We start from the raw sequence: 128598 nt of genomic DNA on the forward strand, positions 1-128598 counted from the left end.
TTTTATACCTTATCCTCTGCCATCTCCTACCTGTTGACTCAACTGGGGCCCAGTGCAATGGAAAGGCAAAGCCCTCTTTTAAAAAGCAAAAATAAAGTACTGTAAAATGTATTAAAATATAAAATGGTTTTGCTGTTTAATGTCGTGCTTCCTCGGAAGGGTCTGCAGGTGGCTAGGGTTCCCTGCCCTGCGACTAGGCCTGGTGGCCGCTGGGCTCCCCTCCCCCAAACCACAGGACAGACATTCAGGGACGAGGTTGCGGACTGGAGCACCGGGGGCTGGAGAGCAGGCAGCCGAGGCCCTTCCTACAGAGCAGAAGGCAGCGGAAGGCAGGACCACATGAAAACTGATGCGCCCAGGTTTCAAGTCTCCAGCACACACTCCACTGTCCCATCAGACTTCACTTACAAAACACAAATTTAAAGAAAATGTTATTTGGTATTTTAAGACAGTGACCACAGAACATTAAACCCCAAGCAAGAAGAGGGCCCTTCCAGGCAGCTGCACTGGCCACACGGCCATGGGCCAGCCCACCCCCAGCCCAGCCTCCCCTCAGCATGGGACACCTTCGTGGGATGGCGCCCCAAGTAGGAAGAAAGCAGGTTTTTCCGCACAGCCTCTCACCTTGTTTCAGCTCGCTCCCAGGGGCCAATGAGATGAAAGATTTTCACTGTCATCTCATTGGTCAAATGGGGGTCATGTGGTTACTGATATCTACAGAGGAGTCTGGGACTGTGAGTGTCTAGAATTTTGAGCTTCTATAGGAAGAAAGCAGCTGGCAATAGCCACTGTGTAGACTAGCGATTTTCAACCTTTCTGTGGCACAGCAAAGAATATATTTTTTGCCCATCTGACAAATAAAATAGCTATAATTTTGATTCTATCATACTGACTGCATATTGTTGTGTCAGCTGTTGTCATTTTTTAACTTGACAGTCTAAGGGAAAAGAGGTCAGTGTCCCTGACCAAATAAATAGTCAGGTATTACACGTTTTACAAATTCTTGCAGCACACCTGTTGGAAATCGCCAATCTAACGAAGGCAGTGCCAATCGGAGCACCTGTGTGGGCCTTGCACGGGGCACACGGCCACTGCTGGGGTTGTGTCCACGCGGCAGCGTGCAAGATATGGGGCCGGCTCCTCACGTCAGTGACAGTTCACTGCCTGGATTACCACACTGTTGGAACTGGATAAGGACTAGAGGTGGGCAGAGGCTTCTTTCCAGAAGGAGTTTCCTTCCATGGGGAAAGGGGTAGGTCCAATGGACACTCATCCTTGTTAGTGCTCATAGCGGCCCGTTCCCCGGACAGGAGCTGAACCTCAGAGAAGCTAAACTGCTCCCTCATTGTGGGCATCGCCGGGTCCAGCTGAGGACTATGTGGCACCAAGTCACAGGGGCTGTACCAGTTCGGGGGCTGCACGTCCAAGGGAGTGCCCTGGCCCACTGGGGACACTGCCTGCCCCTGAGGGGGCCTTGTGTGGAATTCCTCCACAAGTCTCACGCTCCCTGGGCCCTACAGAGAGTTCTGCTGAAAGAGTGTTAACGTGGCTTCTCTTGGAGTCATTTTGGGGAACAAGTTACCCAATACAGGCCCACGACATCCCCCTCACTTGTCCTGAAAGGTAAGAAGCTTTAATTTTTGCTTTTCTTAAATCATAATGGTCCTGGGGGCAGCAGGACACATAAAATCAAAAAGAAATCACTGGCGGCATGCAGACAACTCCTAGTTTCCAGAAGCGCGTCATCCAGCCTCAGGAAGCGGCCCTCCTCACAGTAGGGGCTGCCAGAAACCCTTTTGGTTGCAGAACATTTGGCAGAGAATTAGCCAGAACTCTGCCTTCTCACCTGGGACCTGTTGCCGGATTTAGCAGCTTTTAAGAAACAATCCGCCGGCCATCACTGCTAGTTAGAAGGAACATCAATTTTAAAGGAAAGGTGTTACTGAAGTTTGGCCATATGGCCTCGCTGGAAAAGGTCTCCTCCTCCGAGAGCCTGCCTTTCTTTCCTTCCCCAATTAGGCAGCAGTGTGTAGTGCCGGCCTTTCCTATAGAGTGGCCAGCGTCTGTCCCTTCACAAGGCTAAAGGCCCTCCTGGCAAAGACATCCAGGGGAAGAAGGGTCATTGCACAGGCTTGTGGGTCGGCAGTGGGGTGACAGATTTTCCTGGTACTACGGCCTTACCCAGAAACTCTGGGAAACATGGGAACCCCTCCCCCAACCACAAGCCCCCCTCTTGGGAGGTTCTGTCAAGGGCTGTTGCATTTCTGTGTGCATTTTTTAACAGCCTACACCAGTTGGGGTGCATGCAAACTGCAACCTGTAAAAGCAAAAAGGAGCTGGACATTTGAGCTGGCCCAGTCTTCCTGGGCTACAAGTTCTCTGCCAGTCTCTTTCCCAACAACTCGCTGAGGCTGGAGGCAGATGTGGGTGGTTTTCTAGCTAGCGAGGAATGAAGGAAGTGAATGGTCCCAGTGCTTGTGTGTCCTATTCAAGTCCTGTGGCAAGTCCGTTCATGTCGATCTAATGTGTTGGTTATATTGTCGTGTTTTATAAATGCAACGAGTATCGATAGGAAGATTCATTCTACCGTCAGAGCTGAACACACCCATGCCAGTCACGGAGATGCATGTGTGCAGAGCCCGATGCCACTGGGCAATTGGGACGGGAAACGCTTCCTAAAAATAAGTACTTTTTTGAACACTGATTATATGGCAGAAGCTATGTGCTTAAAGTGTGTTTTCTCTAACCCATGTGACTACCATAAGGTAGGCATCATTGTCCTACATTTAGATGAGGAAAACTGAAGTTCAGAGAAGTTGAGTCACTTGGCCAAAATCACACAGCAAAGTGAGCATGGATTCCAGGCTGTCTGTGCCAAAGGGCATAGGCCATCCAGTCTCACTCTCTCTGCAGAGGTGGTGAGGCCTGAGCAGAGCCTTGAAGGATGGGCAGCTGTTTACCTGGCGGGCAGTGGGGGAGGGGGAGGGGAGGACAGCAGAGGGCCAGTCCGGCGACCAAGGGTCTGAGTGTGGTCCTGGAGAGCTGAGGGTGTCAGGGAGCTGGGAGGCCAGGCTGGATGGCTGGTCAGAGCAGGAGCTGGTCTTCGGTGAGGGGGCCGTGGAGGGTAAGAAGCAGGGGGGGGGGGGGGGGGAGAGTACACGTGTAGTCCCTTCCTGTCTCAGCCACCGTAGCCCATTTTTCACAGGCTTCTGGGTCCTCAGCAGCAGGAAGGAGGCTGCAGGACATCACAGTTCAAATCCTAGCTCCACCCCAACCTGGCTGTGAGGCCCCGGGAAGGGGCTTATTCACTCATCTTCCTCCCTTGTGACGAGGGGGTTTTGGGGGGCCCAGTGAGTTGCAGACTTTATTTTTTGAGTAGTTTTAGGTTCACAGAGAAATTAAATGAAAGTGCAGAGATTTCCCACATACCACCCAGCCCATGCCTGTATACCCTCCCCCCTCCCGTCGACTCCCCCCACCCCCACCCAGAGCGTGCAACCAATGAACTGACCCTCACACCTTTATCACCCCAAGTGCAGAGTTTACGTCGGGGTTCCCGCGTGGTGTCGCACCATCTGTGGGTTTGGACCAGTGCATAATGACATGCGTCCGTCATGAAGCATCTTACAGAGTAGCTTCGCTGCCCCCAAAACCCTCCGTGCTCTCCTACTCCTCCCTCTCCCCCAGCCCCTGGCAACCACCGAAGTCTTCACCAGCTCCGTAGTTTTGCCTTTTCCAGAAGGTTGTACAGTTGGGATCTACAGTATGCAGTCTTTTCAGACTGGCTTCTTCCACTGAGTAACATGCATTTACATCTCTCACAGGTCTTTTCATAGCTTGAAATCTTTGTTTCCTTTTTCAGTGCTGAATAACATTCCATTTCAAGATGTACCACAGTTTGTTTATCCACTCACCATGTTAAGTTTTCAAGAAGGGAATACATTAAAAGCATTGACAATTGTTTTGGGCACATAGTAGGGACACAGCACAGACCACTTATGGTCCTTCGGGGCATGTGACAAGCACCCAGCAAGGCAGTGTTACTCTGAAAAGTGCAACCCTCTTCTGGAGGCAGGACTCAGAGTGAGGGCAGGACTCCAAAGGCAGCGGGTGACACGGGCCAATTGAATCTGGCTCTGAGCGCGCCTCTGAAGCTGTGAGGCCCCTGAGTTCACAGGATGCTTGAGCTCGGTTCTTAGGGACGGGAAGGACCTGTGAGGCCTCAGCCGTGGAACACATTTCTTACACGACTCTCTTTACCAATGAGAGTGTATTTGCAACATCTCCTGTGCTAGGTAGCCGAACCCTCAGAGGCCCTTGTAGCAAAGCCGTACTTAAAATTCTATGATTCCTGACTGTGTCGCATCAAACACCACCCATGCACCTCCCCCAGTCTGCACTGAAGTGCAGTTCTAAAGATGGGCACAGATGTGCGACAGGTTTATTATGGGATGGGTCTTATGCTGTGTCCCTCCCCTCCTGGCCTTGGGGACCTGGTTATCTCAATAACTGGCCTCGTCCCCTGTAAATAACTGAGCTCGTCCTCCTGGGCTTGGGAGCTTGGGCACGGGGGTGGGACGGAGAGGCTGCAGAGGCCATCAGAAAGGACAGGCTGTTTCACTGGGGGTCCTGGGCTGCCCTAAGTTGCTATGCGACCTTGGAAACCCCTTCCCCTCTTGAAAATGGGGCTGGGCTCCCTCTGACGTTCCACGGGAGCCATGGCGGCTCGCAGCCCATGGGAGTGTCACCCAGGCCGCTGCAGCTCTGCCCCAGGGCCCAGTCACTCCAGGACAGCCCCTTGGCTGGCTGGGAAAAGGCAGGCTCCTCCTCCACCCCGTTAGCTGCCCTCCAACCACTGTCGTCCAGGGTCAGCACCCCAGGCCCTCCAGCCCCAACCTTCATGGGGGCAGCTCCCCAGCTCCAGGGCCTCTTCAGCTCCTGCTGCCCCCAAAGCATCCACTTCCACCAGACAGGGAGGAGGCAGCCCCGCCCTTTAGGGATGCAGAGTTTCACTGTAGGCAGAGAGGTCTGGGGACTCCTGAGCTGGACAGTCCCCAGCACCACATCTTGCTGGTGGCTGACCATGGACACAGACCTTCCCTGAGCCCCATGTTCTCATCCACTTAATAGAAACATCAATGTTTCTGTTGCCAGCCTTGGTTTCTCATGGGGCTGGTGGGGTGTTTGAGGTTGTGAGGGGACATGCGTTCATGACAACAGAGACAGTGAATGCCAGGGATGTCTAGAGCCACTCAGATACTCAGGAGGAAGGGATGCAGGTGGGGGTTGATTGGGGTGGAGTGAGGTGGGGTGAGGCGGAGGAACCCACTGAAGGGGCCGAGAATGGAACAAGCAGAAGGTGGGAGGGCACAGGGTGGCCGAGACACAAATGTTACCATGGGAACAGTGAGTTTGGGGGGGGGGGGGGTAAGGAGGGCACCCAGCCTCCCAGAGATGGTCCAGGCAGTCCTCTGCCAAAGATATGCCTCCTGTCCTCCCAGAGTTTCTTCCCTCCCTCCTTCTGCTCCTCCTCCCTCCCTTCCTCTTTTTTTCTACTTCCTTCCCCAAATACTTGTTAGTAATATCATTCCCAGCCACTGTGCGGGGCACGGTGAGCCCACACCAGCCCGTGCCAGTGCAGAGTAACAGGGAAGTGGGAGAGGAAGATAAGGGACAAGTCGCTGTGCAAATAGCCCATTGCTGTGGGGTGAGTGGCGTGAAGGACGAGTTCAGGGGGCGTGAGCGTGTGTAATAGGGCAGCAACTCTCTGTATGGGGTCAGGGCAGGGCGCAGGCTGCTCAGAAGGCAAGGACATCCTGATTCCTCCCCTCCAGAGGCGGAGTTCATTCCTTCACGTCGAGAATCTGAACTTGGCCAGGGCACTTGCTTTGGCCAATGGACATTAGCAAAAGTGACACCAGCAGAGACTTAAGCAGCACCTGCACTTTGAGGCTTGCCCGCTTGGGTGGCCCTTGAAATCCTGAGATCATGATTTGACAGGCCCAAGTGGGCCTGCTGGGGTGACCCCCCCCCCCCAGTGTGCTAACTGGAGCACCCAGGAGGCCGTCCTCAAGCATCTGGTAGCCAAGGCACGAGCAGACACGTGAGTGGGTACAGGTGAGGCCAGAGCGAGACCCACCCAATCAGCAGCCATAGAGCCATGAGCTAACCAGTGACCCTGCTGCACGCTGCTACATTTTTGGGTGGTTTGTTACACACCTGAGACAAGCTGATACAACAAAGGGCTCCCAAATGAAGGGAGGTCAGGGCTAGATCTGAACACCTGGTAGGAATTAGCCAGGGAAAGATGAAGATAGAACGGCAAGTTCCAGGTGGAGCAGACTGTGTGCAGAAGCTGTTTGGCAGGAGGCAGGGCCGTGCTTTGATGCTTTGACGCTTTACTGAACACACACCCAGAAAAATGCACACATCGGTGAACTGTAACACAGTGAATAAACACTCGTATAACCGGGCCCATGTAAGATCAAGGCCAGCATCCCAGAACCCTGCTTAGGTCTCGTCCCTTCCACACCTCCCTTCAAGGCCGACTGCTGTTCTGACTTCTATCACCACAGAGAGAGGAAGGGTCGTTGAACTTCTTACTTTGGGACTTCGTAGATTTAAACTTTTTACCAGCAGAACTCCGCAGTCTGCTCTTTTTGTGTCTGGCTTCTTTTATTCCACATTATGGTTCCAAGATGCATCTGGGTTGCTCTGTCATTCTCGTTGATGAATTCCATTATTTATCTGTTCTCCGCCTGATGGACATTTGGGTTGTTTTGGCAATTAAAAATAACGCTGCTACGAATACTCGAACCCATCATGTGAGAAATATAATATGGACCTTTCTGTTCCAGGCAGACGAGCAATGGAATTGCTGGATTGTGGGGTTTGCATATAAAGCAACTCTGGAGGAACGAAAGGAAGAGGTGCCCTGAACGGGGCAAGTGCGTTAGGGCAGAAGAGAACCCTGCAGAGGGCGTGGTGCGGAGGCCGCAATAGCTGGAGAGGGCAGTGGGAAGCCAGGTGGTGACAGGCTCCGATGACAGTGATGCTCGCTCTATGGGCTGTGTGAGGAATAGGACCAGGAGCGAGGGAGCGGGCAGGTGGGGTGGAGACGGTGGCCTGGACCAGGGCACTGCAGAGATAGAGATGAGGGCGAAGTGTTCTGGTCACCTGGTACTGCAAAAACACACCTTCGTGGGTTAAAGCGGCAGTGCGTTCTCTCCCCCGATTTGGGATTGATTGGACCCTGCTGGGAGGTTCTCGGTGCGGGCCTCTGGCGCAGCTGCAGTCGGATGATAGCTGGGGCTGGAGTCGTTCAAGCTCGGCTGGACCGGAAGATGAGCTACAGCTCTTTTAACTCCCACCCTGCGCCTGGGCTGGGCTGACTGGAGGGGCTGGGCTTTCCCTCTCTCTCCACCCCCACCCCCACCCCACGACTGTCTTGGCTTCCTCCACAGCGTGGCTGTTCAGAGTCCTTCACACCCAGCTCTCCTCGGAGCTAGCATTCTAAGGGGCCAGGACAGATACTGCAAGGCTTCTTATGAGCCAGCCTCCAAGGTCTCAGAACACTGTGGCCACCGTACTCTTGTGGCCAAGCAGGTCATTTAGTCCAGCCTAGGTTCAAGGGAAGGGGAATGAGAGCCCCCCCTTTACGTGAGGAGCAGCACGCATGTACCGGGACGGCAAGGATGACGGCCGACTTGGGACACTGGCCCCCCAGGGTGGCCTGGAGATCCGATAAAGCTGACAGGACCTGCCAGATATGGGTTCTTGCCCTTTCTCCTTGTAGACCTACACTTTGAAATCCATTTGAACAGCATGAAACACACACACATTTCCAGCAGAGCCACGCTGAGCGTTCTTCAGAGGTACATGTGACGTCGTTTGAGATGCTCAGGGTCAGAAGTGGAAATACCTCCCAGCATTCCACACAAACCTCAGAAACCTGCCCGCGGAGGGAAAAAAGGTTTTTGTTCTTGACTTAGCAGGGCAACTGGCCTTGGTGGTGGATTGCCTGGACTTATTTCCCAGGGAATCTCCAACACAACCCGTTCTACTCAGAACCTACCTGAGCCAGTTCCAGAAGGTCAAAGGCTACTGACGGGGAGCAGAAAGATCAGACTTGATGTCTGCACAATAACTGGGATCGAGTCCCTTCTCTGCTAATCTATGACCTGCATGACCTCGGGAATGTTACTGAAGTTCTCTTTTGTCCTGAGTTTCCACTAAGTAAGACCAGGGTGATAATAATATCTCCTTCAAAGGGTTGTTGCTTGGATTAAATGAGATAGTGCAAAGCGCTGAACACAATCCTCAGTGAACAGTGAGTTCTTGGTGTTACCTGCATAGCAGACCCGAGACACAGACATATCTGTTGAAATTGACTAACCTGTGCAGGGAATGTCAGCTCAAGGAACTGACCTGGGGATCTTTTCTTCACTGAGCTGTGGATTTTAAATCACTCTACTTGGGATTATCATCAGCAAAGTCTGCTTTTGACTCTGAAATGTTTCTCTCCCTCTGCATCCTATCTCTACCCCCATCTTCACCTGGCCAATCTCTCTCCCTTTGTGGGAAAAAATGTTTTTATCATTTGCTTTCCTGCAAAATGTACACTCCCTAGTGTTCTAATGCCAGCAAAATAATTATAATAATAATAATCAGCAGGGTGTCTCCATGGAAGCAGCCTTTGGCTCTTCAGACCTGGGGGAAATCAAGCGTTTTCCCTGTGGAAAATGGGACGTCCAGTGGTGTCTACTGAGGTAGGTAGGACTTTGTGTAAACTGCCCATCGACACCTCCACACACCAAACAAAGTAATAAAATCCCAGAGGACATGTTGCTATGTTCTCTGCAGGTAATCTCCCAAGTTCAGGGGTAGTTTTATACTGCAGATAATCTCCCAAGTTCAGGGGTAGTTTTTCTTTTGCGTGCGGTTTATTTTATGTTATAGAAATGATCTGAATCTTACCGAAGAATCTGACAGATGTGCCTCTTCTCTAGATGGGGCCCCTCCTTGGAGGCTGATTCTGGGTGTTGTCCACTGTTGGGCCCCAGCCCCTGCCATGAGCGGGGCCAGTGTGTCAAGGGGACGTGCAAGGCCAGGCATGGAGTGAGTCTCTGTGCTGCAGGGTGGCCTTGTGACGTCATAATGCAGACCCCTGCCCCAGGGATGATCTTGGTCTATTTGAAGAACAACCTCTTAATTGGATTTAATTTGAAATTCCTAGCAGTGTTTACATGCTGATGAGAACTATGATTTTAATGGAGCAAAGATTTTAAAAAATATAAGCATGACAATGGGTAGAGATGGCTGGTACCAAACTGGTGCATTATTCTGGTCTGCAGTTTAAGTCCAGCCAGATTGAGGGTTGAAGTGCATGGTTAGGAAGTCTGCTTTGGCCTTAGTCTCTGCCCTTGGGCAGCTGACTGAGCAGATTTGAGTCCTTCTAAGGTGACCCCTGCCAACCGGCCTAACGAGGTCATTGGGAAGACCAGAACGGCACTGGCTGAGGAAAAGCTGTCCAAACTCTAAGGGGCCGGGCACATAGAAGGGGCTGTGGCGGCATCCCAAGAAAGCGGTGTCCCCACCCCCACCTCCACCCCCAGGGGAGCCCTTGCCACACCCTTCTCCTGGAAGGGGCTGGGAGTGTGCACAGGGCTTATCTTTGTTGTTCTTATTCTTGAAGGGGGTCTGGGATGTAAGATGTGAACATTCTCTCCAGTTTACCCGCCTGCAGCCTTCGGTCCCCACGAGCAGAGGCAGGAGCAGCACCAGGCTGGCCGCTTCAGAAGCCCCTCCAGGAGGAGGTCTGCTGGAGTCATGGTCACTGAGGTTCAGACCAGGGATTCTCTGTGGTTCTCTTCCTCTCCTTTGGCGGGACTCAAGTTTTAAACAAAGCCAAGGATTCTAGCAGAACTGGGCCACTTCAAGAAAATCTGTTTCTGGAAACTCCTGGGAAACCAAGCCTTCAGACAGAGTAGTTTTTCATCTCAAAAATAAAAGTGCAAAAGAAAAATAGTACTGTCCATTCACACAAGTGGGCAAATAGCCTAATCCCCCTTGGAGGTCACACAGCCCGCAGTCCCAGGAGGCTGTACTCGCCCGAGGAAGAGGCGTAGCACAGTGTGGAGCATGTGCCTTGCCCAGTGCCTATAATAGGGCCTTCGATCACCTTCTCAGTTTACTTGGACGCAGGACATGGGAGTCAATTTGTTATTTGGTCCCTGCTTTCTGAGTTCAGGCCTCCGGAGTCCTGCATTCATCCATTCACTCAGTCTTGGGACCACTGTCGACTCCAGGCACCGTGCTGCACACACAGATAGAGGAGTTAGCAACACCCAGCCCTGTTGTCAAGTTCACAGTTTACGGGGGGCCATCAAGTAAACACGATTACAACGCAACGGAGAAATGGGATGGCAGGTCGTGGCTGCTGTGAGGTTGTACTGAGTGTTGTACAATATGAGCAGCAGCCGGGCCAAGGGCTGTCGCAGAAGGTTCTCTCGAAGTGGACGCCACTGAGCAGGAGTAAGCCAGGTAAAGCTGAAGCGGAGGGGCAATGGAGGGCATTCGAAAGGGAACAGACTGAGGAGAGGCCTAGAGGTGACAGGGTGTGGCCAGGACTTGCAGGAGTTTATCATCACTGCATCAAAAAGTGTGAAACCAGGCCTGATGGACCAGGAGGCGGCACAGAGACCAATCGGAGAGGGCCGGAGTGATGTTCCCCACAGACGCAGCGACCTGTCCACAGGAATTGTCAGACTCACAGACTGACAGCTGTCAGAGGGCAGGGTCGTGGGGGGCTGGGTGAGAAAGGTGAAGGGATTAAGCAAAGAAAAAAACCTCACAGACACAGACAACAGTGTGGTGACCACCAGAGGGAAGGGGGTGGAGAAGCAGAAGAGGGTAAAGGGGGATAAATGGTGGTGGGAGGAGACTTGACTGTGAACACACAATATAATATAACCATGATGTGTTATAGAATTGTACTCCTGAAACCTATGTAATTTTATTAACCAATGTCACGCCCATAAAGTTAATAAAAATGTTTAAGAAGGAATACTCATCACTGTATCGTGAAAGATGGCCTGCAGCCGGCATCTGTACTGCATTGTTCAAAGTCTTCGGTTCCCTGAGACCTGCCTCTTGATGGAGAGGAAGGCTGATTCTCCTGGCTCTTTGCTTTGGAAAGAAAATAACTTTTGGCTGGACTTTACCCTGAGGCAATCACGAGAAATAAAGTGTAAAAACCGGGATGCCCAGCAGAAGGGGCAGCAATCAGGTGGGCACACACACGCCCTGGTTCCCATGAGCCCCACAGGTACCGTGGGGCCTGCGTCGGGCTTCTGGACCTGCGGGTGAGGACAGCCGGGCAGCTCCCGGAGAGAGCCGTAAGAGGTTAAAAAATAACCTACTGGTTTTCTGCCTGATGGTAGAAGTATGTGCTCCTGGTGGGAAATGTGGCAAATGGAGAACAAAGCGGGAAAAAAAAAAAGCAATCTAGAGCTTTGTACCTTGGCCTTATATTCCTGTTCATCCTTTGGATAAACGTCCCACCAGAGTGCCAGCTCACACATCCGTGACGGCCTGTCCGTGGCTGTGCCCCTGGCACCTGGAAGTGGGCAGCACGCACGGAGCCACCCAGGTCTTGATCCCCTGACACCAGTTTAAGAGGCTGCCTCGGTGGTGGCTCCCTTTGTCTCTCTGCTCAGCTCCAAGGCTGCTAGGCCAGTCCTCAGAGACCTCTCCTGACCTCTGTCCCCATCCCAATTACTTACCCCAGGTTGCTTTTTTCCCTGGAACTTACTTGCATCTGTAGTTACCTTGTTTCCCTGTGTGCTGGTGTCCGTCCCCTCTCTCCCCCAGTCCTCTACCTGAGGGTCGGTCTGCTCACCTCAAGGCCAGCAGCAAGAGCCCAGGTGGGCTCACTAGTAGGGGCTCCGTAGTTATTTGTTAGGGAGGGAGGAGCCCATCCATCTGGGTGGCCAGTATTTCAGTAGAATGAGCACAGCAGTGAAGAACACAGCCCACGTTTAAATGCTCAGTGAACTCTGGCCATTTTTTTCCTCCTCCTGGAAGATCCCATACATAAGCCATTGTGTGCTAGTGTGCGGGTGTGCGCATGCGCATGCTCCCGGAAAGGGTCATAGCCCTGAACTGGAGGCTGGACCCTCAGGTCCCCCACTCATTCCTCAGCCTTGGGCAAATTCTGCAACTCCAGAGTCGCTCTTGCCCTGTTTGTAAAACCAATAAATAACTTGCCTGAGGTTTGTCCTGAGCCCCAAACAAGATAAGATCCCGGAACTCTCAAGAGTGAAAAGACTCACTGCCGGAAAGGCCCACGCTCATTTTCAGTAAAAGCCACAGACGGGATCGCTCAGAGACTCCACGGCCCAGGACTTCATGGGGCACCCTAGCTCCCCAGGAGTCCGCTGCCTCTCCCTGCTCCCCAGAACCTGAGGCCATGTCTGGATTGGATCCCAGCGGAAAGGTTCCCAATATCCAAACTCAGGAAAGAGGTCCTTTTTGCCACCCCACCCCGAATTTGGAGGTAGAGGGGAGATAAGAGGAGAGCCTTGTCTAACTCCAGTTGCACACTCATTCGCCCCCTACCCAGGCCCTAGCCTCTCCCAGAGGAGCCCTCAGCAGTGGATGGACACCCACCGCTCAGCCCCTCCCCTCTGCAGGGGGCTGCCCCTCCAAATTGCGTGGGGATATGGGACAGCATATGCGTGTGTTGTAGGAAGGGTCACCCCCGGGGACTGGGCCTGAGGGACTGCGGGGGGGGGGGGGCGGGCAGGGGTGGGAGAAAACGGCCCTTCTGGACCAGGTCCCGGGACCCGCAGACTCACTCTGCGGTTGCGTCACCTGGCCCACCTCCCCCTGAGACATCACAATCTGGGGGTTGGGACCCCACGCTTCATCACTGCCTGTCTGCAACCAAACAAACCACCTAACAAACACCGGGTGGGGGGGGGGAGGAAAATCGGCTTGAGCCCAGCCTTCCTTTCCAACCCTCCCCTTGCCCCCCGGGGCCTCCGCCCCCAGATGGGCGAGTGAGCGCGAGCCAGGGCGCCCGCACCACCGCCCCACGCCAGCCAGCTGCCTGCCTGCGGTGGGGGCGGCCCGAACACGCCCGCCCCGCCCGCGCCCCGCCCGCGCCCCGCCCGCGCCCGCTGCTCCGCCCGCTCCGCGGCGCCCTCGCCGGGTGCGTGCCGCTCGCGCGCCCGCCTGCCAGGCTCTCAGCGCCCGCCGCCTGCGCCCGGCCCGGCGCCCCGGCCCTCCCGCCCGCGCTTCATGGCTGCTCAGGAATGGGACTGGTTCCAACGCGAGGAGCTCATCGGACAGATCAGCGACATCCGAGTCCAGAACCTACAAGGTAACGCGCCCCAGCCTCCTGGGACGGGAACGCCAGCGGCTTAGGGTCGCTCCGTAGCCGCTCCCGCGCTGGGCACCTCTGACCCGCGCCACACTCTGCCCCGCCTGACCTCCTTTCAGTCAGTTACTGGGAGGCGGTGGAGGGGGGAGGTGTTGAGGCACCCGCCCCCAAACCCTAGAATCGCCGGTCCGGGGGAGGGGTGGCACACGTGTGTGTGTTTGCGGGGCCGGGGTCCCATTTTCCTCTCTGCAGGACGTCCCGGCTCTCCTCCAGCCATGGCTGCGAGTTTGGAGAAGTTTGTATGTGGGCTCTTGGGGTGGCCCAGGTCACGGAGAGGAGAATGAAGTGCCACTATGTGTGCATGTGTGTGAATTCGCACACTTCCTAAACACCTCTGAGGCTGGGGTAATTGAATGGGGCGGCGCCTCAGGAGGCAGGCTGGGTGAAGGGGGCTGGGGGCTCGCTCTGTGAGTTTAGAGGGGCTCACAGCCTAGGCCGGCCACTTTCTTCAAGAAGCCGCTCCTGCTCCTCCCCTGGCCCCGGGCTAGACCTGGGGGAGGGTAAGAGGCCCCGCCCACCTGAATGCGGGGCGCAGGGAGCAGCATCTACCTTGAGACGGGTGGCCACAGCCTCTGACTAGGGCTAGGGCTGGCTCCAGCCACAGATGATGTGTATGCATCTTTCAAAGGAGTTTATTCATTGTGGAAACTTAGCACAAACATAGTTCAAAGGAAGAAGTCACCCGCAATCACCTCCTAGCCGACGCACCCACCAAAACAAAGCTGCTTTCCCAGGAGGTGTGTTCCTGACCTCTCTCTTTTCTATGTGAACTTTGATGAACTGGACAGAATTCCACTTCCGGTCTCTCTTCTTGCCCATGGACCTGGGCAGGGGAAGTTTCTGTAGCAGTTTTCCCTATAGACTGGGTTTCTAGAGATTCCCAGGTTTGTGGGTGGCCCAGAGATTTGGGAGACTTGGACACAGAGGTGCCAGGCTGTTGTTGGCCCAGCCCCCACCCCCAGCAGTTGACATGACTTTAGTGCTCTGGGGGCAGGGAGCCCCAGCAGCCAGGGAGCAGGCTGGAGGTGGCCCAGACATCAAGTTTAAACATTACACCCGGTGGAATGTTTCCTGGGAGCCCACGTGGACTAGCTCCACCCCTAGGCTGGGCAAGGACAGTGGGGCAGAGGTGACCTGAAGAGGAGAGGGAGCTGACCGCACTGGCCAATAGAAACTGAGCTTGCTCCCTGCTCCCCTGATCTCTTCTGGCTGTGATTTGGGTAAAGGGAGGAGGGTTGGGCTGCAGATGTTGAAAATGATTCCTTTTGATGGTGTCTCATGCCTGGATCCTGTTGCCTGAGAACCGACATCCTATTTGGGGGTTGGTATTAGTATCTTTTGCTGAGATGGCATCCGGTTTGGAGTATCAGGGGTGTGTGTGTGTGTGTGTGTGTGTGTGTGTGAGTTAGGGAATTAGTGGGTGTTAATAAACACGCTCTAACCAATTCTCGGTGCTTCCTGCATACCTGTCAGATCAGCTCCCACTGTAAAGGAGATCAATTTTTACGAAGGGATATTCAACATTGTGAGCAGTTAGTTACACCCAGAACTGTGAGAGAAGGCTCCGCCCAGTGGGGATAATTCGAGATGGGTCCTGAAGGTTGGGTAGGAGTTCACTGAGTGGGCTCCTGGCTCTCAGCTCCCAGTGAACTGTCTTCACTTTTAGGCAATGCCAGTTGTGATTTCAGCATCAAAAGCTTTGCAATGAAAAGAATAAATTTATGTATCTACATTATATTGGGTTGGCCAAAAAGTCTGTTTAGTTTTTTCCATGATGGCTCTAATAGCACCTAGTTGTCTTTAACTGCATTTGATACAATTTTTAGATAGCATTGTGGCAGCCGTCTTATCAGCGTGCATTTAAAAAAGAATCAATATGGGTGCATTTTTGTGCAGCTATTGAAGATGGAAAAAATGCAGAACATTTTTGGCATATTATGCTGTGTTATTTCAAGGAAGGTAAAAATGCAACTGAAATGCAAAAAAAGATTTGTGCAGTGTAGGGAGAAGGTGCTGTGACTGATAAAATTGTGTCAAAAGTGGTTTGCAAAGTTTCGTGCTGGAGATTCCTTCGAGGTCAGGTAGGCCAGTTGAAGTGGATAGTGATCAAACAGAGACAGTAACTGAGAACAATGTTCTACCACATGGGAGACAGCTGACATACTCCAAACATCCAACTCAATAAAGTTATTGGTGAAAATGAAAAAAAATGTGTCTTTTATTTCATGGGAAAAAAAGGACTTTTTGGCCAGCCTGGTATATATTATATATATGATTGCATATGTGGCTATAGAACACACTCACCCTAAGGACGAGCCCCACACATTTTCACATAGGGACACACCATTACCTAGACCAAGATGGAAAAGATCCCCTTAAACCCTGGACGGGCACCTCGTCTCCCTCCCGGTCAGTAGCGCCCCCGACGCACACACAAGGCGACCCCTGTTCTGACCTTTATTGCTGCTGTTCCGCCTCTAGAACTTCCTGTAACATTGGGTTGAACAGTGCACGCTCTTTCAACTTGCCTTTCCTTCTATGCAGGACACTGAAGCAATTGACCCATGTCCTTGCTTGTATCATCAGTACTTTTGAGGGGGATTATAAAACTACTTTACTGAGGTATAATTTATATATCATAAAATTCACCTGTTTTAAGTTTACAATTCAATCATTTTTAGGAAATCTACAGCGTTGTGCCGACATAGCAACACTCCAGTTTGGCCACATTTTCATTACCTGCAAAAGCCCCCAGTGCCCAGCATATGCATCCACCTCAGCCCCTGGTCCTGGACCGGCCCTGGGCGTGTTCCCTGTTATTGCCGAGCACCTGTCCATCCCAGATGCACGCTTCACAGATCACCTGTCTGTTAGTGAGAGACCTTCGGGCTGTTTGCAGTTCGGGCTGTTCTGAGTCAGAAAGCAGCTGTTGGTCCCACTGGGCCTGCCCAGCACCGGAGAAGAGGCCGGGGGAGGAGGCGAGGGCGGGAAGCCGCCTTCTGTCTATCTCTGCTTTCGCCTTGGCTTCCCTTTCTCATGACTGGATGCTTAACAGATGTTTTCACCTTGTCTCTGTGGTACTCAGGAAGTCCCAAGCAAAGGGCCAATCCAGAAGGCACCCACGCCATGCTTAAAGCATCTGCCCCACCAGCTGGTGGGTGTCAGCAGGCCCTGGACAGTCTGGACTGTCTGCTCTGCTGGTTGTGCGGGCCATGGGTGGGGCCTCATTCCTCCCAAGTTTGTGTGGGTGGTAGTGAGGGGGGGAGGGGGGAGGAGTCCAGACGGGAGGGCTGTTTCTCCAACTATGAGCTTACTCAAGCACAGGTAGTCACGGTTGTTGTGGTGGTGGGCAGATGGGTACAGAGGGATTTGGGGATTCTGTAATTGTGGGGACCGAGGAGGAGACCACCCAGCCTTCGTGTGCAATGCAGTGGCTGCTGTCATGGTCATTCGGTCCTGACTCTTCCCAGAGAGCCTGACTCTCATGGGCCTGGGACCCTGCATGTCAGGGAAAAGCGGGCCCGTGGTGCACCTGTATCTTTACATCTCTCTCTATGTATATGTTTGCATTAACAGGGAGGTATGTTGCCCTCTGCTCAGTTGCTCATCTGAAGCTTTCTCTAGGGTCCTGAACCGTGGGGTTCTGGAATCCCTGTAACTACAATTGTGACATTGCCAGGTCATCCTCGGGGAGTGTTGGAAGGAAGACCTCATGGCCTGTCTTTGAGGTCAGATGAGCCGGGCAGAAAGCATGGCCTCTCCCAGGTGGCTTGTCACACTCCTTGCTGTACTCAAGAGGGACTTCATCCGCCCGTGTTAGTGCCTTCACCCATGGGCAGATGAAGTCCCTCTTGATGTGTTCACTCCGGTGGCTCGTAAAATCATTTGTAAATGAATGACTCTGGTAGAGAGCATTGGATGTCCATCTGGGCAAAGGCTGCCGGTGCCACCCTCACAGTGTCCCTTGCAAGGAAACGGGGGTGGCACAAGCTGTTGACCTTTTCAGAGAGGTGAAAACGGAATCTCAGGATGTGGGCGGCCTCCCCCCGTGGCCCCCACTTCCTCGGAGCCGTGTCGGATGGAATTGAGGACAAAGGCAGACCGTGAACCCATCTCTGCTGTGGGTGACAAGGGCTCTGGCGCCTTGCTGATGACAAGGCCACTTTGGCCGTCTCCTCTCCCTCTTCAACTTGGCTTAGCGTTCAGCTGAATGCTCCACTAGTTCTGGGGGCCACTTGACCACAGGTCACAGGGTGGTGTCAGACCAGGGCTTGGAAGATGCATCCATGCCTGTAAAAAGCCTCCGCCACCTCCCAAATTCCCAGCTCTTCTCTGCTCACTTCCGCAAACGTGTGCTAAGCATACAGCCTCCTGCTGACACCAGGGGATGCAAAGTTGGGTTTTTTTCCTGCCTTTAAGGAGTGCGAAGCCATCACGGGCACCCAGCCAGACTGGAGTGCGAAACGCTGCTTCTGGCAGCGCAGACGGCAGCTCAGCTTGGGCCGTCTCCCGTTGCCCTGGTATCTGTTGTCTGTGATGCTGTGAACCTTGACCTCATTGTGTGGGAGGGCCCAGATCTGGAGGTGGATGGAGGGGGGCGGCTAGGCAGATACACAGCTGCTCCCACTGCTGCTCTGGGGGAGTCACGAGGGCATGTCGACCGCCACCAGCTGAGCCCTGCTGGCTGGTGCTCCCCGAGTGGTCTTCCCACCCCTGCCACAGTGTCTCCTTGAGAATCTGTCTGGAAGTGGTACTGCCCAGGGTTAGCAAACAGGAACTGTGTTTTGGGGCGCTTGGAATTGACTGCCAAGCAGAGATGGTAACAGTTAACCTCTCTGAGAGCAGCGTGGATTCCCAGGGCTAACTGCGTCTCTTTTAATGCTGTGTACAAGGCTTTGAGGTTGGTGCTTGTTGCTGAAGTGGAGAGGGGAAATGACTTGCCCAAGGTCAGGGACTTGTAGGAGGAGGTGGGATTGAACTCAGGTCAGGATAAGTCCATGCATCCTGGTGCACTTGCTCTATGAATCCTGTAAAGAAGCTGGTAGCCTCGTGGCTGGGAGCTGGGGAGGCCTCTCAGAGGAGGGGCTGCTGGAATTGGACCTTGAGGGCTAAGCAGACACTTGGCTGCATGAATTTGACATTGCACGTAAGATGAAGGAAAGTGGTTGGGATAGCCAGGAGGCAGGCTCAGGCAGAACCGGGCCTGTGTGGTTGAAGATCGGCCCCTGCCGTGCGGACCCCTGGCTCAGAGCCAGACCGCAGGCCCTCTTTAAGTGCGCCCACGCTCCCTAGCGACCTCTTTATGGCTCTGGGCCTTGCCTCGCCTCCTCCACGCTACCCACCACCCAGCCACCCAACACACGTCCCTGCTCATTTCTTCACTGGGTCTCCATGGCCAACCAGTGGGCTTAGGGCAGCTCCTTGGGCCATCCCCAGGCTCATAACAGCATCATGGTCCACGAAGGCTGAGATGGGGAAAAGGCTGGGCTGCACTGGCTCCAGGATCAAGTCCAAGGCCCTCAGCCTGGCAGGGTTGGGTTGGGGATGCCGCACCAGCTTTCTCTCCCACAACTACCCGCCACTCGTCCCGGTCCCATCCTCATCCCTCCAGATCTCTGCTGCACACGACAGTGGGATCAGGGTCATCGTCGCAGCCAAAGTTATCAGCCCCCGGAGCAGAGAAGAAGCCTGGGCTGTTGGTTCCTGCTTCTGCTTCACCTAGCTCCTGGAGGGCACAGCAAGAGCATGGGAGGTTTCTGGATAAAAACCAAAGAAAATCAAATGCAGAGGTTTCATGTCCTCCAGGAACTTGCTGCCTAATAGGGCCCTGCCCCGGGCTGTGTGCTTGACTCCGCTCCAGAGAGTGAATCACCATGCAGAATACTGCTTTCAGGCCCCCAGCAGAAGTCAAATCATGGCTTTGCATTAACTCTAGATTCTGCCCACAAAAGCCATGTCCTGTCCTGCTCCATCCCTCACCCAGGGTGTGGGTTCTTCTCCAGGGGCCTTGCCAGGTGGAGCAGGTCGTGCGGGTTGTGCCGGTGGGGAAGCCACAGCTTATGTCCTGGGTCTGGATCTGGGTCCTGGCTTTGTTGCTAACCTGCTGGGGATCCGGGAAGTCTTTTCCCTGTGCTGTGCTTCAGTTCCCTTACCTACAAAAGGGGAGGGCGGGACTGACAGGCTCCAATGGGTCCCCCGGAAGGTGCTGCGAGGACAGAGTGTGCCCACAGAAAGCCATCGAGTCCCAGTTCCTGGCACTCATGGGTGGGTGGCCAGTGTGGGCCTCTGGGTGTTGCTAAGTTCCTGGATTCTTTTCACTGTTCAGTGCTGGAGACTCACTCCCTTTTCCTACGTGGAAAAGGGGGCAGTTCAGAAACTTGGCTATAAAACCACATATCGGTAAATGGTGTGCATTCTCTTATTCTGGGCATCGATTACAGTTTCTATGCAAAGCCCAGGGAAGGTGCAGGACCCCTGCTCTGAAACAGCCAGACACAGTTGAAGGCGCCCAGGGAGATGGGCTCCTGCCTTTGCCCATGTGCATTTGTACTGAGGAACTAGAATGTTTGGGCTCAGGTGAAACAGAAGCCCGTCACCTGAGTGGTTTGTTAGAAGTAGGGAGGGAAGCCCTCGGTCCAGTGGGCCGCAGACCTCAGAGGTTCCGCCACGGGATCGCTTGTCAGCAGCCAGGGCTCGAGTTGACCTTGAGTCCGTGGGGCAGGGCTGTCTCACCCTATCTAGCGCTCCAGCCGATGGAGGCCTCTGGCATTTGCTTTATGACCAAACAGTTGAGGCACTGGGCAGAGTCCTGCCCGACATCCTGTAGGTTGTGCCTGCGCTGCCTCAGAGGGAAAGAGAGAAAAAGAAAGGAATTGTCTGTGTAGTGGTGGAACCATTAACAGTAAACACCCTGTTCCCATAGAAACCTTTCCTTACTTCCCCCACCCCTCCCTGCACTCTTAAAAAATTGTGCCCAACACAGAAGGAATTAGGGGCAGCATCCAAATTCACAGCTGTAGCTTTAAAGGATTTTTGCTGTTTTTTCCCTTCATCATGGTCTGTCTTTTTTTCTTAATTTTTTTTTTTAAATCACAGCAAGGATTGGTAAACTATCGTTTGTGGGCCAAATCCAGCCTGCTGCCTATTTTTGTGAATAAAGTTTTATTGGGACACAGCCGTGTCCGTTTGTTTGCACGCTGTCCATGGCTTCGTTCGTGTTACAGTGGCAATGTGGTTGTGACAGAGAGGTACCCGCAAGCCCAGGAATATTTACTGTCTAACGGGCTCTTTCTGAACGTGGGAATCCATGGTGCTTCCTTATTTTCTGAGCTCTGACTTGGGACACCCGACAAGAAGGAGGCCCTCGTGATGACCGCAGCAGGGGACACTGGCTGCATGGGTGATGGGCCAGCCTTATTTTCAGAGGCTGGCATGTGCTGGGGGCGGGTTCTGTACCTGGTTTAGAAATGGACTCGTGCTCTTGAGCCTGGCCATTTGGTCAGCAGCAGTTACTGAGTTTTCCCAAAATGCGGGGTGCTGGGATGGAGGAATGAATGGGACATGGGAGTCCCCTGTACCCAGAGGCTGAGCCATCATTGAGACTGTGATGGGGGTGTTGGGACTAAGGGTGCACCAGGTGGGTGGGTGCTGCAGGGGGAGGGAGGAGGGAGGTCCAATCCAGCTTTAAGAGTGGGGTTGCGGAGGCAGTGGAAAATCAGTGACCATAGAGTCAGGCAGTGTGAAACCAGGGAGTAGGCAGTGTGTGGTGGCGAGTGGAGGAAGTGGGGGTTCTTCGGTAGCACTGTGGCCAGGATGGGGGCATGTAGTACCTGGAAGGGCGTCCCAGAGGTGGCCTGTGCCGTTGATACTCCCCTTTCCTCCTTTCCCTTCTTGAGCCATGCAATCTGTTGCTTCTTGGAGACCGTAGTTCAAAGCCCCTGAGGAGGAGGAAAAGCCAGGCAGGACCTGGGGAATTTGTGGAAGCCCTGGGGTCATTTTGGTGTCAAACACCAGGACCTTCAGCTGCAGGAGAGCTGGGGGCCTAATCAGAAGGCCCCGCAGGGTTCTGACGACATCACCCCACACTGCTGCTCTCTCCCGGGGCTCTCCATGTGGGCAGGAGCCTTTGCGATATTTATATCCCTCCCCTCTTTTAAACTATTTTCATCCTGTACGGCATGACATACTTAAAGAGCAGCGTCCTGGGGCCTTCTAGCTGAGAACTGGGGCGGGAGGTGGGGAGGGGGCATGGACAATGACCTGCCAGCTTGGCGGTGGAATGACTTAACCCTCAGATGGTATCCTCCGCTCACCGTCCCCTCGCCACCCGTACCTCGTCAGTCCTGGCCCTCAGTGTCTCTCACACACGCCTTTCCATCCTCACCTGCTATTGGGCGCATCCTTACTGCCAGTAAGTAGCGGGGAGACAGCTGTTTTCCTGCCTCAGCCCTGCCTCCCAGCGATCGTTCTTTCTCCACGCCCGTCTTCCACCAGGAGACCCTACCGTGTGCCCGGGCCCTGCCTTCTCCTGGCCTTCCTGGCGTGAACCAGACCCAGCTGCACCCAGACGTCTTCCTGTTTCCCCCACAGGCCATGCCCTTTCTTGTCCCTGGACCTTTGTCTGCAAGGCTCCCCTGCAGAGAATGACCATGACCGCGTGCCTAGGGCAGACTCCCAGAACCCTGCCTGCGCTCGCCTGGGTGGATTTCCCAGCAGCCTCCTCTGGACTCTGTGGGGCCCACTCCTGAGTCGGCCCCACTCCTGAGTCGGTCCCAGAGAGGAAGGTCTTCCTCTCCTTCCTACTTCCTCTCTGAAGTAGGTCTTCACAACCTTTCACCAAATTGTCACAGGCTGAACCATGGCCCCCCAACAAAGTCACGTCCTACCCTAGAACCTGGTGAAAGGGACTTTGCAGATGCAGTTTCAGTGAGGGGTCCTGACATGGGGGTGGAGCCTTTCCTCGTCACCCAGGTTCCAGGTGGTTTATCACGAGCCTCCTTATAGGAACGAGGCAGGGGTGGGCAGGAGAGGGGGCGAGGGACACCACTGCGGGAAGGGGCCAGGAGCCGAGGAAAGCAGGCTGCTTCTAGAAGCTGGAAAGAGAAGGAAATGGATGCTCCTTTGGAGTCTCCAGAAGGAACACAGTCCTGCCGGTAATTTTGATGTTAGCCTGTCAAATGCAGTTTGGGCTTCTGAACCGGAAGATAATCAGCTTTTGCTGTTTTAAGTCACCGAGTGTGCAGTCATGTGTCACAGAGTGTGCAGGAAAGAGGAAACATGAATTACGGTGGCTCTGGTCCTCTTCCTCTGGGAGGCACAGCTGGAGATACTTGCACACCCGGATTGCCTGCTAGGTCCCAGGGATGCCTGATGGACGCCCAGGGTGGTGGCATCGAGCCTGAGCTGGGAGTAGAGACCTGGGCTCTCGTCACAGGGTTGTGGAACCTGGGAAGGCTGCCCGACCAGGGGCGGGAAAGGGGCCGGCTGGGCCAGCAGAGACTCTGCCTAGCCGTCCAAATGCAGTGGTGCTGGGATCTCAGACACATGCAGGGCTTTGAATAACCAGCATCCCAGGACCCAGTCTGTGCTCGGTGGTCCTGGCATGAAGACGGTGGCCACCACAGTGGCCTCTAGGTCCACATCCTGCTGTGAGGACCCAGGGACCCACCTGCCCCAGCAGCACTGACGTCTCCGTTTTAACCCTTGTGTGCTTTCCAAGACCCAGGGCTCTGGAAGTCAACCCGGAGCACTCACCCAACCTGGATGTTTTGGACAAACAGTCTTGCACTCGGTGAAATATCAAAGTCATTTAGCAAACAAGGGTGTTGGCTTGTAGGCAGTTCCCGACGTCAGGTCACATGACACCAAGAGCCAAAAGGCCAGACATACAAGTGACGAGAAACTGGAATTCCCAGAGGATGGGAGGAGAATCCGAATCACGCCGCATAGTTTAAGCATGGCCAAGTGACGCCATACCACATTCCTGTCATCTCTTCCAATTTCATGAACTTCTTCTCCCTTCTTAGTTGAAGGTCAGCCCATAACCTTCACTGCTCTGGTTCCATTGTTGTCTCCATGGTATTGAGTGTATGGATACAATAGTGATCTCTGATGATAGTACTTTCATTTCTTTCTCTTTCTACTTATTTTTATAAAACAAGCATGAAGTGCAGTCAGGTGACCCGGTCATTTCCCAAACAGGCAGCGCCATGACGATGGCAGTGTCACCGAAGTCTCCCCTGTGCGGTAGCCTGGCCCCTTCATCGTCAAGCTGACTTAGCGAAGTCCCGGCCTGAGTGGCAACGAGAATCTGGGACGCCGTTGTGGGAAACTGAATCACACGGTGCAGGTTGTGTGAAACTCAGTGCAGTCAGGGGTCGTCTTAACTGGTTATACAGCGCCGATGCCCTGATGGTGGGGCATTCGGGGGATGGGAAGACGGCCACCTGCTGGACATTGCACCGCATCTGCCAGGTGACCTGTGTGTGGGGTGTTGTCTATCCCCCCAAAACAGTGCTGAGCTAGAGCATCACACGTGCCAGGCTGCTGAGGTAATGAGTGGTGGAACCGGGAATCGAAACCCAGTCGGGGGAGACGGAGTAAGTTGAGGGGGTTGTTAAGAGGGAGGCTGATGGGACTAAGATTTGGGGGAGGCAGAGAGACTCGGTGAGCACTAGGTCAAAGCCCGGTTGGTGTGGAGAGGGCAGTCGTGAAGAAAGCTGACCCAGGCTAAGCGGCGCTGGGCAAGAAGCCAGCCAGCCTTGGGTGTTGAGCCCTATCAGAGCAGGTTCTGGGACTCAGTTTTACATCGTCACTACTGACCAGGTTTCCCACACTGACAGAATAAAGTCCAAATGCGTAACTGGCGATTCCTGACCAGTGGTTCCCAGGGCAGGTCTGAGGAGAGCGGGGACAAGGGCCCCATTGTAAGAGGTTGATAAGGTGAAATCCTGGTAACTTCGGATTCAAAAGTGACGGGAGGCGGCCATGGGAGACCATCCTGTCATCCTCATCCTGGGTTGCGTCATGGTGCCGGCAGATTACAAAGCACCGTCATGTCCACTGTGTCATTTCATTCTACCATAGGCTTCTGAGGTTGATGTTAGAGCAGCAGATGGAGACACAGAGGCCCAGAAGGGCCCAGCAACCTAGCCCTGCCCCGAGGCTACTGGGATTCCATTCCACACTCCGGCATCTGAGGCTCCCCGCCCCTCCACACCTACCAGCACTTGCCGGAGGCAGGTCTGAGCAAGGCATTCGCTGCCCTTTCCCGTAGGCAAGGGACTATGTGGAGCTCTCCTTTGGAGAGCCGGTCCGGCCTTGGAGGTGGAATCTGATCTAAAACAAAAAATGTGATACCTTCCAAATCAAAGGTGAGCGCCTCGGGCCTCAGGCCTCAGAGGCAGGGTGTTGGCAGGCCTGGAGTGGTGGCCTGTTGAGTTCCCAGAAGTGCTATGAAATGGCATGCGATGGCTCGCCTGGGGGGAAATGAAGGGGACAAGTTTCCGTGAAGCCGCGGGACCCGTGGTGGGCTAGCAGAGGAGGCCAGGAATCAGACAAGTGTTACCCTTGGTGAACTGGGACTGACCGGGATGGGCACTACTGAACTTGGACTTGTTGTCGGGGGTGGCTTGCTCACTGCTGGTTTGCCCTAGTCGACCAGGAGCCTCACTGGTTGGGTCCTGGGGCCTGTCCCATCAACACCGTGTGCTGGGGCCAGTGCCCGCGTGGACTCTCTGTTGCATATGTGAGTGCACAAAGGGAAGGTGCGTTCTGAGGTCTGGCAGGACTGGGTTTTAGTTTAGCCCTTTTTTAGGGTTGACTCGCTGGCGATGTCTGAGCCTGACAATATCTTTTCAGTGAAAAGGGGCCACCCAGCTTCTCTTGGTTGTCAGGACACTCAGTGATGTCTCACGTGTTGATCAGCATCTGCTCCCCGCTCCCTCTCCTGTCCCAGGTCACACGTAACCATCGTTCTCCCAGGTTTCCAGGGAAAGCAGCGGTTCCCTCACCTGCCCCTCTTCCCAGGGGCATCAGTCGATTGCAGATTTTTGGAGCTGATGACTTCGGGTCACACTGTGTCTTTTTGGCTCCTGGGCTCCGCTTTCTTAACCGCGGAAGGTAAGGACGTAGGTCTTAACCTCAGATCTTTGCTGCCCTCTCCAGTTCCCAATATTTTTATGTCGTGGTTTTGGGAAGATCAATAATTGGGGTTTGCACGGACACTGCCAGGTCAGTGCTACCGAGCTCAGTCGGGTAGTAGACTGTGGTCACATGTCCGTCCCTGCCCTGCTCTGTGGTGTCTGTGGGGCGAAGCTCATCTGTTAGTGGTGCTGTAATCACCCCACACTCTCTGTTGGTGCTCCAGAGAGCCCCTCAAGTTGTCCGACAAGTAAATTCAGTGTCTTCTTGAGCATGCCAGCACCTAGACTTCCTGAGCACCTGGGCCCTCTGCCCTCTCACCTGTCTCCTAGGTCAGATCTCCCATTTCAGGTCTTCCTGTGATGGCTCAGCCCCCTGAACACGGGAGCACATCTGTCTGAGAAAGGGAAGCCTGAGTGGTGAGCTTTCTGAGAACTTGCACATGGGAAGATGGCTTGATTTGCCCCTGATTTTCGGTGGGCAGGTCGGCTGGGCAGCCGGTTCCGGGAGGGAAACTGGTTTCCTCCAGAGGGGCTGAAAGTCTTCCTCCGTTGTCTCAGGTTGCAGGGGTGTGGTTGGGAAGTGGAGGCCATTCCTGATCCTTGCTATGACCTGTTTTGTCCTCTCAGGACCCTGTTCAGGTCTTCAGTCCTCTGAGACTTCCGGGGCCTCTTGCTTTGTGCCCAGCCATGATACTGAGCACCACCCAGAACCGTGGTTGGGGTTCTGGGAGATTTTCTTGGGTTATTCCATCATGACTGTTGTTCCTCAGTTTTCTTTAATCTTCTAGAACTCCTTTTATTTGGTTAATCCAACAATTAGTCTTCGTGGACTAATCCTCTAATTTTCTTATTTTTTCCCTTCCCTTTTGCATGTGGCTCTACTTTCTGGCAGATTCCGTCAATTTTCTCTTCCATATTCTGTTTTTAAACATTTTATTTATTTATCTTTAGAAGAGAAGGAAAGAACAGAGGGAGAGAAACATCAATGTGTGGTTGCCTCTCGTGCATCCCCTGCTGGGACCTGGCCTGCAACCCAGGCATGTGCCCTGACTGGGACTCGAACTGCGATCCTTTGGTTCATAGGCCCACACTCAATCCAGTGAGCCACCCCAGCCAGGGCTCTTCCATATTTTTATCTACCACATTTTTTATTTGCGGGGGTTCTTTCTCATTCCCGAGAGAAGCACAGTCTGGTTTGGGGGCGGCAGCACCTTCTTTTCCACGCTGAGGGCGCTCGTGCCGGGTGGCAATGGTCGGGTGGCGCCTTGGAAGGCAGGGGTTGAGGGCACAGAACCGAACGCCCCGGTCCGAATCTCAGCACTGCCCCTGACTCGCTCTGTGACATCCAACAAGTTGTCTAGCTTCACTGTTCTTCAAATGCCTTGTCTGTAAAATGAGGATAATAGTGCTACTGAGACAAGCGCTTAGGGCCGTGGCGGCCCGCGCTGGGTGTGTTCCCTCTGTTTCCGTCTGTCTGCGTGTGTCTGCGCTGGAGCTGGTGTGTTAGAAGCTTCTTTCTTTAGCTGTTTTGTGGTCCTTGCTTGTCTTCTCATGCTAAAGAGCTGGGGGCTAACTCTGAGCACGGGTGTGGGGAGCTCCTGGACCAGCAGATTCTTCGATGGGTGCCCTGCTGGCTTGTCATGGAACCCCATGTCTTTAGGTCCTTCCTCCTGGGCTGGTCAGACTCCCCGTGGGAGTGTCTGTGAGGAAGGTCAAGGCCAAGCTGCTAGAGGGGAGGAGGTGGGTCTGGGAGCTAAGCCGAAGGCTTGGGCAGGGAGGCCGTTTGCATCCGGCGTGTATAAAATCAGTTAGTTCCCCCATTTCCACACCCTTGGCAGTGAGATCTTCCGTTTCATCTTCCTTAGAGAATACACTTCCAGTCTTATGCCTGGTGGTGGGAGACAGTCACCCAGCTGGGAGACGAGGGGAGAGGACACGGGGACCTGACTGGTTCTTTCCTATAGTCCTCTCTTTGCACTCCCCCACCCAAGCCCAGTCACCAAGGTACCGGTCAGCACCCCCTCCTGAACCTGTGGGACCCCTGGGCTGTAAATGGGTTGGTTTCTGTCCTTTCCGATGCCATGTGAGGTGCAGATGTCATGAGTCCGCTCAGTTGCTGCAGACCTGTCTTCTTCTCCCTGCAGAATTTGGTTCTTGCCCTCGCCTCCGTTCTTTCCGTCCCTGAGGGTTTGTTTTCTAAATACAGAGTCCGCACAAGCACGGCCCCTGTGCTCCAGGTTCCAGTTGAGTTTCAGGATGGACTGAAACGAGAAGCCCCTGCCAAGTCGGTCCCCTTCTCTGAGGAGTCGCTCCCTGGCCTCTCTAGGTGTCTGGGGACAGTGGGGGAGGAAGCTGGCAAGCGGGTGCTGCATCCACCCTGGCCGAGAAAATTCAGGTGTCGTGTGGAGCTGCTTGGCTATGTTCCCTTCCACTTGGACTGTTCTCCAGAGACTGGTTACTAAGAGAAATTGGGGAAATTGCAGAAGGGTTTTGGTCACACACTCTGGTTACCTGGGGCTGGGGACCCGAGGCCTGGGGGTGAGTCCAGGTGGGGTGCAGCTGTAGAGGCGAAGGGCCTTCCTCCAGGGAACTTAACCCCAAGGTCCTGCCAGGCCTCAAATCCCCACCCATGGCCCAAAGCTTCTCTCAGCTTGGCAGGTGGGCTTTTAATTGGACCCTGCCCCCTACACCGAGCATTGCTCGCTTGTTGCTGCTCGTTGTCTCACTTGTTTTAAAGCTGCAGCCTGTGCTGCCCACGGGGTGCCCCAGCTCATTGGAAGAGAAAAACCAAACCACTGAAGGAACAGATAGTTTGATTTCTCTACTGTTTGATGTTGGAGCCCTGCCCTGGCCCAAGGCCGCTGGGCCACCTAGGGGAGAATTGGTTGGTGCCAAGCTTTTAAAATTATGCTTCATGGCCTTATCTATCCTGCCTGAACCTCCAGCAGACCAGCCAGGCTGACTTTTCTCGATCTTCTGGATTTTTGAGTGGGTCGGATCGCCTGGGGGGAGAGGGGGGAGGAGCGCTGTGGACACACCCTTCGGATATTCCAGGAAAGATCAAATCAACTGGAGATCCCCCCCAGGTCCTCTGGAATGAGGCCTGTTTATCCCAAAGCCCTCACAGAGCAAGCACAGTTGACCAGTAATAGCAGACAGAACCAGGCACAGGAGAGCCTGCCCACTGCAGAGGAGAGACAGGGTGCTGGGAGCCAGGCGTGCACTTGAATTTTAGCCCCTTCACTTCGTGGCTGGGGAACTTTAGCCAAGTTGCACGTCCCTGTGGAGTTTGGGTCTCTTCTCTCTGTAACTCAACGTGAATAACAGTGATGCTTTCCCAGGGGCGTGTGGCAGATTTGGTGAAGTCTGAATGCCGAGTGCCTGGTTCTAATCGGGACCTTTGGAATACACGTTTCTTTATTTACAGTAGAAGGGCATTTTTAGGGTATGGGGGTCCATAGTTTGGTAGCAGTTCAACTGAGTGATGTGAACGAATGTTTGACTCAGTATTTTGAGGTCAGGTTTGATGTCTGCACTTGGAACCACATTGTGGAGACCACACTGCAGCCATTGACAAGCCCTCAGTGGCTTGTCTATCTGGAGGCTTGGGTTCCTCTGCAGACGGGAGAGGTGATTGGGTTGGAGCCATCCAGCACGGTGCCCTGTAGCAGGACCTGGTGTTGGGTGGGGTTTGGGAGGGTGGGGATTGGCGAGGAGAGGGGGCCTCTGGGCGAGCGAGGAAGGTCCTGTGGGCCCAGGTGCAGAGACAGGAATGTGTTAGAGGCTGTGGAAGGCAGAAAAAAGTCTCGGAGGGGCTGCAGTGTCCGTGGGTCCTTATTAGTTTAGTGATGACGTGGCCTTTTTGACTCGTAACCCCTGCTGCCCCTTCACCCTGGGGACATGGCCTGGGCTGGCTTGTGGCCAGCATTCCTCAATGTGTGAGTGGTGGGGGAACTCCCTTGGTTTGGGGAGCAGGACAGTCTTCCCCGAGTGGGGCGTTCCACATGTTACAGGAGGCTTAGCAGCCTGGGCTGAGCCCACAAAGATGGTCTAAATCTCCCGGCATTGGGGGATCAGTGGGGGAATGTGTGTGCAAACAAAAGGGGGAACTGCTCCCCCAGAGAGCTGTCCACTCTCCTGCACAGAACAGTGGTGATGACGTGTGTCCCTTTCTCAAAGACCCTTTGATAACGGAGCTCTGGCGTTGAGGCTCTTGGAAATCAATAGATGATATAATAGCCGTTCCGTGAATTGCATCCATTGTAGCTGGGCTCTCTCCAGCCGCTGGGAGAACCCGGCAAAGTGACAGAACAATGCACAGCCCTTTCGGATTAGTCTGCAGAAAATTACTTCATGTGTCAGGTGCAGAGGCTGCCACTTTTATTTCTGTTTTCAAAATATTATTTTTTCTCCAAGTCAAACGGACCACAGCCCTTGTGGTTCTTGGGGTGACTTTACACAGCAGCTACTTCCAACAATATTTATTGAGGGTCTGCTTGGTGTCCGCACTCTCCCAGGTCCCCGGGGGACACAGACCCAGTCTCTGCTCCATGGCATGGAGTCAGTCCCCGTGGCCTAGCTGTGATGGTGGGCGGACTGTTGTGAGAGCATCTAATAAGGGGACCCACAGGGGGTCCCATGAAGGACTGCTGAAATGAGAAGAATAAATGGAAAGGTGAGAGGAACAGCCCACGCAGAGGGAGCTACTCGCCCGATGCTGAGGCGGACAGAGCATGGCTCATGGACATGGGGTGGTACAGTCCTGCCCTGCGCCCTGGGAGGCAGCAACCTGGGCCAGAGGCCTTGATCTGACTCAGTACACCTGGTGCAGGGAAACCAGTGGCCTACGAGCAAATGGGCCAAGTATGTGCCCAGAATCCTCTGTCCAGTGGCCGTAGATTCTCCACAGGTCCATCTGTTTGGGTCTCAAGTTGGCTCGGAGCTAGGTCTGAGGTTTGAGTTACAATGGTGATGGGGGAGTGGGTGGGGCAGTTCTGACAGGTGCCAGGGATGAGGGCACAGGTGTATGACAGAGGGCAAGGAAGGAGGGAGGAGAGGGGAGGGGAGGGGAGGGGAGGGGAGGGGAGGGTCAGCCCTGCCCTTGAAGAGTGTTCTGTCTGAAAAGAAAGCTCTCCCTGGTGACAGAAGCCATGGAGCCGAGGCCGAGCCCTGACCTTCTGGGCCGGTTTCCCCCTTCGTGGGGGAGGCCAGCGCTCACCTTACTCACAGTGTGCATCTGCGCAGAGCTGGGCTCAGTGACTCCCGGGCAGCCACAGGGCTCGTCATCCGGGACAATCACTGTTCTTTTTTTATGGTTATGAAAGTCATGTAGCCACATTTGGGGACCACCTCCCTAATACAATTGCCACCGTCACGTTCGTTGTCCCTTCTGGTCTTTTTCCCTGAGTTCACAGCGGTCGCACTTGAAGTCATTACCCTCTGTGGGTAATGAAGTCAATCATCTCGATGTTATGTTTGCTTCCGCCAGCTCACCCACCCTCCTTGGTGTGGATGTGCCTTTGAAGAAAATAGCACACGGGCACTGTCACGGGTCCCCCCAGTTCCAGGTGGGCCAGGCGTGAGGCCCAAGCTTCCCTCCACCCCGTGGGTCACTTCTTTGTTCCTTTTGTGAGCTGTGTGTTTGTGGGGGGGGTGGCACCTGCAGGGAGGGGGTCACATTCCTGTCTCTGAGGTCAGCATTTTTTTTTGCACAGCTGATCCCCTCCTCTCAGGGGTCTTTGGGCTGGAGCTGTGTGGCCCCTTGAACAACCTCTATTCCCTCACCCCAGTTTGTCCCTTAGGGTGGTAGACAAAGTGCGGGGAGGTTGTGGCTACAGAGGAACCCCCTGCTGCTATGCGGGGTGACCTGGGACAGGCTCAGGGGGATCCATGGCTCTGTAACAAAGAGAAACAGGCTTCTCTTTGTGCTTTGTGGTTTAAGGGGGCGGGTGTGGAGCCTGCTGGGGGAAAGTGGGGGCAGAGAGAGCACTGCGGGTGAGGAAGCAGAGGGAGCTGGGTGCCATGGGGGTGGTTGGGGGCGGGGCTGGGGGATGACTGACATCGTGGAATGTCTGGAGTGCTATGACTTGACCACAGTCCTGTGCAAACGCTGGCAAGGCCATGGGGCAAGGGGGCCACTCGTGCACCACGGGTGGGAATGCAAAATGGTGCAGTGGCCTCAGAAAAGCTTGGTAGTTTCTTATAGAGTAAGATGCATGCGACCATCCAACCCATCAGTTCCCCTTGCAGGTATTTACCAAGAGAAATAGAAATGCATCCACATGCAACTATATATATATATATCAGCTTTATTCACAAGAGCCCCAAACTCGACACAGTCCCCGTGCCCCTCAGCTGGCTAGTGGATGCACAGATGGCGGTGTCATAAAGCGAGAGGTCGCCGGTCCAGTGCCCAGTGAGGGCACATGCCCGGGTCACAGGCCAGTCTGCGGTTGGGATGCATGCAAGAGGCAACTGATTGATGTTTCTCTCATGTGTCACGTTTCTCTCCCTGTCTTTCTCCCTCCCTTCCCCTTTCTCTAAAAATAAATAAATACAATCTTTAGAAAGAAAGAAAGGACTCCTAACACCCACCACACAGAGGGATCTTAAACCCCTGCCAAGGGAAGGCAGCCAGATTCTGAAGGTTCTACATGCAATTCCATTTACATGACATTTTGGAAAAGTCATGCAAAAATGGTCAGAACAAAAAGTGGATCTGTGGGGTAAAACTGAGGAGTGAGGGCAGAGGACTGGCTACCGTGGGGCACAGAGGAACTTCTGGGGTGATAGAATGTGATAGAATGTTCTGTAGCTTGAATGTGGTGGTTATATGACTTTATCCTTCTATCCACTCAGAACCATATACAAAAAGGTGAATTTTACTATATGTAAATTATACCTCAGTAAATGTAATGAGAGAGAAGCCACTGACGAGCCCAGAATCTCCTTGTCCACACTGCTTTCCTGACACTGGTGTGTCCACTGAAACAGGCCTGCCCAGAAGTGGGCTTTTTTGTTTTGTTTGTTTTTTTTTGGTTCTGTGTTCACTGATGCAAGTTAAGTACTCTCTAAACTGATCTTTGAAATCTCTTCCTCATAAAAGCCACAGGAATCCCACTGAGCCCCGGGCATAGATTTACCTTGTAAATGAGACTTTACAGACTTCTTTCAAGCCTAGTAAAGTGAGACCTGCAGGGAGAGACCCAGGTAGGAGTCCGACAGCCACCCTTTCCCTCTGGCCCCCAGCAGGCGCCAAGCCCAGAGCCCTCCCTGCGAGCAGCTAGCTGGCCTGCCTTTACTTTCTCTGCCTCTGAGAGACAGGCCTGGGGGTAACTTGGAATCAGTCTTGATTGGGGGGGTGCTGTGAGTTACAGAACCCCCCAAAACTGTCTCATAAACAGATATGCATTTCCGCACAGGCAGTCCAAAGCTGGCATGGCAACTGTGTACCATAAAATCTGAGGGACCCAGGCTCCCTAGTTCATAGTACTGCCATATCCCTGTGTAGCTCATGAGCTCATGGCCCAGGATGGCTGCTAGAGCTCCAGCCATTGCATTAAGTGTCAGACAGCAGGAATGAGGAAGCCACAATAAAGAATGGGTGAATGCCACCTCTGTTAATGGACAAGTCGAGAAACTGCCTATGACATTTCCGCTTACATCTTATGGGCAAGCACTTGGTCACATACTTGCAGTTAACTGTGAAGGAGGCTAAGAAACAGAGTCTCTGGTGCCCAGCTAAGAACAGGTGGTTCTCTTTTGATGAGGGAAGGAGAGAACAGATATTTGAGGTAGAGAAGACAACCAGTAGTCTCTGCACAACTCCCAGTTTTGCCACAGTCTTGCTCTGGGGCCTTGGACCAGTCTCTAACCTCTTTAGGTCTGTTTTTCTGTCTGTAAAATGGGTATAGTAACTCCTTCCTCTCTTGCTTGTTATGGAAATGAAATGAGATAATGTGTAGATAATCCTTGGAGCTCTCGGTTTCCCCATGGTAACCATTTTTATTACTGCTGCTGTGTTTTCTGTTAATGGCCTCTTGTTATTGATATCTGGGCTGAGCGGGCCCTTTGTGGCAGGAGAACACCACAGAGGACGCACTTCAGAATCCCCAAGACCCAGTGGTCCAGCCATATTTACTCAACACTCGACTCTGATAGGCCCGCTGGACCAAGTCACTGATACACTAGAATCACCACGAACTTTACTCTGCCCCAGGTGCTGGGCTCAGTGCCTTTCTGCGCGTGGGAATGATGCCCTCATCTGCCCCATTGGCAGAGGGGCAGCCTGAGCACTGAGAAGATTAGACACTTGTCCAAGGTCACATGACTCATGGGAGGCAGACTGGGGTGTGAGACCAGGCGGTTGTAGGGAAGGACCTTCGCTCCTCAAACGCCCACAGCATGAGGCAGGGACAGACTCTGTGCACATCAGGACAGGACAGAGGGACAGTGGCCAGACGCATTCCAGGGGGCCCTGGGATCCTCAAGATGGATGCCCCTTTGAAGGAAAAGGAGCCCAGTAGAGAGGCCTGCTGGGGGTGGGGGGCATCCGGGCAGAGGGAAGAGGTAGTAATGATGGAGAGTGAGGTGCGCCCATCGGGAACAGTCTAGAGAGGTCACGGCGATGTATCACATTTTCCCTTGGACTGTTCGACTTCAGAGCAAGTTCGCCTGTGGGGAGTGTCGTTGACAACGAGTTCACAGGGTGACGTGAGTCCCAGCCCTGGCGCTTGCCAGCTGCATGTCCTCTCTGAGCTTCTGTTTTGTTTCTCCCCCACATCATGGGCCTAGCGCCAGGCCTGGTGGGGAGGACTGGACCGACATGCCCAGGAAGTGCCTGGCACCTAGTGGGAGCAGCCCATCCTCCATTCAACCCTTCCTGGCCGGGGCCCTTCCAGGCCCCGCCTGGATGGCCTCCTCTGAACCCAGGGTGGAGGCCTGCCCTCAGGAGCCCCAGTGCCCATTCCCTGGAGTGCAGAGCAAGACCCTGGCCTGCCTCTGAACCTGGGCCCAGGGGGTCAGTGCCCAGGGGTCAGCCAGGCCCTCTGGTAGGAGGAGGCCCCCCACCCTCATGGTTGTCACATCTGGTTGCAGCCAGGCCCTTTGCCCTACCATTCCTGCACTCACGGGGAGCGTCTGCCTGGTGGAAGAACCCCTGGGTGGACCCCAGCCTGCCGACAGTGGCTCTGTCCATGTGGTAGACCAGTGGGCGTCTGGTATTTTTCTCTTTTCACTTGTGTGTATCTCCTAATTTTCTACCCGACAGTATGTGGGTTTTTTACTAATAAGAAGCACACAGTTGTGAAAGAAGGAGCTTCCAGCGCTCTGCCTGGTGCGTGGGTGGCACTTCGTGCTCCAGCCCTGCCCCCCACTGCCGTCTCCCCACAGACACAACCGCCAGCTGGAGTTCTCGGTGGGGATGGGACTCAGGAAAACTCATGAATGATGTGCATCACCAAAGGAGCATAGGCTTTGCAGCAGTCTGCATTTGGACTGGCTCCCCAGGAACCCTCCACGTTCGCCAGCCAGAGGGCGGAGCTCCATGCACCTTGCGGTGCTGGCCCTGCTCCCTGGCCCATTAAATGAAGGGGCGGGCTTTGCTGCCTCTTCTGATCCTTGGGACGTGTCTTCCTAGGTAAGGGTGGGTCCAGGTCAGTGCTCATTCACCCAGCTGCTCATGTGTTTCCTCTTCCCTGAGTGCTCATTCAGCCTGCGAACTCCTGCTCACCCACAGGGGCCCAGCCCAACGTCGCCTCTGAGAAGCCTCTCCAGACAGCACCCCCTGCAGACCAGCATCTCCACCACCCACCACCTTCAGGTCTTGGCTCCTCCCGCACTTATCCCACTGTGCTCCAGTCACTTGTCTATCTGCTGGGTGGTTCCCGGGAGAGAAGGCTGCCTCTTGTTGACCCCTGGACCACCAGCACGTGGTGCAGTGCCTGGCATGCAGGGGGTGAAACAGTTGGCAGTGAGTGATAACTCTGACCACCCCCCCCCCTGATTGTTCTGAAGCCCCTCTCGTCCCTTCCAGCTACTGACCTCTTAGGTTAGACCCGCCAACCAGCCTGAGCACGCATCGCCCAGGGGCATGTGCTCCACCCCGCCATCGGGGCCAGGGTGGATCGCCTTTATCAAGGCGCTCCTCAATCAGGAGCCTAGCAGAGAACTCATGGGGGTGGGTACAGGGTTTGGTGGAGGGCTGTGTGCAGAGGGGGAGCGGGCAGGAGCAAAGGACCCCAGCAAGTGAGTGCAGCATCCCCCTGATTGTGGCAGCAGGGCACTGCTACAGGCAAGGAGACGGGGTAGAGCTGGGGGAACCCCCCCAAAAGCTTGAGAGAATGAGGGGTCCACTACAGGAGCTGTGGGCAGAGGTAGATGGACACAGCGCTGACCGGAACCACAGCTGGGGCAGCGAGGGTGGCTCAGTCATCTACCCTGTTGTCCTGCCAGCAGCTCCCATTGGCTGAACGAACCCAGCAGGTGGGGAGAGGACAAGGGCTTGGTGATGCTGCCTATAGAGGGACCAGCCTCCCAGATGGGCGATGAGCAGGAGAGAGGAGGGTGTGCAAAGGGAGACTAAACAGCACAGGACTTGCACCCTAATCCTCACCTGGCACTTTGAAAGAAGCCTGCTATTCTTCATGGCATTAGAGACCAGGAAGGAACTTGTCCAAGATCACGCACTAGGAACGGACGGGAGAGGGAGGGGAGCTGGAATGCGGGGGCAGCTCCATCTCCAAGGTCTCCGTGCACCTTCCGTCCAGATGCTGCTGGGCTTGGGTCAGCCTGCGGAGGGCCCCGAGCACCAGCTGCGTGCAAGGCCTGCGCGTGCCTGCCCCTCCTCCCGAGGCACCCCGGGCTTGATCTCTCGGAGCCTCGCTTTCTTCTTCTTCTTCGTTGCAGCAGTCACGGTTTCTCATTCTGTGGCTGTGTTTTGATGAACATCTGCTCACCCCTGTAGCCTCGTCTAGTACCTGGCACATAGTAGGTGCTCAGCAAACACTACTAGAAATATGGGTGAATCCTACCCATTGGTCTTAGGTCCTCCAGCAGGCAGGATGACCCTACTGTCTGGGCTGTTTGGGGCGAGGTGGTGCCTGGAGAGGTGGGACATCCCCTCAGGGCTGGACTTTTGTCTCCTCCCCCTCCTTCACCTCTTCCTCTTCCTCCTCCTCTGCATCCCGCCAGTCTGTTCTCAGCGAGGGTTTGGACAGCACCTGCAGCCCACGCCCACCCTGAGCCAGGCATGGGACTGGCACCTTCCCTGCTGGCATTCAGCGAGCATTAGCTGGAGCGTCATTTGAGAGACTGGGAGACGAGGGAGGGAGTAGGAAGGGTTTTTTCTCTTTTTTTCTTTCCACTGTCTCCTTTCTTATCATTTTGAACACCTGGCCTGGTTTCTACGGACAACAGGGCTGTCTGATGGCCCCAGGTGAGGGGGCGGGGCCTGGGCCTTGGCCCATTCTCAGCCTCACAAGGACAGCTAAGCCCAGGGATTTGTCACTGCCATGGATTTACTCCTCTGTTCGTTTCACATGCCAGACAGGGCCTCGTGGGGGGCAACTGTCCAGCCTGGCCCTTCTCTTCTGAGCTGGTGCTGGGGCTCGCATGGCTGATTCCTGCCTTTGGGGCCAAGCGCACAATTCAGAATTGCTCCTGGCCTTGGGTCCAGAGAGAACAGTGACCAACAGAGCCTGGGGGACCCCCAGGAAGGCTTCAGAGATATCTTTATTTGATTTGATTTAAGAACAAATTAGAGCCCTGGCTGGTGTAGCTCAGTAGATTGAGCAAAGGGGTTGAAGCAAAGGGTCACTGGTTTGATTCCCAGTCAGGGCACGTGCCTTGGTTGCAGGCCAGGTCCCCAGTAGGGGGCGTGTGAGAGGCAACCTCACACTGATGTTTCTCTCTCCTCTCTTCCCCTCTCTCTAAAAATAAATAAATAAATAAAATCTTTAAAAAATTAGAACTTGGGGAAAGGGGAGGAAGGAGAAAGAAAACCATCTTCAAGCCCATTGTTGGGTTTTTTCCTCTCCCAGTCGTCTCAAGTTCATTTATACTTTCCCTCACTGTCACCAAAGGTCACGTGCACTAGTGCACTCTGCTCTCTGTCACCCACTTCTTGCTCCTACTTGGTTGCCTCTGTCTGTTGACATGCGGTGACCAGTTGGGTGTGCAGGGATTGAACTGCCCACGTCCTTGGAGGGGCACTGGCTCGGGGCCTCCTGTCCCCATGCCCCCACGGCGGGCTGTGCACTCACAGGCCTGCCCTGGCCAAGCCTCTTTGTGTTAATCCCTGACAGCTTCTCTCCAGTTCTCTGCAAATCCTGGCTCCTAAGACAGCTGCTGCTTTTAGTGGGGGGTGCAAGCACAGCGATCCCTACCCACCCCGCCACCGGCCTGGCAAGCCAGGGAGCAGGTGCAGCCCGAGGGTCCCCTCTGCCCCCTGAGAGTGCAGAGGGGAGAGCTGTTCTCAGGCTTTCGACCTGAAGCTATTTGAAGTCAAGGGCACAGTCTCCTAGGAAGGAAATCGATGTGCAGGACGGTAAGGCCCTGCCTGTGCCGCCCAGGGGTGGGCGTGGGGGGGTTGGGAGGCGGTTCCTCGGAGGACAGATCTGCTCTCATTACTGGTCTTTGTTTGTGTTGTTATTTTAAACTGTTCTAAGCGAGGTTATGAACTCTCCGGAGGCTTTTTAAAAATAGCATCGGTTCTGGTTTTAAAAGTAGTCCATGTCCACTGCATAAAATTTGGAAAATACCCAGAATATAAAGAAGAAAATAAAAGTCATCCCAAATGGTCCCTCCCAGAAATGACTACCATGAGCATCTCAAGATACTTTTGCTTTTTAGGGTTTTTTTCCCTGTAAGTGTGTTAAATGGTTTTTACCGTAAATACTGCAACGTACAGTCATTTGGACTTGCATTCTGGTCCCAGTGTCACTGCTAAGCAGTGACACAGGCCAAGCAGTGTCAAGCTAATGACGCGTTCTCTCCACGCCTCAATTTCTTCACCTGTACAATGGGGATGGAGGACCTTCTTCACAGGCCGGCGGTGAAGCTGAAAGACATCATATGAGCGCATGCCGAGCCCTGGCACCACGCCAGGCACTCACTAAGCGCTCAGTAAGTGCTTGTGGTCACCTTTAGTGATCTCAGTTCATCACATATATATAATTTGGGATCCTGCCTTTTCTCCTCTTGCATTTTGGCCTCAGGATTTTCCCATGCCAGACACATTGGGTGAACACCATCTGCGTGGCTGCGTAAGAATGCTCCTGAAGATTTGTTCGGCCACTGTGGCCACTCAGGTCTCCTCCAGGTTCGCGCTGCTCTTGTGATACCTCCTGCGGTGATGAACTCCTTTCACATCCACTCTCCTCCCGTTTCTGATGATCTCACGGGACCAATACTGAGATGTAAACACATCAGGTCCCAGGCTTTGGGAATGTATTTCCAGGGCTCTGGGTGGCTTGAGGCCAGGTTGGTTTTCAGGAGGTCAGTCCCTTTCCTACTCCCCAGACGCAATTGCTAGGACTAGAGCCTTCTCACCTCCACCCCCACCCCATCATCGGCATTCTGGTGGGGCTGATGCCTCTTTTCAAAGGGAATTAGTGCTGGCCATGCCTATAATTGCGAGTTTGTAAGGAGTGGAGAGGCGGTCATTCTGGCCAATGATGTTTCCAGGGAGGATGTGGGTGTCTGGGCTTTTGGCTTTTTGTGCCTGGTGTCGTCAGTGTGTACTCCCAGTCCGGGAAGGGCAGGCGCTGTAGCAGCTGTGGGACGCAGGCTTGCGTGGGCGGGAGGAAGAACCTGTCTGCAGAGCCAGCGCCAGGCCACTTGGCTCCTGTGGAACAGGTGGTTTCCAGGGTAGCCAGCCAAGCCCGGGGCAGACAGGAGCGCCACGCCTCCTGCTCAGCTCGAGAATGTTGTCATCAGTCACCAAGGACACTTCTGCAGCCCGGTTCCACTCCAGCCAGCCAAAGCCTTTTCCGAGGTGGCTCCTTTTTAAAATTGTTCTTGTTCTTTTGGAAATGGAGAATCCGACACGTGCCGGTCGGGTCAGAGCCTGGCTGTAACGGCCACTGCGGCGCCGGTGGCCTGTAGTTCAGGGCCCCAGGCGCTTTGCCGCATGTCTCCATGGGACCCCCCCCCCCCGCCAGCACGGGCGCCGCACCTCCTCTCTGGTCCTCATGTCCCTGCGTCGTTACTCCTGGGCGGCCAACACTCTCCGACCCTGTGCTGAATACCCCCCTCCATGAGCTGGTAGCATCGGAGCAAAATCAAACTGAACTGGTGCAGACAATTCCATGCCTGTTCAGCAGACACGGACACTGAGGCTCAGAGAGGTCAGCCCAGAAGGGGCAGAACCGGGTCCGTCTGTCTGTCTCCAGGCCTGTGCTTCTGACCTCCCCCCAAAAGGCGTCCTTCACACATGCCGAGTCAATCACATGGCCTGTGTGCGGACCACCAGTGGGCGTGGGGAGTTCTCTGAATGGCTGTTCGGGCAGTCAGCGCCTCGCAGCATCGTGAGGGGGTGTTCGATTCCTGTGGCCACCTGGACGAATTAGCACCGACTTGGTTTCAAACCACGGATCTCACCGTCCAGGCGGTCAGAAGTCTGATGCGGCCTCACTGCCCAGGTCCCAGCAGGGCTGCATTCTTTCAGAGGCTTCAGGAGCGAAATCCATCTCCAGGCCTTTTCCAGCTTCCAGAGGCCTCAACGCCAACAGCATCTCACCTTCTGTCTTTGACTCCACTTTCATCCGCGGCTTCTCCTCTGTTTTCTGGGCCAGGCCTCCCTCAGCCCCTTTACGAACACCCCACGGTGACATCCAGCCCACCCAGAGAATTCAGGGGAATGGCCCCATCTCAGGACCCCTACTTAATCACACCTGCAAAGTCCCTTTGCCACACAGAAGTAACATTCACGCATTCTGGGGTTAGGGTCTGGATATCTTTGGTGGGGCTACAGAACGTGACCGGGTCTCAAAGTGTGATCAGACAGAAGACCCTGGTAAACTGGGCTGACCCACAATCATGGTCAGGGCTAAGCACTCTAGTCTATCATACATGAGATGCTTGCAAACTTAGAGGGCTCTGCCGATGTCAAGGGGAAACTCTCTGTATTACAGCTATTTCTTTGCCCACAGAATATTGTCATGTGCCAGGATGCTGAGAGGTGGGGGTGGGGAGCGGTCCCCAAGGACCTAGGACGTCTTGAGGACACCCTTTGGGGCAGTGCCAGCTTGTTTGCCAGGAGCCCTTGGTCACCCAGCAGACCCTGTTCCCTGCAGATTTTACAACTACAGGAGCTGAGAAGAGCAGCCTTGGATTTGAGACAGCTTCTCTTTAATGAGAGGATTATCCAGCTTTTCCTTTTGGAGGGCTACAGTATTTCAAAGCTGTAATCCCCAAAAGACATTCCCCAGAGAGTGGAAGCTTTGCCTTAGAGTTTTTGTGTCTCAGCTGTTGGGTTTCATGGCTTCTGTGCCCGTAACCCTTTCCTCGGTGCAGGCCCAGCCCCTGCACAGTGGCATCGCTCTTGTGTTAGCTGTTACCCTGTGTCATTTCACCTGTGGGACAAGTAAATAGGTGGATTTAAGCACATTTTCTTCTGGGTGATACTCAGAGGTGGTCAGCATATGTTTTACTTTCTGTAAATGCATCTGAGCAGTTTTTAGCTGCACCAACTTCCACCCCTGCCCGCGACATGGGAGAAGAGCTCAGGCTTCTCTCCATGTGCCTTGGGACCCTGACGCTCGGAATCTGTCACCCAGCAGAACCCTACGCTCCAGCTGCTCTCCTTTCAGCTGTTCAAGCATTCCTGCTCTCTCTTGCCTCTAAGCTTTTACATTGACTGTTCCCTCCACCTAGAACACTGTTCTCTCTCCAGCCCGGCCATCTCACTCTGGTTAATTCCTCCTTCAAGAAGCCACCTTTGATTCCCCAACTTCATTGGGTGCCCTCCTTGGGCTCCTTTGTCCCCTGGACCAGCAGGATTGTAGCTATTGCCGCTCTGGGTCACAGCTGCCCATATAAGTCCTCTAAGCCCGGGAGCCTTGGGTGAGTAAGGTCCTGCTTTTAAAGACTGGGTTTCTGTGGTGGACACTGCTGTGGTGTTGAACTTGCTCAGGGCTTAGAGGCAGAGGCTTGTGTCTTCTTCCAGGCCCCGCTGTTAAACAAGTCACTGCCTTTCTGAGTTTGTTTTGTCTGCTGCAAATTGGCATCAAACTTGCCCTGAGTCACAGTGTCATTGAAAGGCCCCGTGAGCTAATGGACAGGAAACGCTTTTGTAAACTGGTGGTTGTCCATGGGTTGATTGGGAAGGGAAAATGCAGAGAGCCGGCAAGGACCCCCTCTGTCCTCCAGATGCACAGGGGCATCTAGAGAGGCTGGTGACCTGGGATGTAAGGCACGGCCTGCAGGATCCCGTGGGAGACCCAGAACCCCAGGATTTCTCTGGATGCTCTGCTGTTGTCTGAGCTTCCTGAAAATCTCACGATGCTGAGCTGTTGAACCGGCGGCTCTCAAACCGAAGTTCTTGGGCCAGCAGTCTCAGCATCCCCTGGGAGCTTGATGGACGGGCAGGTTCTCGGGCCCTACCCCGACCTCTGCATCAGGCACTCTGGGCATGGGGCCCAGCAGTCTGCGCGCGCACCAGCCCCCCGCGCCCACCCATCTGAGCCGTGTTTGACAACCCACGTGCTCCATGTGCTCCAGGAAGGGCTCCTCACCGCTTCTCTCTCCTTCTCTGAGTCAGTGATAAGTGTGAATCCCGCTGCTGCTCGGGGATGCACCCAGCACCCTGGGGACGTCCAGGCCTCACACCCACAAGGAGGAGGGCAGACAGGCTGAGACAGGCCCAGCGCACCTGGCCCCCTGGTTTGTGCCGTGCACTCAGTTTCCATGGAGCCTGACGGAGGGTTTGTGGGTGGAGAGGTGTTGGTTTACTTGTGTAGATGCAGACCTAGGTGCTCAAGTCCATGGGCTTTTCTCCTGGTCTGCAGAGTCAGCCATCGGAACCACTGCTCCTGCTTCGGCAGATTCATGGAAAGCCATATAGGCGGGAAGGGCTGGGGTCCCAGAAAGGGCAAGAGAAGCAAAGCTCAATAGTCCCGGGGACCACGACCTGGGAGGCAGCTTAGGGAAGGCCACTTGGCCTTTTTTCTCGTGAGCCGTTCACCTTCCTTTCAAATCATACATGCGCCTTTCATGGCGGGAGGCTGTCTGTCTGAAAACTTGCCCGCACACTTTCTGTGGGGTCGTGTGGCAAGCAGAGGCCGGCACGAGGCTGGTGATGAGTGAGACCCTAATGACCCCCAAAGATGTGCCTGATCTCTGGGCCTCTGAACTTGCTGTTCCCCTCTTCCCAGGGGACAGTGTCTTCCTCTTTCAGGTGCTCCGTCTTCACCTGTTTAACTCCTGTGTGTTTCAGTTTGTTACTTTTTATTTGGAAGAATGGCATTTTTATTTGGGGGGGAGACTTTTTTTTAACTAAAGTGCATAAAATTAGCGACTTTCATTTGCAAAATTCAGCAGCCTTTAGTATGTTCACAGTCCAATCACCACCTCGGTTTCGCTCCAGCAAGTTTCCGTCAGCCCCGAGAGGAGAACCCCATCGGCAGTGTCTGCCCGTCACCCCCTGCTCCTGGCAGCCACTAGTCTACTCTCTGTCTCTGTGGATTTTCCTGTTCTGGGTAGTTCGTGTGAGCGGAATCATACGGTATATGTCGCCTTTCGTGCCTGGCTTTTTCCATTTTGCATAATATTGTCCAGGTGCGTCCATGTTGGGGCCAGTGTCAGCTCGTCATTCATGCTCGCGGGTGAATGGTTTTCCGTGGTGTGTGTGTGACATCTCCCCCTTCCATTCTCCCACCTTGTTATCTGGGACTTAACTATTTTAACGTGGACTTCAGCCGTTGGGCCAATTCATTCACAAATGCTTTAATATGTTTCTTTAGAGACAAGGACTCTTTACAAAGCATGGCCACAGCACCTCCTCTCCTTCTCCCCCTCCTCATCCCCACAGATCAGTGATCTCGTGCAGACTTTGCCTTGTGGTCTCACGTGGAGCAATTGTTAGTGGCTGCCTGGAGTGCTCAGAGCAGAAGGATGTTAAGGGCAGATCTGGGATCTGTGGGAAGAATGTGGGGGTTGATTAGTGATGCCTGCCATGGGCGTAGGAAGAGGGTGTGGCCGTACCATGGAGCCTATACCTTCACCGCATGTCCCCAGAGGTTCTCTCTGCCTTTATTGCAGGAATCCAGTCTCCTGCCCACTCTCCCTGACATTTCACCCTCCCGCCCAAGATCTTGCCCTTTTTAATACCCAGCTGAAATATCCAATGTTCTGAAAGATCTTCTTGAATCCTCCAACCATAATTAAACTCTGCCTCTATTGGACTTTGTGGGTCCTGTCCTGTGTCTCCAGAAAAGGAAGGCACGTTCTACAATTCACTCAGGGTTTTCCAAGCACCGTGTTAACAGCACAAAAGGAGTTACACTGTTTCCCCAGAAGCCCCAGCACTCAGACGTGGGCCAGCACTCAAGTTCTCATTCACATTCTCTCTCTCTCTCTCTCTCTCTCTCACACACACACACACACACACACACACACACACACACACACACACACACTTCATTTCCCGGAGAGAATTCAGTGACTTAAAGAAGTGATTCTAATGGGTATAGTTTCAGGTACCAGTCAAGGATGGGTGGTTTGGGTTTAATTTTTACCCTGTTCAGAATCAAAGTCGGAAAGCTGGGGCATCGTGCGAAGCAGCCCCGGAGCTGGAGCCCGAGCCCCTCCCCTCCTGCCAGCCCTGCACCTGCGGTCAGAATGCGGGCTAGTCCTGCTGTGGCCAGGGCTTGAAGCCGCAGAGAAACAGTGAGGTTGGAGAAGCCGCCACTGCTCTGCCCTTCAGGACCCGTTCTAGCATTTTGTGTGGCTGACTGCCCCGATCAGGAGGAATGTAAAAAATTCCAGGGCCAAGGCAGGAAAGGCCTAGGAACTCAGGTCTCCCGACACTGCTACTGTGGGATCCTCCCCCGCCACCAGATCCCCTGGGCCGCTGGACTCAGCTGCCCCTGGAAGCCCACCCCACCCCCGACCTCACTCCCCACTGCCTCAGGGTCACCTCTGAATAAATCATCAGGTCTTTCCCCAGATGCGACCCTTCCCACCCCGCCCCCAGCTCCTGCTCTTGTCTGGACTGACGCAGCTTCCTAATGGGCTTCTTAACCTGCACCCGCCCGCCATTGCAGCCTTTTCGCCTTATGCCTCCAGAGTTACATTCTTAAAAATTAAGTCTGCTTTGGCTGTTGTCCACGGTGCTCTAGAAATCCAAGTCTCAGTGGAAGAAAAGCCATTTAAGATCTGGCATCCGCCTTCTGCCTGTCCTCTGCTCCTGCCAAACCAAACTGCTCATGCTTTTTGTACAAGCTATGCCCTGGACATTCTCCTCTCTAGCAGCCAGCCTGGTGAACTCCTATTCATCCTTCAAAACCCAGTTTACATGTTCTTGCCTCATGCAGCTGATGCTCTGAGGAAAATGACTAACTATGGTCAGGGATACACAACCAAGTTCAGAAGGCATGGCCCACAGCAGATGAAGGCGGAACAGTCAGTTCTCTGGAAAATTGGGAATAGTGGAACACATACCCACCTCTCTCTCTCTCTCTCTCTCTCATCTGCTTGTGTTGGAGTAGCCCATCTCTGTGCAAGAAAACAGCATGTTGTCACAAAGGATTATCAGAGGTTTCCTAAAACTTGCTTCTAAATTTCCATATGGGAATAGAAAGATTTCAGCAGAAAATGGAATCAAATGGAATCATGGTGATTTTAGGTCAAGAAATGCTGTCATAGCAGAGTACGAGAAATTTCAGCAATGCTTCCCGCGGTGGACTTGATTCTGGCCCTGTGTGCTGATAGACTACAGGTTTATGAGCTTGACTTTCTGCCACCTGTACTTCCAGGGTCCTGACGGAGCCTCTCTGGACAGGGAGACCACTTGCCTTCACAAGGCTGAGGGTCTCCTGTCTCCACTGGTCTCCTGTGGGAGCTGTAGCGTCAGACTGAGCCAGAGCACTGCATGTCCTTCAAAGCTCAGTGCTCAAAGCTCCTTCAAAGCTCAAAGCTTATTGCCTCAGGGCGCCTTCCTCAGTTCCTCCCAGCTGAGGGCTTCGGAGTTTGCCGCTCCTGGAGATTGTAACACGGGCTTATTCTCTTTTAGCCCACGAGCTCCCAGACAGCAGGGCGAGGCACTTCCATCCTGTGGTTTCCTGCGTCTGCCACAGTGCTGGGCACAGAGGCAGTGCTCCCAGTTTGTTGAGTGAAGGAATGAATAAGCAATCACTTGTTGATTGATCGTTCTGGATTTGGGGGAGACCTGCCAGACTGTCCCCCAGCCTGATTCTCTGTGATTTGTCCTCACCTCCCCATTTTATTTTGTCACTTTCTGCGTCTACTCTGTTACTCCTTTCTCTACCGCTGGCCCAACCTGCCCAACCCAAGTGCCTGCCACTTTCTGTTTAGACATCGGATCGGAGTGAGATGACAGAGATGTCCATCAAACGGGCTTTGGTTCTCTAACACCAGCTGTGCAGCTTGGAACAGCGGTCCTGAGTGGAGTGCCGTTCCTTGGTGTGACTCAGATGGGTTGGGGTGGGGTACGAACTCGCCCCTCCTCAGCTCCCGACCCGCTTGAAGAGCCAGAATGTAGATTCCTCCGAAGTCTGGCGTCTGAGCTTGGTCCTTCTTCCTTGGCCTGGCCCAGGTCCCGGTCTGTAAGATGCTCTGGTGGCCTTGAACTGGGGCAAAGTTCCTGGGTACTTGGCGAAGGCTTCTTGGCACAAACTTCATTTTATTCTGAGAGCACCTTCTGGTGGCCCGTCCGAGAGACTAGCCCCTGGTCCAGGCCTTGCTCAGCGGGGAAGATAACCAAGGGTCCCAGTGGCAGGGGCCTCAGCATGGTGGCAGGCACCTCCCTCCTTGTGTCCCCATATTCATGGCCCCTGTAAGTCCCCATTCAGGACAGATTCCCTCAGTCACTTCTGTCTGCCAGGAGGGGGCATGAAAATGATCCCCAAAGTTTTTTCTTAGCGCTACTGTATATTTCAATCTCTATTAATTAAAAACCAACGTGGAATATTTCAGGCATTCCCCAAAGTAGAGAGAACAGGACAGTGGTGACCCTGTGCTCTCCGCAGCCATGGCAGAGGTGGAGCTAAAACTGGGTGGCAGTTAAAATGCCCACTGATTTCTTGCTCCTGGATGCCATGTAGCCCTGAGATTTTGTCAGCATGGCTCGTGCCATGCGGCATCTGATGGGGGATGAAGAAAGAAAGCAGACGTGTTTCCAAGCAGAGCCGTGGAAGGAAAGGCCAGTGGAGGGAGGGCAGGCTGTGAGTGCGCAGCGATCCGATGGCTAACGTTTGCACGGGGTTGGAGGTTGGAACAAATAAAAGCAGCAGGACCTGGCTGGTGTAGCTCAGTGGGTTGAGCATGGGCCTGCCAACCAAAGGATCACAGTTCGATTCCCAGTCAGGGCACATGCCTGGGTTGCAGGCCAGTTCCCAGCAGGGGACACATGAGAAGCAACCATACATTGATATTTCTCTTCTTCTCTCCTTCCCTTCCCTTCTAAAGATAATTAAAATCTAAAAAATAAATAAATACATTTTTTTAAAAAAGCAACTGGAACAGGGACTGGACAGCGAATGTGGGAAAGAAACTTGCCAATTGTCGGGGAAATATAAGGACTGCAGTAAAGGGTGGCGTGAGAGTGATGTGTAAGCCAGAGCCCAAATCTGCAACCGAGGAGGTGAAAGGGTAAGGCTCTCCCTTGCCTCTCACTGCTGCACACAGGCCCGGGGGACAGGAAGTGAACGACTCCCAGACCACGTGGGTCAAGGGTCCCTGCGCTTTTTAACTACCAGAGGGGGTGAGGGCTCAGACTGGGACGGCAGGCGCGGTGGCCCGGCAGGTGTGAGAGGCTAAGTGCAGGCTTGACTGGGTGGGCGGAGGCCCGGCGGGGGTTCCTGAGGAGTGTAGACAGTTTTATTACAGGACCAGCTGGGGCAAAGGTGAGAGAACTCAGCAGCTTGTGGATGTTATTACCATTGTTATTGCCCTAAGGTGTGTGGACAGAGTAGAAACCGGGTAGGTGAAGGCAGAGGCAGTGTTTATAGAACCACAAATCGAATCCACATTCACGAGTATCTGCTCGTTCTGCACCTCCCCTAGTGGGAGGCTAAGCCAGTCAAGGTTGTTAAATTCCCTGCGATGCCGCCAGGAGCCCAGGGAGGGCAGAAGAAGCGTGACTCTTACTGACCCATCACAAATAGGAGAAAGAAAGAGCAGAAGCACAGGCAGGGAGATCAGAAGGAGCATGGTCGGAAGTGACGCACCTCTCCCCACCCCATTCCACTGGGCAGCACTCTGTTACATGACACCACCCAGATGCAGGGGCCGGGTCCTGCAGTCACTTCTCAGGAGCATCTAAGCCCTAGTGGGGACCGTGAAACTGGTGGCAGGCCGCCAGGCTTGGGGATGCAGGAGGGGAGCCTGCTGGGACACAGAGTGGCAGAGCCAGTTGGCCACAGTGAGACGGCCTCCTGATTACCCACTGGGACCGGGGACATCACGCCCTTTAATGAGCTGAAAGGCGGAACGTGAACACAAAGCTCTGTAACATCGATCAGTTCTGACTAGGCTCAGGCCATCTGACCACCTGCCGGTAGATCTGTCAGTCGGAGGGAAAGCGTATTTGTACACAAACCCCTATAAACGACCTGGTGCAAGGACTATAGCGCTTCTCGCTTATCCCCACTCTGTTCTGATGTAGAACCGAGGCCTAGAGGTGGCTGCCTCACGTGAGGCTCCGTTGTCTCATGTCTCCGTATCGGCGGCAGCTTCTCCCGCAGCCCATGCGTGAGACGGCTTTCACCAGGTGATGGCGGCTGGGTGCTTGCAGCTGCCGCCGAGAGGGTTGTGTTGTGCGGCTGTTGCTAGAGAGAAAATCTGATTACCTTCGGACTCAAATTCATTAAGTCAGAATGTTCTGTTTCCTGAGGGTTGGACAATGTCACAGCCGGGCCCTTCCTCCTCTTGCCTCCTTCAGGCTGCTGGGAGGTGAATGATCAGCATGAAAAGGGTGCCTTGCTCCCTCGGCGCCCAGCCCGCTGCTGGGGACACGACTCCCTGGGCCATTGGAATGGGACACTGATCCAGTAGGAGCAGTGGCCGATTGCTGCAGACAGGAAATCCGACTCACAGGTCGCGCCTTCCTCCTCCCCTTCCCTGCACTTACACGTGCCACCGCTCACACCTGTGTGTGTGTGTGAGTCGGGGTGCTGCAGAGACCCAGAACCAACACAGTTTGTGTTTAGAGATGTTCATTTTGGGGCATTGGCTCGCTCAGTTATGGAGTCTGGCAAGTCCAAAATCTGAAGAGTAGGGCATTGGGCTGGAGGTGCAGTTCAAGTGCACAGGCTGTCTGCTGGTGGAACCTCTCTGTGCTCGAGGGAGCTCAGTGTTTGTTTTATTTGGACCATCCACTGATGGGATGAGGCCCACACACGTTTTGGAGGGCAGTCTGCTTTATTCAGAATTCACTGATTGCAATGTTAATCTCATCCAAAAAAACCCTCCCTTCTTAGAAACATCCAGACTAACGCTGGACTAAGGGCCTGGGTGCACGGCCTAGTGAAGTCAACGCACAGAACTAACTCTCCGACCGCGTTTGTCCCAGACGTGCTCACAGCAGCAGCGGGCTGCCCTGTGCAGCGCCGTGATGCTGGGAGGCCGGGCTGTGATTCTTTCCTCCTGAATCCCCAGGAATCAAATTTCAACCTCTCTGAGCCTCCACGGCCTTGTTAAAATACCAGCCATTTATTGAGCCCCTTCTGTGACTGAGCCTGGTAGATCCGTGATCCTCTCCAAGTTAGACACAGGGCATTTTAAGGGACTGTCCCAGGGTTGTACAGCTGCAGAGTGGAGGAGGCATGCACAGAATTGAGGTCGCAGCCTTCCCTCCGCTGCACACCGGGCTGGGGTGAGGGTTTAGTAAGATGGGGTGCAGGTGCATTGAACGCTAAGGGCCAGGCTGGCAGTGGCCTGGCTGGGGCCCCACTGGGAATGGTGGTGTGTGATCCGACTTACAGAATCTGAGGCCATAATGATGTGGTGACAATGACAGTGACAGCCAGCACTTCCTGGGCCTTTGCTGTGCTGGCCATTTGTTAAACCTCTTCATAGGCACTAAGTTATTCGATCGTCACTGCAATCCCAGGAGGTGGGAGTGGCCCGTACCCCCACTTTCCAGGAAGCTGAGGATCAGCTTCTGTGACGGTCCCCAAGGTCTCATCTCCCCCTGGCGCCCCCACCTCATCACATGTGCCTGTAAATGATGGAGAGCCTGTCTGTCTCAGGCAGGTTGGGCGGCCCTAGCAAAGCACCATGGACTGAGTGGCTTATAAACAACAGCAATATATTTCTCATTATTCCGAAGACTGCAAGGCCAAGTTCAAGGCTTCAGCAGGTTTGGTGTCTGGTGAGGACCCAAGCCTGGTTCACTGACAGCTTCTCCTCCCAGTGTCCTCACTAGGTAGCTCTCTGGGGTCCCTTTAATAAGGGCACTGATCCTGTTTGTGAGGACCCCACCGTCTCTGCCTCGTCACCTCCCAAAGGCCAAGCCTCCTGACACCATCACATGAGGGTTAGGTTTCAACCTATGCATTCAGGGGCGATGCAAACATTTCACCCACAGCACTGTCCCCTCTCATCCAACTCAAAGATCCAGCTGTTCTAAATGTGTATCCACTGGCCCACTAAGTGTTACGGCTTCACAGCTGGAATTCTGCATTTGAGGGGGAGTGAGCAGATCCTTCAAGCTCCTTCTCCTGGGCCACCTGAGACCATTTCCCTGGCTGCTCTGTTCTCTCTCCAGTATCAGAGCCACCCAGGTCTGCTAGGTTCCTATCCCTGATGAGCCACATGTCCACCAGGCAATGGGTTCCGCCACCGCAGACCAAGCCCAGAGTGACGTGCTCTGCGTGTAGTTAAGAGCTGGACTCTCCAACCCAGGCCCGTCTTTCCATTGCGCCACCCAGGGGGACAAGCTGTGTGACCCGCAGCATGTTCTCTGTGTCCTCACACCGGCCGGCCTCATCAGGCAAATGGGGGAAAGAACAGCCCGTACCTCAGACTTAGTAAGATTCGATAAGATAAATCTCTGAAGCACAAGCCAGTACCCCGGTGCCTGCCTGGCACACAGCAAGCACTCAGGAAATAGTCTCCTCTGGTTGGGGGGAGGGGGCCAGGGAGCGGGGATTGAGCAAAAAAGAAAATAGAGAGACAAGAACTCACAGGCACAGACAGTGGTGTGGTGGTGGCTGGGGGGGGGGGTGGTGAGTGGAGGTGGGAGAGGGTGTGGGGGGTAAATGCTGATGGAAAAAATAAAATTAATGTAAAATGAAAATGTTCATAAAAAAGAAATAATCTCTGTTTTCAATAGGCATTTCATGAATGCCAGGCGATACCTTGTGCTGACTCCCCACTTGCTCTGGATTGTTTTTCAGGGCGCCCCTCGCAGAGCTGCCCCCCCTTCCCCCAGCCCCTGGAGTGTATTTGTTTGTCTTGTGTGGGGGCGCAGGGGTTGCTCTTCTGGGAGCAGAACAGCTGGGAAAACCTAGTGTTCAGTAGCCAGGCCAGAATCTGGGTCAGCCCTGGGGCGGGGACAGGGCTCCGAGAAAACACCAACTCCAACAGTGTCCCCGGAGCCCGGTGTGCAGAATGGCTCTGATGCTTTTCAACAAGTGATGACACTTGAAGCTGACACTCCACACCACATGGGGAGACACAGGGAGTGTTCAGAGCCACGTCCCGGGACGTGTGGGAATGCAGACGCAGGCCCTGGCCCAGCTGCAGTCAGTGCCTGTCACCCGGGCTTCCCACGTGGGCTGTCCCGAGCCCACCGGAGCCCAGCTGCCCAGAGGAGCCGGGATTCCCAGGGAAGCGCCTGGGAGAGGCGGCTGCGTGCGGGTTTTCAGGGCTCCTTCCTTCTCAGAGCGAGAGGGTGGGTGCCCTCCGAGGCTGGCGTGGCGCGAGGATGGGGGTGACTCCCAGGTTCTTGCTGCAGCTGGAAGATGGGCTGTGGGGACCCCAGTGCCATCTGAGGCACACAGTGGGGGTGGGGGGAGGAGCCAGGGCACCTGGGTGGCTGCTCAGGATGGCCCGGGTTGGAGAGCCCCTGCGCCCAACGCCCAGCGGCAGCTGTGTGCTCTGTGAGGCACCCGGGACCTTGGTGACTCTCCACCTTTTGAGTGTGAATAGAGGGGCCGTCAGCGACAGTCAGTTCTCGTTATTTACGGATTCCCTATTTGCTGTTCATCTACTTGCCGGAATTAGTTGCAGCCCCCCTAAAATGATTGGGGTGCTTTCACGGCCCGTCGCAGATGTGCACAGAGTGGTAAATAGTTTGAGTCATCAAGCGCATGTGTTCCCAGCTGAGTGGGGACAAAGTGGCCATCTGGCTTCTTGTGTCAGCTCTCACACTGTGAACAAGTGTCCGCTTTGCGGTTCGTTCGGGCCACGTTGGTGGCGGTTTTGTGCCTCTCGGTGGCGAGCTCGCAGTTTAGGTTGGCCTCCACCCACAGTGCCGAGGCACCGGACGCTACAAGGCGCCTTTCGCAGGAAACACCCACGTGGGGTAAGCTTTGTGGAGGCGCGAGTCACAGCACTGTGGCCATGAGCTCACTGTCAGTCAGCAGTATATACACAGTAAGGTCTCTTCAAATGAATCACACGTGAAACAAGACACGTATTGACTGGCTGACAGAAAGGTCCAGGGACTCACGGGAACCTAACCCCATTTCACCTAGGATACGTCAGTATTTGCTCATTGGGCGTTCGTGGTGACCTTCTAGAATAACAAGAAGCAGCTCCGTCGCCTTCGGTCAATAGGGATAAATTGGGTCATGTAGTCACTCAACGCCTGACTCAAAGCCGCCACCTCTAGGAAGCCTCCCAGGGTCTCTCCAGTCTCTAATGGCCTTTCCCCTACCCCGTCTCGCCCCACAGTGTGTACACTGTGTACCATTATTTGACACATGATGTAGACCGCAAGTTATGGGTCGTTTTTTCCCAGATGCTTATCTTATTGAGTGACAATGCGATGAGCCCCTTGAAGGCTGGTAATATGGCTGATTCTCTGAACTCTACTTACAGTAGGAAATATAGTAAGCGCGTGGTTCTTTCCACAAACACGTGACTCATTAATTTGACTTGTGTGTTGGATACATTCTCTTAATGAACAAAGAGACATCAGACTGGATGAATAAGAGAGTGATGTACCCACTGAATGCCAAGCACCCACGGGAGGCAGTGAAGCCGGGACACTGGGCAAGTCATTTTACACAGAATCTTGGGTGGCGAGAACTAGGGGGCAGAGAGGGGACGCCTCCCCCTCCTTAGGATGGGCAGGGCAGGCATCCAGGGGAACTTGACAGCAGACAGAGAGGTGGGGGAACCGTGTTCCGGGCAGCTGGAACAGCATATGCGAAGGCCTGGAGGCACGGTGAGTGGAGAGTGGGCCAGTTAGGGAGGAACAAAGATGGGCAGCAGCCAAGGGCATTGCAGTCTGGGGTGGCAGTAGGGAGAGGAAAGGAAGGCGCAGCAGGATGATGGGTGGGTGCAGGCCCCAGGGCCCGTGTGTTTGGGTTACAAAGAGGGATTGGACCACTCATGGTTTGTGGTCGGACAGGGCATTTGTCCGTGACTAGCTCGACAATCACACACATTGGGAGGAGCTCCCCCACCACCCTGTGCTGGCCAGTGAGCAGGCTCAAAGGGGCAAGACAGCCTGAGGTCCTCGGAGGTCACACCCAGACCTGAGACCTCAGAAGTAACTCCTTTCCCAGCCCCAGTGGCCAGGGACAAAAGCAGGATCCCCAGCACCGAGATCAGTTTTTCTGGCCTGCTCCCAGCAGCTCTGTGGGAACCTCGGCCTTTTGTTTCCTCCCAAATGTTTCTGGAAACCCCAGGAGGGCCGGGCGGCGGAGGGGGGGGGGGTGTCCTCCTGTGTCCTTGTTAAGGGTGCGTTCTGGCACCGCCAGGCTTGTCTGTGAGGCACTTCCTCTCTGCTCTTGCACCTCAGGGCAATCTGGTGTTGGGGGGTTGGGGAGTCGCAGGACGGCCAGGGTCCAGCCAGCATGTGTGCTCTCCAGGTTTGTCACTGGAGCCACCCCGCCCTGCCCCTGCCCACAGAAGGCACTGGCCGGCTGGCTCCCTCTCCTCTCCCAACCCCGTGAGCGGGCCCGCCGTTGCTGCCGATGCCTGATTGCATACACACACCGTACCAACACACCAACACACACCACACACAGCACACACACTGCACACATATGCACACGAACACCCAAATACTCCCTTATCCAAGTACCCACACACAACACAAATACATACCACATAAATGCACACACACACCTCACACATACTGCACACATGCATGTCACACATAAGCATCTACATACAACACACATGCATCACTACTTACCCAGCACATCCAAGTACACTCTGCATACACACAAATACACACCACATGCACCTACATGCCACAGACCACAAACATGTGCACACTACATACACACACATAGAACACACTCACGCATACACAAACACACCCCCGGAACAAATGCCACACAAACACTTATAGACACAAACACATACCACACACAGACACCCACATACCACACAGTACCACACACGTCACAGAGACTTTTCCCTTGCACACACCCAGAGGTGTGTTGAAGACAGAGACTTGGAGGTCAAGCTCTGGTTCTGAAACTGTAGCAGCGAGGCGGCAGGCAGGCGCACTTCCTTACTGGTGAGGTGGTGATGATGTTGCCTGCCTGTCGGGACTCTTGGTGGCGAATGACAGAAACCTAAGCAGAGGTCCCTGAGCACCCGTGGGGTTAGGTCCGCTCTGGGTTTCTGGGAAGAGGCACTGAGCCCCAGGGGCAGAGGAAACCGGGACTGAAGCGTCCTTGCCTGTGTCCTTGCTCTGCGTTCCGTCTGCTTCTCTCCTTCCCGAGACCGACTTTCTCCACTGAGTGGGAAGTGAAGCCGCCGTGAGCCCTCCAGTTCCAGTGACAGCCTCGGTCACAGGAGAGAGGCATCCCCCCTGGTCTCTGTGGTCCCCAGTCCAAAGCGCCCAGGGAAGAAGCTCGTTGGCTCAGCCGGGGCCTCCCACCCTCTCAGCCAGTCTGACTGTTGACCGTGACCGGGATGGGTTCTGAGATGTGGCAGGGGCATGGCCTGGGATGTGGGGTCTTGTCGGAGCACGGTACCTGCAACCCCTCCCAGCCAGCGTGGCAGGGGCAGGGGAGCAAGGAGTCCATCTCCCAAAGAGGGAGTTTGCCCACCGTTGCAAGAATTAAACCAGATAGTATTCTGAGTGCTCTTAGCCAGAAACGTGAGCCCTTCCCTCCCCTACCCACCCCCTACATAATGCAAGTTAATTGGAAGAGATTAATATGAATTAATGAGGTGCAGTGAAAGTATTTTAAACACCAAGCACATAGACATTCCATTAACAAAATATTTTGCATGGCTGCTGCTGGGTCTTTGGCACAGCAGAGACACTTTCATTTCCAGTTGGCACCCTTCACATCCGAGAGAACGACTTCCAGCCCATTATTCGTAGGGGGTAAGGCGGGAACACGAATGAAAACAGTAACCAGCCGTCCCTCGTCTGGACGCCACTGGCAGCAGGGACTCGACGAAGTTTCACTGGATGAAGAAAGTGCAGTATAAACCATCTGTTTTACTGTTGCCTTTGCCCACGGGGGGCTTCTCGGCTCTAACTTGTTTAATCTGCAGCCCAGGGCGAAAGAGCCTGTGTTCTAAGGTGAGGAATCCATGTGAACAATGGCCCTGTCATGTTTTTGGTCCAAAGGAACCCCTTGGGTGGCGTTCAAGGCTCTGTCACCCTGAGTGCCGAGCGCCCCTCCTTGTCAAGGAGCTTGGACTTAACACATCTCAGTGAATATACTGTTCATTAGCCACCCTGCAGCCTTCTCTGTCACCATCCCTTTGCGTGCGGTGCCCTGTCCCCCTCCCCTGTCTGCGGCTGTCCCACAGGTCTGCAAGAGCCTGCTCCAACTCCACCCCCCACCCGGAAAGTTCTGAGGCCTGTGGCCCTGTCCTGCTACCCAGTTTCCTGTGTCTCTTTGCCCCACAGGTGCGGCCTGGGACCCTGTATTTGGCAGTTGCTCCCCCAACCCCCTTACCAGCACCAGTGCACCGTACATGCCCAGTGCGTTGCTGAGTTTCACGTTTAAATGAATAAATTAAGGGACTTGGAGCCAGGAGCCACCTGGTCTTCTGTGTGGTCACTTAAGAGTCTTCAGTGAGCCTTTAAGAGGTGGTCGGGAAGGGAGGTGTGGGGCCCCCGGGACACGGTGCGCAGGCACATGGGCACTGCAGGTGGGATGAACTAGGAGCCGGCCTCCTCACCGGGAGGAAACGCCGTTCATAAAGAAGCATTTTCTGAGACTTAGGCTCTAATTATCTGTTGAGTCACAAAGCCGCGGTTGCGATTTCCTCAGGCGAGATTCACTGTTGCTGACAAAACAGCAGAGTTCCTTCCCATGAAACATTCATGAGGCCAGTGGGTTTGTGGCGCTTTGTGAACAGAACTGGCTTTAACATGAGCGCCTCGGAGCCCTTCCCGACCCAGGGCAGAGGAGTGAGTGGTGGGGACTCCTTGAGGATGGCCATGTACGGCCCCTCCTATTAACTGCAGCCCACCCCAGTGGGTGAGAACCTGGGTCTTGGAGCCTGATGACCGGGGCTCAAGTTCTGTTCCCTTCTGGCTGTGTGACTGTGGGCAAATTAATCAACCTCTCTGTGCCCAGCTTCCTCGTTTGTAAAATGGGGGGATAATAGTATCTGCCCCTTAGGGTTAAGAGAGCGAAAGAGCTCATTCAAGTGAAGTGCTCAGAGTAGGACAGCCCATTCTCCTGTGACCCGACATCCGTGCTCCGGAAGCCGCCACACTAACACAGAAGCGGGAGGAGAGGAACAGTGAGTCCCGGCTGCCGGAGCAAACCGCCGCGGGCCTGGGCCTTAGAGAGCAGGGGTGTGCTTCTCACGGTTCTGGAGGCTGGATGCCCGAGGTTGAAGTGCCGGCAGGTCCTGGGCTCGCAGGTGGCCGCCTTCTCTCGGCGTCCTCACGCACTCTTCCTCACACAGTCTTCCTCTCCGCACACTCCTCTGCTGTCGTTCTGTCTCCAAATTTCCTCTTGTAAGGAGAGCAGTGAGACCGGATCAGGGGCCGCCATCGCGGCCTCTTTTTAGCTTAGTCTCCTCTTTTGAGGACCCTGTTTCCAGTGTTGCCTTCTGATGAACTTGGGGTCAGGGCTTCAACGTAGGAGTTTGATGGGAGACACAGCCAGCCGAAGCAAGGGGTGACATTGGATGTGGGTGGTGTGGCTCTGGCACAGGCAGCGACCCAGGGGAGCCAGTAGGTGTTTGAGGGGCCCATGCAGAAGTGTGTGTGTGTGTGTGTTTGTGTAGTCTACGTGGCTCTGTTCTCTGGTTCGCTGAGCGTACACGTCTAGAGTTTCTCGAAGCAGAAACGGTGCATCAGCAAATTCAAACTCGGCATCATGCTGAAACTGTTCCCCAGAATATCGATTGTGCTGGCACCGATGTGTGTGTCCTAAGAAGCCTGTGGCAGAACTGGCCGCCCTGCTGCACGTAAGTGGCTGGCTCCTGGGTCACGGTGCTTGGTCTGTCCCAAGCATGCTGTCCTCACAGCCAGACCTCAAGTGAGAATGGACAGTTGTGGTCATTGCCACCCCTCCCCACACACACAGATGGGGAAGCCAGACCAGCCACAGTGTTGCCTGCATGGGGTCGGGGAACCTACTGAGGCCACTTTGACCTTGACGTGTCCCCCCGTCTTGCCCTGAGAGAGCCACTGCACCGGGTTGTTAGCCACACAGCCGCCCAAGCTCCTCCACTGGCCTTGGATTCCTCCAGCCAGGCCTGGGCTAGGAAGCCGTGCTGATGAGCATCCATGTGATTCTTCCACACGACCAGGTGCGTTAGGTGACACTGCCCTGTGTGTGTCCAGCCTGGAGACAAGACTTGATGCATATTTGTAATTGTGGTGATTGAAATGTCTAAAATGGCATTTTCTACTCGAGTGGGACCTCCTTGTGAATGTGGGCCTGTCTCTGCCCCATGCTGACCTCAGCCCCTGGGACATAGTGTGGCTGTGTGCAGAGGGCTCGGGCCCCGGAGTCGAATCCTGGCCTTTTGGGCAGCTCACAGCCATGAGATGCAAGCACGGTGGATCCCATTCCATAGGTGTGTAAACTGAGGCCCCCGTGAAATCACTTTTGGAAAGCCCTCCCTTTGGTGTGGGCACAAGCTCCCTCCCTGTGTCCCCTTGTCCCTTCTGGTCTGGGAGGTTGAGGGTGACAGTGCAGGACGTGAGCTTGGGAGGGGTCGTGTCTGAGAAGCTGTCTGGAGTTCACCAGACTACCAAGGTTGAGGAAACAGTCTCACACAGGACCACCCTCATTTCTGACCCCAGCCACAAGTTCAGGTGTTCTCCAGACTCCGTCAGGTGGGATAATTCATTAGAAAGACACACTACTCACTTATGCTCACGTGACCCTCCGGCTCTGATGTGTGACATTGTGCAGAGGGCTTCGGCACCCAGTTCTTACTGGGGCTTCATGAGTGAGACATCATTGATGGACTGGCCACGTGGTTGAACTCCAGGCTGGCGGATACCCTGTGGCGCACAGCCTCCACCCCAAGTCATGGAAACCCAAAAATAAAAAGGCCTCTCAAATGGAGAGGTAACAAGCATGTATGAAGCTCAGTAAGAGCAGCTATGCAGGACACACTGATTCAGGCAGAAGCCTAGACAGTGTTCTAATGAGGAGGCAGAGGTGTGGGCGTTTGCGAGTCAGGGAAGGAACAATGTATCAGCGGAAGGACAGCGTTTCTGTTGGTGCAGATGACGTAACATGGCGATGCTAATTCTAAGCAGCGTTTTTAATCTTCTGTCCAGTAGTCATCAGTCCGATAATCAGGATGACTGCTTTCTGTCACCTTTGCAAACATTTTTTTATGAAGTCTGAGGTTGCTTATGCCCAGTCTAAAGGTTATCTTGCTCTGTTTTAATTCGGGTCATAGGACACGCAAGCCTGCTCCTCTGGGACGGCAGCTGCGGCTCCAGGTTCAGGGGCCTCGTTTCTGTTGCTGTTTCCCATCACGCAGCTGGTCTTGGGCACGGTCAGCCCCGCACTGAGCAAAAAGACTCCTAGACTCCTACCGGGTGTGATGGAGATAACCTCCCTGAAGCCAAGAGCAAAGGCCAGACCTCCCTTCAGACAGGGCACGTTCTGTACCACCAGAACTGGTGGCGGAAGCGGCTGTGGCTGGTCTGGGGAATGCACGTGTGTGTGCCCCTGAGACGCGGGATGGGGGCTGAGCCATCTGCCAACAGGGACAGTGAGGGAAGCACCTTGCCCACCATCGTCACAGAGCTAGCGCGTGGTGGAGCCAGAACACCGTGACCCCTTACCTTCGGCCGTGATCGTTTTTGGACTTTTTCATTACTAAGGTGCTGCCCTACATCCTGTGGCCTGCTCAGCACCCCTGGTGCTCCTGTGGCAATTTCCGGCCCCTTGGAGGGAAGAACCGCTGCTGATCCTACCGGTCTCGGGGTCAGACTCCACCAGTGCTGGAAGGAAGAGACGCAAAGCCATAAAGCAGCCTGGAGGGGTGTTATTTTCCAATCAAATCGGGCTTTGCCTGCTAATCCTTCTCCTCCACAGGGGCCAAGGGCAGAAATCTTCTCTGCGTAAAGAGAGCCGGCTCTGGCCCTTGGACCTGCGTTTAGAACCTGGGCCTGCAGCTTTGATAAGAAGTGAAAGTAAAGAGACGTGTCTCTCAGGAAAAACAACATAGGAAAAAAGCAACTGAGTGGGTGGGAGGAGGGTCAATGCACCAACGAAGGCCCTGCAATTCTCTCTGCAACACCCTCGCTCCAGGAATTAGAGCACATCTACCAAAGACATTTGGGACTCCTTTTTTATCTCCTGTGTGATCCTGAGCATCAAATCCCCTCCCCTCTCTGAGCCTGCTTCCTCTTGTGCTAAATGGGACAACTGTACGAACACCCGCCCCTCAGTGCCCAGCACGGAATGAAGATAGGTTCCAGTTTTCACAGGCTGGGGGAACGGGTGACCTGGATGATTCTGACGCCAGGTTCTCCCTGTTCTCTAATGAATGAATTCTCTGTGTAGGATCGAAGGCGTTCAGAATCAGACAAGTAAGGAACAAGTGTTTTTAAACACGTGCAAAGACCACTGGACTGGGGGACGAGCCTCTTTTGCTGCACCTCTGATTTTCTAGGGTCAGTCGGCAAGAATACAGGGTTCACTCTATGGCCAGAATGACTGGGCCCCGTCGCAAAGCTGACAGGAGTGCAGGGCCTCCAGCTTCTTCAGAATGCTAGGTGGTGGCTGACCAGCACCGTCTGAGAGCTGAGAAGGCAGACACTGCCTTTGGCCCTTCCGCGTCTCCCGCCCCGCCCCCATGGGGTCACTGTGTGCAGACCCCCGAGCGCACGTGCCACGTGGGAAACAAAAGTGCGCTCAGGAGACCCAGAGGTCAGCAAGGGCGATGCTGTTCCAGGTGGCTCCTGTGGCAGATTTCCTGCATCATCATTATGAACAGCCCCCTCTTAATGCCTTTTCAAGATCTCACAGTCTTGCCACCTTTTCTAATGCAGGCCCTTCCCAATCTCCCGCCTACCCCACCAGCTCACCCCTGACACACACACAGACTTGTCTCACTTTCTCCAAAAATTTAGTCCACTCCCCCTCGTTGTGCAGAGGCCTCGTTGTGCTGGAGCAATATGCAGTATTTACGAGCTCTTGCTCGTGGCCCCTCCATGCATCCCGCAGTTAGAGACAGGCTTCCTGGCCTCCCTGGGTGACGTCCAGTAGGACTAATGTGCAGGGTTTTAAAACTGGGTGACACAGACCCAGCTCTTCACAATGTGCCATTGCCACTATTTCCCGAAGTCGGTTGGCTTTTTGAGCGGAAACTAGATGCTGGGGGAACATGAAGGCGATTGAGGCCTTCGGGAAGTCAACGCCCGTGATGTGGCTGGGCACCATCTTCCTGGGAATCCTCCTCCTCTGGCTTCCTGCGAAAATGGAGGTGAACGGGTTCTGCAGATTGTAAAGGGCTGTAGAAATGTTAGGGCCCGCAGGTTTATGCATAAAAGTGCTGACTACTGATGTACTTAGAACAGGCAACAAACAAACAAACTTGGAACTAGCCCATCCAGCAACAGGGATATGGTTCAGTAGATGTTCTGTTTATAAAAGCAAATGTTGGGCTTATAAATGCAAGAAGATGGGTGTTGTATCGGTTAGGACCGTGCTCAGCCTCAAGTAACAAAACCCAGCTTACAGTGACTTCATCCAAGAGGGTTTATTGATCTCATGCAATGAAGCCCAGAGATAAGCAGCCTGGGGCCAGTTCTGGGGCCCAGCAGGGCCACCGAGGTAGCAGCTGCATCTGTACCCTGGCTCAGTCATTCGTAGCACGGCTGTTGGGCTTTCCAGCATCTCAGCTCCATCCTAGGAGCCAGAGGGTTAAGGGAAAGGGGTGCACACCAGCTGTCTCTGCTCCCTATTATAGAGCACTCCTGAAACCCCACCCCCTAACTTCCACTTCCTCTTCATTGGCTGAGCTTTGTCATGTGATTACCCCTAGCTGCAGGGCAGGCTGGGGGATGATTGGTTTTACACTAGGCAGATTGCTGCCTCAAAATTAGGATTCTGTGAGTTGAGAAGAAGGGAAGGGTGAGTACTAGGGACACAACCAGCAGCCTCTGCCCTATTAGCTACCTAGCATGCACACGGACCTTCTTTTCATATCGGAACTCATCCTCGTCCTTCCCAAGGGGAAGGTCACGAAGGCCCACAGTGGTGCCGCAGCCAGGGCTCAACACCCAGGATCACGAAGGGCTGTGCCGACTTCCCCGTCAAGTCTGAGAATGTCTGTAAACTAATAGACAGGCTCTCTGCCCTCCTCCCGCAACACAGTGGTGGAGAAGGAGCAAAATAAATATAATAATAATAACAAGACCAACAAACTTACTACCATTCAGAAAAGGTCAGAACAGATACTGGCAGGCAACCAGCAGCACCCACCACACAGTGCTGCATTACATATATAAAATGGTCAGAATTATGTTGAAGGAGACAAGCAAAAATGTTAAAAGGAGGTAAAAGAAAGAATGGAAGGAAGGAAGCAGTCTTGGGATCATTTAAACATCCGTGCAACTTTTTCTTCCCAGTGTATGTTTCTTTTTTTTTCCTGTTATTGGTATCATCTATTAATTTCATAAACAGAAAATTTCTTCGTCAAACATTACATTTATAAGTATTTCCCCCAATGTTGTTGAGGATGATAGAATAGAGACATTGTACCGTGCCCAGGATTGAATACTTAGTGAGGCTTTGAAGTAGAACTTGAAATTGCTCTGAACTGCATGCACGATATTGTACAAAGTAAAATGTCCAGACGAGCTGACAATGAAAGTGGTAGACCTCACCCCGCTCTCCCCACCTTCAGGCCCGCTCCCACGGGAAGCCCTTGTACAGCTTCAGCCTCTGAAGGCAGGGTTCTGCCCTTGCAGACGTTGTCACTCAGAGAGGGGGGAGTGACCAAAACGTGTGAAATTGCTGATAACACTGCTGCCAAAAGTGCGCATCCACCTGCAGAGGGAGCCCCCCAAGGTGGCAGGCTGGGGTGCCCTTGGCGGTGACCTAAATTGGAAGGAGTAAGAATAGTTCTGCGAATGATCTTCGTCCTGGTTTGCTGGAGGTCGGCTGTGGCGTACGGTGCCCGTCAGAGGCACGGTCAGGAGGCGGTGCCGGGTCATGGGTAGGACTCTGGCTTCAGAACCAGGCCTGGGTGTGAGACCTGGCTCTGTCACTTACTAGATGGGGACCTAACTTGTCCCTGCCTCTGGAAAAGGGAACACAGGACTGCTCCAGTGAAGAACTCCCTGTGGTTTTTTTTTTTTTTACATTTACCGATGTATTTAAATTCCGTATTTCTTCTTGCCCCAATTTTGACATTTTATATTCTCCTAAAAATTTATTTAGTTTTATTCTCAGGCTTTCAGAATACAATTATATTTTTAAAAAATAGTTTGTTCAAATCAGGATCTAAGTAAGGACCGTACATGGCAATGGATTGGGATTCCCTAAGTCTTTCCTAAACTACAGGTTTCGTTTAATTTCTTTTTTTGCTTGCAGTTTGCTTGTTGAAGAAATTGGTGAGATGCTTTTAATTGTAGCCAATAGAAGCCCACAGAAGCACAGTTAAGCTACAAAGTTGCAATTACTTTAGGGAAAGTATGGGGGTCCCTGATCCCAAAGGCCAGGGTGTGGCAGGGCGGAAACTTGTCATCCCTGCCTCCTGACTGTTGGTCCTCATCGTACTACTGAACTCTCCCCTTTTCCACATGGTGAGCTTTGGGATATTGTAAGCCTGAGTTTGGATAGATGCTGAGCTCCTCATCCTGGGAGGCATTCAAGCAGATTCTGGATGACTGCCTTGATGGCATTGTTGGCTGCGAGCGACTCTCCGTATTTAAGGGTCAGCCCAATCAGAAAAAAGGATTGCCAAGTGCTGTGTCGGGCAGAATAATTTTGGATTCCTTGTGGCGCTAAGGAAATGGGGGAGATGGCCCTCCTTGAACAAAATTTGATCTTCTGGGAAATTTTACCTACAACTAGCTGTGTTTGACTTTTTCTTTTGTATCTGTTTTCATTTAAACTTTACAAAAGAAGAAGAAAAAAAGATCGGGTGATTGTCTGGGGTCGTTTTTCCTCTCCACAGCCCCTTGGATCCTCCAGACAAAGGGGGCATTTAGTCAGGGTGCCGAGTGAAAGGAGTGGTTGATGTGACTTAACTTGATTTGAAACAGTGCTGGTTGCTGAGGAAGGAAACCAAAGGCTCTCCTTTGTCCATCCTTAATCAAAGGATTAAGTGAGGATTACTTAAAAGGCTGGTTGCCCAAATGTGACTTTTCTTAACTGGTTTTGGTGGTGGGAGGAGAAAACCCAGACCGGTTGCTCTGACTTGCACAGACGTTTCCCACGTGCCCCTGCCGCGCCAGCCATCCCGCCGCTGCTGTTCGACTTCCTTGTGAGCAGAACACAAACAAAGTCCTGCTGCTGAAACCAAATGAAACCAAAGCCCGAAACCAAATGTTCAAAGTTGGGCCGGGAGGGGGACGACCACCAATAAGATCCACAAAGACTGCTTGCATCTGGCAGTGGGGCTGGGCCAATGGTAGCCCGCCGCCTGTTCTTATAAATAAAGTTTTATTGGAACATGGTCCTGCCCATGTAGGTGCTGTCTTGGCTGCTGTCCACCGTGCTGCAGAGTCCACTAGTTGTTGGGACCAAAGGGCCCACAGGGTCTAAAAGATTCACCGTCTGAGCCTTGACAGGAAAATTTTGCCGACGCCTGGCCTAGAAAAGTGGTTCTCAGTGCCAGCTCAATGTCAGGGTCACCTGGGGAGTGTTCCCATAATGCAGAGGTCTGGGCCCTTGGCCCCGGGGATTCAGATTCAATTAATCTGGAGTGGAGCCAGGGGTGTTTTGTAAAGTTTCCCCAGGTGACCGTCATGCGCAGCCAGGGCTCGAGTCACAGGTCTAGTCTCAGTGGGTTTGTTTTTTAAGATAACAGAGATGGAATTTGCCATTCTAAGGGTTTCCACCCAGTGACAGTGACCTGACCTTGACCTCAGTGTCACAGTGCAGCCCTTAAGGTCTGAACCACTGTGCTGTGGCATCAGGGAGACCTTGTAATGATGAATCTCCCCAGGGACCCTGAGGTCCTGACCCTGAAGAGGGTTGAAGGTGAGCCACGTATGGCGAGGGATGTGTGTGTCTGTGTGGGGCTGCACGTGCCCCGCAGGTGGGCATGCGTGTGTGCATGCGGATGGTTTATGTAAGTAATACCTTTGTCTTTTCAAACGAATGTGTTTCACGAAGGACGCGGCGGTGTGCAAAGCCTTTGTATCTGTCATCTGGGCGCAGCTCCGTCCCCGCCTCCTCCGACTTAGGCAGCCTCTGGTCTCTCCTGTTAATTAACATGAAGCGCTGGTGACACTTTGAGCTCTGGGAGAGTCTGACACCTCTGGCCTTTCCCCATCACAGTTTCCAGTCATTACCTCTCCTGCTCAGGACAGGAATTTAAATTCGCACAGGTGTCACTTTTTGTTGGCAGGTAGAAGCTGTAAATGGGAATTTCACAGTTTGTTTTATCCCTTGCAAATATTAACCAACCGCCTTGCGAATATTAACCACCTCGCCTTTCATGTCCTTTCTCCCAGGAGGAACCCAGGGCCTTCTGCCCCCTCCCCACTGCTGACCCTTGAGGGTCTGCTCCCCTGGACACACTCTGGGGTCTACTAACTGGAATGACCAGCTCCTCCTGGTGTACACGGGACTCTCCCAATTTTAGCACTGAGCATCCTGTGCCCCGGGACCCCCCAGTACTGGGAAAACTGGGACAGTTGGTCACCCTCATACCAGAGGTTCAAGCAGCTGATTGGCCTATGCATGTACATAAGAATAATGGTATTCAAATGGTGAGCGTGGGTGTTTTTTTTTCAGATGCCCTTAAAATGCTAATCAAGGTCACTTGTATGAAGTGAGTGTTTTTAGTGCCCTTTTTAAAAAGTAGCTGAACCCCAGAGGTTGGGCTAATTCTTACCAGGCTTGTTAAACTCTGTCCCTAAGGGGCAAACCCCAGGCCAGCCTTATTCTGCAGTCGAGCCATCCTGGCCATGAAACAGATTCTTCATGAAAGTCCTTCAGTGAGATGCGCTTTGCGGGGCTTCGGCCGGCCCGGCGTGGTGCCCGGGAGGGGGTCTGGGCCGGATTCCCCTCTGAGCCATGCCAGCCAGTGCTGGGGCACGTCACTTCCTGTCCGAGACAGTTTTCTCATCGTCTCTTGCCACCGTGAGGATTAAACAGTGGACCTCAAGGAATCCTCACCGCCTGGAGGAGGCTTCCTAAGTGGTGGCTTTCTCCCTTCCTTCCTCGCAGGGGGGGGCCTGGAGGGTGTGAGCCCACCCACCCAAGACAGGTGTGAGCCCACCCACCCAAGACAGGTGTGAGCCGGGGTGGGCAAGTGCTCTAGCAACAGCCCCCAAGTGACTGTGAAGATGTGTTTCTCACTCACCCCGTGGTCCAGCAACGCTCTTCCTCACGGCGCCGCCTCTACTGGGTGCCCCTTGTCCAAGGAGAGACTCGGGAGTCTGGGCTCCTTCCCTCTCGTGGCTCTGTCTTCCTCTGCGTCCTCTGCATGGCCCCCGTGAATGGTCACCAGCCCTGGGGGACGCTGCTGGCCCGGTCCGAAAGTGGCATTGCCTTGCACCCAGCCACGTGCTATATAGGCCGAGTGCCCAAGGGGAAGAGGAAGCAGGGTCTGGGGAACACGTGGTGTAGGAAGTATGGCTGCCTGATTCCTTGGCTGTGCGGGCCCTGCGGAGGCATCTCCTCCCACGAGAGAACATCCTACAAGGAGGTGGTGATTAGTTTTACACAGGAAAGGGATCTGGCTTCCAACGAGAAGTTAAACTAGGTCTCTATTGTGTGACTTCTCGGAGCCTCTGATGTGCGCATCGTAAGTATCATGAGAGGGAAGATACACAATATTTTCCAGACACGCTGGCTCCTCTTCTGAGAGGTTGTTTAGAGCCTGTGCCCAGCAGAATGGGGTTTGGAAATCCCTGCTTTTGAAGTTACTGCAGTTTATATTCAGACACCGGGACACTTTCAAGGCAACACTGGCATAAAAAAGTCACTACAGCAGGTGATCACCCTTTGTGGTCCGCAGCAGGAGGTTCAGTCTGAAGACCCCCCAAGATCGCGGTGTCCTGGGTGCAGGAGGTGAGACGCCCGGCCTGTGCAGAGAGCACTTTTCTGTCTTCCTCCCTCCCTTTCTCCTTTCCGTCCCTCCCTCCCTCCTTCTGCCCTTCTCTGCATCCTTCCTTCTGGAACCTGGCAAAGGAAGCCCAGGAGGATGGGGCCCACGTCCTCTTGTTTGTGGCAGAGCATCCTCGCCCTCTGGATGCGGGCGGGCGGGACCGCGTAGCAGCTCGTAGGTCCCTGCCTCGGGTTCAGCTGCTCACTCCAGGGCAGCTGGCCTGGACGGCTCGGGTCATCCCTGGTATGCCCATCTGGGTGGATGTTAAAATCTCTTTTCCTAAGCTTGGGTTTTTATGGCTGACTGGCGTCATCGGTCGTAAATCAAGGTGGGCTGAGGGTTAGCACTGAGGTTAGAATCACTCTCAGGGAAAAAAAAAAAAAACTAGAGCGAGTTTATTTTTTATTTTAGTTACAGGCACCAGCCCTATATATATAGCTTAAAACTTAATTTGGTGTGTAATTGGGACTAGCCCTTTGGAGCCGTGGGTTATGTGTTTTGGAGCAGCTAAGTGCAGGGGCAGAGCAGAGCAGAACCTGGTATGTTAATTGGTGGCCTCTGGGACCCGCGAGAGAATTGGATTTAAGTCCCCAGTTAGAACGAGTTTGGCAGTTTTATTTTTCTCCGAGGGCATGGATTGGGAGACCACCGGTTTGTGCCTCCTTCTCTGTCCCGATGCCCGTGGTCCGCACATCCCCAGCCTGCACCAGGACAAAGGGGAGAAGGCCGCGGAGCGGGCGGAGCGGCCAAGAGGCCCCGCCAGCTCTGGCCGCCGCGCGGCTGCACGTTTATTTGGAGGAGGTGCGCACTGCTCAGCTGCGGTCCCACGGAGGGTTTTGCATTTTATTACCAAAGCCTCGATAAAAGGGGCTTGAGTCAGAGCAAACATTCAGGGAGGAAAAACAAAGGAAATTAAACGCAAAAATCACTGCTGGTGCAGACCACATGGAGGCCCTGGCTTTAATACCGCCAGAGCCGGTGGGGGGAAGTGGTCCCCAGGAGCCGGAACCAAAGGACGTGGGCCTGGTATTCCTGAAGCCTGGCCCCTCTCCTGTTTGAAAAGAAATTGCCGTTTAATTTGTTTCTGAGTTTTATTTCTCAAGTGAACCAGCATGGGGCCATGTAATGAGGTTGTGTTTCTGGGAGGTGTTGAAAGATGGGAAAGGAGCGAAACCACCGGGCAGAGCCAGGCTGCGTCCAGACGGGGTGGGCCTCTCCTCGGAGCGGCTCTGGCTCCAGGGAGTCCGGCGAGTCGAGGGCTGGAGGGGCAGGCAGGGGTCGCCCAAGTGCTGGCTGCTCTGGCTACTGTCCGTGGGATGATGGGTGCCTGTGTGTGTATGGGCTGGGGACAGTGGGCTGGTGGCTTTTTGTCACTTACCTACATGTGGTGTGGTAAGGGCAGGTTGAACGCATTTGACCCTGGAAACCACTGAAGTCGGTACAATGATTCCCACTATACAGATGGGACAACTGAGGCCCAGAGAGCAGAACCTCCCTTGTTCAAGGTTACTCAGAGCAGAGCTCTCCTGTTTGCTCACCACTGGCACTACTAACATCGGGCCGGATCATTCTCTGTGGTCAGTGAGGGGGAGGGTCTGTGCTGGGCACTGTAGGGTACTGAGCAGCATCCTGGGCCTCCACCTACTGGGTGCCAATAAAATGTCCCCTAAGTCATTTAATTGTCCCCTAAAACAATAAAAAATGTCTCCAGCCCCTGCCAAAGGTCCCCTGAGGCAGAGTCACCCTGGAGGAGTACCCCTGGCTGAGGGGTAGCCTTGAGGGCTCCAACCTGTACAGGGTGTTCCTAGTGTGGGGACACTGAGACCAGTTGCCAGGCCAAGGGACAGAACCTCCAGGGGACTCATGAGAGAAGCTGACAGAGGGCACCAGGAGGACCTTACAAATATGTGGGAGGTACATCGAGCAGCGACACCTGGAACCCAAGTTCAAATCCTAGTCTTCCAGTGAGTGGCGAAGTAACTTAATCTCTCTGTGCCTCAGTCTCCTCATCTGTGAAATGGGGGCAGTTCTAGGCCAGTTTTATAGGAATATCTTTACAAAAGAGATGGCAGGGCGACTCCTTCGGTGCTTGCACACGGGAATAAGCAGCCTCTGCTTTCATGCCCCCAGCGGCTACTTCCAAGGCCTCCGCAGCTGCCCCGCGCGGCAGGCGCCCCAGTATGCACCTCGTGGCTGCCCACCAGCTTTGGGGCGGTGGAGGGGCCGTGCACTTCTGTGGCTCAACCCCCAGCCTTTGCCCCGCCGTTAGGTTCAGGTGGGCTGCAGGGCGTCTGCTCAGCTGGCACCCTCGGCCCCTGTCCTGTGTCCTGGGGGAATGAGCACACGGCAATGGGGCCGCAGTGCTGCCATCTGCCTCCCACCTCCCGCCCAGGCAGCACCCCCTGAAGCTGGAAGCAAACGCTCCCCATGGACCCACTAGGACAGACGTCACAGCGTAAGTCTCCCGTGCGGAATTCAGCCCTCCTAGGGGAACTCTGACTTGTCCCTCAGGAGACTCAGAGATCCCCCCACTACCCGGACTCGGTCACCCTCAGGCAGAGCTCTCTGGACAGAGAAGAAAAGGACGGGACTTTTTCCTGCCCAGTGCCAGTAAGCAGTGTCTGGCACGTGATCGGCACGAGCCCAGGAGTCTCGTTCCGCGCCCCTTCCCCCGGTTTCTGGCGGAGCCCCGTGCTGTTCCCCCTGGGCCGGGCGATGCGCCCCTGGCATGCTCTGCTCTGCCCAGGGACCGTGCCACTTGTCTCTGCCGGGGGACACCTGGGTTGTCAGTGTACTGCCATCGCCCCTGAACTGGTTTAATGCCTCAGCCCCCAGTGAGAGTGAGTCAGTCGGTCATGGATGGGCCCAGGAACTGGCTTGTTAACTGTCACCCGGAGGCTGTCCACCTGTGATCCGTGGGCCCTGCTTGGAGAAGTGCGGAGTCTTTGATCACATGCAAATAGGGGACAGGAGTATCTATCTACATGCATTGGCTCCGTGTGTGCACGTGTGTGTGTGGTTCCAGAAGGATGTTCAATAAAGTGTCCATAGTGCCGGACTCTGGGGATGGTGAGATCTTAGATACGTTTCTCTGTGCTTTCCTGTCTGGGTTTAATTCATGAGTGGACAATTTTTATAATCCGATAAAGCCATCAAGCCTTCCTCCTGGGCGGGAAGGGCAGAAATTTTAGAGGTCACATGACATAGGAAGTGGGTGCGTGGGGATGTAGACAAGGGGACAGAGGCCTCTCGTGTCAGTGAAGCTCTCTGAGCTCAGAGCCGTGTCCTCTCTCTGTGACTCCCAACTCCTGCAGAGGAGAGGAAGGTCATGCTGCTCATTTTCACACCGTCTGTTGTGGGCAGAGCCGGGACGGATTCACGTCTGGGGGTCTGAGACGGCGGCATGAGCCTGAAGGCGGGGCCTCCCTTTGCGTCTCTGTCCGGGGCATGCTGGGCCCGGTGAGTGCCTCCTCCACCCTGGCCGGCACTCAGGCAGCCTGGCCGGCCAGGCAGAGCCGGGGACGGTGCTTTTACTGCCCTGTTATTGCTCTGTTCTTGCCCAGTAAACCCACACCGGGCCCCACAAACACTGTGTGAGAAGGCCAGACCCTTCCTGAGAAATGGTTTCCTACACCTTTACAACGTGATAGGTGCGGTGGAAAAAAGGAGCCGTTGGATTTATGGAAACTATATAAAGTTTATGGAGTCTTGGCAGGCTAGAAGTAGAAAGGGCCTGCAGGGTGGGGGTGGGTATTTCAAAACGGAGAAATCTGTGGAAGAGCGTTAGATCGTTGAGTGGGACACCAGGCAAAATAGCCCAAGGCCATGGCGTGCTGTGGACTGTGGGGCCTGGGAGAAGGAGGTCTTACAGAACAATTGTTGGGGGTGCCTTTGGGGTGGCCCCATGAACCTCACAGCCCACCTGTGAGGGAGGCACAGTTACCCTTTTTCTGCAGAGCGGACACTGAGGCAAAGTATTTTGAGAATTATGACCTTACCCAAGGTTGCCTGGCTAATGAATGGCGTATGGCTCTCACGAGGATGTTCCCGGCCAGGCCACATACTCTCTCTCCTGTGTATTGAGTGATGTGTCCCAGCTTCAGGCTCAGAAAAGGTGGCCTCTGCCCGATTTCAGTTTGGGACTCGTCTCTTACTCCTGACTTAGCCTCATGGTTCCCCCGTCTCTTTGGCCACCACCTTGCCCTCCCATGAGTCACCTTTGCTGTCAAAGCCAGTCTGGGCTCAGGTTTGCCCACTGGCCGTGGCTGGAACGGAGGTGAAGCCTCCCTGAGGTTGGCTGTGGGTCAGGGCTGAGCTCGAAATGTTGCCCTTGCCTTTGGGAGCCCCGCCAAGTCCCGCTTCTACCGCGGCCTCCTCTTCGAGTTCCTGGAAGGTCTAAAGTCGCCATGGGGTCTAAAATCACCTCCTCCCATCCCTTCAGTCCTGGAAGTTTCTGATTCATTTCCTTTTACATGTGTGCTTTGCGGTGCCCATGTTTTTGCTGCTACTTGGCTGTGAATTCAGTGTTTAATTCTGTGATTGCTTAATTCCTTATCTCCGATTTTGCCTGCAGGGACTGGCATAGTTTCTGGCATGTAATAATCACTGACTAAGTACCAAGATGCGTGGATAGATGGGTGGGTGGGTGGATGGATGGATGGACAGACGGACTGATGGACGGATAGATGGGTAGGTGGATGAAGCAGGCACGTTCGGACTAACAGACACCCACTTCCTCATTTACACCTTTCCGCACAGTTAAACCAGCAGACTAACCCAGGTTCTCTCAGGCTTTCCCTGAATGCCCTTCTGTTTCATACTTTGCTCTCTCTGAAGCCATATGGAGAAACCAGCCTGAGTGTTTGAGTGTGTGTGTAAATACTTTACAATCCCCATAAACTTGTTTAAAGACAGTTGGGGGTGAAAGTATAAACTGGGGCAGCCTTTCGGGAGGGCAGTTTGGAAGTAGCTGTTAAAATTTTAAATGTGCCCACCACTGAGGCGCGGCGGTCGCGCTTTCCGCTGTCAGGCCTGGGAAACACATCCGCGGGCTCCAGCACAAAGGGCCACACTCCCGGGGCCTGAGCAGGGTTGCTCGTAACAGTGACACTCCAGCAGCAGCCGAGTGCCCCTCAACAGAGGGGTGGCCACTGAGCAGAGGACACCCGTCCTACAGAAAAGCTGCAGAGGCTAAAACAGGGTGTGCGGAAGGGGGTCTCCAATCTTCCAGAAAGCTCTGGGACTCTGGCACTCCTGCTCCCAGCACATGCCGCCCTCTGTACCTCATCTCTCTCCTCCTCTTTTCCTTTCTCCTTCCTCTTCCTCCCCTGGAAACAGTTTACTAGAATTAGACATTCAATCCTAGTGCCTGCTTGCCAGCACCCTTCCCTTATAAAATGAGAGAAAATCGGTCATATAAAGCGTAATGACTGTCTGCTGCCTCTTCAATTAAAAAGATTGAAAGGCACAATATTAAAATTTGATTTATGGGCACCACTATCTACCCAATAATGAGGCCGAGAGGAAAAAGGAACCACAGTCGTTACGGAAAACTGTAGCCTTTTTTTTTTACTCCCCCAGGAGATAAATGGCCTCTCATTTTCTTATTGCTAGAGAAATGTGAAATGGTTTGAAGCATGTGTGATGTGTTCTTCCAGCATGCTGGAATCCAGAGCTTGGCGAGTCGGGAGTTGGCTGACGCCGACATTTCAAGCTTCCTGAGAGGCGTGGGTGCGTGAGCTGCGGGCCTGCTGCCGGGTCCACCAAGTACCCGGCCCCGGGACTGACACCGGCACCGGCACCCATCTCGAGATTCCCTTTTGGTCCTAAGGCATGAAGCCAGCTCCGGCCACAGAGCTCGGGTGGAAGTAGGAGAAGCCCAGACTCCAGCCCCAAGTCCCAACTCTGATGCTTATTGGTTGTTCGATGCTCAGTTTTTTTCATATACAAACTAGGAGCTTTAACCTTAGTGGTTGTGGGCTTTAGAGCAGGTGCCCCAGGTTCCCTGTCTGCCTCCAAGGGGGGCGGGAAGGATTAAATTAGTGAACGCCGGTCAAGTGCCTAGACCGGTACCTGCCGCCTAGGAGTGCTCGGTATATTTTTTTAAGTCATTATCATTGTGCTGTTGCAGATTCTTTTGCCATAATTGGAATTTCTGCAATTCAGACCCCGACCTCCCTTTTCCAGGTGCTGAATGGGGGGGACGACAGACCTGGGGGTATTGCCCAGCCCTGCCTCTGCAGCAGGTGCCCTGGGCGAGTCACGGCGCCTCTCTGAGCCCCGTTTTGTTCCTCTGTAAAATAAATTTCTTCTCTGCAGGAGGTGTCGTCGGGTTTAAAGATTAATGGAAACAAAGTGTCCAGGACGCAATTAGTGCTGGCTAGATGGCAGAAACCCTTGAAAAGGAAAGATCTTTCCTGAGAAGACTGTTTGGGAAAGGCTGTCCCCTGGGAGGAGGGACCTGCATCTGGTTTATGTCCTCCCAGCTCATGGAGGCTCTGCAGCAGACTCCTGCAGAGTTCTCTGCCTTCCGGGCCAAGGTCAAGTGCTCCCTGGCTCTAGAAATAATAGCGACAAAAAAGAAAAAAGGAAAAGAGAGAGCAGCCATTGTGCCCAGAACCGTGTTGAATTGACTTGCAGGGTCACAGGGATCTCACAGCAGCCTGGGAGTGAGCAGATCAGACGTGGGGACGGGCGACGGGATGAAGACTCAAAGCTGGGACATGACTGGCCCAGGACTGTTATCCTTCCCACCACACTCTGGCACCTTCCAGGGCCCACACCCCTATTCCTCATCACTGGCCTCCACTCACGCCCGTGTCTCCTCCCACACCCCAGCTCCTCGGGCCCATCTCTCCTTGTGGGCAGGGGTGCAGCACCATCACCCCGTGGTTCAACTTGTAACTTAGCCACCAGCGCTTCTACAGCTGGGCAGATGCCTGAATGTGCGCCTTTAGGTCGTGTAGCACATTTTGTTCTCTGCGTCTGAATTCGTGGGTGTTTCATCCATTTAAGATGCGGTGGGGGGGGGGCGCTGGGGAAAATGGATTGTAGATGCCACCCAACCCCTTGCCACCCGCCTTGCATTCGTACAGGGGACCCTCTGGGGTTCCGCCTGCCATCCGCCTCGAATCCCCCTTGCGAAGAGGAGGGTGGGGTCTTGCGACATATTTCTCTCTGCCCAGCTGATGGCATTTCTTTGTTTTCAGTTGAGAGGGAAAATGTGCAGAAGAGGACCTTTACTCGGTGGATAAACCTGCACCTAGAGAAGGTAAGCGGGGCGCTTGGGTTTGGTAACCGATGGCTTCGTCCGTGACTCAGTGTGAGGTTCAGTAGCCCAGCGAGGGGATGCGGTGGCTCTGTGGTTTCCGTTGTCATTGTCATTACTCTTATTGCCACTTATTCACTGAAACATCTGCCGTTCTCCCTGCCTGGTGTCAAGCTCCACGCTGGGAACAACAGGGGTAAGGAAGGCGCGGTTCTGTCCTCCTGGGGTTATGAGTCTGGCTGGGGAAGGAAGGTCTGTCTTATATTTTCCATGGTAAAGACAGCTTTATCTGTGGCTGTTAGCACCAGTCGGTACATACTGACGCCCCAAAGAAGAGCTCAGCCATGTATCTGCTGACTGGTCCATCGAGAGCTGAGTGGAGTTGAACCAGCTGGTTGCTGGGAGGAGAAACAAGTCGGTCCTGCTTCTTGGGAAGTGACCAGCTGCCACGGGGCGTGTGCTGCTCCACCAGCTGGCAGAACCACGGTGGCTCCACGCAGCAGGACACCAGTGCCCTGGAATTCCATTATCTTCCTGAAGTGGCTTTGGTTTTTTTTGGAACTTTTTACCAAACTCCCCGCACAAAGCGGTGTTTATGGTCCTCCGGGCGAGCTGATGAAGGGCCAGCAGATTGTACAGCATGTCAGCTCGGTGACTGCCCACCGGCCGAGACCACCGAACCCCGGGAATGAATATCGCCACACCCCGAAAGGGCTACCTTTAAATAAAAACGATGGGCGAAGGTTAGAAGACATTCACTGTTGCACAGTCCAAACGCTTCCGTGGACAGGAGGCGAGGGGGCTCCTGATGTCCGGTGGGGGGTTCCCATGAGGACCCTTTGTAGGAATCTGGGTTGACTTATGCAAGAACCCTTGACCTTTTTTAACAAAGCCAGATTCCCTCATCAATTCCATACTGTTGCTATCGATCAGTAATATTACCTAACCCTTCAGGTGCATGTACCACGAGCTACTTAGTGCATCAGACATCTCCTTTAATCCCCACGACAAGTCTCATTGCCCCCCCCCCCGAACCACCACCCCAATCCCCACCACCCTTATGAATAAGGAAACAGGCTTAATGACTCCCGGCGCCCCGCCACGGAGAAGAGGCCCTTCCTGTGGCTTCCGCGAATCCATCTCGGTGACTCTTCTTGCCCTTTTTCTTTCTGTCTGATGTTCTCCGGCCAGCCAGTTTTGAACTGCATTTTGTCTGCAAGCTTCTCAGGCTGTGAAGCAGAAAAAAGAAGGATGGGCAGGGAGCTGGACGGACAGCCGGAGTGAGAAATCCCAGCCCTCCTTACTAGGGCGGCCCCAGACCGCAGTGCTCTGTGTTGCCTGGGGCCGGAACAGCCTCTTTTCCTCTTTACAAGAAAGCTGACCTCGCAAGATTCATTCTGCTCGCTCCAATTCCTTCTTCCGAAATTCCGTTATCTGGTTCTCCAACTAGACCCGGCCAGCAGCCTCATTTCTCTTCAAACCTGGCGGGATTCGAGAGCTCCACCTTAGCGCAGGCGGGCAGATGTCCTTCCCTCCTGTCCTCCTGGCAGGTACAAGTGAAACTACTGATGGGCCTCAGTTAACCCCAATGAAGAGGACATCACTGAAATGATTAGAAAGAGGACATCACTGAAATGATTAGAAAGAGGAGAAAGTAAATGTGATTTTTAGGAAGTGGAGTTCTTGACCGAAATTGCCGTTCGCGGAGTTGACTTTTGGGGCCTGAAATACTTCCCAAGCAGCCCTCGGCCACCCACACCTCTGTGCCCCACCTGTAGAATGAAACCCAGGAGGCTCCCGCATTCTTCAGGCAAAAGACTACCTGTCAGGACGAAGTGTGATAGAGCACCTGTCCGTTACTCTGACGATGGGCAGGGCTCGCAGTGTGAAGTGCTATTTCTGGAGAAAAGGGAGGCTGTCTCCCAACCCTGAGTTCCCCCGAACTCCTAAATGAAAGCCTGACATGTGTCGGTCGGGGCAGCTGCGGATTCTGCCTGGTGGACGGAGTGTGTCTTTCTCTTGTTCTTTTTTTTTTTTTTTTAATTAAAAGATAAACACAGGGAAGTGCAGAAGGTAATACAGCAAATACCCACACAGTTGCTCACCCCCCCAAATGAGCCCCTGTTAGCATTTATCTACCACATCAGGGCTTGCCCCTTGGCCACACTTTAGCTCCTTCAGCGGGGCAGGTGGGTAGCGCTCACTCCGAAGATAAATCAGATAGCACCCGAACCCGATGCCTAATAAACAGGGCAAAATTAACAGCCGCGTTTCCAACCTCGAGACTTTCAAGAACAACCTTTCATGTAAAGGAAACCCAGGAACTCCTTGGGGAGTTGGGCTTAACTGCAATTTGAAGGCTGTCAGAAATATTTACCGAGTCTCTGGCTTCTGGAAAAATTCCCTAATTTACCAAAGGAGTTAGATCATGAAGGAAAACCCTTGGGGTGCTGTTTACGCGGCCAGACCGGCCTCGTGAAGCCCGCGGAGCTGCGTTTGGGGCCCCAGGGGTGTTTTCTCTGGAGCCGGTTCAATCTCTCCTCCCGCCATCTCGCCATCTCGCAATCTCGCAGGATGGACTGCGGCCAAGGCCCCGTGGGCGGCGCTGCCGCCGAGGCTCATACAGACACTGCCCACGGGAACGATGCTCCAGGTTCCCCTCGAGCACAGGGCTCGGCCACAGGTGGGGCTGGTAACTGGACGTTTTGTTAGGCCATCGATCAGGGGGTGTTTTGCTCGGGGCCCCGCAGTCTCTGCCTCACATTAGCAGGAATAATATTTCCTCCAGTGTCTCCGTAACCTGATGCCCTCACGCTCGGCCTGGAATGTGCCCAAGGAGCTGCGGGAACTTGCAAAGGAGAAAAAAGGAGAGAAGAAAATAATCTGCCTTTTGATTCAAAGTCACTATTGCCCTTGAAGCCAAGTCCTTTTCTGTGCACCTGTGGGTGGAATCACCCTGTATTTTGACTCGCTGGGGGTCAGGGGCTCGTATGAGTCCTCAGGAAATGCCACCTTCCTTAATAAAAAAAGAGACCGTGGGCCCTCCAAGGCTCTCGGGGAAGGAGGCCTTGCGGGGGGGACAGGGAGCCTGGGCCGCGGCTCCACCAGGCCTCCGAGGCTCTCCTAAGCCCGGGTCTCTGGCTGGTTACTGCTGCCCCCACCCCCCATTTATACTGTCTCCTCATCTCCGCCTGAACACCCCCTTTCATTGTACCGGGTAGTGGAGAGCACCCAACCTTACTGTTCTAATAGTGAGGCCCCGTACTGAAAGGTAAACAGACCTCGTGCTGCGGTGGTGGGCTAGTAACAACGCAGGTATATGGGCCCCGTCCCTGGAGATTCTGTTTCGGGAAGTCTTAACCATGCTGCACGAAGCACTTATTGCCTAGCATTTGTCAACAGAAACCTTTCTTCAAGCAAAGTCTTGCCTAGGACCCTAAACAGAGGCCCCTAAGAGCTGAACATCTCTAATGAAAGGGCTGCAATGGATCAGCCTCCTTCTCAATGCACCTTGGCCCCTCCAGGACACCTGGAAGCGGTTCCCCTGAAGCCTGGGGTTCCAGGAGGCCCAGTTTCCCGATCCCTGGGCCAGCCAGCCCTGTGCACTCCAGGCCTGGTCGAGCCAAACTCTCAGTGGACACGGTGCAGTGTTGGCTCACAGACGGCAGGCCTCTCCGGGTCTTGGCTCAGAGAAGAAACTGGGGGTGAGGGTGCTTCCGGCGCTTCCTGCACAGGCCCCTTCCCAGTCCAGATCCCGTGTGGAGAGTGGTCTTTTCCCCCAGGGAGAGGGGGGAGCCTGGTGAACTAGGGCTGAGGGTGCCGTTTACTGACCCAGGGAACCCAGAAGGTGAAGCAAACGGGGCGGAGAGACGATGCTTCAAGGGCTTTCTTTGTGAAAGGGCACCAGCGAAGGATAGCTGCCTCTCAGGACTTACAGCCATGAGGATGCACCCCTGGTGGAAGTGCCACACACGAAAGGGCCCCCCAAGACTCTGCAGGAAGCCACTTGGTGGTAACCCGGTCTGGCTGATGGCGTGGGAGTGTTCCGGGAAAGCAGGCACCGTGCCGGGCACTTGACCTGTGTGATCCATTCTGTGGTGGCCCCTGCCCTCTGCAGTGAGTCACTTTCCGCAACTGGACCTTGTCGCCAAGGACGCTCAGGCCCAGGGAGGTTAAGAAAAATGTCCAAGGCTGAGTCCTGTTGAGCGTAGAACCTGGATTTGAACTCAGGTGTGTCTAAACCCCTCGCCTCTTAGTGAAACAGGCAAAAGGTGCCCCTCGAGATAAAGGCCTGTGTCTGGAAGCCTGGGTGTTGTGGGGGAAAGAGGCAGCAACACTCCACTGATGAGCATTTCAATACAATTTTAATTAGATTTGTTATCATGCACATGTATTACTTCGTACGCCCAACCGCATAAATATACATCAACATATACATGTAAATCAGCCTGTCAGACTTTGAGATCCTGACACCTACAGACTTGGGGGTGGACAGTCCGCAGGCCAGCTGTGTGTCCATCTGTCCTCTGCTCCCTCCCAAGTTGCCCACACCAGCCTCCTTCCTGGCTTTCTCTGCCAAGGGCATCCCACCTGCAGACTTGGGCTAAATGTTGATGGTGTGACAGCTGGCACCCCAGGAAGGTGCATGTGTGTGCTTTGACTGGGCAGTACTGGAGATGGGGGGGCCCTGCTGCCACCTGGACCCCAGCCCAGAGGGTGACTGACCCAGGGTCATGTTGTCATGGTGGCAGTCTGAGCCGCACTTGTGGTCAGCCAGGGTGTCCTGATGAGGCACAGGGCTGTACCAAAGAGCTGACTTCTCCAAACACTGGGCACGTCACCCAGCCGCTTGGAGCCTCAGGGTCCCCAGATCTGAGGTGAAGGGCTTGTACCAGGTACTTGGTTGTGAGCCCTACTTACGGCATCATTTCCTTCAATGAGAGTCTGTGATTAAGACGTGCCCTTTCTTTCTACCCTTAAGCAGACACGTGGGTGTAATAGGATTCTGGGGTCTGCGATATCACATTAGGAGGGTCCCAAGGGTCACGTGTTTGATGGGGCTCCTGATGCTATCTCATCCACAGCCCCCCAGCGCACCTGTTGCCCAGGCGTCACCTCCAGGAGGGTGGGCCTTGCTGCCTGTGGACAGCAGTGGGTGTCCAGCAGTTTTCTCTCGAGTGAAACCAGCTGTGACCTAGTTCTGTGGGAGACACAGGTCACTAATCGGCTGCCTTCTTTGCCTTCCTCCACAGTGCAACCCTCCTCTAGAAGTTAAAGATTTATTCATTGACATACAAGATGGCAGAATCCTAATGGCTCTGTTAGAAGTCCTGTCTGGGCGAAATCTGGTACGTATGGCACAGCGGGTCAGGGAGAAATAAAACGCCGAGAAAAACAGAGAGGAAGGCTTCTGTGCAATACAGACCTGTATGTGTGTGCGTATCCTGGGCCATGCGTAAATCCTGTGACAAGGAACCGTGAGGGGTAACGCTCCTTCCTCCGTGACTAAGACCAGTAGAATCACGTGTAACTCAGCTGTATCTTTTTGTCAAAGCAAGTATACTTTAGTAAGTGAATGAATAAATGCCTGGTGTTTTCCATGAATCTGTTAAGGCTCAAGATTGGAACTTGAACATCATGGCTTAACTGGCCAGCCAGTACATTAACCAGAATGGTAGCTAAGAATCAGGAAGATGGGGAAGGCATCTTATAACCACCTTCTGTCATCCATCCCGAGGCCAAAACTAGAACTGCTGGCTTCTAGGACCTTCTCATAAGTATGGCCAAAATTGAATTGAACTCGCTGATCTTGAGGCTTATTTCACTTGGATCTTAGCCAGCCTATTCATGTGGCATGTGTCTGATGTACACAGGTGAGTCCTGTCTCTCCCTTCACCAAGCAGGGCTCTCAACATCAGTGCTGTTGACATTTGGGGTGCGGTGGGTCCTTCTGGTGGGGCCATCCTGTGTACTGCGGGTTGTTCAGCCGCATCACAGCACCCTTGGTCTCTGCCCGCTGGGTGCCAGCAACACCCCCAGTGTGACAACCCAACATGTCCCTAGAACATTGACAGATGTTCCCGGGAGGGGGCACAACGATCTGGCCAAAATGCCAGTAGTATTGATGTTGAGGAGCCCTGCTCTGGAGTCCAGGGTTTGATTTGCCTCATGGTGGTGGACACAGCGGGGCAGCGATGACCTATGAGGTTGGTCCTGCAGTTCATGCCGGGAGTGACTGACACCCACTGGTTTGCCTTGGGATGTAAACCCCCCCCCCGCCTCAGGGGCATCATGGGCTTCACTCCAGGATGTTCATTCTGATGGTGCTCCTGGTGTGGACAGCTGGCATTGTCAGAGTTTTAGCTTTTGCAAGTACCCCCCACACTCTCTCTTTATGTATCTCCCCACTTCTCTTTTTCTCTCCCTCTCTCTCTCTCCATCTGCCTGTCTCAGCCTCTGTCTGTGACTCCTTGTCTCTGTTTGTCTCCCTCTGTCTCTTCCTCATTCTTTCTCTCTCTTTCTGTCCCCCACCCCTGCTCTCTCACTTTTCTCTTTCCATCCCCTCCCCTCTGTCTCTCTCTCTCTCCCTCTGACCCGGGATAGCTGCTCGCAAAGCTCTTGGCCAGAAAGCAGGAACATCTGCCACCCCAGGGAGGGACTTGCGGATGATTTAGCAGCTGTGTGGTGATGCTCCTGGCGGAAGCTCCTGCTCTGACAGAAACCATCAGCCCGAGAGGACCGGGTGTCACCGCGGGGCTCTGGAGGAGGGGGACTATCAAAAGCCAGGAGCTGGGTCAGAGGGAAGAACCTGACACATCTGCCCCCGGTTTCACCCCTGGGCCCCCATTCGCCAGCTCAACCAGTGAAGTCCTGGGAACCATAAATAAGGGGTGGGTTTTTCAGCCGGGAGCCCCGACTTTCTCCTGAGGTTGATGTGAAGACAGAGGAGAGGGGCGTGCACCAGCAGGCGTGTGGGCAGGGCCGAGGGGCCTGGGCGTGTCTAACAGGCTCCGCTCTGCTCTGTGTCACAGCTCCACGAGTACAAGTCCTCCTCCCACCGCATCTTTCAGTTGAACAACATAGCGAAAGCACTTAAGTTTTTGGAAGACAGCAATGTGAGTATTCAAAGCGCCTCTGGTTAATACAGGCCTGTCCTACAGCAAAGGAAAATGCTAGCAGGTCACAGGAGAAGCGTGGAGTGGGACCCTGCTCACTCAGTCAAATCCGACTAGTTTTAAATTGAACGGAACTTGGCTGACCTGTCCGCTGGCGACTCAGCCCGACGCCCCGCCCTCCCTCTGTCTCCATCAGGACAAACACTCCCCTGGACACCAGCCCTGGGGAGGGAGGGCCAGCTGATCCGGGCTCGGCTCTTTAGAATTAGTTGGCGTTTTTTTCCCCCCTTATTTGAGTAAGAGTGCAGGTGAGCATGTCAGAATTTAAAACTGTCTCTCAGAACTCAAAATTCAGTAGAAACGCAGGGGGTTAGGGGAGGCTAAATGAGCCAGGAAGACTTACAAAATTCTCCCCTCTTGGACTTTCTAGACTTTAATGAGCTTTTTCTGTGTTTGGGACTCTGCTTCATGTCCTTCAGAAATGGGAGCGGATGGCCCTGGGGGATGAGATTTCCAGAGTTCCCCTTTCATTAAGTGTCAGCGATTAATCAGGTGGCAACACCGCAGCCTGCCTGACAGTAAAACTCGGTCATAAAGTGCAGTGCACTGGTGTTCTGGGTGGTAAGCAACAGAAGCGGAGACTGGCTGATTGAAGCGGAAAAGGTTGTTGACAGGGTGCTGAGTAGCAAACAGAGAGACCAGGGAAACCAAGGATGGAACCCAGGGGTGCTAGGTGCCAGGCCCATTGCAAAGGTCCCCATGCCCCCAATTCAAGGACCGTGTGGGCATGGCCACCCCTGCACTGTCCCCATTGCTGCTGAGAGTAGGACATCACAGCCCCAGGAATGAACTCAGTGTTATGCATTCAGATTCAAAGACCTGGGTCACCAAGCCTTGGTCCCTCCCAACATCTCAGCTGCCAAAGGCAGGGAGGCGAGGAAAGCACTTTGGGGTCTTGCAGGCACAGAGCCTTGCAGGCTCTGCCTCCCGTACTGTGAGGAAAGCCCCAGGCATAGGAGGGAGTTCAGACGGTGGTGGCCAAAGAGCACAGCGTCGTTCGTAGCAGCGTCCCTCACAGTGGCCAAAAGGTGGGAGCAACCCCCATGTCCCCCGGTGGATGAGTGGATAAACAAAACGCAGTGTATTCCCACTGCGGAAAACTGTTCAGCCAGGAGAAAGAACGAAGCTACAGGCTACAGGCTACAAGACAGGCTACAGACGAACACTGAGACCTTTATGAAAACGCCAGACACAAAGGGCTGCTTGTTCTGTGATTCCATTCCTAGGAAATGTCCAGAACAGGGAGATCCCTAGAGGCAGAAATAGATTAGTGGTTGGATAGGTCGGGGCGGGGGGGGGGGGTTCGGGGAGAGATAGCTGATGAGGACGGGGTTTCTTTCTGATGTGTTGCAATTTCCTAAAATCAACTCTGGCGATGCCGTGCCTCTGCGAATTCTCTAAAAACCATTGAGTCGTATCTTTTGAATGGGCGGATTGGACGGAATATAAATTCTGTCTCAGGAGAGCTGCTTCGTGAAGAAGCACGTTCAAGAAATGCTGGTGTCCCTGCAGAGTCGGTTCCACCGGCAACCTCGGCCCCCGAGTGGCAGTGGAGGGCACAGGTTCTGGGCCCGGCTCCCGTGGCTTCCAGTCTCAGAAAGCGACGTGGGCCCTCAGAGCCTCAGCCGCCCGGTCTGTGAACAGAGGCAATGAAGAGCGAGCCCACCTCTGAGAGTGGCCGAGGTCTGGGGGTGCTCCAGGCAGCATTCAGCTGAGGCTCTTACTCCCTCCCTTGCTCCTGGAGGGGCCGCCAGGTGGGCTGTCCTGAGCAGCATCTGCACCTGAACTCCAGGGGGGCAAGTGTTTGTGATAATGGGTGGGCGGGCATTCCAGGAAGGGCTGGCCCTGCCCAGGTGTAGTGGCGCTGGACTCTGAAGGCCTGGCTGGCTCGCTCTTACCCACCCTTAAATGTTTCCCAAGCTGTCTGCAGCCGCTGCCTGTGGGGCAGTAGAACATTCAAGCTCCTGCTCCCTTTCTTTTTTATTTAAAAATCTGGAAATACTCCAAATGTGGGTGTGTTTTGTCATCTTCGTGCCTCATTGGTCAGGCAGGTGGCACAGGTGAGTGACCCCATGGGGAAGGGAGGGGTGAGCACTGGGGAGGGACACAGGAGGAAGCAGACATTTCAGGTGCCATCTCTGTCCCACTCCCAGAGGCCGCATATCACTTATGGCCCCTCTGTGTCCTGATGACCCAGCTTGAGGGAGGGAGGACGGGTCGCAGTGGCTCTGCTGAGCCAAAGAAGGCCCCAGAACTGGGTGGTCCGTGCCGAGCAGGTCCCATGTGCCCCAGCATTCAGATGCCGTGAGGTGTGGCCAGCCGATGTCCTTCCCTCCCTCCCCCACAACTCCACATCACAGGGCGTTGCCCTGACTCCATCATCAGAGACTGCCTGCCTGTGGGACAGACCCCGTGACTTCCATCCTCTGAGCCTCAGCTTCCTCATCTGTGAAATGGGACATTAAGAGCATGAAATGAATTAACCCATGAAAGCCACGTGGCAGAATTCAGCTGCACCATGATGACCACTGTCGCTGCCTCAGGCTCTATGCGGCAGCCAGAGTGGGGAGAAGGAATACTCCCATAGCCTCTTGGCCCACTTGTCAGTATGACAAAAACCACTGAGTTACGGGGAAAAGGAGGGGAAGGACTTTGTCCCCGAAGCTTCTGCCTGCTGTCTGACTGTTACATTGCTCATTACAGAGAGCCAAGTGTGGCTGGGCACCCAAGATACTTGGAAATGTTTGCTCCTTGAGGCCTTGGACTACCTGTGGTCACCGCCTTCCCTTGGCCAGGCGCTTGGTCCCTGGCCTCTCCTGGGATGGGGCACCGTCCTGTTCACTGCATCCCTTCAAGGCGGCTCTGTGATTCACCGCATGGGATGTGTGGCCATGACGGACGTAGGTGGAATACGAGGCCCGAATGTGATCAGCCCTGTTATTCACGATATTGACAGCTTCCGTCCTGGATCTGGCCTCCTGTAATGAATGCGTGCTAGCCAAATGATATTCTTGGCATCAGCTTGCAAAACGCCCTGAGCCAGGGAACTAACTCTCTTCCTAGGTTAGGAAATCCCAGGCCCTGCTGAGTGGTGTTTTCAGAAACTGGAGACAGCTGATAGGATCAGAGACCCTTGTCAAACATTTTTAAAAGCCCTCAGGGGAAGGGAGAAGGGAATATTTGTGTGAAGCCTCCTGTTTTCTTCCCCAGGTCTCCCTGCCAAACTTTGCAGGGTACACTTGCAAGTTTACCTTGACTTTCTCCTCTATTCCTCATGAAGAATGGGTGGCCGAGACCGTGGTGGCCTGCAGTCTTAAACATTCCCTCTGTGTCCCTTTGTAGAAGTTTGCAGGCCCCTGAGCTAGGTCCTCAGGTTTTGTCTGCAGACCAAAATGACTCGGGGCAGTGGTCCCCTCGCACACCTGAGTGGGCAGCGGAATCGCCAGGAGCTCTGGTCAAAGTGCCCCCTCCCGGAGCTGCCAATCCAGTAGGTCTGGGGCAGAATTTGCCTTTCTGAGGAGTTCCCAGGAGATCAATTCATGGACCACACTTTGAGAACCACTGCCATGGGGATTTGCTAAGAGCATCACCCTATGACCAGATCCTAGTTAAACAAGTGGAAAATGTCCTAAGGGTTTCTCAGACAGTTTTCACCAGTCAGTGGGATATTTTGTAATGATGCAGGTACTCTGACATCAGCCTCATCTCTACTTGCTATTTCTAATAAGTAATAGATACTGTTCCCATCTCAGCCCGTGGTTGCTGATGACAGTGCTCTCGGTTTGTCCAAAGTGTGTTTGATCTGCAGGTTTGGGGATGGTGAGTAGCATAGCACCCAGACCTAATGGACACTCACCGTCTGTCCTTGGACAAGGTGACCGAGGCATCAGTATATGACCTAGGGCACGTTACAGTTGACCTCTCTGGTATTTCCTCCCCTGAAATATAGGGACAGTAGTACCCGCCTGGTGGGGTTGTTGAGGGTGAACTGAGCTGATACTTGCAAGGGGCTTAGCATAGTAACTGTGCCTGGTAAGTCCAATGTACATGATTTTTAAATACACACATACTTTTGCATACGGGGGTCCCTGAGAGGTGGCCTTGGGCAACCCTGAACAGGACAGGTGAGAAAGAGGAGCAGGTCCATGAGGGCATCAGAAAACAACCTTTTTTCAATGTACCTAGCCACCCCAGTTAAGCTCATAAATGTCTTCTCTGCAGGTAAAACTGGTTAGCATAGACGCGGCAGAAATAGCGGATGGCAACCCCTCATTGGTTCTTGGGCTGATATGGAACATAATTCTCTTCTTCCAGGTAAGACCATTTCCTTTCTATGACGCACAGCCATGGTCTCCTTGTGTCCACTTAGGGCCAGCAGAACGGAGTGGGGCAGGTCAAGGGCAACTGTGAGATTCTGTTCCTGACAGATGTTTGACTTTTCTGAAAGAGAGCCAAAGGGGTCTGGTGGCTAGAGATTCGCATCCTTGTGATTTTAAAAGAGGGGGGAGCTCTGTCCAGAAGAGTCTGTGTGTTCTCTTGAGAATTAAATAATGAAATATTTACTTTGCAAAGTAATTTCATTCTGTAGTGTCACAAGAACTAGGGGACATACTTCCCAAAATTGAACTTGGTAGAGGTACTTTCCTAAAATGACTCGGGTTTGTCAGAGATGACTAAAGGGCTTGTCTGAAAGACAGCTGTAGGAAGAGGCATGTGTGACGGGGGACGCCTTTTTCCGTCCTTAGCAACGTCAGCCTGTATTTGGAAACGCAGCTGTTATGGAGACAGACAGGATCTGCGGCTGGGGCATGAAGGCGGCGTTTCAAATCACACTCCACTTCTTTTCCCTGAGTAGAAGGGCGTCAGCTGGTGTTTTTATCCTCTTAAATCCCCCTCTTTTGGAATAGAACATCATGGCTCATTATTTAATTGCCCCTTCCCCGCCGCTAGAGTAAAATTGATCTGCATGGAGGTGATTTGCTGGGGGCTTTGGCTCAATGTTTGTGTTTCAGGGAAGGGTGAGTACAAACACAGTTTGGGGACAACAGACGTTTTTCTTGGTGAGCTTTAAACTTCAAAAACCAGAGGCACTTGCCCTGAGCCTCAGTTTCCACATCCAGGAGAGGGGCTATAACATGGGGTGAGCATGCAGAGATGCCTTGTGGGACAGCCCATGGCCAACTGGGCTGTTCATTACAGGCTTCTATTACTGGTGGTCATTATTAAGTCCCCTGATACAAGCTGGAGGTATCCTGAGCATGTGTAGAAAGTCAAGGCTCGAAGTGCCCCCCAGACCTTCATTCATTCATTGAGTACAATGTCTGTTGAGTGTCTCCGATGAGCCAGGCTCTGCACATACAAAGTCCTGCATTCAGGGCTCTCTGGGGTTACAGATAAAGCAGCCCCATATTACAGAGCTCTGTGCTGCAGGCCATGGTCAAGTTATAAGCAGAGTGTTGTAAGAGCGCTGAGTAAAGGCAATGACCTCAGGGGAAGAGGGGTGGGAGGAAAACTTTCTGCAGAAAGTGACATCAGAGCTGGGTTTTGAAGGGTGAGTAGGAGCACGTTAGACCAGGGCATCTCAGACTTGACCGTGCATATGAATCACCAGGAGGTGGTGCTGGAATGTGGATTCGGACTCAGATTTTGTAGGTTCTGGGGCAGGGCCTGGGCTTCTGCATTGCTCACAAGTGCCCCATGGTGGAAGCCACCTTCTGAGCAGCCAGGAATTTATCGATGAAGGAAGGTGACATCCAGGCCACAGGACCAGGATGAGCCTTGGCAGTGGGGCTTGAAACAACGTGATGCATTCTGGGAGAGACAGCCCATGGGGGAGGGGGGTAGGTGGAGTCAGGTCAGGAAGACTCGTGCCCAGAGCTAGAGAGACACAGAGAACAGATGCCCTGCCCTGTGGAGTATCTTTGCATGCCCTCCAAGCCCCATGAAACTGTCAGGCGACCATGGGTCCTGCCCTGCCCCTATCCAGGGACACAGTTCTGCATGAGCTTGTCCCTCTGGTCAAGGTCCACTGGGTCCCTGTGGTCAGAGCAGTTTTGCTCTGGGTCTGAAGAGACTTTCTCCTTCCAGATAAAGGAGCTCACGGGCAACCTCAGCAGGAACTCTCCATCTTCCAGCCTGTCACCTGGCTCGGGAGGCACAGACTCAGACTCTTCCTTCCCACCCACACCCACTGCCGAGAGGAGCGTGGCACTATCGGTGAAAGACCAGCGGAAGGCCATCAGGACCCTGCTGGCGTGGGTGCAGAGGAAAACAAGGAAGTAAGCCACGCACCTTGCCCCCCGCCCCCCATGCTATTGCCAAGCAGAGAGGGAGGAGGACCGTCCTGCAGTGGGCAAAGGAAAGCGGCGTTAACATTTATTAAGTTATGTGCAAGGTATAAGCCTGCCGTTTCATGTAGAGGGGTGTCCAACCTTTTGGTGTCTCTGGGCCACACTGGAAAAAGGGTTGTCTTGGGCCACGCTTTAAATACATTACGACATGTAATCACCAAAAAAAATCTCACAATGTTTTAAGGAAATTTCTGATTCTGTGTGGGGCTGGATGCACCACACAGCCCCCTGGGCCGCATGAGGATGCACCACACAGCCGCCCTGGGCCGCATGAGGCCTGCAGGCTGCTGGTTGGACACGCCTGACGGGATGCTGTCCGTCTTTCAGGTTTTGTGCCCAGAACACTATTCACTTTGGTTTGCAGGGAGCTGCTCAGAGGGTCTGAATACAAACCAAAGGGGCTTCCAGCATGTGAGGTTTCACGTGCGGTGTGAGCCACACCAGCTCAGGGCCACCTCAGCTCTGCCACGTACACACTGGGTGAGATCCTGGTGGATCACTTTCCCCACCGGCCACATCTGCAAGCTGGTAACTGGCCATTCACTGCCTTGCAGCACAGTTAGGGCGAAATGATGTGGACCCCACGAACGTGCCTGGTATAGGACTAGCCCATAAAAAGCACTTCACAACTATCAGATTCCTTCTCCCCCATGTACTGAAATGAGTAAAAGAGGAAAGAAGATGAAAGAGAGGCTGGACCTCTGGAGTTTGATTGAGGGGCGGAGCACAGTAGAGTCGTTTGATGTGGACTGTCAGGATGTGTTGTTTGAAAAGGAATCAACCGAAAGCGTATCAGGGGACTAAGGTGGAGGCAGCGTCTTTGGGGCGATGGAGCAGTTCTGCTTCTGCACTGTGACCGAGGCTCCAGGACTCTGTGCTCGTGCTAAAATGCCATGGTCCATACATCACCCCTGTGCAAAAGAAACTCATGGGTCCAAATGAGGCCTGAGGCTTAATGAGGCCTGGAGCTTAGAGTCTTGTCCCAACATTCCGGCTTGGATCACACGTGCTGGGAATGTGTGCTGCTCTCTGCTTTTGCAACTGCTTATGAATCTTACACAGTTTCTGCATAAAAAAAGGTTTTTCGTTCGTTTGTTTGTTTTTAAGAAAATCCAGTGATCACCATGATGAGATGGGCAGGTCTCAGGGGATGGTTCCTAAAGGAAATCGGTGCCTGGCAGGATTAGCCATCTTTGTCACTCCCACTTTTTGAGGGGCTTCCATGGGCCACCTGCAGGGCACATTCAGGTGTCCACCTGCCGTGGTCGTTCCTGTGGATCAAGCCAGTACTTCCCCGCAGCCACCACCAGGAGGTCACAGCGAGGGCACCCCTGTTTTACCATTGAGGAGTTGGAGGCTGAGGGCAGTAGAGGACTTGCTCAAGGTCACTGCACAGGAACTACAGAGAGGGCAGCTGGGGGTGCACCTGGGACTTTCTGGCTCCGTTTTATTGCACAGCACTTACTGTTTTGAATATCGCTGATAAGATGAACAGGGTATAAATTTGCTCATTTATCTGTTTGGAAATTGGGGGACATAAAGTCCTCTTTTGCCCTCTTGTTCTGTTTGTCTAGAAATGGAAGTGGGATGGTTCCATGTCGCTCTCCTGGGGCTCGGGGCCCAGGGCCTCCGGGCTCTCGATGTCAGCGGCTCATGGCCCCACTCGGAGGCCCATGGGGCTGCTGCGTGCTGACCCCTGGTCACTGATTCCCTTTACTAAGCCACCTGTGGCTGCCCTGCTGCTTTTCCCCAGGTATGGCGTGGCAGTGCAGGACTTTGCGGGCAGCTGGAAGAGTGGGCTGGCTTTCCTGGCTGTGATTAAGGCCATCGACCCCAGCCTGGTGGACATGAAGCAGGCCCTGGAGGACTCGATGCGGGAGAATCTGGAGAAGGCCTTCACCATCGCGCACGATGCCCTTAACATCCCCAGGCTCCTGGAGCCGGAAGGTAGTGGCGTCCCCTCTCTCTCTTCCTTCGGAATGATTTTTGTCACCTGCGTACCACTTGCTGTCCGGGCAGAAAACTTAGAAAATACAGAAAAATCCGATGAAGACTTTTTACATCTCCTATACTCCTGCCAGTGACACCATTCTTCCAGTACTTTTTGGTGCATTTCATTACAATTTTTTTACATAATCGGGATTGTTCAGTGTATGTATAGTTTTAGCCTCTTTTTTTTACTTAACATTCTAGTTTTGACATAAGTATTTGCATGCAGCTATAGTGTGTTCATTATGTATTTTTATGGGCTGCATAATGGTCCATCTCATGGCATACCAGAATCCCCTGGGCTCTTCTACCACTGGTGGGCATTGAGGTTGTTTCCGAAATAGTCATGTTTATATATAACACTGTGGCGATCATCTCATGGAATGAAGCTCCTTTGGGACCAGGTCCCCTCAGCCTAGTGACAGAGTTGGAAAGGACACCTTTTCAAGGTGCTTGGCTGTCTTGGTTTCCACATGGGGTAGGCCAGTGTGGGGCTCCCTCCAGCAGCGAGGAAGGAAAGGTGGTCCTGGGAATAACAAGTCCTGGGTTCTACATCCCGGTGCCTCTGTTCATCTGCCTTCAGTCAAAGGATCTGCTCTGTCTGGGTCTACACTTCCTCACGTGTAAAAGGAAGAGAAAACCTCAGTGGTCTGTGGGGCCCTCCACTGGCCAGCATCCCATGGTCCTCCTTAAAGGTTGCATGTCCTCGTGTCCTTCTAACGCCTGTGTCTCTCCCGACAGACATCATGGTTGACACGCCGGATGAGCAGTCTATTGTGACGTACGTGGCACAGTTTCTAGAGCATTTCCCGGAGCTGGAAGCCGTATGTTGCTTTTCCTTACCTTTAATTCTGATACTGTATTCCCACCAGATGAAGCCGGGCTTCGGTTGTCATGTTCTGGGGGGCAGTAATAATCCAAAATTGATCTCACGCCCGCGAGCGCTGCCTTGCCACATTTTAACTTCAAAATCATATATGACGTGTATCACGTTCAACAGCGGGACTGGAAGTTAGGCAGCCACCCCTCTCGCAAGTCCCTTCCCATACCAAACTCGATGTATAAGAGACGCTTGTGTGCGCGCTGGATCACTTACTTCCTCTCTCAGACAGCAGATGGAACATTTCAGCAACCCACCAGACTTTATCAGAGCCTGAAAAACCACAGAGGACAGTGCCAGAAACACACCTTTTCCAGAGTCTCAGATTGTACTTGGTGACAGATTTTTTATGTTCTTTTTGGAGCAGATTGAGACCTTTTAGAGGTTGTCATGGCTCCACCAAACCTCTGCCCAACCCAGGGATGATCATAATAAGGGTGACAATTACAACGATATCAACAGCCCTTGGCCGAAATCACTGGTAATTTACTGAACACCTATTGCTGGCTTGGGGGTCTCAGCAATAAACTTGGGGGACGAGGCCCCTGACCTTGAGTAATTTTGCTCTGATAGAGAGCACAGTGAACAAGTCGGCAAACACATTACAATTTGAAGTAGTTATAAGTAATAGGCAAAAAAAAAAAAAAAGATGGAGCATAAAGGGCTAATGCTCTCAGCGGGGACAAGGCTGCTCTCTTAGCTGGAGGCTGGTCAGGTAAGTGATGGCCCGTCCTGCGGTCTCACCTGGCTCAGCCTCAGCATCCTCATTTTATAGATAAACACATGGGTGCTCAGAGGCTTCAAGCCCCTTCCAGGGTGGCACAGCCACCAGCTACAGAGCTCTGGGACTCCGGGTCTCCGGGGTTCCAAAGGCTGAATCTGAACCCACATGTGGCTTTCATTTCAGCCCCTAGCTGTGTGTGTGTGTGTGTGTGTGTGTGTGTGTGTGTTTCCCAACTGTCCCTCTACCACACATCACTTCCCAGTAAGTTAGAGACAGAAATTCCATGGGCTGGAATGTCAGTCTGCCACTTGAAGCTGTGTGACCTCTAGGTGCTTACTTCACCTCTCTGATACACATCCATATGAGATACTAGTCCTGTGCCTGGCAAAATAGTTGATGCACAGCAAATGGTGGTGATTGTTGTTATTTTTGTAATAATACAGTGTGTAGTATAATATACTAATTTATATAATTGTATGCATTATACAGTATAATATATGGTACAGTAATATTGTGTAATATTCCTAGCCCATCACTAACTTCAGAGATACTAGGCATTGCCTCGAGTCCTGAAGACGCAGGTCAAGGTTGAAACCAACTACAACCTGTGGTATTTGTAGGAGTTGCAGCCAGGATTCAGTAAATCTGACACTGGTCTCCCCAGCGCTGTCAGGTAGGGCCGGGGAGCAAGAAGTGAATTAAGAGATGAGACCTGAGAAAGACATCCCAAGTCACAGAACACAGTGTGTCACTGCAGAGCGGTCAGTCTGTACACGTGCCCAGAGGACTCCAGATGCCGAGTCCCAGCTTATGTCCCAGCACCGACTGAACCGTTCCTGAAGTTTAGTTCATTTCCATAAACATCCCTTAAGCCTTGGCCATCGGGCACCAGACACTGCCTGGCTTTACAGCCCAGCGTATGGTTTCTTTTGGTTACAGGTACCACCTGCACTTGAAAAGAATGGGTCTCATGGGCTGAAAAAATTGATGTTCTTTAAATATCAGTTAGGTTGAGTGGGTTAACACGCTGTTCTCATAGTCCATCTGTCGGTGTCCTGATATTTTTTTTCTGCTTTTCCTATCAATTAGTGTGAGAGAAATATAAAAATCTCCAACTTATGATTGTGGACTTATTCTTCTTCTTAGCTCTCTCAGTTTTTGCTTTACGTTTGTTGAAGTTGTGCTGTAAGTGCACACACTTGAGACTTTCGTGTCTTCCTGATGACTGGGCGGTTTTATTTTGAAGCAGCCTCTTGCCTTGCCTTGTGGCGCACTTTGTCTCGGGCCCACGTGGCCACGCCAGCCGTCACACGCTGCCTGCATGATACATCTTTTCTCATCTTTTTCTTTTCTGTGTGCGTGTGCTGGTAAACACGTCTCTTACCGACAGTGGATGGTCAGGGCTTGTTTTTTATCCATTCTGACAAGAATTAGTGTCTCATTTAATTAGTGTGTTTTTCATTCACTTACAGCGATTTAAATAGAGATTTTGATTAGTTCTCCATTGGTCCTCTCTGTGCTATGCTTCTTTATCTTTCCTTCCTGAGGTTTTTTTTTTTTTTTGGATTATTTAGTTATTTGGGGGGTTTCCATTTGCGCTCAGCTACTAGCTTTTTAGCCACCTCTCCTCATTCTGTCCTTTTAGTGGTTGTTCTAAGGATTATAATGCCCATCTTGAACATACCTCAATTTACCTGGAATTCCTAGTATAACACTTCAAGTAAAGTGCATATTTAATATATTTCTATATATGCGAAATTGTGATTCCACTCACTCTCTCCCCATTCTTCTGTGCTATTATTGCCATTCACTTCACGTCCACACACATTTTATTCCCAGGACCTTGTTAGAGTTGTGCTTTAGACACTCAGAGGATTTTTTAAGAAAACTTTTTAGTCTTTTGTATTGACCAATATATTTACCATTTCAGGTGCTTTTCATTCCCTCCTTCAGATCCACCTATGACCATTTCTCTTCAGCATGAAGAGCTACTGTTGTATTTCTTGTAGCGTAGGTTAAATAGTTAATTTAGAGTCTTTATTTGCTAGTTCTAACCCTGGGTCTTACTTGGCTCTACTCCTAATGACTGTTGTTCCTCTTCATTATGGGTCTCATCCCCCTGCGTCGTGGTATCTTGAAAGTTTTTATTTTATGCTAGACCTGGTGTATAAATAAACATCCCCCCGCCCCCGAGAACGCATTCCTCTAAGAAATAACGATTTACGTCGAGGAACTCATCGTTTTGGCCCTCTGAGGAGTCAGCCCATAAGGGATTTGCTGCCGTTTTATTTAAGTTCAGCTTTCTGGTTTCAGATAATTTTAGGATGGGGTCGCCACGACGAGCCCACCAGCCCACTGGGAGCCGACCACAGCAGTGGCCCAAGACCGCTCCCTGCATTTCAGGCCGGCCCATAGCCACTTCCACTCAGCACAAGTCCCCGTGGGGGAGAATCAGCCTATAAGGAGATTCGGGTTTGCCTCTGGGGCCCTTTAGATTGGCTCTGTCCTACCGGCCCACGTAGTCGGTGACGAGTGGCTGACCTTTCCTCATCTCAGGTGGGTTGGCTCTCCCGTCTGCCTCCAGACCAGGCAGTGGCCCACCACGAGGAAGTAGCTGACAGTCTCTACTCGCTTAGAACGGCTCATTCGGCAGTTTAGTTCATTGACAGGTCTTTGAATCCATAGCTTGAAAAAAACAGAATTTTTAAAAATACTTTGGCAGAAACAGTAGTGTTCTGCAAGCATCTACAACTCCGTTAGAACACTCAGCATTAGTTCGGAAGCGGCTCTTTCTGTTTCGGTTTTTGTTCCTTGAGTGGGGAGGGTCCATGGTCCATGGACCGGAGTTCACGTTGCCCTGTGTCTCTCTGCAGGAGGATTTTGTGGATTCGGAGAGAGAAGCCCCTATCGAATCCACCTTTGTCCGCATTAAAGAAACACCCTCTGAACAGGAGAGCACGGTGTTATTTCTGACCGAAGATGGGGAACGTGCCTACACCATCAACCACGAAACCAGCCACCCCCCACCCTCCAAAGTCTTTGTTTGTGACAAGCCCGAGAGCGTGATAGGACCCTACCCGGGGGGCATTCCCAGCCAGGTGCTGTCAAACACTGCCACCGAGGTCATCCACCAGGTCATTGACCAGGTCCTCCAAGACGTCCCAGGTAAGACCAGCAGCATCGGTGAGCCATCTGCAGAATCTTCCATCTTATCCAGAAAGGACAACCGCGCGTCCAACCATCTGCCAATGAAGAAGAGTGTGCACTTTGAGGCTGACATCTGCCACGATGCGTCCTGCAGCACGGGCGTGTCCCACAGCCCAGACTCCCGCTTTGCAGGGAGCCCCAGAGGGACAAAGGAGTTGTTGAAGCAGGATGGGTACGTCTTGGAGGTTGCTGAGGAAAAGCCAAAACAGGACGTCCCTGACATCCCGGAAGCAGCCTGCGATGAGGCCCTAGATGATGTTCCTCTGGGGGACAGTAAGATCGGTCACTCTCTGACTTCCCAGAGTTCTCCTTCCTGGAATGGGGCATCGGAGAGGGCAGCCAGCCCTGGGGAGGGAAGTCGACCCCATTCACCCTTTGGAAAGGATACAGTTGTGGCTGATTCCTTGGAGATCAAGGTTGAGCTGCAGACGGTAGAAGCTATGGATAAAGATGACTATTTTGAAGGCATACCATTAAAAGCCTCTAAATTTAACAGCGACCTGGCCGATTTTGCCTCGACCAGCCAGGCTTTCGATGAGGATCCTTCGCCCCCTGAGGAAACATCCACCGAGGATGAGGTTGTAGAGGAGCCCGCTGAGACGTTGGGCAAAAGGAGGAGTAAATCTGCCCACAAGCAGGAGGGTTCAGACGAGCCCCCAGGAAAGCCTGGCAAGCGACACCCTCACAAGGCCCCTGGACAAGAAGACCCAGACTATTTTTTGGCCCCTGAGGAGGTACCAGTGGATAAAAAGCCAGAGGTGCATGAAAAAGCAAAGCGCAAATCCCCACGTCGCCGGCGTGGGGAGGAGGAAGGGGAGGCGGAAAGCCCCCTGGAACCACGCAGAGAACTGCCCTCCAACCCGCCCAGCAGCCGCATCAGCTTGGACACCCTCATGAGCCGCAGCGAAGAAGGCCTGGATTTCAAACCCTCCCCGCCCCTCTCCAAGATTTCCGTCATCCCCCACGACCTGTTCTACTACCCGCATTACGAGGTCCCCCTGGCTGCGGTTTTGGAGGCTTACGCAGAAGGCACGGAGGATTTAAAAAACGAAGAGATGGACCTTGAGGAAGCAGAGGGCTATCTGTATGACCTGGGGCCCCGGGTGGAGGAGGAGCCCGAGGCCTCCGAGAGCAGCCGCGGCTTCTTGGGGCCAGGCGAGGACCAGCCCCGGTCCACCCTCCAGGAACCCAGTCCAGACAGGGGCGTGGAGGGTGCCAAACCAGCCACTCCCCCACCCGCCCATAAGGACCACCAGCAAAGGGAGGCCGAGGACAGTGGCCCTGCGGAGAGTCAGCAGGTACTTGATTGCCCGACATGGGGAATGCTGCCCTCCCTGAGCTTAGCATCTTTCATGGTTCCCTCCCAGACGTCCAGGGTGGCACATTTAAGGAGGTGCTCACTGAGGCTCTGGCAAGGGCAGCCCTAGCACTCGCGAGGGATGGCTCCTTCACATTTGTACCCTCGGTGCCTCACTGGCCTCCCCCAGTCCTGGCCCTGCCCACAGCGCTGCCAAGAGATTCAGTGAGGTTTTGTCTGAGAGTCCAGCAGAGCAGACACGGTCATCATTTTCCATAGTAATCACAGCCGCACGCTGGGTTCCCCCACCTCCTGCTACAGCCTGGGAAAACCAAAGGGAGGCCTCACGGTTGACTCTGGCCTTGACTTTTAAAGGCACTGTTACTATTTGGCCCCTGTGGTTTGAAGGGGAGTGTGCAAATAGGGCAAGGAGGGGACACGCACTTCTGAGCTGGAGCAGCTGGCACACACTTACCTGCCACTTGAGGTTCTCGTTTCATCTGGCCCAACAGCTCAAGAGGGTCCACCAGCATGTGCAGGAGAGGGTGGGGGGCCTGGTGTGATGCTATCAGGGTGCAGTGGGAGGGTTCCCTGCTGCAGGTGCCCTGATAATAAGCACACCCATGGCGGTACTGGGAATCCAGGGGCAGGGCAGACAGGGCCCCCAGGCGAGCCCACCTGCCCACCCAGCCTAGCCTGTGCAGGCAGTATGCAAAGTGAACCAGACAAAAAGAAGAACCTGTCTTCAGTGTTCGATACTGGGTGTCCAGTAACTGTGCTGGGAGGGACCCTGGCATCAGACATAAGAGATGGGGCCCAGCAGAGGGATTCAGGACTCTACCAAAGGGAGACCCCCACCCAGGTCCAGAAAGGCTGCCGTGTCGGCGGCCTGTGGAGCTGGGGAGGGAGTGCTGGGTGGAGCGCACAGCTGGAGCACGGGGACTGAGATGGGAACGTGCAGGGGCCTGCTGAGGACATCATCAGCTATTCCAGCTCACCTGGACCACCTCTGCTCGGCCCCTCACTCCATCCCATTGGCTCCTCCCAGGCTTTCCTGTCTCTCCTCCCCAGTGCAGCCCCGCCCCATCGGGCAGTGACTCCTAAAGCGCAAATCCCGTCCTGTCGCTCCCCTACTCCAATCCCCAGAATAAAGTCCGCATGCCTCAGCGTGACCTTTAAGGCTCTTCCATCTCCCACCTGGCCCCGACCCCCCTGGTTCCCCTTCTTTCCCTCCCCTCCAGTCACACCAGCCCCATCCCTGGCTCCCTGCTACCCTGTCCTCCTCTGCCTCCAGGCTTTGCTTGATCTGGTCCCAGCGCCTTCCCCCCTTTACTTGGCAAGAGCTTACCTAACTTCAACACCTCATGCAAATGGCACCTCCTCCCAGGAGCCTTCTGAGCTCCTCTCCAGCCAATAAATCTTTATCCTTCCTACCCTAGTGCTTAGCCAGGTTTTGTGGGTTGTGATTTTCTCTCCCAGGCAGAGCGTGAGCATTGGTGTATTAAGGTTCGGACCCTAGAGACCAGCCTGGCAGGGCCTGAGAAGCAGGAATCAAAGGTGTATTGCATGATGTTTTGGGGGCGTAAGGAGAAGGTAGGGTGCATTGAACACCGAGGCAAATGGCGACGCTCTGGCTCATGCAGTGGAGGGACAGGGCTGAGGGAGAGGCCCAGGGTGCTCGGCAATGCCAAGGCTGGCAGCCCAGAGGCCTACGGAAGAAAGGAGAGTTTGAGCAACCTTAGGAGACACTTAGGGCTGAGACAGGCCTAAGTGAGCCTCAGTAGCTCACTTTGATTGGTTTGCCAACCCTGGACGGCGGTGCAGAGCCGCCAGGATCGCTGCTGGGAGCAGAAGTCTCAGGCAGTAACAGCCTGAGGGCAAGTGTGGCAGGACCACTGGGCCCTCTGGGGTGGGGGACAGTCACTCTGTTCATCTTTGGATGGAGGGCTGGGTGGTTCCGCAGGGGCCGGGGTCCACCTGCTGTCTTTCCCTTTTGCCACACACAGAGAAGCCCAGTCCCGGTCCCCCACCCCCTCCCACGCACTGTCTGCAGGCTTGTTGGAAGCCAACGCTACCCAAGATCCAGGGGTCAGAAATGTCCCTCAGTGAGCTCAGGTCTTGGGGTCTTCAGATTGGGGGATCATGACAGCAACTGGGGTGATTCTCAGGGATATTATGGGCTGAAAACCTCTTTTAGGACAAAAGAAAGGAGGCTGAGTGGGTGGTGGGAAGAAAGCCCGAATTGTGCCCCTGCCGTGTCACTCGAAATGGCTAATTAGGGGGTCGGTCCCTCTCCCTGGCTGAGTGAGTGTGGCCAACAGAATTGCAGACTTGGCGTTTCGCTTTCTTCTGCTTTCCAGAGGTAGGCTGTGCACCAGCACGTGGACAGGTGATTCGGGGCGGGGCTGACAGCCCTGGACAGGGAGGAGAACTGGAGCCCTGGGTTGGAGCATCCTTCCACCTGAGTCCGGGGTGAGCGGGAGCAGCCTTTGTGCAGTGTGAAGTGGTGCTGTGTGCTCTGCGCCTCTCGGCTCTGGCCTGCTGCCTCTGGCTCTCACCGGTCCACCCAGCAGGGGCCTGCTGCTCTCAGGCCCACCTTGCAGTTGGCTCCCCCGGGCAGCCTGGCCTGGATCCTTGTGGAGGCGCAGAGGGAGGGGGTGCAGGCGAGGTCTGTGAGTCTGGCCTCCAGGCAGTCAAGACAATGCCAGATGGACCATTTCTTTGATATCTGGCCCTCCTTTAAAAAAGAAAAATACATCTTTGACAGAGCCTAGCAAATGGCAAGTTCTTCTAGTCTTTAAAAAAATGTCATCTCCACGTCTCACCTCTCGGAACGATTTCGTTGATGCTGGAGGTGGAACCGGAGGGTCAAATTGCTGAGAGCGTTTTTAATTTCTGCGCCGAGCTTTGTTCTATGGGTGCGCAGCCTGGCCACAGTAACCCTCTCATCCCTGTGCCTGCTGAGCAGGTTCTTCTAGGCCCTAAGGAAGTATTGAGAGGTGGCTCCAACAATTTCCACGCTTCTTGGTCTCACTCAGGAGCATTGCTGGTGGGTTTTGGAGTGTCTGGTGTAGACAGTGGTCGAAGAATATTCCTTGTCACGTAAACCTAGGGAGGCACCACAGTCCACCTTCAGCTTGAGGCACAGTGAAGTGCCATCCCATCAACTACACATTTGCCTGTGTGTGTACCTCTCCAGACTCCGGGGCCACCTTTGCACCCTGTGTTGCCCCCTTCCCCCCCCACCCCGGCTTCCCGGGTTGATTTCCCTGCTTAAGCAGATGACGGTTGCGTTGAAGGGTCCAATCATTGCCCTTGGGAGGGATATCTTCTCTATGAATCACTGTGGTATCATGGAGAGGCTGGTGATTATTATACCCATTTGTCAGATAAGGAAACTGAGAATCAGAGAGTAAAGTCAGTCTCTCAAGGTCAGATAGCTGGGTGGGCCAGGATTTTAAACTAGACACTACAGACGCTAGACCTCATGCCGTTTTCACCCCATCAGTCTGCAGTGTTTGAACTCCATGCAGGAGACAGGAGTTTGGGTGGGCTTCCCTCCCAAGGCAGGCTGCACTGGAAAGAATTCCTGGGAGAGGCCATTGGAAGGGGCGCCCTCGCTGGGCCTTGGAATCGAGGCGGAGCCAAACAGAAGACAGCTGGGCAGCGTCATCGCTCATGCGGCATCGCAGTGCGAGATGCTGACTTGTGTTTGGTTGTCCTGTCCTTCAGTCCCAGGAGTCCCCAGACTCGGAAAACTCAGCAAACCCTTCAGAAGAAAAGGTCATGGGAGAAGCCATCAGCAGTAAAAAAAAGGAAAAAAAGAAACATGTGGACCACGTAGAAAGTTCAATATTTATAGCACCTGGAACTGTTCGATCCTCAGATGACCTCGAAGACGACGCTGGCGACTACAGAGTCCTTTCCAGGTATTTCATTACTGTCTTCCCCGCTAGGGCCCAGCCAGAGAGCCACTCCCCGGGCTCACCGTTCTGCCCATTTCTGATGGGTGGCGGGGCTCGGGCTGACGGCAAAGGAAACTTTGTGAGAATGTTCACAGGTTCATGCAGAATTCCTCAGGCAGTCGGTCATTTGCCAGAATCAGGAGCACAGACTCACCCTCGGCTCTGCACCTGGGTCCCCCCAGCTGGCCTCCCCTTCACCCGGCCTGCAGATAAGCAGCTGGACAGGGAGATGGGAAGTTTGCCGTCTCTCCTCACTCCAGGTGCCCCTGAGTGGGAACTAGCAGTGAGCGGAGAAATGGCTGGACTGCAGGAAGGTGTGGGGGCTCTTGGCCCCAGATGACCGCTGTGAGAGGTCAGACTTGGCTGGTTTTAAGCATCCTTCAGATTGGAAGGGAGGAGCCGCCTGTGTGCTGAAGGCACCTTTCATCTCTGCTTCATGGAATTTGGACTTGGATGTTATGGCTTCATCCATGAGTTTGGTTCTAAAGAACTAAGCATGGCTAATTTATCTCAGGGAGGATAATGACCTTGAACTGATCTGCAGGAGTCTTGTAGCACACATCTGATGTGTCACTCCAAGGCCACAGGATGGGCCAGGTTTGTCCCAGGGAAAATATCTCACTGCTGACTCTCAGAAGACCCTGGTCTCTCCCTATTATCACTCCTCGTCACAGCGGTCACTGTTTACATACCCTGTGTGTCCAGGCATCTCCCGTGCATTTCCTCATTAACTCTCACGGACACCCCCATGACAGACAAGGGGGCTTAGGCACCTCTCAGCTTAGGAGGTGGCAGAGCTGGGGTCTCGGATACAGCCCTGTTGAACCCCACCACGCACATTCCCTTCCTGACCCCTCGTTGTCTATGGAGGGTAGGCCATACTGGCTGCAAGGGGACGTGGCTGAGATGTGCATTTGGGGGGTACATGGGAAGAAGCCCAGACAGGGAGAGCCGAGTAGGAACTGGTGGGTGCCCAGCTTTCTGTCTCCCCTCTGCCCAGGTTCCGTGCCCGGGGCAGTGGGGCACAAAGGAAGGTTAGTCCGGAGCCTGAGTGAGGAGGGGCAAGGCGCAGTGGAAGGCCACTGCCAACCTTGACCATGACTCCCAGAGTCCCTCTTCCTGCTCCTCTCATGACTGTCCAGGGAACATTTATATCTTAGTGTGTAGCTGGCCCTGCTCTGGATGCTGGTGAACACTTACGGGCAGATGGCCTGGGACTGTCTCCTGCTTTATCACAACTTAGGGAGGGGCCGTCAGCTACTGGCCAGACCGCTCAGCTTCTCCCTGAGCAAGTCAGTTCTCAATAATCTGTGAGCAGCCATTCCATGATGGAGGCTGCTAGACTCGGGGACTTGAGAAGAGGTCAGCCACGGCATAATTCAGGCACAGCACCACCGTCCGGGGCTAGTGGGAGACAAGGTGGTGCCAGAGGGGAGGGGTCAGGATAGCCCGGAGGCTGACCTACCTTCTACACGGAGCACTGAAGGAACGTGGGATGTGGCTCTGGGAGAAGGAGAAAAGGCCTTCCGGATGAGAGAAACGGCCCGAGCAAGCAGCTGGCACCCTGCAGGTGCTCCGAGAATGTCTGGGATGTGAGGGTGGGAGGAGAAATGGGATGTGGGGGCATCTGGGCTGCCTGCCGTCTCAGGAGGTAGCCGCAGAACCCGTCCCTGTGAAGGTGCGGATGGAGACGGAAAGGTGGACCGGTATTTCAGTGTGTGTGGGAAGAGGCCTGGTGGACCTTGCCCTGACCATTCCACGCAGAGCGGGGAGCAGCCACCTGCAGTTCCCCCCCCCCCCCCCGCCATCTCTCCTGTCTGATGGGGAAGCAGTGCAGCCAGGTGGAAACTGCATGCCAAACGGAGGCAGGTGTGCACACATGTGCACAGGTGTTCTCGGTGGTATGAATGGGTGAGAACCCCAGGGCTCAGCTCGTGAGCCAGGCCTTCTCTCCAGCTCCCTGCGGTGTGGGCCCCAGGCTACTACTGAGCGGAACTGAGCCCTGGGCATCTCTCTTCCCAGGATGTTTTCTGGCTGGACCTTGACTTGGTCCCCATCTGTGGCTTCCCGTTGGTCTAGGTAGAAAGGTCCATTGTTCCACAGCCTGCTGGACCTCTCGCGACCTGTCCCCCAGCTTCGCCTCCTTCCACCCTCAGTCATCCTCCCCTCTCATCCCCAGTGCTCCAGGCCCCCTGCTCTTAGCTGAGGTCCTTGAATGCCCACCCCTCGCCCAGGCCCTTCCCCTTTGAGGACCCGCTATCCCCTGCCTGTTTCCTGCCTCGCCCCCTTGGGTCCCAGCTTCGCTTTCACTTCCTCCAGGCGGCCTTATTTTCGATCCGCCTTTATATGTTGTCATAGTCCCTACTCTTATCAAAACAGTAGTTTCCCTAATTGTTTGTATAATTATTCATCATGCGCTCCCCACCTAGGTGCTAAGCCAGAGCCCTGGAAGCGGGGAGGACACACCAGCACTGCCCTGACACTTAGCACAGCCCTTGCCTTGCACTTGGCATTCAGGACAAATTCTTTGGCTGAATGAATAAACGAATGAACGTGAGGTTTCAGTCTGTGGTTGGCTCCAGGGGGAGCCGGGTCCTCAGCACCTAGCCCAGTGTCTGGCACACAGTAGGCTCTTGATCGTCAGTGCTTGCTGAAAGGGTGAAGTTCAGGATGAAAACCTGCATAAGTCTCCTGTTGATTATGCTGTAACAGGGAAATTGCCTGAAACAAAGCATGCTGGGAAAAGGGGGAGAGGCCCCTCCTAGTGGGGATGCGCTCTTTACCAGAAGCTTCACAGATGCAGGGAAGGCGTGCCCTTCCTCTCCACGTCCTTCAGTCAGCTCTTATGGGCACCACACCAGGGCTCATTCTCCTTGTGAGTGCATTTTGTTTCATTGCCGTGCCTGAGACCAGCCAGCAAAAACAGGCACAGGCTTCAGACCAAAGACATGGACTGAGGTTTCCCCGAGGCCTGGCCAAGCACCTGGCGCATAGTAGGTGCTCAGGCACTATTCATTGGCAGCGTGCCCAATGCAAAGGAAAAGCTAGTTAAAGTTTTCAGAGCAGCAGTGGGTAATGGAACCAAGGATTCCTGTGATGAAAACATTTGACATAAACTTCTGTATTAAAGGCCTTTTTTCTGGACCCCAGGATGCCACACAGGAGGTTTCCCTGGAAGAAGATGAGATGACTGTCCCTCTATCAAGGCCCAGTGACACCCAAAACCTAGCTCTCCTTTTGAGCAGCTAGACAGGGCCACTTGGACCCCCATCACACTGTCATCCCCACCAGCTCCGTGAAGGGGCGGGTAGGAACGATGACCCATTTTAGAGATGAGGAAACCAGTCAGAGGTGAAATACTTGGCTAAGTAAGGCTGCCAGTTAGTCAGGAAGCCAGGGTGATGGCCCAGGCCTCTGGCTGGGTCCTGTTTGCCTCAGTCCTAGGCAAGCCAGCTCTAGTAGAAGGTCAGAGAACTACTGAACATCAGCTTCAAAGTCAAGGTGGTTTATTAGCCTCCTCATGCATGAAAAGAGGTGGTACAGCCAAGAGTCAGAGGAGTGGAGAGCAGCGTTGTGCACAGAACAGAGCCCCAGAAAGAGGGTTAAATCCCAGGTCTTGGCCCAGGTCTGACCTTAGCTAGCTGTGGACATCTGCCAAGTGCCCAGACTTAGGGAAGCTTAGGCAAAGAGACTCCCTCCTAGTGTGAGGTCCTATGATTTTCAAGAATATGTGGTCTTCTTTCTATTTAAAACTCTCTGTGTTTTCTTGTTGAAGAGGGCCCATGTATCTCTCTAATACCGCGCCCCCAACATTTGTAAGCATACAATAGCCCAAACAGATGTGTTGGGAAAAATGTCTCATTTTTGTCTCTGGGTCTGAGTCGTAGTTTGCTGACGTCCACGAGCAGAAGCCTCAGGAGGGGGTGGGCCAGCTGAGCCACAAGGAGCTCTTGGTGGTAGGAATTCAAGACATGTATTTGTTTTTCAGGACTAGCCACAGCGACTCCAGCATTTACATCCGACGACATACCAATAGGTGTTTGGAAACGGTTAGTATGTGAATTTCTTCTCCCACACTCCTCTGCTAATCAGTTCCTTTCCGTCCTTCCTCCTCCCCAGCCCAGAGCTTTGACATTACTAACATGCAACAACTGTACTTTTGGATAGAAGACAAGCAAATTGAAATCTTGTTGTTAAGCACAGTCCAGTCGGATGTCCAGTTTGGGCAATGGGGGGGTGTAAATAAAGTGATCATTTTAAGCCCAAAGGCCTCTTCGTTATACAAGAAAAAAAATGTATCCAAGAGACCGGCCCCTGAGCACACACCCAGAAAGATCACATTCAAGGACAGGTGCAATGGAAGTGCAGGATGTGCTCTGCATTTGCAACAGTTTAGCTCTGGTTGTGTTGGGACCCAAGGCACCATGGTCCACACTCCTGATCCAGGTGGCGGGAGGGGGGCCACCGGGGTGGGGTCGGAGAGAGGGGAGAATAACGTTTAGCAATTTGACTTGGGTACTAGATGTTTACAGTATTGAGAAAACGTGGCATGCTCGGCTTTGTGTGTTTAAAATCATTCTATTTTCTGTTTCAGAGATTTCATCTTTACTAATTGGGTTTGCGGGGGTTTTGTTTATAAATTTCACTGTAGGATCATTTTAGCTATGTTCAATTGAGGAACGCAGCTGATCAGGATGACAGGAGAAATCGAATGTCAACCAGGTTGGTGGCTTTACTCGGGGTTTTGTGGGCTTTAAAAAAAACCGTTTTATATTTTTTAAGTATGCAGTCTGCCTACTGGGGGGTGGCTCTTCTCCAGCTCTGCTTTGTTGACAACAAGGTTAAGAGTCTGAGATAATGCAAAGAATTAACCATCTCAGAGAGAATGGATGTAAATTTAATATGAGTGAGCGGGAAAAGTGGATATGAATGAATAAAAATGGCTCCCTTTTAGAGATGGGTCTGAGTCACACCACCACATTTAGTTGGGGGGGGACATGTATCGGCATCTATCCAGGGAAGAGCCAGGCAGGAGAGGTAGGGATATGATGCTCCGTGTTCTGAGTGCCCCCCCCACCTGACCACCATGTTTGTTCCTTGTCGCCACTGCAGGTATAATACTCAGAAGCTCACTGAGCTGATCTTACAGTTTTATGGCATCAGAGCAGACAAGAAGAGGGAAGGCAGACATGCCAGGAAGTCTATGAAAGTATCTCTTATTCTTGGAGAACCAGACGGCCTAGGCCAGGCCCGCCACAAGTTGCTGGCCCACTTAGGACATAGGAAACCAGAGAAATCCTTAAAATCAACAAGTCTGACCTGCCCCTATGCCTGTTAGCATTACTGAATCACTTAATTTTATTGATTTTTTTAAAAATTTGCCATGGATTTTAATTGGCTTGGAAGGACTTAAATTATTGGAATGGAAAACCTCTGCCAGAATATTGCCCAACACCCAGGAGTGTGATCCCTCGAATTCCACCTCTCGGGCTCCTACGAGGAGGCGAGATCTGTTCCCCTCCCCTGCTGTAAAATGGAAATATTAGTGCACATTTTCCATTGGGCTTGACATACTCATAGGAAAATAGCATTTGCAGCTTTTTATGAGATAGAAACTTTGAAAATTGAGCCTGCATGGTTGAGAAATGCAGTCAGTCGTGTTTCCAATGTTTTGGGGCATTTACTACCTGTGCAATAAAAAATACAGTTTAAATGTTCATTCAGGACGGTTTTAAGAAAGAGAAAACAATCCTGTCCATTGCCCAGTATCCGCATCTGAGTCCCTCAGTTTCCAGAGCAGGATGGAAGTGAAGTCTGCTCTGGGCCCAGGCTGTTCCTGGGTCAGGGGACAGTTGGGTGTGAAGGGGTTTCAACCCATTACCTCCATCACAAGTCCCAAGTGACTCCAAAGAGCTTATGCTCAGCTTCTAGACATGCAGCTGAAGCAGAGGCTCCCGGTGCCCCTCCCAGTCAGAATATGCCCCCAGCCCTTCCCTTCGTGGAAATTCGGCACCGCGGTTGGTCACCACCGCACAGCACCCTCTGGGCTCTGTCCTCCGGAGAGGAGATGGATGTTCCTTTAACACCATTTTTTGTAAAGTAAAAGAAGAAAGAGGAATCTGACCAAAACTAAATCCAGCCATTATTTTAACAACCAGAAACCAGACTTCATGGTGGTTATTTTGGTTTTGGTTTCTAATGGCTGTTTGCAAATGCTCTGTAACTGGGGAACTCTCTGTTCCTTTAGATGACACGGAAGTCCCCTCTGTTGCTCAGTAATAACACAACTGCCAGTATCTAACCGTGTGAAGGGTGCGGTGGTGGCCTGGGACACTTCCTGGCCTGGGAGTCAGACCTAGGCCGGGGCCTCGCTCTGTCGCAGTCACTGTGTGGCCTAGGGCATGCCTCTCCACCTCCCTGTGAGTCTCAGTGTGCCCACCTGTGGAATGGGCTAGTGGCCCCTCCCTCTTCACCTTGTGGGGATGAACTGAGTATTGCAAGTGCTCACAGGACCACCAGGCCCTCAGCCTCCCACCTTGGGACTACCCGTGCAATGCGGGGTCTTGTGGCCACCCCCTGGGCCGCCCTCAGCTCTCCAGTTGGGCAGGGACATTCACGTACAGGGAGCGAGCAGGGTCCGCTCCACCGGGGCCCTGCTTGTGACAGCCCCGCCTGTGTCTTGCCCCTGCAGGAAGGCCAACCACTCTGGCGAAGCCTCGCTGCAGGAGAGTGCCAGGCTGCAGAGTGACTCGCTGACCCAGTTTGTCCAGCAGCCGGACATGGTGTACTTCATCCTCTTCCTCTGGCTCCTGGTGTACTGCCTGCTGCTCTTCCCACAGCTGGACATCACCAGACTCTGATGCGTGTGTCTGCATAATAAAAGAACAGGACCCTGCCCGGGTGGGAGATCTTTCTACTTCGTTTTCTTTCGGGGTCCAGACAGGGCACCGCTACAAACAGTTGAGGATCTCCCAGGAAATTTGGACGCCTTGCTTTTCTTTTTTTTTTTCCTTCTTGTGAATCCCAAGCATGCTTTCTCTCTGGCTGCGTACTCAGCGCTCAGGGGTATGCCGGACCCTTGGATAGGCTCTATTCTCGTGTGCCTTGTTTTGTCAGTTACTGGTTTCTGGCCATGACCCGGCCTCAGCCCATCCCACATGTAGGTGCATAAGGTCCTAGATGAACTCGAGTTACCTTCCTCTCCGATGAGGGTCCTCCCGATGGGAGAGGGGGTGCATGCCCCAGGCAGAGCCTCTGCTGGGGAGGAAACTGCCACGTTTTTCTCCAGGAGGGGCCGTGTGAATGAAGGTACCTGGTGTCCCTGCACTTGTGTGGTCTGGCAATTGGGGGGAGGCATGTAAGGGACACCCAGCTGCCAGCTCCAGGAGAGGGTCTGGGAATAGCTGGATCCAAGCAGGAAAGCGAATGCTGTGTCATGAGCTTTTTCACCCTGCGTTTTGGGGTTTTGAGCAGGGAAAGGGGACGCATTTTAAATTTACTTTTGCATTGATTGAATCGGGGTAACGCTGGACTTTCAAACCTTTTCCACAAATGGAACCCTCCTTTCAAAGGAAGTCTTGGGGCCGGGTGCGGCTGATCCAGAGGGCAGGTAAAAGCGGAGCTCTAGCTGATGCAGGGCAGACTGGGGTCCCTCCCATTTTGCTTTGGCAGCCCCCTGCCTTTCATCACTGGCTCCTGAGACATCGGTGCTGATCCCTAAGGCCCCTCTGGGCCCTGCAAAACCCCAAAAAGAGCCCGAGGAGGAAAGCAGAAGAGGCTGGCTAAGGACAAGTCTGGCTGATACGAGGGCTGGACGTGGGCCAGCAGGTTCCTGCCCCGAGGGAGGCTCCGTGCGCACCTGCTGTGGGGTGCAGTCTCAGCTCAGGCATCCTTTGTGGTCCTTCAAGGGGGTTTCTTGGGAAGACTTTCTTTCTAGAAAACATCCTGACAAGTGGACCAGAGCAGGCAGGCGGTTTGTGAGTGAACAGAGGCACCCACCAGCCCTTCTGTCTTCCAGCCCGGGCTCCCTCGGCGCCCTGTTTCCTGCGGAGATTCAGGTCACAGTGATGGTGATGGTGTATTGCCTTCTCTACCCATTGTCCTCTCTGCAGTGAGCATGAGTTAGGTGACACGTATAAAGTCACCAACTATTAGATCAGAGGGGACCGTCAGACAGCATCTTTTCCAGCCGAACCCAGAGAGGCAGCGTGGGTCTTCCGAGGTCATCCACTGCACAGGCCACTGAGCGCCCAGTCCAGAGCGCTCACCACATTTAGGAGACTTCCATTGTGCCCAGGGATTTCCTGGGGAAAAAAAAAAGATACAATCGTTAGATAAAAACAACCTCATTTCAAAAACACCGGAGTTTTAATGCCATCTTCACCCCCCACTTTGTCCTCACATTTCCCCATGAAGCTGTATTCGCTTTCAGGCTTGTTCCTGGTGCGTCTGGGCGACCCTTGGCAGCTCTAACAGCTTGTCCGCTGCTGTGTCAGCGTTGCTCTCGCCCCAGGAGTTACAGTCCTCTCTCAGCAAGCCCAGGACCCCCGAATTTCCAGCAGTGAGATTCAAGTTTACAGAACTGCAGCATGGCCAAGAGCATTGGCAGAGCCCGTTTGCGTGATGACAGCCCCGCCCCGGGCCCTGATTCGCTCCGACTGTGGCCCACCTCCTCTCCACAAACCGGGCAGAGCCTTCCCGGCAGAAAGCTGTTGGGAGCTTGGAGGGGTTCCATCTCAGAGGGCAAGTGTCCCGTGGAAAATGAGCTAATTAGTGAGGCCCTGGCATCATGGAAAGCTCAAAGGTACAGACAATAAAGATTACATGTGTGATATTTTATAACCTCGAACACCGTGCAGGGCGCACCTCCCTTACTTACCTGACGAGCCAGGGAAGAGTCGGCCCAAATGTTACTCATTTCATTTACGGGTCTAGACTTTGTTGAGAAAAATCTCCGCAGGCTTCTCTTCTCACCCAGCACGACTTGTAATTCGATGTTTAAAACCATCGACTGGCACGATGCGGAAAAGTCATTTGGTCCAGGCTGGCAGCAAACCGGTGTTTTTTTTGTAAGGGAAAAATAAAATCTCTCATTTGAGGATAGACACATAGGGAAGAACTGGGGTATTAATGGTGGATAGAGAAGCCTGCTGGGTAAACCATCCCATGGCTTATAATTTCTCAAAAAATTTATTTTAGACTCTCATCCGAGTAATACATGTTCGTAGTTTAAAAATAAACAAACACCGAAAGGCTTTTAATGAAAAGCAGCCCCCTGATCTTGCTCTCTAGAAGTAACACTTTCAGCTCTTTTGAATATTTACCTTTGCGTTCCTACACGGCACGCTCATACTTTTATTGTTGAAGTTAATTCAGAAGCATCCACTGGGGGGCTATTGTGGCGAATGGGGCTCGCGCTCTGCCCATCCCCCCACCGTGTTTTGCGGCACAGTGAGAGCATAGTGTGGGGTGCGCCCCTGTTCCGTGTGGCTGCATGAGGACGTCCTCACCCCCAAACCGTGTAGTGCGCTGTGCTTACATGCTCTTGTCCAATTGTTGCCCCTTGATTTGATTTTTTTTTTCGATGTGGCACATTCTTTAATAACTTCTTAAGAAAAGGAACATGGGAGTAAACATTGTAAATATTTTGAGATTTTGCATAACTTCCAATGCCTTTATTCTTCCCTTACCCAAGTGTGGCTTGGGATAGAATTGCAGGGGGAAATAATGCCTCCTCCATCCCCCCAGCCCCCAACGTGGTTGTTGAGATTCTCATGCTAGTCGGAGTCCCAAGCCCAGGGAACATTTACAGTCCCCTCATTGTTAGTGTCCTGAGCTGTCCCCACAGTGTCGTACCCTTGCTGGTGCACCCCGGGCCGGTCTCCTGAGGAATGTGTTCAGTTTCCTTGTATTGTTCACCTTTCCCTCCGGACCACCTGTGGCTCCAACACTGGACCTCTCCGGTTAACCCTTTAGTGTTTTTCATCTCTTTATTTTTTTATCTGCTTCCAGGGAGAGTCTTTCAGTTTTATCTTCTCGACACAACCTGATGAATTTTCTTGTTTTTTTTTATTTCCACATCTTCCTGTGCTTCTTGTTCCTGTTTCCTAGCGCCTTGTCCTTGTTCCACGGGTGCTGGTCGTGCGTGTCTGTGGGTGTCGTGACAGCGGGGCTCTTGGAAGCCCTTTTCTGCTGTCCTGATGCTGTGGTTTCCTCCCCATTTCATTTTTCTCAGCTGGTGTCAGTCTCCGACCTGCATGTTACAAGCTTTTTTTCCCTCAAACATCTGGTGATCCCCTGGACCTGGCCGTCTTTAAGAGTCGTGCATCCAAGAATGGATGGGAGGCTCACTGTGGCAGGTGGTGGGCTTTTCTGGAGGGTCACCAGGTTTGCACCTGGCGTCTTCAGGGGAGGACCTGCATAGCAGTATTTTCAGGCCTTTTCTCTGGGGCTCACTGCGTGCCTTCAGAGACACTTCCACTTCTCTCGTGTGTGGGGGAGAGGGACATGCAGGGCTGCTACCAGCTGTGCAGTGGCCTCATTTAATTTCAAAGAAGGTGTCCCCTCGGGTGGATGACTTGGGAAAAAAGGTGCCCACATGGGGCAGAAGCTACCTCTAAGCACTTAGCTTGATCGGCAGAGGGAACCTACTGCCCGTTCCTCCAGGAAGATGCAGCCCTGAGCCAGGGCAAGGCTTGAGCAAGCAGCGCAGAGGGTGAGATTTTAACTCCTAGTGGCACCTCAGCCAAGCACCTTGATGCAGAGCCGTGGTATCCCAGCACACAGCCAAGGGCCCGGCTCCTGACCTCTGGGCAGGCAGTCCCATCCCAGTCGGTGTGCAGGCTCACTGAGTCCCTCTCGCCCGGTGGGGCCTGGTGTCCCTGGGCTGGACCTCCTCCAGATCCTCCACGGAGCAGGACGGCTACACTGACCACTCATGACACACCTCTGCAGGAGTCCTCCGCCCTGCTCGCTCCTCCAACGGCTCTGCCCCCGGCACCTCCCGCCTGCCGCCGCCTCTTTCCATCCCTTGGTCTTTGTGATTATGTACCTTCCATTCCTTTGCTCTTCTTTTCATAGGCTTCACACGGGAAGAAAGCAGCCCATGTGTTCAACACACCATCTTGAATCTCAGGTCCAATTTGAGCTTTCTCCCCCCTTTGTTAGGTGGCTCTGTGCTCTGTGGACTTGTCTGTGAACTTGCCCTGAGTCCAGCTGGGGCTGTGGGGACATCCATCCTGCTGAGCTGAGGCCTCTGGGTGCCTTTGTATAATACTGTGCAGGAGGCTGAGATAGCTCCCGCAGGCTCTCATAAATGCCGCACTTAAAAGAATTCTCTCCATCCCCCTTTTCCGCTCCTCCCCCCACGAATCTGAGATCCCCCACCTCTCCACAAGTTCCTTGAGTTTCAACGTTTTTCTGCCACCCTTACTTCATGCGGAAACCAGTAGTCCACGCTGGCGTTTGCCAGTGAACAAACAGGGTGGCCCCTCTGTGATGGAGCTGGGGAGCACTTCCTCCTGGCCAAACCCACCGGGACTGGGCACCAGAAAGGATGTCCTCACTGCCCTCTAGACAGCCCCCCGGGACACACACTGCGTCTCCGTTTCTGGGGTTCAGCGCCATTCCCCCGACTCTTCTCTGTGCAGTGCCTGCCTGCTCTTAAGTAGAACAGTGGGGGAGAGAAACACTTGGAGGCCGTCTATAGAGTCCATCCTCAAAAGTACAGATTATTCAATAGCCTCAGGGACCATGTAAGGGTCCAGCACCTGCTTAAGAAATGAGAAAGCAAGATCAGGGCGTGGAGATGACAGTCACACTGCTAGTAGGTGCCCGCCAGAGGGACAGCTAGGTTCCCATTTGGGTGTTCTACAGAACTGCAGCCCCCAGCCCCTGAAGCTCGCCCTCCCTCCCCTTCTGACCAAGGACTCAGAACAGCCTAGGACAAACCTCTCCAGAGGTGAACACAAGCCAGAGTGAACAAGGGAAGAACAGGTCTTACTCATGATAGTTCATCACGGCTTCTGGGTAAGAACTGGTGTGTGTGGTTCTGTCATTGGATTGTGGTCCTGTGAACTCTTCCATGCAAGCTTGGTGTTCCTCGAGTGTCCAGAAGGTCTCCAGAAACCCCACCAGAGCTCTGACACGTGGCCTCTCTCCTCTCTGCTTGGAGACCTCCCTCAGGGACCTCTGCCGAGGGACCCACCCAAAGCCCCCAAAGTGGGCTGTGTCAGAGCTTCCACATGGCTTCTCAGAACCGTCTTAGTGACACTCTTGCCAGGAAGCCGGCACAAAGCTCTCCGGGTCCTGACATTGCATAATCCCTGCTGAAACCGCCTTCGGGGAAGATTTAAAGCCCTGGGCCTGCAGGCTGTCTGGAGCCCCCACGAAGAGCAGGTGCGTCCTCTGGCCCATCCAGCTCGCTGCTCTGATGACGAGGTCCAGGTGCTGGGGCGGGCTGGTGACGGCTACGAGCTGGCATGGGTGATATCATGCTCATTTGCTAGAAATTGCTGCAGAGTTTGCCTTAGCAGCCAGTGTGAGGGAGACAAGAAATGACATAGCTGCTTTGCTGGACGTTGAGGTCCACTGACCTGCTCCCTCTGTCTTTCGTGGGGCTTGTGTTCTGAATGACAGCCAGCCCCACAGGGAGGTGAGCCCATGAGAGGCATGGGCTTTGTGTGAATTGCACCTAGCATCTCTCACTCCCATCAGATGTGACCATGTCCTCAGGCTCCACGTGAGCACTCGGCCCTCGCTCTTGATGTTTCAAAGTGACACAGTGACCTTCAGGCCTTGTCACTTCTCCACCACTGTGCGCGGGCTTCTCCGAGAGTCGGCGGAGGCCAGTGGCTCTGCTGTTCCTCCCACTCCTGGGACCGCCCGGCCTCATGGTGCCAGGAGGGCCGACTTGTGTTTACAGTTTGTTCTGAGGATCTTGAGGAAACACCTCAGGTCAGCAGTTCTTCCCAGCCCAGGGCTGTGACTTTGGGCCAGAAAACATTCTTGTTTATGGGGAAGAAACAACCAGTATTTTGTGCTATTTGAGTACATGGTCTTTAAACGCACCCACAGTGCAACCATCTCTGGCCCCGATCCCACTGCTAACTTCTAAAACTCCCTGCCACTGAGGTGTCAACTGTGGCTTGCATCTGGCAGGGCTCTCTTTAACCGAACCCATTTTTTTTAAAAGTCACTCCCCCCTTCTGCAGGACATTTTGTGGGATCAGGAAAGAGGGCAGGCTGGGGAATCAGCCGGAGCTCAGTTCGTATCTCGGCTCTGTCACCAGACAGCTGGGATATCGTGGGCCAGTTAAGCTCTCTGAGAATCTCCTGTGCACAGTAGACACTCAATGGGTGTTTGTTGAATGAATTGTAGCTCCCTTGCACATTCGATAGGATGTAAAACGCTCAGTAGCTCCTTGTTCCCCATTTCCCTCCTCTCCGGGCTTTGAATACCCCTCCTTTTTTGGCATTCAGTTTCCCGTGGCCCCTCCTAACCTCTCTCCAACCCACCCTCATCTGGCCAGGTGCTCAGTGTCGGATCTAACTCGCGCCTTTTACAAGAGGAAATGGAAGCCATTGTGCTCCCACTAACTCATCAGACCCTTAACAACAATCTCAGGAGGTGGTTAGCCCAGCGCGGAAACTGAGCACAGGAAGGAAAGAGAGCAAGGTCACGGGGCAAGGACGCAGCAGACCCAGGAACATGGGACTCATTTTCAGATGTTGATTTCCCCCCCTAGACATCACTGCTGAGCAAATAAAGCTGCGCCCTAATGAGATTCTGATTCTCGGTGACTTTGGCCTCCTGAGCAAGTTCTGGGTAGAAAGCTCAGAGGTGAGAAGGTGGCAGACTTCATGAGGCACTCTGAGGTTCCCCAGCCTGCATCCTTTGTCCCCATGTTTCTGCACACCTTGATCCCCAGCCCTTACCCAAACTGCTTAAATAGCTCCTTAGTACTCACGTGACAATGACTGAGGATTCCTGTTTTAGCCTATGGTGGCAAATTCGCAACCATGTGCCTCAAAAGGGCCCTTAGTAGCAAAATCTCAGTGTTTAACGTCACAGATTTCAGTGACTTCAGTGAAGTCTGCATCCTGCGCGACCGCCACTACTCACCCCCACACCACTAACAGTCCCTTTTCTGAATAGGATGTTCAGCTTTCCCTTTCAGAAGACGTCCATTGCATTGGGCTGGGCATCCCACAGGTGAAGCGGGACCGCAAACCTGGATTGCTTGGATGAAGTCCTAACTGGCTGGTCTGAGATGGGGATCCTAATTTTCCCTTTAAGTTTAAAAGTGGTGATTTTTGCATTGTTGCAGAAAACAAGTAGGAAAAGCTTGTGATAGGTTTATTCCTTCTGCAACAGCTACCACTTCCATATTAATCCCACCAAAACTCAGTATGAGCCTGTTCTCTGCAAATGATGCTACAAGAAAGGACAGCTCCAAAGGCCTGGGTTCCTAAAGGTCACACAAGGTTGGAAACCCCTTTTTAAAGGGGACACTGGGAGTGTCTGTAACCTAGAGAGTTGACTTTGTTCCAGAGTAGGACAAGCTGACCCAGGCATCAGGAACCCACGTCCTAGCTTTGGCTCATCTTCAGTGGCCCCTTGAATAATTCGTTTACCTCTCTGGGCTGGAAGTTGGAAGACCTGTTTTGAAAAGTCCTAAATTTAAAACTCCAAAGGTTAGCAACCTAGATTGTTTTTTATAAAATCTCAGTAAGTGGCCTATCTGCTTAAAATAATGTACCTCTCTATTTGTAAGTGAATTCCAAAGCTTAAAGCATTGCTTACAGCCTCCGTATCTGAGCAAAGTGCCTAGAAAGGTTTGGTCAAGTAAAAGGTAGCACGTTAGAGGTGTGGGGGTGAAATTTTGGAGTAGATTGCGGGAGATCTGCTTCCGAGGGCTCCAAGAACTGAACTGGTCTGAGCCAGCATTGGGGGGCAGTTTCCCAAGGGGAGTGCTGTCAAATTGGGGGGTTCATCTGTAGGAATAGATGGCTGTAATGGACCGGACCTGCCTACCTCTCCCATCTGTTCCTTCCCTCCTCCCCCCACCCCGCCCCCAAAGCAGACTCAAAATACTAGACACAGACAGTCCCCTCGGAGTCCAAGGCCCTTTGCAGTCCAGCACTGGACCCCATAAGCCAAAGGCTGGCACGTTGGTGTGGAATGTCCCTGGGGTGGGCCCGGCACCTGGTCAGGGAGGTTTGCCATGAAGATGAGACCAGCCGTTCGCCCTTGAAATTGCACCATAAAATAGCTGCCTGCATCATGTGCTTTGGTGCTGGTCATATCAGCCAAAGATGCCATAAAACTGGAAAAGTGGTCTTGCCCTGCTGTACACGGTTGGGACAGATCACTAAGCCTGGAATCAGGGGTTTGTTCAGGACGTACTGTATTGGATGGTAATATGTGTTTATTTTTTCAAGGTCAGGAACATGTTTATCAGACTTAATGCTATAGTTTCTTTAAAGGCCATGCAAGACGTAATGGACAATGTGGGAACATTTTTACTGAGAGCTCTAAGAGAACTATTGAAAAACGTGAAATGTTATTTTGTAGTACAAGGGTTATTTTGTCTACTTAGTATATATGTAGCTGTAGCTTTGTAAAAGGGAATCTTTGTAAAAAATGGTGTGAATGTGCACCCTTATTTATTGATGACTGTAAATGAAGATATAAATGACTATTTGCATAATTTATACTTGTGGGAAATTAACTGGAGTATTTGCTGACCGTTTTCTATTAAGGAGTTTGGGGCTTGGTGCTATGATGAATGGTCTTGTGAAATCACATGTATTCTTAAGAAAATTTTTGAGTATAAATCTCATGAACCAACTGCCTCACTGACAATTTTTGTTTCCATGTGCGTCTGTGTCTCTGCCAACCAGAGATGACAGTGCCTTTCCTTGGTCCTAACAAAGGGCACTGTTGCCGGGGTAAAGGTGAAGCCAGCTGATTGTAGAGATTTTAACAATCAATCTCTTTTTACCTGTTAACTTGCCTCAAGCCTTTGCAATCCAAGAAGAAATAGCAGTTATTACCAGCAGTAGTAATAGTATAGTAATAGCAGTAGTGGCGGTAGTAGTACCAGCTCTTTGGTAATAGCAGTGGCAGCAGTGGTAATAATAGTAGCAGAAGCACTATGGCTCTGGAGGTACTGGGTGCCTGGGTTGGAATCCTGAGTCTCTCACCAGCTGTGTGGCCCACAGCAAGTCCCTGTGGTCCCCAGAAAACAGAGCCTGAGTCAAGCTTGTGAGCCCGGGCATCACTGGGGGTGAGTGCAGTCCCAGGGCAGTGACAGTGAGGCAGGAAAGGACTGAGAGGGAATGAGAGGTGGTGCAGGGAAGACATATGACACATCTGCTGGGCACCAGGCACTGGCTGGCAGCTGGGAATAGAGATAAGTGAAGCCAAAGCCCTTGCACTCACAGAGCTTACATTCTGGAGCGGGGAGATAGACATAAACAAAGTGAGTGAAATGTATAGTGGGTCAGATACGTGTCAGTGAGTGCTTTAGGGAAGGCAGGGAAGGAAGATTGGATTGGGGTGGGTGGGGGGGTGAGATAATGTTCATAGAGCAGTCTGATAAGGTCTCTGAGGTGTTTGGCTAAAGTCTTAAAAGATGCGGGGACAAGCAACTCCACTTTCTTGGGGAAGAGCTTTTTAAGCAAAAGGAGCAGCAGATGCAAAGGCACTGAGGTCACGGCTTGTGTTTGTAAGGATGACAGAGAGCCCCCTGTGGCTGAAGCAGTGAGAGAGGGAGGGAGGGGTGGGAGAGGAGGTGAAGGGATGCAGGTCCCGTAGGGCCTGGTGAGACACCATAAGTTTGGCCTCTATGCTGAGTGAGTTAGGACCCACTGCAGGGATTTGAGTTCACCGACATTTTAGCAGGCGAGTCCTGGTTGCCATGGCTTAAGTCTCATCTTGGTGAAGGGGTTATGCCACAAAAACCTCAAATGTGAAAATGGGGCGACATCTTCACATTTCCATTAATTGCCCACAACATCTTGGATTAATTTCAACTGCATCTGACAAAAAAAAATCCATAAAAGCAATGGCTTAAACACAATCAGTTTTATTTTTGCCACTGAAGAGAGAGACCATCAAATCCAGGGTTGGTCCAGCAGCTTGGTATCTGCCCCTCCAAACCACACATCCATGTGCTGGGTGGGGGAAGGGGCCACCCCTGCCTCCAAGACTTCCAGAAGAGCCACACAACGCATCGGCTCTCAGCTCATTGCCAACCCATGTCGCTGACCCCAGCTGCCAGAGAATCAGGAAAGGTGTCCTTTGACCTGACCCTGTGCAAAGTGAGCCACCCGTAGGGGGAGGGATGTGGACAGGACAGGCGACTAGCAACCTTAGTGGCACTTGCCTAAGTCTGGGCTGTCTGTTTGGGTCAGATGCAGACAGCTTGTGCATTCGACACTCATCCAAAAGGCCTGCTGGGTAGGTGGGCTGTGTTGGGGACGCGTGCAGGACTAAGATAAAGCGTGTCCTCTGGAGGAGCTTGGAGGAGCTAGAAAGTGCCACGTATGGGGCATGGCCACCACCATTTGTTCGTCCTCCCCAGCGCTCAACTAGAGACCTGACAAAGGATCACCCAACTCCCACAACATCCCAGGAGGTAGGCGGCGCCATCTCATCCACGGGAAGGTCAAGGGTAGGAAAAATGAATTCATTCCCGTGGTGCCCAGCAAAGGGGAAGGACCTGGGGCTACCAGACCTTTACTATCACATCACCCTGCCTTCTCTGCCATCAGAAGGGGTTCGCCCCCCCACCCCGGCCAGAGAACATGGCCTGGGGCTGGGAGCCCTGGCTGGTCCCAGACAGGGCTCCAGGAGGCAATGGGACAGGAGAGCTCCCCTCGCTTTCCCAGGCCTCCGCTTCTTCAGACGTGTGGTGGAAATACCAACAGCCCCCCTCCTAGGTCTGGAATGAGCTTCTGCCCCTGACAGTACCCAAGAAATAACCCAAGGCCAAGTGTTCCTGGTGATCAGCGATTGCTGTGTTCTTACGTCTTTGCCTCTTAAATGACAGAGTCTTAAGGCCTCAACTATTGTGTTTTTAGAACTCAACCCCTCCTACCCAACGTACCTCACTCACAGACTTTTCTGTGCCTCTGCCCTGACCCTTGAAAGCTCCTGACAGCCTTCGAATGTTCTAGACAGACTGTGGTATTTCAACACTCCAGTCCTCTGTGGCCCTGGACAGCTGCGTCCCAGCTACTGAGATTGACACGAAGGGACGGAATTAATTCGTGTATCGGAGTCTTGAAGATATTGTGTCTCTAGCTCTTTTTTTAAGGCTTTATTTTTTAGAGTAATTTTAGGTTCATGGCATAATTAATTAAGAGGAAAGTACAGAGATTTCCCACATACCTTCTGCCCTGCCCCCACACAGAGACCTTCCCCCCATCAACACCTCCCGCCAGAGTGGGACATTTGTTACAGCTAATGAACACACACTGATACTTCGATATCAGCCAAAGTCCAAAGTTCACACTAGGGTTTGCCTCTGGCTTTGAATAATGTCTATTATTTGTACCAATTGATGTTAACCGCAGCACAATTTTTAAGGAAATTTTTTAACATTTTCTAACGATGTAGAGCTAACGAGGCTGAACAGGTCAGGTGAGTCCCGCACAGGTCAGGTGAGTCCCGTGGCTTCTGATCTATTTCAGCAAAAATTATGATGAATAACTGCCCAACTGGTAATAATTTCGCATGATGTATGAGATTCGGAACAGACCACAGTGAAACATATAGCTCCATCTACTGTAAATACTTTGAATTGGCTACCTCTGGGCTTGTACTGTATGAATCTCAGTTTACTTTCATCGTGGACCTTATTCAGGATTTTGTAAGGGGCACCACACTTGGAGCATTTGCCAGACTGAGGGCTCCGACGTGATTGACACGAGGACACCGCCCTCAGGGTCTCCCCGTGGCCCAGGCTGACATTCGCTGGTGCTGATGCCCCGCTGACTCAGAGGGCGAGGTTGTAGATGTGAAGGAGTTACTCTGCTTTGCCTAAAGCCACAGTCATTGGAGAGGGATGAAGTTCATGTCAAGGAGGGAAAGGGCTTGCAGGAAGTGTTGGGGAGGTGTGTAGAGAAGTAGAATCCAGAGGCCAGGTAAGGAGGGATCTGGTGGTCTCACATGTCAAGACAGGAAAAGGACACCGCCTGAGGGGATGGTTCTGTGACTCACGGGGTCATTGGTGCCCAGCAGTTTTGCCTGGCACAGGCCAGATAGCGTGCTGCTCCGGGAGAACCCTGAAATGACTGCTGTCCAGCGATGAAAGGATATGCAAGTAAAAGCTATGCCCTGTGATAAATGCTGGGATAAAAGTATTTGCAAAGTGCCTTCAATGTGGAGAGAAGGCATTCCATCTGCTGCAGGGCGTAGGGGCCGGAGCGGTGGGGAACCAGGTCCAAGAATGGGGTGGCCACCCAAAGAAGGAGGTCAGCACTGGGGAATGGGAGGGTTTCGAAGGCACAGAAAGAGAGGAAGGGCATTTCAGGCAAAGAGGAACAGCATGAACAGCTGCACAGAGGTGTGAAATTTCAGCACAGGTTTAGGAAACAGGGCAGCCTGGTGCAGCTAACACCCCGTGAGACAGGGGGGCAAGAAGTTACATAAGCAGGGACCAGCTTCTGCGGGACCTTGACCTCCAGAGTGAAAAGTCTGCAGACACTGAGGAGCCCTGGAGAGCTCGGAAGCAGGGCAGAAACAAGGGAACAATCATCAGGACACAGAGCAGAGGGTAGCTTGCAGCAGGGTGGGGCTGGCGGTCGGAGAGGCCGCTTAGGAAGCTACTGTGCTGCAGGCAGAAGAGAAACAGGATAGAACTGGGGTGGCGTAGGGGCAGAAGCAGAAGGACAAGAGGGAGTTCAAATTCACCTTCAAAATGGCCAGCACTGGGCCACTAACTGGGCTGCGTGACATCTTTAACCAAGACAGGACACTTGGAGAAGGAGTTTTCAGGCATTTGATTATGATCCACCTGTTGGCACTGAACGTGACACATGGAACATGTTCTATCCATGTTATTGATTATTGTTACTACCACTGTTACTGTTCTTATATATCTCAGGGACTGTCTCTTTTGTGATTCTTTTCAGTTACTCCTTTTCATAAATAATTTTCAGGGAAGTCCTGTCATTAGGTTTCTTCACATGAAGCAGAATAGCAGAGATCACTAGAAAGACCATTGTACTGCATTTAAGATCATTAACCGGCAAATCAGAGCCTTTGCAACTTGGTGTATTCCAGGTCGGCCCATCAAGCCGCTCGCTGCAAAGCCTGAGACGTCATGGCACCTGGTCTCCTTCTGTGTCCTGCCCTCTCACTGGCCTGACGGCTTCCCAAAGGCAGACTCTGTGACTCCTGCGCCACCAGGTGCCCCTTTCTAGGGCGACCTTCGACCATGGCAGTGCGCCAGAGCCCTGTGATGAAGAACAAATGGACAAGTGAAGGAGTGGATGGGTGGATGAAACAATAAAAATCACTAAATCCTTTCTTTTAAACTCCTTCTTTTGGATTCAGTATTACGTGTATCATACTTGGAAATTGCTCTAATGACCCAGCCAAGGGGTGAAGAGAATGAACCCTTGACAAGGCGGGGAGACACGCTGGATCCCACAATAAACACGGGCCAGCTTCCTACCCGGCGGAACTGAATGAAGCCAAGCCCCCTACACTCTCTCTCTAGAGCAGCTTTCTCAGCTCAGTGAGTTCACCAAAAAGGGCAGGCTTCGCCTGCAGATAATTTGGATTCTGTTTCTAATAATGTTTCAAATTTCTTCAGATTCTACGGGCTTTTTGTATTAGGGTATTGATTTAGCTACCAGGACAAAACTCAAAATGCCCATGATTTACATAAGAGGCAAGATCATGTTTCTCACCCAAGAGTTTGGGCTCCAAAGGTATTGGGAATCCAAGTCCTTTCCACCATGTAGGTCTGTCGTCTTCAACACGCAGCTTCCTTCTTCCATCTCGTCTACCTTGGTTCCTGCTCTCTAGCCCCGAGTCCTGTTCCAGCCCCAGGAAAGGGGAGAAGGAGGAGGGAGGAATCTTCCTTTACTTTTAAGAGTCTCACTCAGAAGTTGCACGGATTTTTTTCATATCTCGTTGGCCAAACCCTGGTCACATGGCCACATTCCTTACAAAGGAGGCTGAGGAATTACCATATTTTTCGGACTATAAGATGCACTTTCTGCCACCCCCCCCCAAATTTGGGAGGAAAGTGGGGGTGTGTCTTATAGTCTGAATGTAGCTTACCTGGCTCACTGGGGGGGGGGGGTGGCCTACGTTATTTATGTTATGTAATATTTTAGCACATTTTTTGCTTCAAAAATTTTTTTCTATTTTCCTCCTCTAAACCCTAGGTGCATCATATGGTCAGGTGCATCTTATAGTCTGAAAAAATATGGCAAGCTTTTAGCGGGCCACCCACATGTGAGGCTAACACTTCCTCATTATAGAGCAGGGGCTTCTAACCTTCCTATGCCCCGGGCCCCTCTGTCAATCTTGTGAAACTGCTTCTCCCACTTCTCAAATGTATTCTCAACAGTATTTGGATTTAAAAACCGTTGTGAAACAGTTGCCATCATGTTTCTTATTATCACGTTCAGGAGTGTGGCAGCAAGTGTGATAACTAAACTCCAAAGTCCTGATGAGTGCAAACAAAACATCGAGCCATCTACCACTGTAACGTGACATAAAAATCTCCATGATTCCTTCTGGTGGCAAAGTCACGGGCTCTGTTCACCCTTCCGTGCCCGGCCCCTACACATGTAAGGGAAGACAGTGCTGCATTTCCGTTAGAGCTGAGACACAACAAAGATGTAATTTTTTTCTCCTCCTGGTGCACGAACACCATGCATTCTGCTCAAAGGTCTGTGGACCCAGTCGAAGGACCCCACTGATAGAGTAAGATGAGCAGACAGGGCCAGGGCGCTCCAGCACCGTGTGGCCACAGTCCCCATTTTGGTGCACGCCCGGGCTCTGCGGTCGACACAAACCAGAGTTCAAGGAGGACACGGGAACCACAGAGAAATCTGAAAGGGGAAGCTTCAGGACAAAGCGTGGCTAATGATAACAGGTACTGATGTCCGGAGGGACTGACCAGTAAGACGTAAAGTGAACGCTGAAGAATATGGAAATTGCACCCTGGCTGGTATGGCTAAGTGGACTGAGTGCCAGACTATGAAGCAAAGGTCACTGGTTTGATTCTCAGCCAGGGCACATGCCTGGGTGGGCAGCCAGGTCCCTAGCGGGGGATGTGCGAGAGGCAACCACACATGGATATTTCTCTCCCTCTCTTCCTCCCTCCCTTCCTCTCTCTCTAAAAATAAATAAATAAAATCTAAAAAGAAAGAAAGAAAGAATATAGTAATTGCAGCCCTAAAGAGGGCCGAGATGAGGTCCAGAAGTGGTCCGAGGGCAGGTCATGGACCTGCCTTAGTGGATGACAGAGCAGCGCTGTGGTGCCGCCCTGGAGAGCTGGCAGAAACCCATCCTCCAGGCGCTGGGGAGAGGCCTTTGCGACTCCGCGTCTCACTGCGGGCTCCGCAAAACCACCAGGGCAAGATGCTGGGTGCTGGGTGCTAGGTGCTCCTGGCTACGGTACTGCAGAAGCTACCTATGCTGTGTTCCCCCCAAGCTGCTGCTTTGGCCTATTGGTTATTTTGAATTATAGGCACTTAGGAAACAGCAGACACAATGAGAACACTCCGACCCCCCTTTTTATTTCTTTTTCAAAATTATTTTTTAATTCAAATGTTTCCATCACCCTGTATCTTCCCTATACCCTCTCTGCCTCCACCCGCCCCGTCCCACCTGCATTCACCACCCAATTGTCCGTGTCCAAGAGGTTTTTCTCTGTTTTTTTCCTCTTTTGCTCAACCCCTCCCCCAGCCCCCTTTGCCATCCCCACTTCCCCGGCCATCGGCCTGCTCTCTACCTATGTCTGTCTTTATGTTGCTCGTTAGCTGGTTTGCTCGTTCTGTGAAAGGCCCCCTCTCTGTACTGGGAGGAAAGGAAACATTCTCATCAGCCTCCAGAGAGCGCCAAAGGAATCTGCCAACAAACCTTACCCCCTGCGTTTCCTCCTACACAGACACACCTCCCCGCCTTCCAAGTTTGCCTACTTTGGGAGCCTAAAAACGCTTCCTTCTGTCCAGTCATTTTGCTACAAGTTCATTGTTCTTTGTCGAAGGTGCTGCAGAGCTGGATTCTGAGGCACCATTTGGAGTTACTTTGCATTTACATCTCTCCCGTGGGATATGTATTGTGTGTGTCAATGAAATACTTGTTTTTCTCTTGTTAATCTGTCTTTTAGTATAGGAGTCTTGGCCAAAACCTCAGAAGTTAAAAAGAAAATTATTTTTCCTCCCCTACAAGTGCAAGACTGGTACTGAGGAAAGCTACCACACTGTGGAGTTGGGCGTGGTGGTGGTGGTGGGAGGGGACCCTGCCTGAGCCGCTGTAACTGGTGATGTTTTGAGCTTGATAGCTGGTCAAATAGCCCTTGTTTGACCACCAATCTGCAATTTTCCTCCATACTCCAGCCTTGTTTCCCCAAACAATGGCTCTGGGCTTCTACCCAAGTTCTCGGCTGTCCCTCAGCTCTCCAGGCAAAGGTTCAAGAACAGCCCTGGATCCCGCCGATGAGGCTGAGACTTGAATACTTTGCTCAGCCTTTTCTAGCTCATTCCTGGGAGCCCAAAGCTATTATCCAAATACTTTTACTTATCAATCAAAATCCAGCTTGGATCACACCTGGGGAATTATGAGGAGTCACAATGCTCCCCAAGAACCGCACCTGCTCCTGGGTCCAACAGACTGGACCCAACAGACTGTCTTTGGGCCACGCCCAGGCCTGTCCACCTCTTTTGGATCCTGGGAACCTTGTTGGCTCCAGCATCTGGGTGCCCTGCCCCCCACCCTGGTCCTACTCTCTGCCCCTTCCCTCAGTCCCCTGCGTGGATCCATGACCACCTGAAGTTAAGGCCATTGGTCAACCAACAGCAACGGTAGGGAGACCTAAGACGTCTTAGGGATGTGCAGGGGGGTTTCTATGGAGATGGAGTTTTTATGAGGTGGGGTGGAGTCTAGAAAGCCCTCCACCTACAGTCTTTTTCTTTCCTTCTTCAAGTCCCTGCTCTCTCATTTCCCCACCCAAACACCCTGCCCGCCCCCCCCCATTCTCCTCATGCTGGAAATAATACCGTCTGTGATTTTTCCTTTTGGAGTTAAATCATGGTTGCAGACCTCTTTCCAAGTACGGATACCTATCTCCCAGAGGCGTAAGTTTTTATTATGATCTATTAGTGCCTTGCAGAGTCTTATGTACTCTTTGCTTTCAATAAGCTGTCTGCAAATGGAGCCCCGAGGAGGTAAGTCGCAGAACACAAAAGTGTGGGTGGGCTATAATCCCGCTTGCCTGGGACGGTCCCAGCTCCTGCATGCTGTCTTGATGTTCTCTTTCACAGTGGCCTGTTTCCCCAGTGCCCAGGTTTGGACACGAGGGAATATGTGTTTCAGCCATAGGGAAGCCTGTGAAGACATGGGTTTTTTCCTCCGTTCTTTGCCCTCTTTCTTTTTTATTCTTGCTATGTGTATTCTTTGGAGATATAGAGTCAAGTAAAACCCGAACACCACCATTTGTTCCCTTGAGGCGCTCTGCGTAGTGGGGAAGTGGCTGGGGCTGAAGGTGGGGAGGTAGAGAGAAGAGCAAATGTACGTGATCAGTGTCACAGCTGGCGAAGTTGCTATGGAAACACCGACATGGGGGAACATTAGCTCTTTAGGGGTTAGGGAGGGCAGCCTGATGATGTGCTGTCCAAGGCAAGGCTTGAAGGACAAGGAGCTCCCCAGACCGAGAAAGGGAAGAAAGCTTCCCAGCAAATACTAGTAGGATAACTAACTACCTTAACAGGCCAGAACTTGTTCAGGGACCCAACTATCCTGTCTCTGGAAAGAAGAGTGTTTTCACAGCAGCAAGAGGACGTCCCTGTTGCCAGGACAGAGAGCTGGGGTCCAGGGAAGCAGGACATGAGGCCACAGACCGATGTAGAAGCTGGGTTACAGAGCACCTTGAATGCCACACTAACACATTTGCGTGGGGGGCAACTGAAGCTTAGGAGCAGTGAGATGATCCAATCAGTGTTAGGAAAACTGGCCTAGAGGCCGTGGGGTCCATGAAATGAAGGGAGATGAGTCTTGAGGTGGAAGAGATCTCAGGGGATTCATACCTAGTAGCCTCTCTTTTTCCTCTGAATTATTAGGTGAGAGGAAAGACCCCAATTGGAGAATAAACAAGCAAAAAGGTGTCTCCCACCAGTGTTCAAATTGGGGTGGCATTCCAGGGGTCAATTACAGGCATCTTGATCCCCCACTGATGGCAGAAGCATCAAATGGTGGTATGGGTGGGACTGGGTCCCCACAAAATTCATATTTTGAAGCTTTAACCCCAGTGCTTCAGAAGGTGAATCTATCTGGAGACGGGGTCTCTAAAGAGGTGGTTAAGGTAAAACATGGGTGGGTCCCAAACCAGTGTCGCTGGCGACACTGTAAGAAAAGGGAAATTTGGACACACAAGAGGCGACTCGAGGGGAGTGGGTGAACAGCAGAGAGACCGTGTGAAAACACAGGGCAAAGGTGACCATCCGTGAGCCAAGGAAAGAAGCACCAGAAGAAACCGAACCCCTGGACCCCTTGGCCTTGACTTCAGAACCATGAGAAAAGACTTTCTGTTGTTTAAGCCGCCTAGCCTGTAGTGCATTACCATGGCAGCCCCAGCAGCTAAATGCGTGCTGTATGTCAAAGTGACCCCAGATACTAGTTGCACGTAGGCAGTGGCCTAGTCTGTTTGGGCCGCTCTAACAAAATGCCTCAGACTGGAAATAATAGCAGGAGCTTATTGCTCTCAGTTCTGGAGTTTGGGAGTCCAAATCCAGGGTGTGAGCATGGGCGGGTTGTGGTCACGGTCTTCTTCTAGGTGGCGAACTGCTGAGTCTTTGCAACATCCTCATGTGGAAGAAGAGGTGAGCAACCTCTCGGGCACCCCTTTCTGAAGGGCACTAATCCCATTCATGAGGGCTCCACCCTCAAGGCCTAACCACCTCCCCCACACCCCACCTCCCAATGCCGTCGCCTTGGGATTTCAGCATGTGAGTTTTGGGGGTCACCAACATTCAGAGCATAGCAGGGAGCAGTTGCCTTATCTCATTTGCTTGGCTCATATCACAGGGGGAGAAGGTCAGAGAACTGGTTAGAAGAAGATCTGGACTGTGAGAGCGCAGAGAGAAAATCACAGGATGTTTCCTTCCTTTGTCCGGGGTGGTGAATATAGTGAAGGGAGAGGGAATGGGTGAGACGACTTAAAAACGATTTTAAAGTCTGTAGCAGTTCTGCTTAACTGCTTTAAAAAAATCTGGGCCACCTTGATTTAGTGATTCTAAGCTTCTTTAGAAATATGCTTAGCAGAAGTACCAATGCTACCTGCTCATTGTTTACTGAGTAAAATTCAATATGAATTAAGATTACAGTATTTTTTTCCAAATGAAAAAAAAAAAGCTGATACTAAGAAATGGGAAAATTTCTTAGTGCCCATCAGTAGATGAGTGGATAAAAAACCAACCCCCCCCCCCCTCCTCTAAAAGATAAATAAAAAAATCTAAAAAAAAAAAATAAATAAAATAAAAATAAAAAAATATAAAAAAAAAAAACAGTGGTGCCTTCACATAGTGGAGTGCTACGCAGCAGTGAAAAAGATGGAACTCCTACCCTTCATGACAGCATACGCAGACATGGAGAATGTTATGCTGATTGAAATAAGCCGGTGAGAGAAGACAAATACCGCATGACCTCACTTGTATGTTAAGTCTAATGAACACAATTAACTAGCAAACAAAATAGGAACAGAAACATGGAAATATGGAACAGACTGACAGCTCTCAGAGGGGTTTTGGGGACTGGATGAAAGATGGTGAAGGAATAATGTTCTTTAGTCAAAGAACATTTATGCATGACCTACGGACATGGACAATGATTTGGGGATTGACTGAAGGAGGGGAGGGTGGGGGCCTGGGGGTAGGAGGTGGGCAAAGGGGGAAAAAAGCAGGGATGACTGTAATAGCAAAACCAATAGAAAGGATACAGGAAAAGGGTTTATTTCCATTGAGGGGGAAAGAAATCAGTCACACAGTGGGATACTGGGAGGGTGACTGCATGACTGTAATCTTTCTGTCGTTTTATTTTCCGCTGGAGGAGTGAAAAAACTGCTACAACCCTGTTGGAGGGCTACTCAGGGTCCTGGGAAGAGCAGAAAGTGGCTTTAGGTACTTTCCCTGGTAAAATGTAACATAGTTCGAAGGTCAGGGTTCTTTAGTTCGAAGTGGAACAAGCCTGGGGGAGTCAACACTGATGCCAGGGAAAAGGATGTCATGGGATTAAAAGTCGCCCCCAAAGATGAGATGCCAAGAACTACTGAGTTAATTTTATTCCTCAAGTCTAAAGAGGCCTGACTCCTTGCATGACATTAACTTTATTTAATTTAGTTTTTAATTATATTTTATTGATTATGCTGTGACAGTTGTCCTGATTTGCCCCCCTCCTCCCAGCATAACTCACTCCCTCAGGCAATGCTCAGACCATTGTTCGTGTCCACGGGTCATGCAATGAAGCTCTTTAGCTAATTCATTTCCTATCTGTACTGTAGGTCCCCATGGCTATCCTGTAACTGCCTATTTGTGCTTCTTAATGCCCTCACCTCTCCGCCCATTCCCCCACACCCTCTCGCATCTGGCAACCATCAAAATGCTCCCACTATCCATGATTCTGTCTCCGTCCTTGTTCGTTTAGTTTATTTTTTAGAATCCATTGTTGATAGATATGTATTTATTGCCATTTTATTGTTCATAGTTTTGATCTTCTTTTTCTTAAATAAGTTCCTCTAACATTTCATATAATAATGGTTTGGTGATGATGAACTTTACTTTCTTCTTGTCTGGGAAGCTCTTTATCTGCCCTTCAATTCTAAATGATAGCTTTGCTGGGTAGAGCAATCTTTACTGTAGATATCTGCTTTTCATGATTTGGAATATTTCTTGCCAGTCCCTTCTAGTCTGTAAAGTTTCTTTTGAGAAATCATCTGACAGTCTTATGGGAACTCCCCTGTAGGTAACTAACTGCTTTTCTCTTGCTGCTTTCCTCAGTAAAGATTCTCTCTTTATCTTTAACTGTTGGCATTTTAATTATGATGTATCTTGGGTGGGCCTCTTTGCATCCATCTTGTTTAGGATTCTCTGTGTTTCCTGGACTTGCATGACTATTTCCTTCACCAAATTAAGAAAGTTTTCTATCATTATTTTTGAAAATAGATCCCAATGGCTTGCTCTTTCTCTTCTCCTTCTGGCACCCCCATGATGTAAATGTTGGACCTGTTGAAGTTGTCCCAGAGACTGCTTACATAGTCCCCATTTTTTTGGATTCTTTTTTCTTCTTCTTGTTCTGATTGGTTGTTTTTGCTTCTTTATGTTCCAAATCATTGATTTGATTCTTGGCTTCATGCATTCTACTATTATTTCCCTATAAGTTGTTTTTTAATTAGTGAGTCCTTCATTTCTGACTGGATCTTTTTTATGCTGTTGAGGTCCTCACTATGTTCCTTGAGCATCTTTGTAAACAGTGTTTTGAACTCTTCATCTGATAGATTGCTTATATCTATTTTGTTTAGTTCTTTTTCTGGAGTTTTGATCTATTCATTTATTTGGGCCATATTTTTTTGTCTCTTCATTTTGGCAGCTTTCCTATGTTGATTTCTATGTATTAGGTAGAGCTGCTATGACTCTGTTTCTTGGTACTGTGGCCTAATGTAGTAGGTATTCTGTAGGGTCCATTGGAATAGCCTCCCCTATCACCCAAGCTGGGTACCTGAGGTGCACCCAATGTGAGGAATGAGTACATCAACTACAAGTACTCTTGTAGTTGAGCCTTGATAGCTGTTGGCAAGTTGATGGGAGGAATTTACCCAGGCCAGTCAGCTGCAAGGACTGGCTATGATTACTGACCATCA

The 128598-nt window shown here is 52.9% G+C and overlaps 1 protein-coding gene across 3 annotated transcripts; it reads left to right on the forward strand.

The window, feature by feature from the left end:
* Positions 1 to 13201: 13201 nt before the first annotated feature.
* On the forward strand, positions 13202 to 106505 carry CLMN (calmin). 3 transcript variants are annotated; one of them, XM_037130181.2, is made up of 14 exons: positions 13202 to 13384; positions 73851 to 73912; positions 79162 to 79257; positions 80941 to 81024; positions 85306 to 85398; positions 87172 to 87362; positions 89188 to 89381; positions 90165 to 90247; positions 93901 to 95532; positions 99264 to 99460; positions 103485 to 103545; positions 104148 to 104218; positions 104609 to 104705; positions 106192 to 106505. In XM_037130181.2, exons 1-14 carry the CDS (start codon positions 13303 to 13305, stop codon positions 106354 to 106356), a joined length of 3108 nt encoding a protein of 1035 aa, XP_036986076.2. In that variant the 5' UTR covers positions 13202 to 13302; the 3' UTR covers positions 106357 to 106505. The 3 variants fall into 3 exon arrangements, with proteins under 3 accessions (XP_036986076.2, XP_036986077.2, XP_036986078.2); XM_037130183.2 differs by lacking the exon at positions 13202 to 13384 and adding an exon at positions 37960 to 38131; XM_037130182.2 differs by lacking the exon at positions 104609 to 104705 and having other exon boundaries at positions 106188 to 106505.
* Positions 106506 to 128598: the final 22093 nt, after the last annotated feature.

Source organism: Artibeus jamaicensis, unplaced genomic scaffold, assembly GCF_021234435.1.
Source record: "Artibeus jamaicensis isolate MK-2021 breed Jamaican fruit bat unplaced genomic scaffold, CSHL_Jam_final contig_444, whole genome shotgun sequence".
Lineage (NCBI taxonomy): Eukaryota > Metazoa > Chordata > Mammalia > Chiroptera > Phyllostomidae > Artibeus > Artibeus jamaicensis.

Excerpts from the sequence above, each read along its gene's own strand:
- CLMN (XM_037130181.2), top strand. The coding sequence starts at position 13,303 with ATGGCTGCTCAGGAATGGGACTGGTTCCAACGCGAGGAGCTCATCGGA. Across the intron at positions 90,248-93,900 it reads ATTTCCCGGAGCTGGAAGCC|GAGGATTTTGTGGATTCGGA; the intron begins GTATGTTGCTTT and ends GTCTCTCTGCAG. Across the intron at positions 95,533-99,263 it reads GCCCTGCGGAGAGTCAGCAG|TCCCAGGAGTCCCCAGACTC; the intron begins GTACTTGATTGC and ends CCTGTCCTTCAG.